The sequence below is a fragment of the Candoia aspera genome, chromosome 4 (assembly GCF_035149785.1).
Source record: "Candoia aspera isolate rCanAsp1 chromosome 4, rCanAsp1.hap2, whole genome shotgun sequence".
In the NCBI taxonomy this organism is placed as follows: Eukaryota; Metazoa; Chordata; class Lepidosauria; order Squamata; family Boidae; genus Candoia; species Candoia aspera.
In genome coordinates, this window is record NC_086156.1 from 111861169 (window position 1) to 111966453 (window position 105285).

Sequence of the window (105285 nt, forward strand, 5' to 3'; positions counted from 1 at the left end):
CCAACGGCGAGGGCGAGCGGAGCGGCGAACACCTCGGCGGGAAGCCGGGGACGGCGGAGAGGCTCGACGCATTGGAGGAAGGGATGCAGGCGGTGCGGCAGATGCTCCAACAGCTGACGGCAGCGCAGGGACTCTGTGGCAGAGGCGGCGCAGAGGCACCCCCGGACGAAAGGCGGCGGGGCGAGCGGGGCGGCGGTGACGGCGGAACCCGACCCAAGGAGCCCAACCGACGACTGGAGGTGCACCGGGATGCGAGACGGGGTGGAGACCCAGCGGACGGCGGCGACCACGGTGGGACCCGACCCCAGGAGGCCACCCAATGATCGGAGGCGCGCCCAGACGTGAGACGGCGGGACAACCTCGGCGGCGGTGGCGCCCGGCCCCAGGAGCCCACCCCACGACGGGAGACGCGCCAGGCTGAGAGGCGGAGGGATGACCCAGCGGGCGGCGACGGCGGAGCCTGGATCCAGGAGCCCGACCGAGGGAGAACACCCCGCCCTCCCCCCCGAGCGACGGGATGACGACCTTGCGAGGAGACCCAGAGAGAGGCACCAATGCCGCAAGAGAACTGGAGACACCCCAACCCGCAGCAGCTCCCGCAGAGCCCGAGGCACGACGTAGAGGGGGCCAGGAGCCAGACCAGGACACCCGCCAAGGACTTTGGCATAAAGTTCGATGGGGACCCCTCGAAACTCTCCTTTTTTTTGACTAACGCGAGGTACTACCTCGAAGAATGGGGTCCCTGCTTCAGAACTGAGCGGGGCAAAATCAATGCCCTGGCCATAAAATTAAAAGGGCGGGCCGCCGATTGGTACGTCCAATTGTGCCAATCAGGTGCCCGGGCGCTGCAGGACAGCACTGAATTCCTGCAGGCGCTGGAACGGCACTTCAGGGACCCCCTGGAGCAAGAAAAGGAGAAAAGGGCGCTAGAGACACTCAGACAAAGCCCGCGCTCCGTGGCAGAGTATGCCATGGAGTTCCAAGCCCTAGCCGGAAAAGTGGACACTTGGTCTCAATCGACACTGATTGAGAAGTTCAAACACGGACTCAACTTAAACGTCCTCCGGTGGGCACTCGGCCGCGACAACCCCAGCTCCCTCACGGGTTGGATCCAGCTGGCAGCAGAAGCGGAGAACGCTCACGACACGTTCCTCCACGCAAGAAGGGAAACGCAGCAGATGGAGACAGCGAGACCCCCACGCACCAGCGCAAGGCAGGTGAGGGCGAGACCCCAACCCTGGAAGGAGGAACGGGACAGACGCTTCGCAAAAGGGCAATGTTTCACGTGCGGCAGGGAAGATCACAAAGCAGCCGCATGCCCCAAAACGACGCCCAGAGAGAGCCCAAGGAGGGCACAAACAGCACCAACCCCAGCGCCACGAAAGCGACCAGCGGCGAAGGGGGAGTACCGACGCAGACACTTCCCCTACAGTTCAGAGGAGGAGGAAAGCAACCCTGATGAGGCGGCGGGAAACGACAACCACCTGGCCTAAGGGGCGCCGAAGGACAGGTGGAGGACACTGACAGGCGCTTCGACAAAGGGGTGAGTGAGGAATGCCCCACCCTCTACGTCCATGTCACCCTCACCCATCGAAATAAAACCGAAAAGGTCTGGGCACTCATTGATTCGGGTTGCTCCAAAAGCCTCATGCACCCTGACCTGGCAGCCGCACTCGACCTCCGCTGCTATCCACTTCAGCACCACCTGGTGTTCTCGCAGCTCGATGGATCTGCAGTGGGAGGGGGCCCGGTCACCCAATACACCGGAGAAACTGCGCTACGGCTCGGCAGCCACGAGGAAAAATTGGCTTTCATCGTGGCACCGGTGGGGCAACCCTGACTCATACTGGGGATCCCATGGCTCGTGCAGCAAAACCCAGTCATCAACTGGAGAACCAGAGAGATTAAGTTTGCTGACGGGTGTTACCAAGCACCTTCAGGGAACAGGGTTCCCCGAGCAGCCATGGGGGGGGGCGACGACGACTGCGGAACACAGAGAGACAGCACTGCCAGAGGGACTGCCAACCAAATCCGGGGATTTCGCCGACGTTTTCGGTGAGAAAGAGGCGGACAAACTCCCCCCCCACAGAAAGACGGACTGCACCATTGAACTGGTCCCGGGGGTACCCTTACCCAAACCAAAAATATATGCTATGACCCAGCGAGAGCTAGCTGCATTAAGGGACTTCATAGACAAAAAACTGGCAAGAGGTTTTATCGAGCCAGCAAACTCTCCAGTGGGAGCACCAGTCCTCTTTCGCGAGAAAAAGGACGGGTCATTGTGGCTCTGTACAGACTACCGTGGATTAAACACAGCAAGCATTTCAAATAAATACCCCTTACCCTTAATAAAGGACATTTTGTCCCACCTTGTAAAGGGTAAGGTATTCTCCAAACTGGACATAAGGAAAGCCTACTACCGCATACGGATACGGGAGGGGGACGAGTGGAAGACTGCTTTCAATTGCCCATTGGGGGCGTTTCAATATAAAGTACTCCCATTCGGACTGGCAGGAGCACCGGGGGTATTCATGCAGCTAATTAATGAGGTCCTGCGTGACCACCTTTTTAAGGGGGTTTTGGTTTACCTGGATGATGTATTGATCTACACTGAAACAGAACGTGAGCACGAACGCTTGGTAAAGGACGTGCTCAAGAAACTTCGCAAGGCAGAGCTGTTTGTTAAGCTCTCCAAGTGCGAGTTTCACAAAAAACAAATTGACTACCTAGGGTATAGGATTTCTGCTAAAGGGATAGAAATGGACCCCAGCAAGGTCCAAGCCATCCTGGCGTGGGAACGCCCACGCACGAGGAGACAGCTGCAAAGCCTCCTGGGATTCACTAATTTCTACAGGGGGTTCACGCCCAGGCTGGCAGAGACTATTTTGCCCCTAACTAACCTGCTAAAGACTAAGGGCTTGGGGGACACGCGCAAATCGAGGAACCCGGGGGCGCTACTGAATTGGACAGCTGACTGTCAAACGGCATTCGAGAGACTGAAAACCCTCTTCACAGCTGAGCCAGTGTTACAACACCCCAACCCCACCAAGCCTTTTGTGGTGCAGGCAGATGCCTCCGACTTTTCCATCAGAGCCATCCTGCTCCAAAAGGGCTCCGACAACCACCTAAAGCCCTGCGCCTACCTTTCCCGCAAATTCTCCGAAACGGAGCGGAGATGGCACGTATGGGAAAAGGAGGCATTTGCAGTAAAGACAGCCTTGGAAACGTGGCGGCACCTGCTGGAGGGGGCCTCCTGCCCCTTCGAGGTCTGGACGGACCACAAGAACGTGGAGGCACTCAGCACGCCAAAACGGCTCAGCCCGAAGCAGGTGCGATGGGCTCAGTTTTTCAGCCGGTTCAATTTCACACTGAAATTCATACCGGGCAAGAAAAACTTCTTGGCAGACGCCCTTTCCCGATGGCCACAGGACGACACGCAAGCCTCCGACATCGTGGGAACAGTATGGACCGAGAAACAGCTCGGCTGCCCAGCTGTCACGCGGAGCCAGACAAGGAATCAGCGCACGCCAGCACGAACGGCGGGGAGCGATCGGAGCCGACGCTCAATTTCACCGAACTGGCAACAAAGACTCACACAAGCACTACAGCAAGATACATGGTTGCAGAATAACCAACAACATGTATCTTTCAAAGACAACATCGCCTTGAAAGAGAAAGCCTTGTACGTGCCCAAATCACTGCGGGGGGAAATCTTACACAGAGCGCACGATGACAAATCTGCAGGGCATTTTGGGTTTGTAAAAACCCTCCACCTAACGAGGAGGCAATTTTGGTGGCCAAACCTCAGAAAGGACATAAAAGACTACGTAGCCAACTGCCCCATATGTGCCACCACCAAACGGAAAGGAGGGAAACCCCATGGGCTGCTACAGGTGGTAGCCAGCCCCTCCCGGCCATGGGAAGAAATTTCCATGGATTTCATTGTGGACCTCCCACCCAGCCAAAGAAAAACTGTGATATGGGTGGTAAAAGACTATTTCTCGAAACAAGCACACTTCATCCCGTGCGCAACTATCCCCTCGGCACAACAGCTGGCACGTTTATTCCTAACACACATATACAGGATCCACGGCGCCCCCTACAGGTTGGTGACTGACAGAGGAACACAATTCACGTCAAAGTTTTGGCGGGAATTTTTAAAACTAATCGGAACCAAGTAAGCACTGTCCACTGCGTGGCATCCACACACGGACGGATTTACAGAGATCCTAAACTCAACACTTGAACAGTTCCTGAGGGCATTCATAAATTATCAACAGGACAACTGGGTAGACCTACTACCTTTTGCAGAGGTGGCCTATAATAACGCGGTACACCAGAGCACTGGCCACACCCCATTTAAGGTGGTCTACGGAAGGGACTTTGTACCGATACCAGAATTGCCGCAACCTGAAACCCTGCCCTGCTCACCAGACGATTGGGCGGCACAGCTGGCAACAACCTGGCCAATCATCCAAATGGCCCTAGCAGACGCACAAACAACGTACAAAAAATATGCAGACAACCACAGGGCGTAGGCACCGAACTACAAAGTGGGAGATAGGGTCTACCTCTCCACTAAGTTCATAAAGACCTCGCAACCCTCGAAGAAATTGGCACCGAAATTCATTGGACCTTTTAAAATCATACAGGTAATCAACCCAGTTACTTTCAAACTGGAACTGCCTTACAATTTGAGACGGGTCCACCCAGTGTTTCACTGTGCACTACTGAAGCCAACGAGCACATCCAAATGGCATACGGAATTACCTCCACCCCCACCCATAATGATAGACAACCAACAACATTTTGAAGTAAAAGAAATACTGGACTCAAGAAAGCAAAGAGGAACACTACAATACCTCGTGAGATGGAAACATTTCTCACACCGAGAGTGGGTCCAGGCACGACACGTCATGGCTAGACAACTAACAAGACAGTTCCATGAGGCATACCCGGAGAAACCAGCACCATAGAACATCTTTGGGGGGGCAGCATGTCATGACCTCGTTGCAAGGCACAAAGAGCCTCACAACGTGGATCATGATCATTAAGGAAAAGGGGAAGAAGATCATCAAACCAGGGATTAACACAAGCACCCAAAGGCACCCACACCCATGGACCCATAAACAACTGAAAGGAGAGACGTCAGAGGAGTGAAGATAAGAAGCACATGGTGCCCCGGAGGACACAACCGTCGCAGGGAGACAAAGAGGACACCGGGGAAAACGCCCAAGCAGCCATCAAGGGTCCCATCAAGAGGGATCGGGGCATTGAGGGGTGGGGAAGCCCGGGGCAATACAGGAGGGTATAAAAGGGGCACCCCCACACTACCTACCCCGTTCCTGTTTTTCGTTCTGTCAGCTATCATTCCAATAAACCAGAAATCCTTAATACCCATTAAGTGAGTCTGTGTCTTATTGCGAAGCGAGGCTGGCCCTGACACTCTGCTTCTCTGTTATCCTGAAGTGTATGTTAATGCACTGACACCCTTCCTCTTTATATGCCTCCTTCTCCTCCCTCCTCAAGCTGTAGCTTCAGGTCCAGAGCCAGGCTGCCTGGAACTTCTTCTCTGACACACTGAGAAAGGAAAATGATCCTTTTGCTCCAACTCATTTCCCTTTTAGCAGACTTCCAAGGTAATGGTTCATCCATCCAGAGTTGGAAGCTAAAAGGCTCTTATATGCTAGAAATTAATGGACTGGAGCAAGATGGATAAAGTCTGCATATCCAATATTTCAATTTGTTGTTTATTTGTTTAGTCACTTCTGACTCTTCGTGACTTCATGGACCAGCCCATGCCAGAGCTTTCTGTCAGTTCTCAACACCCCCAGCTCCCCCAGGGATGAGTCCGTCACCTCTAGATTATCATCCATCCACCTTGCCCTTGGTTGGCCCCTCTTCCTTTTGCCCTCCACTCTCCCTAGCATCAGCATCTTCTCCAGGGTGTCCTGTCTTCTCATGATGTGGCCAAAGTATTTCAGTTTTGCCTTTAATATCATTCCCTCAAGTGAGCAGTCTGGCTTTATTTCCTGGAGGATGGACTGGTTTGATCTTCTTGCAGTCCAAGGCACTCTCAGAGTTTTCCTCCAACACCACAGTTCAAAAGCACCTATCTTCCTTCTCTCAGCCTTCCTTATGGTCCAGCTCTCGCAGCCATATGTTACTCCGGGGAACACCATTGCTTTAACTATGCGGACCTTTGTTGTCAGTGTGATGTCTCTGCTCTTAACTATTTTATTGAGATTTGTCATTGCTCTTCTCCCAAGGATTAAGCGTCTTCTGATTTCCGGACTGCAGTCAGCATCTACAGTAATCTTCGGACCTAGAAATACAAAGTCTTTCACTGCTTTCACTGCAAGCAATAAAATGTGCCATTTTTGTGAAAAGTTCCACCACCACTAGTATGGAAGTCAGCCCCTGGACCGGGGGTAAATCAGTGATGAAATCCATGGAAATTGTATCCCAAGGCCTACTGGGGGTGGGTAGGGGTTGCAAGAGTCCTGTGGGCTTCCCTGGGAGAGGATTGGATCATCTACAGGTATGACAAGAAGCCATGTAGCCCTTTATGTCTGCAGTCATCTTAGGCCAATGGTAGTCTCTCAGAGCTCTATGGAGAGTTTTGAAAACACCTCCGTGCCCTGCCGTTTGATGGTCATGGCAAAGTCTCAGTACTTCTTCCCTCTATGAGGGGGGAATGTATAATTGCCTGCTATTCCAGAGGATTCCTGCCTTCACATTAAATGGGGAGGCAGTGTCTTGCAGGCCCCTCTGGAGGTCATCCATCCTGGCCCTGGCTTATGGGTCCTGTTGCTGCTGAACTCTGACTCTTGTAAATAGGTCCTCTGTTTGTCTGTCTGCTGCTAAAATCTCTGTTTGGTTGCCCCTCATAGATTGCTAAAACTTGTGAGGTTGTAATATAGTAGCCTGTACCTCCTGGTGAGTAGCGGAGGTTGCGTGAATGGATCGAGACAGGGCATCTGCCAAACAGTTCTGCGCCTGGGGTCCATAAGAAATAACAGAATTGAAATTGGAGAAAAAATGGCTCCATCTGATTTGGCCTGAGGTGAGGGATCTGGTATTTTGTAGAAACTGTAAATGCTTGTGATAGGTGCAAACTTTCACAGGAAAGGTTGCACCTTCTAGCCAGTGCCTCCACTCTTGAAATGCTGCTTTAATTTCTAGCAACTCCTTGTTAAAAACATCATAGTTTCTCTCTGCTGGTGAGAGCGTGCGGGATAAAAATGCACAAGGGAGCAATGTATTCTCTGTTTTGTTAGTATATTGCAATAACACAGCGGCGATAGAAAAATCTGAAGCATCTGAATGCATTATAAATTGCTTCGTGGGATCGGGATGCTTCAAAAACAGCTGGGATGCAAAGACCTGCTTAAGTTCTTGGAAGCCTGCTTGTAATGTGTTGATCTGGAGATCTACTCGTTTTTGATGCTGTTGCAATGCTGCTGCCTGTTGTTGGATGGTTTGCCAAATTTCCTGGTTTTCCGAAGACATTTTCCCAAATGTCTCTTCCTTTTTTTTCCCCTCCCTCTTTCAATGGGAGTAGAGAGTTTGTTAGGATTGATGTCCTAACTGTCAGGAACAACACTGAGAAAAGGAATGGGCTCTAGTGTTTTATTACTGCTACATTGGACAGAAAATCCTATCAAACTGAAGAAGGGTGGGAAAAACCCAGACAGATAAACCCCAAAAGGTAAGGCGGGTCTGATCTGTGTCTCTTTGAATGGGTGCTTACCTCCTCAGTACTACGCATGTGTTTCCCCCCCTGGATAGGGGCCCCCTCCTGCTCGCCATCAGTACTCATGAGAATTAGCCTCCATTCGTTAGACAGAACAAGAATGATCCTGTGGCTAAACTTGGTTTCTTTACTAGCAGTCCTCAGAGGTAATACTACCATCTACACAGAGTTTCTTTCCATTTTAATTCTTGTATACAGTCTAAAAATAAAAAGTCTAGTTTTATGGGCACTCCATATTTATAGAAAAGTCTCCCATATTTTTTCTTTTGAAATCACCTAAGCCAACCCATTCTGTATCTTAAGAAGCCATTACATAATTCTTGTTGGGTGCTTGCCAATCTTAGTGTCAAGAACTTAAATGACACATAAACCATTACTTGTTTTATTTCTCATGTCCTGACATTATAGGCTTTCCTTTAAGAACTTGCCCATAATTTCAAAAGAGTTTCAAAGAAATCTGTCATGTGAATGGAGAGAGTGACTCTTTATCCAAAGATATTTGTACATCAAGGGACAATTCTCCCCTCCCCTCCCCTCCCCTCCCCTCCCCTCCTCTCCCCTCCTCTCCTCTCCTCTCCTCTGCTCCCCTCAGTGGAATATACCTTCAAGGAAAACTGGAAGGTCAATGAACCAAGTGCCTCTTTTTTTTCCGGAGGACTCTATACTCAGTTACTGCTTCTGCTTTAACTGAACCATACAAAACAGCCAAAAATGGTTGTAGAGATGGAATTTACCTAGGAAAAATGGAATAAATTTGGAAGAAATAAAGAAAACTAAAAAGAGGATAAAATTATGTTTTCCTCTAAGTCTCATCTTTAGCAAAATCTTTTGCAAATGAATGGTAGAAGAAGCACAAGAGGTGCTAAGAATTACTCTCCTATCAGAGAGAATTCAGAACAGGTACAGAGCAGAGTTTGACCACTGATAAGCCCTTCCGACCCGGTCTGCCTGGAGTAAAAGGAGGTTGAGGGAAGAACGAGGGGGACCTGCTTCAGTCTGGCTGGAACAGCCTCTTTTGGTTGGGGTCTGCAGAGAGGGTCTGGCTCCCCACCAGTTAGGGATGGTTTGTACAAGTGTCATGTTCCCGTTCCGATGTTTATGTTTCCTCGTAACGTTTCACATGTCATATCTGCAGTTGCGTGCCTGCCTGGCCACGCTGGTAAATTTCCTTTGTGCTGACTTGTAATCTTCTGGAATGTATGTTTGGGTTATCTCTGCTGTTCAAGGTTACTTTCTCAGGCCGATTCTAACGGTTGCTAGCATCTGGGGGGGTGGTTGCTATGCTAGCCTGAGAGGAGGGTTCGCAATGGGAGCAAGGCTTTTTAAGTTTGCATTTGGCACGCTTTTGCTCATTCTCAGCTTTCTTCGTACTTTGCATACTATTCATTCAATAAATTAGTTTTCTCTAGTAACTACTGATGAGACTCCTTTTATTGGAATAGGCAATCATTACATAAAGCTGAGAATCTTTAATATCAGTCCGCTAGCATCCATCCAGTTTCCTGTGAGGAGTTTAATTAGCGATGACTGAAACTGCCCCAACCTCAACCACCGGCTCAGGGGAAAGTCAGCTCTCCAGAGGGGGGGAACAAGAGCCCATGGGACCGCGGAGAGAGGGGACTCTTACGCCAGGGTCGGATGACCTCTCCGAGGCAACGGATTCCAGTTGCGATATGGAGAAGGCAGTGAAGTCAGTAGTAGTCAAGAAGACGGAGGGACCCTTGTATGGGTCGCCACCAGCCCCAGCCAAGCCGGTCTATTCCTCGCTGTTTCCGACCATGCAGATCACCAAAAGGACGAGAGCAGTGACACCAACAGAGATGGAGACGGAGAAATCCTAGCAGCTGGAGGCGAGGATGAAATCCATAGAGGATTTGTTGGAAAAGTTAACCTTTACCAGGGACACTCAGAAAAAGAAAAACACGGGAGGTAAAGAAGGTAGTGACTCGCCCGACACCTCCGCATCCCCAACCCCCCCTCCCCCAGTAGACAAACAGAGAAAGCCACGGAAATATTGGGGGGGAGGGCCCCCGCCAAGCAAGCCTCCAAAGAAAGCCTCCTTACCTTCCCCAAGTAGGGATCAGAAGGAGAGAGGACGGAGCCGGGAGGGGGGGAGACGTGTGAAAGTTTGACTGGCAGAGGCTCAAGAAATAGCACCAGAGGTGCAGGAGGAAGAGCCACCACAGCCACGAAAGGCTAAGCAAACAAAAAAGAGACACGATAGCCCAACCCGGGTCCGATATCGAGACTTTAATGTGAAGTTTAATGGGGATCCTACAAAGCTGTCATTTTTTTTGACGAATGCACACAGCTATATGGAAGAGTTTGGGAGTGTGTTTCGTTCTGAGCGGGCTAAGATTAATGCTGTCGCGACCCAACTAGAGGAGAGGGCAGCAGACTGGTTCGTGCGGCTGGTTGACATGGACGCTTTGGAGTTGGATTGCTTTGATGATTTCATGTGGGCAATGAAAATGCATTTTGGTGATCCTCTAGCTGAGGAAAAAGCAAAGGTAGCCCTAAGGGAGTTGGTTCAAGGCTCCAGATCAGTCTCGGATTATGCGCTGGAGTTTCAAGCACTCTCCGGCAAAGTAGAGGATTGGTCTGCCACCACCCTTGTAGAGATGTTCAAAGATGGACTAAGACCAGATATACTACGATGGGCAGTTGTACGGGACGACCCAGCAACGCTGTATGAGTGGATACAATTGGCTGCGAAGGTTGAGCAAGCCCAAGCTAAGTATACTCAAACTAAAAGAGGTCCCAAACAACAAGCGATGGGGAAACCTACAAGGCCAGCAGCTACTGCTAGCAAACCAGTGAGACGGTCGTGGCAAGAAGAAAAAGAAAGCCGTTTTGCCAAAGGATTGTGCCTGCGGTGTGGTAAGGAGGGGCACCTGGCAGCTGCATGTCCCCGCAGGAAACCAGAGGAACGGAGAGACAGATCGGGGGGGAAATCACCAGTGGCACCGAGGAAGCTGAAAGCTACAGTAGCAGAGCTGGTGGAGGATGTGGACTTGTTTTATGGTGGGCAAGACGAAAAAGAAGCCTCCCAACCGGCGGAAAACTCCAGCCACCTGCTCTAAAAAGCGCCAAAGAGCAGGTGGAAGAAGGGGGGCGCGATCATGTCTCGGTGAGTGGAAATTTCCCAACGTTAACCGTGAGACTTAAGCTCGGTTCCCCTACAAAAACTGTGGAACTATGGGCTATGATTGAATCTGGATGCTCACGTTCCTTAATGCATCCTGATGTAGTAGCTGCTTTGGAGTTACCCACCTTCCCGTTGAAACGTCCCATGATTTTCACCCAATTGGATGGATCTATATCGGGGGGAAAACCAGTCACCCAGTCTACAGCGTTAGTGGCTTTGCAACTGGGTAGCCACTGGGAAAAGTTGCCCTTTGTAGTTGCACCGGTGGGTGGTCCCTTGGTCATTCTGGGGATGCCTTGGTTTGTTCAACAGAACCCTAGTATAAACTGGGTACACCGAACTGTTACTTTTGCAGATGGGTTCTATAAAGCCCCTCCTGGGGATGATGATGAGGAGGATACCAATGTGGGGAGGGCAGCAGTGTCAACACTGCATACCCTCGCTGTACCGTTGGAAGGGCTACCAGACCAATACCAGGACTTTGCCGATGTGTTTGGGGAGAAGGAGGCAGATCGGCTGCCGCCTCATCGGAAAACTGACTGTGCCATTGAAATTCTTCCCAATGCCAAGTTGCCCAGACCAAAGGTATATGCAATGACCCCAAAGGAATTGGCTACTCTTCGTGAATTCATAGACAAAAACTTACAGCGGGGCTTCATAGAACCAGCCAATTCACCAGTGGGTGCTCCAGTACTCTTTAGATCAAAGAAAGACGGAACTTTAAGACTATGCACGGATTTCTGTGGGTTAAACGCAGTCTCCCTATTAAACAAATCTCCCCTCCCGGTCATCAAGGAAATGTTAGCCCACTTGGCGGGGGGGAAAATCTTCTCTAAATTGGACTTAAGGGAGGCGTATTATCGCATTCGCATTCGGGAGGGGGATGAATGGAAAACAGCTTTTAATTGTGCATTTGGGGCTTTTCAGTATAAAGTGTTACCGTTTGGATTGGCTGGGGCACCTGGGGTTTTTATGCAATTGATAAATGAGGTCTTGCACGACCACTTGTTCAATGGGGTTTTGGTTTATTTAGATGATGTGTTAATATATTCAAAAACCATGAGGGAACATGTGCAATTGGTTAGGCAAGTGTTAACCAAATTGAGAAATGCTGAATTGTATGCCAAGCTATCCAAATGTGCATTTCATCAAACACAAATTGATTATTTGGGGTATAGGATTTCAGATAAAGGAATTGAAATGGATCCTGCCAAAATTGAGGCTATTTTAGTATGGGAGCCCCCACGCACACGCAAACAACTACAATCTTTCCTCGGATTTGCAAATTTCTATCATCCATTTTTAGAAAAATTTGCTGAGATTGCCTTACCCCTAACTGAATTACTCAAAACAAAGGGTGTGGGAGACACCCGCAAATCAAAGAATCCAGGGGCACTCCTAAAATGGACGCCTGCTTGTCAACAGGCGTTTGACCAACTCAAGCGACTGTTTACCTCTGAACCAATCTTGCAACACCCTGATCCTGACAGACCATTTGTGGTGCAAGTCGATGCCTCAGAATTTTCTATTGGTGCCCTTTCGTACTGTATTCGGCCATGACTTTGTCCCTATTCCTGAATTGCCTCCACCATCTACCTCGCCCACCTCCCCGACCGATTGGGCCTCACAACTGGCAGATTCCTGGCCAAAACTACAGCAAGCTTTAGCCGATGCTCAAGCCACTTATCAACGACATGCCAACAAAAAAAGGGCACCACAACCTCTTTTTCAAATAGGGGATAGAGTATACCTTTCCACCAAATACATCAAATCCCCTCAACCATCCAAAAAACTGGCGCCCAAGTTCATAGGTCCATTTCCTATTGTTGCTCAGATTAATCCTGTTACCTTTAAGTTGGACTTACCTCACAATCTCAAGTGCTTACACCCTGTTTTTCATTGCAGTTTGCTTAAACCATTTGTGGAGTCTACCCATTGGCATCCTGAGCCGGCTGCACCTCCCCCCATAATGATTGATGGTCAACAACATTTCGAACTCAAGGAAATACTAGACTCTAGACGTTTCCATTCCACTCTGTAATATCTGATTCGCTGGAAGCATTTCTCTCATCCAGAGTGGGTCCCTGCACAACATGTGCGCTCTCCCCACTTGGTTGCTCAGTTTCACGCTGCTTACCCTGATAAACCTGCGCCTTAACAATTAGTTTTTTTTTTTCTTGGTGGGGGGGGCAGTATGTCATGTTCCCGTTCCGATGTTTATGGTTCCTCGTAACGTTTCACATGTCATATCTGCAGTTGCATGCCTGCCTGGCCACACTGGTAAATTTCCTTTGTGCTGACTTGTAATCTTCTGGAATGTCTGGGTTATCTCTGCTGTTCAAGGTTACTTTCTCAGGCCAATTCTAACGGTTGCTAGCATCTGGGGGGGTGGTTGCTATGCTAGCCTGAGGGGAGGGTTCGCAACGGGAGCAAGGCTTTTTAAGTTTGCATTTGGCGCGCTTTTGCTCATTCTCAGCTTTCTTTGTACTTTGCATACTATTCATTCAATAAATTAGTTTTCTCTAGTAACTACTGATGAGACTCCTTTTATTGGAATAGGCAATCATTACAACAAGATGACCAAGATGGTCCTTCCCAACTCGTTTTTACATGATTTCATGATATTAGGAGAAAAAATAAGATTGCACAATCTCCAGAAAGTACAATATCTCATAGAATAACCCATCAAAAGGAATTTCCTATCATATAACAAAAGAGCAGCTTTGGATTTCTCCCTGGACCGGCTTTAGTTCCCTGGAACTCTTTCATTTCTTCTGAGAAATGAAAGAAATTACCATTTCTCAATATAAGAATCTCCTGGGAAAGTTATGGAGATGCCTCCCCTCCTCAGGTTATACACCAGGGGGCAGTGTCACCACACTGAAGAGCTTTGCATATGTGTGGGGTGGGGGTGGGGGTGGGGGAGGGCAATAAATGAAGGGTCTACAGGCCTTGTCTCATTTCAGAGGCATCATTACATTTGCTGTCATTTTCCTAAGAGATCATTGAAGGGAATTCAGAGAAATTTAACATCCCAGGAGATTACATTCCTCACCATGAAGCCACATGTGAGTTGAGAACAGATGTGCTTTGCTAAATATAGAACAAACTGAATTGTTTGGAATATGAAAAGTCATTTATTTGTGTTTCTCATTCCACGGACTAAGTGTAGGATAGGGAGTTTTATTAGTATTTTTATGAATCAACTCTGAGCAGCTAATAACCCATAAGAAGACCATACAAAATGGGAACCGACCCCCCCCCCCCCCCCATATACAGTATGTAATCCATAGAGTTGCCGAATAAAAAACAAACAAACTAATCAGGAACACTGTACAGGCTTCCAATACATTTTTTTTTCTTTAATTCCAACTTTCAGACTTGGATGTTTATGTAAAATTCAAATGTAGCTTATAAATTGGTCCTTATGGCTTGGTCCTCATTCACTTATTTTGGGGGTCTTCCAAAGAACGTGGTCAAGGGAACCACGGTGGAGCAACCATCCTGATCTCCGATGTGCCATCCTTTCCATGTCCGGGGTCTAACGAGGCTATTTAAGGAAATTTCACGGCATGATTTCTTCCTATCACTTTAAAACCCTTAGCTGAATTGAGGAGGGTCTGTCAGATCTTGCTTTAATTATTCCAGTCTAAACTGCCCTTTCTCCTATGTCCTGTATGTGAAAGGTCTGTTGAAAGACATCTATACCTCAATGCCCTGAGGGGCTCTTTTATGCTGAGTGATATGTAAATCAGGCCACAATTTCCCCTTTAAAGGAGCCCCAGGGTGGTTTCTCTTTTCAGGCTACACCCCCCAACACAAAGTTCCTGCAGTCTCCCAAATCCTCACCTGTCAATTCCCCTCCAATCATTGGAGGGAGCAAAAATGATCCTGTGGCTGAACTTGGTGTCCTTCCTAGCAGTCCTCAGAGGTAACTGTTTCTATCATATTCAGGTCCTTTCCATCTTAATACTTGTATACAGGAGAACTCATTGCAATAACTTTAATTTTAGGTGTCCAATCGGCAGCCCAGTTGGTGGAGTCTGGAGGGGACGTGAGAAGGCCTGGGGAGTCCCTCCGTCTCTCCTGCCAAGCCTCTGGGTTCACCTTCAGTGACTACAGCATGTACTGGGTGCGACAGGCCCCAGGAAAAGGGCTGGAATGGGTGGCTTACATAAGGTACGATTCCAGTACTATTAACTACTCGGAAAACGTCAAGGGACGCTTCATCATCTCCAGGGACAACTCCAAAAGCCAACTCTATCTGCAAATGAACAGCCTGAAGCCGGAGGACATGGCAGTCTATTACTGTGCAAGACACACAGTGAGAGGAAGTGAGTCTGAAGCCTGGCAAAAACCTTCCATTCCTAAGAACAACCCGCCAAGTTGATTCAGTCACAGAAGGTTGAGTTTGTGTAGTTAGAATGAGCAGCAGCAAATCTCCACAGTATGAAGTGAGAGCCCACAGCTGATCTTGGAAGACCCAGTGGGTAATGTGGTTTCATAAGGAATCAAGATCTCTCTCTTCCTCCTTACTTTCTGCCCCAAATGCTCCTTTTCCCACCATACAGATTTCCCTCCTCTAGCAAGGCAAAAGGTGAAAAGGGAACAGGAAGCACCCAGCTGTTCTGACAAAAGATCCCTTTCAGACTTGGCCAGAGATCTTTCAAATAAAATGACCCATTCAGGTGAACATTCTTCCCAGGCCGAAGAGATCTCCACAAAAGATTACTTCTCCAGAAAGTTCACCTTCCGATCTAGCAGCGCCAAACACGAAGAGCTCCCAGATCGGCAGGAAGCCAAACTGCCCCAAGCAAAGGGAACCCTGACCCAGCACCCCCCCCCCCCACAGAGTGCCCCCCACAAAACGCCGGGGAATTGCTCCTTCCCAGAATTCCTAGAGAGTGCCCCCTTTCCATCCACCGGCCAAGTGCGCTTGCACGGACATTGCTAGAGGGCAGAAATATTTTCACATAAGAATCGCAAAGCTTGTCCACATAAATTTCTGGAAGGAAATTCCAGACTGTGGCCACTGCTGTTGTTCTACCAGATCTTCGAAAATCAACTTTCAACCTGTTCACAGAACGGCCTGAGCATTTTGATTCCCAGCTCTGAATGAAGATGACGAGATTTCCTTCCCACAGTGGTTAGAACTTCGGAAGGGGAGATGAAGGGAATCTCAGGGCAGTGGAATATACTTGGCCGTTTTTAAAAAGCTAAAATTTAAGCTGAGGTAGAAATATCGATTCCTTACCAACCATTGTTCCTTGAGATATTTTGCAGTTCAGTCCCCTTTGGTTCTCAATATCGCCACCCCTCCCCAGTTTAGTTCTTTTCTACTTGTTGCTCTTTCCTTATTCCCTCCACATCAATATAGAGGAAGTCCTCACTTAACAGCTGATTGCTTAATGACCGTTCAAAGCAATGAGGGCCTTGGAAAGGCTTCTTTCCATTTTAATTCTTGTATGCAGGAGAGCTTATTAAAACAAGTTTTTTTTTTTTTTTTAGGAGTTCAGTCTGTTGTCCAGTTGGTGGAATCTGAAGGGGACCTGATAAGGGCTGGAGAGTCCCTCTGTCTCTCCTGCCAAGCCTCCGGCTTTGACTTCAGATGCTCCTACATGCACTGGCTGAGAGAGGACCCTGGGAAAGCACTGGAATGGATTGCAAAGGTAGATTACGATGGAGAAACCTACTACTTGGACAAAGTCAAGGGATGCACCACCATCTCCAGGGACGATTCCTGCAGCCAGCTGTATCTGCAAATGAGCAGCCTGAAGCCAGAGGACACGGCAGTCTATTACTATGCAAGGGACACAGTGAGAGGAAGTGAGTTTGAAGCCGGGCAAAAACCGTCCTTTCTGTAGAGCCGCTCTCCAATTTGATTCAATCAATAGTATAGCGTAAAAGTAATATTACAGAGTATAGCAAAGTAATAATAGGTAACACTGTATGATATTGTCTCTTTAGTAATATAGGCTATAAGCTAGGATATTAATCTATAGCCCTGGAGAACACTGACATAGAAATTTGTAAGTTTCACTTTTGTATTTAGATATGTTTTGTTTCTTTCCTTAAAATAAAACATCACCCCACCCCTTATAGGGAGAGCCAGGCAGGTCTAGTGGTTAAGGAAATGGGCTAGAATCCAGGAGGCCGTGAGTTCTCGCCCTGCCTGAGGCCTGACAGCCAGCTGGGTGACCGTGGGCCAGTCGCTCTCTCTCAGCCCAACCCGCCTCCCAGGGTTGCAGTTGTAGGGAGAATGGGAGGAGGAGGGAGTATTTGGTAAGATCACTGCCAGAGTTATTAATAAAAAAATAAAATAAAAATAAAGGCAGGACAGGAAATGAATGAATGAAATGAATTAATACAAAAACTCCAATTGTCATAGGTTCTGCTGCTTTGGGGGGATCTTTTGAGCCTGAGGCAATCAAATTGGGAATAGTTTAAAAAGATCCCATGACAGGTACAAGAAGGAAATATTAGGGCAAGAGAATGTACTAGGAAGCTTTTATATACAAATATTATAGTTTCTTGAGAGGTACAAATAGGGACTCATTAACTACATTTCTTCCTTGATCAATATTTCAGTTCTTTTCCCATTTGGTTCTCCGAATACCGCCATCTCTCCTCAGTTAAATTCTTGGTTGTTCTGAGATGTTTCCATCCATTCAAATTCATATGTGAAAGCTGTGTGCAAAGAAATCAAACCCCAATGGCCTGAGGGGTGCTTTTATCCAGAGCGATATGTAAATCAGGACACCATTTCCCCTTCAAAGGAGCCCCACGGTTTCCCCTTCATGCTACCTCCACCAGCACAAAGGTTGCACCCTTTCCTGAATCCTGTCCTGTATTTCCCCTTTGTTCATTAGCAGGGGCAAAAATGATCCTGTGGCTAAACCTGGTGTCCTTAGTAGTAATCCTCAGAGGTAATTCTGACCTCTCTATAGAATTTGCTTCAATTTGCTGTTCTTGTATACAGGAGGTTTCACCCAAACACGTTTCTTTGTAGGTGTCCAGTCTGAGGGCCAGTTGGTGGAGTCTGGAGGGGACTTGAGAAGGCCTGGAGAGTCCCTCCGTCTCTCCTGCCAAGCCTCTGGGTTCAGGTTCTGCAGCTATGGAATGAGCTGGGTGAGACAGGCCCCCTCAGTTAAACCAACTTTATATTCCTTCCCTTTATGTTTAACAATCTTGACCTTTAGTCTCTTTAATTTTGGGGTAAACTTTTTATTCGTTAAAATAGAATACAAAATCATAAAACATTGTCAACGTATATAACATTCTAGAATACACCTAACACCACGTATACAAATATAAAAAAGAAAGACGATAATAATAACAACATACTAAAACATGGTTGCTGACTTCGTAGCTATAGATCTACAAATAGTTATCTTTGTAACGCTCTTATGCTAAATATGGCAACCGATATTAGATTGTATACAGGTAATCTAATATCGGTTGCCAGATTTCTTTAAATCTCGTAATATTTTTTTCTTTTATTAAAATGGTTAATTTCACCATGTCTGCTAGCTCCAATATCTTCATTAACAACTCCTCTATTGTTGGTATATTTTCCTTTTTCCAATATTGTGCATATATAATCCCAGGTACTTTGATCGTATATTATAAATAATTACCATATTTTCTCTCTTAATCCACTTCCATTATACCTAAGAAAAATAATTCTGTTTTTTTTTTACAATTTCTATCTTAAGAATTTTCTGAATCATCTCAAGTATTTTTTCCCAGAATTTTTCTTCTTTTTTACAGGTCCACCATAAATGGTTAAATGTTCCATCCTTTTGTGAATGTTTACAACATATATTGTTGTTGTTGTTGTTTATTCGTTTAGTCGCTTCCGACTCTTCGTGACTTCATGGACCAGCCCACGCCAGAGCTTCCTGTCGGTCGTCAACACCCCCAGCTCCCTCAGGGACGAGTCCGTCACCTCTAGAATATCATCCATCCACCTTGCCCTTGGTCGGCCCCTCTTCCTTTTGCCTTCCACTCTCCCTAGCATCAGCATCTTCTCCAGGGTGTCCTGTCTTCTCATTATGTGGCCAAAGTATTTCAGTTTGGCCTTTAATATCATTCCCTCAAGTGAGCAGTCTGGCTTGATTTCCTGGAGGATGGACTGGTTTGATCTTCTTGCAGTCCAAGGCACTCTCAGAATTTTCCTCCAACACCACAGTTCAAAAGCATCGATCTTCCTTCGCTCAGCCTTCCTTATGGTCCAGCTCTCGCAGCCATATGTTACTATGGGGAACACCATTGCTTTAACTATGCGGACCTTTGTTGTCAGTGTGATGTCTCTGCTCTTAACTATTTTATCGAGATTTGTCATTGCTCTTCTTCCAAGGATTAAGCGTCTTCTGATTTCCTGACTGCAGTCAGCATCTGCAGTAATCTTCGCACCTAGGAATACAAAGTCTTTCACTGCTTCTACATTTTCTCCCTCTATTTGCCAGTTATCAATCAAGCTGGTTGCCATAATCTTGGTTTTTTTGAGGTTTAGCTGCAAACCAGCTTTTGCACTTTCTTCTTTCACCTTCATCATAAGGCTCCTCAGTTCCTCTTCACTTTCAGCCATCAAAGTGGTATCATCTGCATATCTGAGATTGTTAATGTTTCTTCCAGAGATTTTAACTCCAGCCTTGGATTCCTCAAGGCCAGCTTGTCGCATGATGTGTTCTGCATACAAGTTGAATAGGTAGGGTGAGAGGATACAGCCCTGCCGTACTCCTTTCCCAATCTTAAACCAGTCTGTTGTTCCGTGGTCTGTTCTTACTGTTGCTACTTGGTCGTTATACAGATTCTTCAGGAGGCATACAAGATGACTTGGTATCCCCATACCACTAAGAACTTGCCACAATTTGTTATGGTCCACACAGTCAAAGGCTTTAGAATAGTCAATAAAACAGAAATAGATGTTTTTCTGAAACTCCCTGGCTTTTTCCATTATCCAGCGGATATTGGCAATTTGGTCTCTAGTTCCTCTGCCTTTTCTAAACCCAGCTTGTACATCTGGCAATTCTCGCTCCATAAATTGCTGAAGTCTACCTTGCAGGATCTTGAGCATTACCTTACTGGCATGTGAAATGAGTGCCACTGTTCGATAGTTTGAACATTCTTTAGTGTTTCCCTTTTTTGGTATGGGGATATAAGTTGATTTTTTCCAGTCTGATGGCCATTCTTGTGTTTTCCAAATTTGCTGGCATATAGCATGCATTACCTTGACAGCATCATCTTGCAAGATTTTGAACAGTTCAGCTGGGATGCCGTCATCTCCTGTTGCCTTGTTATTAGCAATGCTTCTTAAGGCCCACTCAACCTCACTCTTCAGGATGTCTGGCTCTAGCTCACTGACCACACCGTCAAAGCTATCCCCGATATTGTTATCCTTCCTATACAGGTCTTCTGTATATTCTTGCCACCTTTTCTTGATCTCTTCTTCTTCTGTTAGGTCCTTGCCATCTTTGTTTTTGATCATACCCATTTTTGCCTGGAATTTACCTCCAATGTTTCTAATTTTCTGGAAGAGGTCTCTTGTCCTTCCTATTCTATTGTCTTCTTCCACTTCCGCGCATTGCTTGTTTAAAAATAATTCCTGATCTCTTCTGGCTAACCTCTGGAATTTTGCATTTAATTGGGCATATCTCCCCCTATCACTGTTGCCTTTTGCTTTCCTTCTTTCTTGGGCTACTTCTAGTGTCTCAGCAGACAGCCATTTTGCCTTCTTGGTTTTCTCTTTCTTTGGGATGTATTTTGTTGCTGCCTCCTGAACAATGCTGCCAACTTCTGTCCAGAATTCTTCCGGGACCCTATCTACTAAGTCCAGTCCCTTAAATCTATTCTTCACCTCCACTGCATATTCCTTAGGAATATTAGTGAGCTCATATCTAGCTGATCTGTGGGTCTTCCCTAATCTCTTTAGTCTGATCCTAAATTGTGCAATAAGAAGTTCGTGATCTGAACTACAGTCAGCTCCAGGCCTTGTTTTTACCGACTGTACAGATGTCCGCCACCTTTGGCTGCAAAGGATGTAATCAATCTGATTTCGGTGTTGTCCATCTGGTGAAGTCCATGTATAAAGCCGTCTCTTAGGTTGTTGGAAGAGAGTGTTTGTTATGCAGAGTGAATTGTCTTGGCAAAATTCTATCAGCCTATGTCCTGCTTCATTTTGTTCTCCCAGGCCATACTTACCTGTAATTCGAGGTGTCATTCGACTGCCCACCTTAGCATTCCAGTCTCCGGTGATGAAAATAACATCTCTTTTAGGCGTGTTGTCCAGTAGGTGCTGCAGATCCTCATAGAACTGCTCTACTTCAGCTTCTTCAGCATTTGTGGTTGGGGCGTATATTTGGATCACTGTGATGTTAGATGGCTTGCCCTGAATTCGAATTGAGATCATTCTGTAGTTTTTTGGGTTGTATCCAAGCACTGCTTTAGCCACTTTACTATTAATTATGAAGGCTACTCCATTTCTTCTGTGGTCCTCTTGTCCACAGTAGTAGATCTGGTGGTCATTTGATGTGAAGTGGCCCATTCCAGTCTATTTCAGTTCACTGACGCCCAGAATGTCTATCTTTAATCTTGACATCTCACCAATAACCACATCCAATTTGCCCTGGCTCATAGATCTTACATTCCAGGTTCCAATGGTGTGTTGATCCTTAGAACATCGGATTCGCCGTTCACCACCAGCACCGTCGGCCGCTAGCCGTCCTTTCGGCTTTGAGCTAGCTGCGTCATCACGTCTGGGGCTAGTTGAGCTCATCCTCTGTTCCTCCCCAGTAGCATTTTGACCATCTTCCGACCTGGGGGTCTCACCTTCCGATGGTATACCGACATATCTCTGGTTGTACTGATCCATTTAGTTTTCACGGCAAGAATACTGGGGTGGGTTGCCATTACCTTCCCCAGGGATCGCATTTAGTCTGACCTCTCTGTCATGACCTTCCCGTCTTGGGTGGCCCTTCACGGTTTAGCTCATGGCATCATTGAGGTGCTCAAGCTCCAGCACCACGACAAGGTAACGATCCTTTGCTGAAGCAACATATATTAGAAACATTTTTATAGAATTTTGCTAATTTATGTGGGGTTAGGTACCATCTCTAAATCATTTCATACAAGTTTTCCTTTAAATGATAACACAAATAAATATTAATCCCTTTGTCCACATTTTCCCCCAGTTATCTAACAAAATATTATATCCAAAATTTCTTGCCCAATTAATCATACACTCTTTGACCTGTTCATCTTCTTGATTTAATTGTAATAACATTTTCTACATCTTTGTCATAATATGCTCATTATTTATATATAACTGTTTTTCGATCTCACTTTTTTCTTTTTAAAATTTATATAATTTTTTATCTCATTTAAATCATTCACATAACTGCATATATGTGAAACAATGACACCGGTGTCCTCCTCCTTCTATTTCTTCTCTTGTTTTTAGCATAGGTGTATCTCGTTCATATTTGATTATATCTTTATATCTTAACCATTTTATCTTATCACCTAAACTTTCCCTCCTTGCAAAATCTTCTCGTGGTGATATCCACATTGGTATGTTTGGTAATAATCTACTGTTATATTTATCCCAAACCCTCAATAATACTTTTCTTATAGTATCATTTCTCAATTCTTTGTTCATTTTTACTTTTTCAGTCCAAATAGATGTAGCCACCCACATCTAAATTCATGTCCCTCTCACTGTAGAAGGTTTGGATTTTCTGACGTTAACCATTCTCTTATCCACAGAAAGCAACAAGCTTCAAAGTACAATTTAAGATCTGGTAACCCCAACCCTCCTCTTTCTTTAGCATCTTGTAATAATTTAAACTGAATTCCCTTCTTTTTCCTTGCCAAATAAAATTTGAGATTTCTTTTTGCCATAGTTTATATATTTTTTTCATTGATTAGGATTGGTAATGTTTGGAAAAGAAATAGGACCTTTGGTAATACATCCATTTTGATTTTGGATATCTTTCCGAGCAAAGATAGTTGTAATTTTCCCCTTCTTTCCATATCAATTTTTATTTCCTTCCAAATTTTCCCATAATTCTTTTGAAATAATATATTATTATTTGTTGATAATATTACTCCTAAGTATCTAATCTATTTTTCTATTGTAAAAACCTATTTAGTTATTAAAGTTTCTTGTTGTTTTTGAGTCATTTTTTCACTCAACATTTTTGTTTTTTGTCTCCTCTCCTCTCCTCTCCTCTCCTTTCTGGAATATATGTCCAAGGAAAGGTGGAAGGCAATGCACTGAGTGCCTCTTTTATCCTGAGGACTGTATATTCAGTGACAGCTTCTGCTTTAATTGAAGGATAGGAAATGGCCAAAAGGGGTCCGGTGAATGTAGAGATGGAATTTATGTAAAAAAAGTGGGATACAGTTTGAAGAAAAAAATAAAAATAAAAAGAGGATAAATTTATGTTTTCCTCTAGGTCTCATATTTGGCAAAATCCTTTGCAAATGAATGGTAGAAGAAGAACAAGAGGTGCTAAGAATTATTCTCCTCTCAGAGAGAATACAGAACTGCTTTAGAGCAGGTTCTGACCAATGATAAGCCGTTCCAACCCGGTCTGCCTGGAGTAAAACTAGGGCAAGGGAAGAACAAGGGGGAGCTGCTTCAATCTGGCTGGAACAGCCTCTTTTTGTTGGAGGACTGCAGGGAGGGTCTGGCTCCCCACCAGTTAGGGATGGTTTGTAGTAGACGACTGAGATGGTCCTTCCCAACTCATTTTTACATGATTTCATGATATTGAGGAGAAAAAAATAAGAATACATGACCTCAGGAAAATACAGTATCTCATAGAATAACCCATCAAAAGGAATTTCCTGTGATATAACAAAAGTACGTTTTTTGATTACTCCCTAGACCAGCTTAACTTTCCTGGAGCAATTTCATTTCCTTTGAGCCCTAATTCCCATTCCTTAATGCAAGAATCTCTCTGGAAAGTTAAGTAGATGCCTGCCTGCCTCACGTTTTCCACCAGGGGGCAGTGTTGCCACTCGGAATGGCTTTGCATATGTGTGGGGTGGGGGAGGGGGAGGGGAACCAAGGAAGGGTCTGCAGGCCTTGTCTGACTTCGGAGGCATCGTTACTTTTACTCTCATTTTCCTGAGAGACCACTGAAGGCAATTCAGAGAAATTTAACATCCCAAGAGATTACATTCCTCACCATGAAGCCACATCTGAGATGAGAACAGATGGGCTTTGCTAAATATAGAACAAACTGAATTGTCTGGAAAATGAAAAGTCATTTATTTTTGTTTCTCAGTCCACGGATTAAGTGTAGGAGAGGCATTTTTATTAGTATTTGTATGAATCAACTCTGGGCAGCTAATAACACATAAGAAGACCATACAAAATGGCAACCCCCAAAAAAACCAATAATTGTAATTAGTACGGCTGCTGAGGTAAAAACCAAACCAATAAGAAACATTCTACAGGCTTCCAGTTATATATATTCCAACTTTGAGACTTGGATGTGCATGTAAAATTGATCTGTGGCCTATTAATTGGGCCTCATGGCTTGGTCTGCATTGACTCAATTTTGGTTTCTGCCAAAGAACGTGGTCCAGGGAACAACTGTGGAGCAACCATTTTGAACTCCGATGTGCCATCCTCTTCATTTCCAGACTGTAACATGGCTATTTGAGGAAATTTCAATGCCTGATTTCTTTCTGTCACCTCAAAACCCTTACATTAAGTGAGGAGCATCTGTCAGAAGCTTTAATTACTGCGGTGTTGAAATAAATCTATACTTCAAAGCCCCAGGGAGCTCTTTTATGCTGAGCAATATGTAAATCAGGCCACAATTTCCCCTTTAAAGGAGCCCCAGGGTGTCTCTTTTCAGGCTACTCCCACCAACACAAAGTTTGTGCCCTTTCCTGAATCCTTTCCTGTCAAGTCCCCTCTAATCTTTAGCGGGAGCAAAAATGATCCTGTGGCTGAAATTGGTTTCCTTACTAGCAGTCCTCAGAGGTAATTGTTTCCCTCTTATTCAGGTTCGTTCCATTTTAATTCTTGCATAAAGAAGAGCTAATTACAACAACTTTTATTTTAGGTGTCCTGTCAGAGGCCCAGTTGGTGGAGTCCGGAGGGGATGTGAGAAGGCCTGGAGAGTCCCTCCGTCTCTCCTGCCAAGGCTCTGGGTTCAACTTTGGGGGCTTTTCGATGAGCTGGGTGAGGCAGGCCCCTGGAAAAGGGCTGGAATGGGTGGCATTGATAACCTCTGGTTCCGGTACTTACTACTCGGACAAAGTGAAGGGACGCTTCACCATCTCCAGGGACAACTCCAAAAGCCAACTCTATCTGCAAATGAACAGCCTGAAGCCGGAGGACTCGGCAGTCTATTACTGTACAGGAGACACAGTGGGAGGAAGTGAGTCTGAAGCCGGGCAAAAACCTTCCCTTCCTCAGTTCAGCTCTGCAAGTCAGCTCAGCCCCAGAAGGCTGGATTTTCCCAGGGGACTTGAAAGGGAGCTGAGAAAGCTGCCAGAGTGCCAAGAGGGACAAAGAGATGATCTTGGCCTGGGCATTCTGGGATCTGTTTTCCATTTGGATGGGAAGAAAATGGCAAATCTCAGCACCCTCCTAAAAGACAGCAGAGGGAAATTGTTCTCATGTTCTGCTCTCAAAAAGTATCAGGAAATACAGAATTGATTCAGTAATTAGAACTCTTCATTCTTTTATTGGTTTTGAATTTCAACCCTCCTTTACTCTTTCTTGAGACGCAGATCTGCCCCTTTCCCTCTTTGTGCGCATTTCTTTCTGTCTCTATATATCCTCTCTCCTTCTCTCCATTGATGTACTACATATATGTACAGACAAAAAGAAGCACACACATGAACGCATGCACACACATGTAGGCATTTGAAAGTTTAAATACGTTTAAAATCATTTTCCTCTGCTAGCAGTAGAAATCTACTCATAAAATCAGGGTGCTTCAGGACCTGCAAGAGTGTCGTGTGGTCTGACAACAAGGAATGGGGCAGAAGCCAGAAAATAAGGCCAAAAATATCAGGCCAAGGGTAGCCCTGATGTTGTCGTGTCATAATACTTATTTTTTAGTTTATTTATTTTATTATTCACATTTCTATCACTGCCCATCTCCCCCTAAACGGGGGACTCTCGGCATTTTACAATAAAAATCACCTTAAAACCTGACATCATACAATCACCAATATTAAAATAATAAATATATATATAAAATCCAGGTGGGAGATTTCCATTCCGTCGGGAGAACTCCACATCAACAGCCACCCCTAGGAAGAGCTATTGCCCTCCCATCCCAGGCAAGGCGGCAAATTCAGGTCTGCAAGCCCTTCCAGAAAGTCGGGAGTGAAGGGGCCTGCCTCACCTCGGGGGGTAGAATGTTCCACAGGGCGGGCGCCACTGCAGAGAAGGCCCGCCTCCTGGACCCCACCAGATGAAATTCTCTTTCAGACAGGGTCCGCAACATGCACTCTCTTCATGATTGGGTGGGACAGGTTGATGTTATAGGGATGAGACGGTCCCTCAGGTAGCCTGGCCCCATGCCATGTAGAGCTTTAAAGGTGATAACCAACACCTTGAATTGGACCTGGAAGCAAACTGGAACCCAATGCAGCTCACGCAGTAGAGGTGTTACATGTTCTGATCTTGGAGCACTCATCACTGTTCACGCAGCCCCATTTTGGACCAACTGAAGCTCCCAGATTCTCTTCAAGGGTAGCCCCATGTAGAGCGCATTGCACTAGTCTATATGGGAGATGACCAGAGCGTGAGTGACTGCCCGGAGGGCATCTCGATCCAGGAAAGGGCGTAACTGGCACAGAACCTAATCTTGTGCAAAGGCCCTCCTAGCCACGACTGCCACCTGCTTTTTGAGCAGCATTCGTGAGTCAAGGAGGAACCCCAAGTTACGCACAGGTTCTGAATGGGACAGTGCAACCCCATCCAGAACTAAAGATGACAACTTCCTGGATACCGAGGAGCCATCAATCCACGCCCCCTCCATCTTACCAGGGTTCAACTGAAGGCTGTTGCTCCCCATCCAGGCCCCCACAGCCCCCAGGCACAGAGAAAGGGCATTGACCGCATCACTTTCTTCACCCGGGATGGAGATATATATCTATCATCAGCATACTGATGGTACCTCATCCCTTGGTGACGGATGACCTCACCCAGCTGTTGCGTGTAGGTGTTAAATAGGAGAGGGGAGAGAACCGAACCCTGCACCCTGCAAAGTAGAAGTCGAGTGTCGGATCTCTCATCTCCTATCACCACCGACTGGGACCGGCCCTGGAGGAAGGAGGTGAACCAGCACAGAACCACGCCGCCCACCCTCAACTCCCTGAGTCGTCCCAGAAGAATGCCATGGTCGATTGTATCGAAAGCCACTGAGAGATCAAGGAGACAAGGATGGATGCGCTGCCACCAACCCGCTCTCACCAGAGACCATCCATAAGCGCGACCAATGCAGTCTCTGTCCCATAGCCTGGCCTGAAACCTTACTGAAAGGGGTCTAGATAATCCATTTCATCCAGAATCCTCTGATGTTGTAACACCACCACTATCTCAATCACCTTCCCCAAAAAGGGGAGTTGGGAGACTGGACGAAAGTTGAACAGGACAGTAGGGTCCAGTGATGGCTTTTTCAGGAGTGGGTGTACCACTGCCTCTTTAAAGGCAACCAGAACCACTCCCTCCACCAAAGATGCAGTAACCATCGCCTGGATCCAACCACATGTCACCACCCAGGCTGCTTTCACAAGCCAGGAATGGCATGGGTCTAGATGGCACATGGTGGCATTTACAATCTGGAGGATCCTGTCCACTTCCTCAGGCCCAAAAGGATCAATCTGTTCCCAGATAACTGGGTAAGTAAGTTCCCTCAGCATCTCTCCAGACTCTGCCCCACACTTAGTTTCCAACTTGGACCGAATCTGAGTGATTTTACCCTGCAGAGGCTCAGCAAAATTCCTCCGCACAGCCCTGTAGGTGGGAGACAGAGCCCCCCTACCTAATAACAATTGCATAATTTTAAACAGGGCCGTTGGGCAGCATTCTGCAGATGCAATAAGAGTGGAGAAATACTGAGATTTCGCCGCACTTACCGCCACAAGCAGCCCTTAACAGTGGCTCTAGCTTGTGTTCAGTCAGATTCAGTCTTTGCCTTCCTCCAGCAGCACTCTAGGCAAATCTTCACCCTCTTCAAAACCCGCAGTTCCTCCGTAAACCATGGGGAGTGCCAGGTTTGAGTGGGCAAGAGAGGCCAAACAGGAGCATTCCTGTCCAAGGCCCTGGCCGCTTCTCTATTCCAGGTTGCGGTCAGGACCTCCGCTGGACCGTGCAGTACATCGCTGGGTATAACCCCCAGCTCCTTCTGAACACCTCACTGGGTCCATCAGTCACTGTGGGCAGAACAATTGAATGGGTCCTGCCTTCCTGGGGGGGGGGTAATGCAAGAGAATCTCAAGGCCACCAGGGCGTGGTCTGACCATGACAACGGGGACAGATCTACCTCTCCCCTCAGATCACATTGCCACTTCTCCAACATGAAAACCAAGACTGGAGTGAGGCCACTGCCTCGACTTGGGTCCCAAATGATCTGAGAGAGGCCCATGGCTGCCATGGTAGCTTTGAACACCTGGGTCGCATCCAAGGCACGCCCCAGGGAAGGTAGGTTGAAGTCCCCCAAGACCTGGGGAACTCCACCACCAACCCTGAGACGGCCTCAAGCTGCTCAGGCAGGGAGGTTGCCAAGCAGCAGGGAGGCTGGTACAGCAGCAACACTCCCAACTGTTCTTGGGTGTCCAACTTTAGAAACAGGGTCTCACAACCGGCTACCTGTGGAGGAGCACCCCTGAAGGCTATTCCACATGGGAATGCTAGGTTTTTATTTATAAAATGTATCCTTGCACTATCTTAGGTAAGAATTATTCAACACACCTGTCTTGACTCCTATAAGGAATTGGCCAAAATTTCAAAATTATTTTAAGAAAATCCATATTATGTGAATGGATAGTGTATCTCCTTTATCCAAAATTATATATAAATTTAGGGATGATAGAAGATTATACCTCAGTTTTCATGCATTTCTTGCATTCCAATTGGGAGACGGCAAAGTGATTGATTATCTTTCTCAGCCATTTGGGAAAAGGTTTGTTATAAACAGATTTCTTGACTTTGCAACATCCGGACATTCAACGAATGTGCTAGGCATATCATTCTCAATATCTTAGTCTACATCATATGATCTTTTATCATAAAATGTCCAGAGATGCTCTTCAAGTGAGATTGGTCATGATGAAATCTAAAATATAAATGAATAAAATGTCTAGTTTCATTGACACTCCATATTTATAGAAAAAACCCTCATACTTTTTCTTTTGAAATCACCTATGACTTCACACTTTGTCTCTGAAGTAGCTACTAAATAATTCTTGGTCAGTGCTAGCCAATCTTAGTGACATGATTTGACATATAAAAAAATTACGCATTTTATTTCCTCCAACGTCCTGACTCCTAGAACAAGTGGCCCATAATCTGAAAACAGTTTCAAAGAAATAACTCATGTGAATGGAGAGAGTGAGTATTTTCTCTGAGGACATTTGTAAATTAAGGGACATTTCTCCTCTCCTCTCCTCTCCTCTCCTCTTCCCTCTCTCTTGGGTGAAATATTCCTTCAAGGAAAGGTGGAAGGTCAATGCACTGAGATCCTCTTTTATCCTGAGGACTATATGTTCAGTTTCAGCTTCTGCTTTAATTGAAGGATAGGAAATGGCCAAAAGGGGTCCTGTGAATGTAGAGATGGAATTTATGTAAAAAAAGTGGGATACAGTTTGAAGAAAAAAAGAAAAATAAAAAGAGGATAGAATTATGTTTTCCTCTAAGTATCATTTTTAGCAAATCCACAGTCATCCACCATGAATGAATGGTAGAAGAAGGACAAGAGGTTTTATGAATTATTGTCTTACCAGACAGAATACAGAACTAGGATAGAGAAGATTTTGACCAATGATAAGCCCTTCCAACCCGGTCTGCCAAGAGTAAAACGAGGGCGAGGGAAGAACGAGGGGGACCTGCTTCAATCTGGTTAGAACAGCCTCTTTTGGTTGTAGGTCTGCAGAGAGGGTCTGGCTCCCCACCAGTTAGGAATGGTTTGTACTAGATTACTGAGATGGCCCTTCCCAACTCATTTTTACACGATTTCATGATATTTAGGAGAAAAACTAAGAATACACGACCTCAGGAAAATACAGTATCTCATAGAATAACCCATCAAAAGGAATTTCCTTTCATATAACAAAAGTGCGTTTTCTGTTAACTCTCTAGACTGGACTAAGTTCCCTGGAGCTCTTTCATTTCATCGGAGCCGGAATTACCATTTCTTAATGCAAGAATCTCTTTGGAAAGTTAAGTAGATGCCTCCCCTCCTCAGGTTTTCCACCAGGGGGCAGTGTTGCCACACGGAATGGCTTTGCATATGTGTGGGGTGGGGGTGGGGGTGGGGGTGGGGGTGAGGGATGGAAAGGGTCTGCAGGCCTTGTCTCACTTCGGAGGCATCATTACATTTACTCTCATTTTCCTGAGAGACCACTGAAGGCAATTCAGAGAAATTTAACATCCCAGGAGATTACATTCCTCACCATGAAGCCACAACTGAGTTGAGAACAGATGTGCTTGGCTAAATATAGAACAAACTGAATTGGTTGGAAAATGAAAAGTCATTTATTTTTGTTTCTCCGTTCATGGAATAAGTGTAGGATAGCGGGTTTTTTGAGTCTTAGTATGAATTAACTCTGGGCAGTTAAAAACAGATAAGAAGACCATAAAAATGGCAACCCAAAAACCTCCCAATATTTGTAATCAGTATCGCTGCTGAGTTAAAAACCAAACCATTAAGAAACATTATACAGGCTTCCAATGATTTATATTCCAACTTTGAGACTTGGATGTGTATCTAAAATTCATCTGTGGCTTATAAATTGGGCCTTATGGCTCGGTCTGCATTGACTTAATTTTGGTTTCTTCCAAAGAACGTGGTAAAGGGAACCACTGTGGGGCAACCATTTTGAACTCCAAAGTGCCATCCTCTTTATTTCCAGACTGTAGCATGGCTATTTGAGGAAATTTCAATGCCTGATTTCTTTCTGTCACCTTAAAACCCTTACATTAAGTGAGGAGCATCTGTCAGAAGCTTTAATTATTCCAGTGTAAAGCTCACCTTTCTTCTACGTCCCAAGTGTGAAAGGTGTGTTGAAATAAATCTATACCTCAAAGCCCCGAGGGGCTCTTTTATGCTGAGCAATATGTAAATCAGGCCACAATTTCCCCTTTAAAGGAGCCCCAGAGTGTGTCTTTTCAGGCTACTCCCACCAACACAAAGTTGGTGCCCTTTCCTGAATCCTTTCCTGTCAAGTCCCCTCTATTCTTTAACAGGACCAAAATGATCCTGTGGCTGAATTTGGTTTCCTTCCTAGCAGTCCTCAGAGGTAATTGTTTCCCTCCTATTCAGGTTCTTTCCATTTTAACTCTTGCATAAAGGAGAGCTCATTACAACAACTTTTATTTTAGGTGTCCTGTCAGAGGCCCAGCTGGTGGAGTCTGGAGGGGACGTGAGGAGGCCTGGAGAGTCCCTCCGCCTCACCTGCCAAGGCTCTGGATTTGACTTCGGCAGCTATGGCATGCACTGGGTGAGACAGGCCCATGGAAAGGGGCTGGAATGGGTGGCATACATAAATCCAGGTTCCGGTACTATTTACTACTCGGACAAAGTCAAGGGACGCTTCACCATCTCCAGGGACAACTCCAAAAGCCAAGTCTATCTGCAAATGAACAGCCTGAAGCCGGAGGACTCGGCAGTCTATTACTGTGCAAGAGACACAGTGGGAGGAAGTGAGTCTGAAGCCTGGAAAAAACCTGCCTTTGCTCAGAGCCGCTCCTCAAGTCAGCTCAGCCACAGAAGGCTGGATTTTCCCAGGAGACTTGAGAGGGACCTGAGAAAGCTGCCTGAGTGCCAAGAGGAACAAAGAGCTGATCTTGGCCTGGGCATTGTGGGAGCTGTTTTCCATTTGGATAGGAAGAAAATGGAAAATATCAGTACCGTCCTGAAAGATAGCGAAGGAAAATTGTTCTCAAGTTCTGCTCTCAAAAAGTATCAGGACATACAGAATTGATTCAGTAATTAGAACTCTTATTTTTTTTATTGGTGTTGAAGTTCAACCCTCATATACTCTTTCTTGAGACGGAGATCTTCCCCTCTCCCTCTTTATGTGCATTTGTTTCTGTGTCTATATATCCTCTCTCCATCTCTCCATAGATGTACTACATATATGTACACACACACAGACACACAGGCATGAAAGTATGCACACACATACAGGCAATTGAAAGTTTAAATACGTTTACAACCATTGTCCTCTGCTAGCAGTCGAAATGTCGTAATAAAATCAGGATGCTGCAAGGCCTGCCAGAGTGTGGTGTGGTCTAACACCAAGGAAGGGGGCAGAAATCAGAAAATAAGGCCTAAAAACTTTCTGCCAAGGGTAGCCTAATTGCGGCCGTGTTATAATACTTAGAATAGCAAAGGAACGTAGATCGGGGGTCTCAAGTCAGTTCCAGGGAAAGTCATGTTTTAGGTGGTTTAGGAAAATTGCCTCCCCACCTGCCGTCCTCCCCAGTAACTTCTGGATGGGAGAAAGGTTGGAATCGCTCAGCCTCTTTGCTCAACAGGCAAATTAAATGGAAAAAAAATATTGAAATAACTCCTATGGTCTCACCTTGTAGTTTTCGATCTGTGATTTATGAAAATCAGCACCAGAACTTCCACATGGCAATGCTAGGATTTTATTTGTTCAAATGTAGCCCTGCTCTTTTTCCTAGGTATGAATTATTCAATAGGCCTGTCTTGACTCCTAGAAGAACTTGCCCAAAATTCTGTTAAAAAAATCCATATTATGTGAATGGATAGTGTATCTTCTTTATCCAAAATTATATATAAATTTAGGGATGACAGAAGATTGTCCCTTAGTTTTCATGCATTTCTCGCATTCCAACTGGGAGAAGGCAAAGTGATTTGTAAAATGTTCCTTCCCTTTGTGAACATTTACAACATACATTGTTGTTGTTTATTCGTTTAGTCGCTTCCGACTCTTCGTGACTTCATGGACCAGCCCACGCCAAAGCTTCCTGTCGGTCGTCACCACCCCCAGCTCCCCCAGGGACGAGTCCGTCACCTCTAGAATATCATCCATCCACCTTGCCCTTGGTCGGCCCCTCTTCCTTTTGCCTTCCACTCTCCCTAGCATCAGCATCTTCTCCAGGGTGTCCTGTCTTCTCATTATGTGGCCAAAGTATTTCAGTTTGGCCTTTAATATCATTCCCTCAAGTGAGCAGTCTGGCTTTATTTCCTGGAGGATGGACTGGTTGGATCTTCTTGCAGTCCAAGGCACTCTTAGAATTTTCCTCCAACACCACAGTTCAAAAGCATCGATCTTCCTTCGCTCAGCCTTCCTTATGGTCCAGCTCTCGCAGCCATATGTTACTACGGGGAACACCATTGCTTTAAAAATGCGGGCCTTTGTTGTCAGTGTGATGTCTATGCTCTTAACTATTTTATCGAGATTTGTCATTGCTCTTCTTCCAAGGATTAAGCGTCTTCTGATTTCCTGACTGCAGTCAGCATCTGCAGTAATCTTTGCACCTAGAAATACAAAGTCTTTCACTGCTTCTACATTTTCTCCCTCTATTTGCCAGTTATCAATCAAGCTGGTTGCCATAATCTTGGTTTTTTTGAGGTTTAGCTGCAAACCAGCTTTTGCACTTTCTTCTTTCACCTTCATCATAAGGCTCCTCAGTTCCTCTTCACTTTCAGCCATCAAAGTGGTATCATCTGCATATCTGAGATTGTTAATGTTTCTTCCAGAGATTTTAACTCCAGCCTTGGATTCCTCAAGGCCAGCTTGTCGCATGATGTGTTCTGCATACAAGTTGAATAGGTAGGGTGAGAGTATACAGCCCTGCCGTACTCCTTTCCCAATCTTAAACCAGTCTGTTGTTCCGTGGTCTGTTCTTACTGTTGCTACTTGGTCGTTATACAGATTCTTCAGGAGGCATACAAGATGACTTGGTATCCCCATACCACTAAGAACTTGCCACAATTTGTTATGGTCCACACAGTCAAAGGCTTTAGAATAGTCAATAAAACAGAAATAGATGTTTTTCTGAAACTCCCTGGTTTTTTCCATTATCCAGCGGATATTGGCAATTTGGTCCCTAGTTCCTCTGCCTTTTCTAAACCCAGCTTGTACATCTGGCAATTCTCGCTCCATAAATTGCTGAAGTCTACCTTGCAGGATCTTGAGCATTACCTTACTGGCATGTGAAATGAGTGCCACTGTTCGATAGTTTGAACATTCTTTAGTGTTTCCCTTTTTTGGTATGGGGATATAAGTTGATTTTTTCCAGTCTGATGGCCATTCTTGTGTTTTCCAAATTTGCTGGCATAAAGCATGCATTACCTTGACAGCATCATCTTGCAAGATTTTGAACAGTTCAGCTGGGATGCCGTCGTCTCCTGTTGCCTTGTTATTAGCAATGCTTCTTAAGGCCCACTCAACCTCACTCTTCAGGATGTCTGGCTCTAGCTCACTGACCACACCGTCAAAGCTATCCCTGATATTGTTATCCTTCCTATACAGGTTTTCTGTATATTCTTGCCACCTTTTCTTGATCTCTTCTTCTTCTGTTAGGTCCTTGCCATCTTTGTTTTTGATCATACCCATTTTTGCCTGGAATTTACCTCCAATGTTTCTAATTTTCTGGAAGAGGTCTCTTGTCCTTCCTATTCTATTGTCTTCTTCCACTTCCGCGCATTGCTTGTTTAAAAATAATTCCTTATCTCTTCTGGCTAACCTCTGGAATTTTGCATTTAATTGGGCATATCTCCCCCTATCACTGTTGCCTTTTGCTTTCCTTCTTTCTTGGGCTACTTCTAGTGTCTCAGCAGACAGCCATTTTGCCTTCTTGGTTTTCTCTTTCTTTGGGATGTATTTTGTTGCCGCCTCCTGAACAATGCTGCCAACTTCTGTCCAGAGTTCTTCCGGGACCCTATCTACTAAGTCCAGTCCCTTAAATCTATTCTTCACCTCCACTGCATATTCCTTAGGAATATTAGTGAGCTCATATCTAGCTGATCTGTGGGTCTTCCCTAATCTCTTTAGTCTGATCCTAAATTGTGCAAGAAGAAGTTCGTGATCTGAACTACAGTCAGCTCCAGGCCTTGTTTTTACCGACTGTACAGATGTCCGCCACCTTTGGCTGCAAAGTATGTAGTCAATCTGATTTCGGTGTTGTCCATCTGGTGAAGTCCATGTATAAAGCCGTCTCTTAGGTTGTTGGAAGAGAGTGTTTGTTATGCAGAGTGAATTGTCTTGGTAAAATTCTATCAGCCTGTGTCCTGCTTCATTTTGTTCTCCTAGGCCATACTTACCTGTAATTCGAGGTGTCATTTGACTGCCCACCTTAGCATTCCAGTCTCCTGTGATGAAAATAACATCCCTTTTAGGCATGTTGTCCAGTAGGTGCTGCAGATCCTCATAGAACTGCTCTACTTCAGCTTCTTCAGCATTTGTGGTTGGGGCGTATATTTGGATCACTGTGATGTTAGATGGCTTGCCCTGAATTCGAATTGAGATCATTCTGTCGTTTTTTGGGTTGTATCCAAGCACTGCTTTAGCCACTTTACTATTAATTATGAAGGCTACTCCATTTCTTCTGTGGTCCTCTTGTCCGCAGTAGTAGATCTGGTGGTCTTTTGATGTGAAGTGGCCCATTCCAGTCCATTTCAGTTCACTGACGCCCAGAATGTCTATCTTTAATCTTGACATCTCACCAATAACCACATCCAATTTGCCCTGGCTCATAGATCTTACATTCCAGGTTCCGATGGTGTGTTTATCCTTAGAACATCGGATTCGCCGTTCACCACCAGCACCGTCGGCCGCTAGCCGTCCTTTCGGCTTTGAGCTAGCTGCGTCATCACGTCTGGGGCTAGTTGAGCTCATCCTCTGTTCCTCCCCAGTAGCATTTTGACCTTCTTCCGACCTGGGGGTCTCATCTTCCGATGGTATACCGACATATCTCTGGTTGTACTGATCCATTTAGTTTTCACGGCAAGAATACTGGGGTGGGTTGCCATTACCTTCCCCAGGGATCGCATTTAGTCTGACCTCTCTGTCATGACCTTCCCGTCTTGGGTGGCCCTTCACGGTTTAGCTCATGGCATCATTGAGGTGCTCAAGCTCCAGCACCATGGCAAGGTAACGATCCTTTGCTGAAGACAACATACATTAGAAACGTTTTTATAAAATTTTGCATATTTTTGTGGGGTTACCAAGCAGTTCGAAAACATGCAAATGTGAGTAGATTAATTGGTACCGCTTCAGCGGGAAGGTAACGGCGTTCCGTGAGTCATGCTGGCCACATGACCCGGAAGTGTCCTATGGACAACGCCGGCTCCAAGGCTTTGAAACGGAGATGAGCACCGCCCCCTAGAGTCGGACACGACTGGACTTTACGTCAAGGGAAACCTTTACCTTTACTTTACCTCCATTAAATGATAACACAAAGTAAATATTAATCCCTTTGTCCACATTTTTCCCAGTTCTCTAATAAAATGTTATATTCAAAATTTATTGCCCAATTAATCATACACTCTTTGACCTGTTCATCTTCTTGATCTAATTGTAATAATATTTTTCTACATCTTTGGCATAATATGCTCATTATTTATATATAACTGTTTTTCGATCTCGTTTTTTTCTTTTTTAAATTTATATAATTTTTTATCTCATTTAAATCGTTCATTTAACTGCATATATGTGAACCAATGACACCAGTGTCCTTCTCCTTCTATTTCTTCTCTTGTTTTTAGCATAGGTGTATCTTGTTCATATTTGATCAGATCTTTATATCTTAACCATTTTATCTTATCATCTAAACTTTCCCTCCTTGCAAAAGCTTCTTGTGGCGATATCCACATTGGTATGTTTGGTCATAATCTACTGCTATACTTATCCGAAACCCTCAATAATACTTTTCTAATAGTATGATTTCTCAATTCTTTGTTCATTTTTACTTTTTCATTCCAAATAGATGCAGCCACCCACATCTAAATTCATGTCCCTCTCGCTGTAGAAGGTTTGGATTTTCTAACATTAACCATTCTCTTATCCACAGAAAGCAACAAGCTTCAAAGTACAATTTAAGATCTGGTAACCTCAACCCTCCGGTTTCTTTAGTATCTTTTAATAATTTAAATTTAATTTGTTGTCTTTTTCCTTGCCAAATAAAAATTGAGATATCTTTTTGCCATACTTTAAATATTTTTTCATTGATTACAGTTTGTAATGTTTGGAAAAGAAATAACATCTTCGGAAATACATTTATTTTGATTATGGATATCTTTCCCAGCAAAGATTGCTGTAATTTTCCTCATTTTTCCATATCAATTAATATTTCCTTCCAAATTTTCCCATAATTATTTTCAAATAATACATTTTCAATAATGTTGATAATATTACTTTTAAGTATCTAATCCTTTTTTTTTCTATTGTAAAACCTGATTTAGTTATTAAAGTTTCTTTTTTTTAGTCATCTTTTTACTCAACATTTTCGTTTTTTGTTTATTTACCTTAAATTCTGCCACTCTCCAAATTCCTTTAATTTCTTCAACAAATGTTGCATAGAATCTTGGGGATTTTCTAATAGAAATACTAGGTCAGCTGCAAATGCTTTTAATATATATATATATATATATATATATATAAATAATTTTTACTCCTTTTATTTGACTATCCCCTCTTATATCTCTATTCAGGACTTCTAGGACTAGAATAAAAAAGAGAGGTGATAGGGGGCATCACCAATGTTACTCTAGGGGGCACTGGGTGTCCTTTCAAAGGTGCCGTCTGTGGCTTGAGCAAAAAGATGGCTACTCCCTTGTCTCCCAGAGGGCTAAACCTTATGGAGACTGCTGTGTTGTGGCCTCCTCATGAGGAGCCACTGTCTGGAGACATATGGGTAATCTCAAGTCGTCTCCTTATCCAGAGAGGAATTATGAAGAGTTCACGCCCACTATTCACTCCACTGTGGTCCTCAGTTTGCCATTTCTTCCCCAGAAGTTCCCACACACTATGACCTCCCATAATCTCTCAATCTGCCTTGCCTGTTAGGGCAAAAGCATAAGTGTCTCCAGATAGGAAAAAGTGCTTTTGAAAACCTAATGTATATCTGACTGGGGGATATAATGTATTTCACCAAGATCTAATGCCTTATATAATTAACCTTTGTGTTTCTGTGTCCATTTTCCTGCCATCAACAATAGAGCATAGCAGGTGGAATGAAAGGACAAAGATAAATGCAATCCTTTTGCTCCAGTTTGTTTCCTCTACTACTGTAAGAGAGGGATTTCTTTTGTGTATATTCTACCTAAGAAGAAGAAATCAGCCCTCTAGTAAGAACTTCAGGACACTTTTGTTATAGGTGTCGAATCAGAAAGTTTGCTGGAGGGAAAATAAAAATTATTAATATGGCCTGAAGATTCCAATTTCAACTTCACTCTTTGCAATGTGATCGGGGTGAGCCTGGACTCAGATAAAATCCTGGAATGGGATATTGTCATTCAATATCCTGGAAGCAGGTAGGAAATCAAACTTTTAATTAATTGTTCTAAAGATCTAAACTGTGCAATACACATTCCATATATTCAGGAATTATCTTCCTGAGAGGCAGGGATTCATCAAAGTGTCCAGACTACCAAGGCCATCTACCAAGAAGCTCTGCTTCTCTTTATCCTGAAGTGTATGTTAATGCAGAGACACCCTTCCTCTTTAATTGCCTCCTTCTCCCCCCTCCTCAAGCTGTAGCTAGAGGTCCAGAGCCAGACTGCCTGGAACTTCTTCTGTGACACACTGAGAAAGGAAAATGATCCTTTTGCTCCAACTCATTTCCCTTTTAGCAGCCTTCCAAGGTATTGGTTCATCCATCGAGAGATGGAAGCTAAAAGGCTCTTATATGCTAGAAATTAATGGACTGGAGCAAGATGGATAAGGTCTGCATATCAATATTTCCTTTCCAGATGTCCAAATGGAGCTCAGCCTGGTTGGTTTTGTCTCTGTGAGTAATACTCCTTTTTTTTCTTGCCTGAGAGGATGAAGGGGAGTTTCATTTACGGAAATGGGAATAGAATTTGGAGAAATAAAGGAATGGAGCAAAAGATAAGATAATGTTTTACTCCATGTCTCATCTGAATGATACCAAAGTGATCCAAAAACACTTAATGACAGGAGATGCAGAAGCAACACTAAGAATAAATTCTCCTATCAAAAAGAGCACAGAACTAGTATAGAGCCGATTGTTGCAAATGTTGCATCTTTGCAGGTCTGTCTACCTAGAGTAAAATGAGGACGAGGGAAGAAGAGGGCAGACTTGCCTCAGTCTGGTTCAAATAATCTCTCATGGTTGGAGTTCCAGAGAGAGGATCTGGCTGACCACCTGATAGGGATGGTTTGCAATGGATTAGCTAGATGGTGCTTCCCAATTCATTTACTCCATGATTTAATGTGACACCGGGGAAAAAAAATAAGTATCCTCCATGTTCAGAAAATGCAATCAGCCACAGAGTAAGACTTCAAAAGATATCTTCTATCAGGTACCAAAAGGGCATATTTAGATGTCTCTCTAGACCTGCTTAGACCTCCTGGAGAACCTGCATTTCTTCTCAGCCTCACTTCCCCTCCTGGAATGTCAGAATCTCCTTGGAGAATTAGGCAGATGCCCCTCGTCCTCACCTTCTGCAGCAGGGGGCAGTGGGGTCACCCTGAATCGCATTGCCCATGTGTGGGGTGGGGTAGGGAAATAAGAGAAATGTCATAAGATATTGTCTCTTTTTTGAGGCATCCTTGTTTTTTCTGTTTATATGTTTTATTTCCATATTAGTTCACCAAAAAGGTCTCAAGAAAATTTCACATCTCAGGAGGCTCCAATCCTCACTGGGAAGCCATGTCAGAGTTGACAACAGATGTGCTCTGCTAAATAGAGAGCAACGGAACCCTTTGGGGAATATGAAGAGACTTATTAGTATTTCCCAGTCCAGAGAGAGAGTGTATTTGCAGGCATTTTTATGGGTATATGGAATTGGTATTACTAATGCTACTGTACTGCTATTATTATTATTATTATTATTATTATTATTATTATTATTATTATTTGTATTTGTATTTGTATTATTATTATTACCATTATTATTCTTTCAAATTGTATGACTGCCCATCTGGCTGAATCAACTCCGGGCAACTGGCAACTGATAAAATCACCACACAAAATACCAACTCAAACAAAGCAATATATTAAATTCATACAACTACTGACTTAAAAACCACTCAAATAGGCAAAGAACAACCCACTGGCTCCATCTATTTCATTTCTCCCTGTGATTTCTTTCATTAAACTCTGAATTATAAAATTTTCCTCCTGGCTCGTTCTAAATTCAGTTCTTTGGGGTTTCTTCAGGTTGGCCTGGTTAAGGGAAAGAAATGGAAAATAATTTCCTGAGCTAAGATTTTGCATGTCTGTCTTTTAATTACTATAATGTAAACATGCCTTTCTCCTATGTACTCACCGTAAAAAACAAGAACAAAAAGAAAAAACCTTGCCTTCACTTTTTTTAGGATTGGAAAGTTATGATGAAAATCACCAGTGTCAGATGTGTGCAAGGAAATCTATGAGATCAGTGCTCTGAGGGGCTCTTTTATCAGAAAAATATGTAAATTGAGTTACAATTGGTGGAGTCTGGAGTGGATGTGACAAGACCTGGAGAGTCCTTCCACCTCTCTGGCAAACCTCTGGATTGCTGGAGGAAATCGGAAGCCTGACAAGATATTCTCTTCTTGAATTGAAGACAAAGGGAACTTCTGCCTCTACAATTAGAACAGACTAGTAATGGTACCTGGTATTGGGAGCCCTTGCACACAATACCGTATCTGACGATCACTGCAATAATACCTGTGGTTGTCCCTTTGAACTTGCCGACATCTCCAGCTGCTTCCATGGGGATAAAATAGAAATTATAATAAACATCTGAGATGAAAAGAGTGCTGGTCCTTTGTTCCTTTTTCTCCAGCAGGCTAAATTGCTCAGCCTCTCTATGACTTCTCTCTTGCCTGTAGAGGAGCAAACTCTTGGTGAAATATGAAAGAGGCTCACAAAATCTGCCTGAATTAAAAGGGGCTCATCCATGAAAATATGTAAAATTTAAGCCATGGAAAAGGAATTTTCCAAGAAGAACTCCTACAGTTTCAAACAAACTTTTATGGAGGGTTCATTCTAACTTCATTATCTAGGAAGCCATGATTTGTGGTCCTGCTTCCCTCACTGTTTCATGCTTCTCAGCTTTACAGAATTTCTCAACAGCAGGGACCGTAAGAATTATTCTGCCCTCAAGAAAAACACAAAACGTGTACAGACCAGAGTTTGACAGATGATCAACGCTGCCATCCTGTGTGCCTCGAGGGAACATGGGATGAGGGAGGGACAGGGCAGCCTTGGCTCAGTGTAGGTAGAGCAGTCTCTTTTGGTGGCAGGTCTGCAGACAGGACCTGGATGGCCACCTCTTAAGGACGGTTTCTATGAGATGACCTAGAAGGTTTTTCCTAAACAATTCATTCTATAAATGTATGAGATTTAAGAGAAAAGAGAAGATCCCCCCCATCTCCAGAAAAAACAATATCGCAGAATGTTACCAATCAAAAGCAATTTCCTATAATATAATGGAAGATCAGCTTCGGATTTCTCCCTAAATCTGCTTAGATCTCCTGGAGATCCTTCATTTCTTCTTAGCCATAATTCCTATTTTTGAATGCAAGAATCTCCTGGGAAAATTAAGTAGATTTCTCCCCTCCTCACATTTTACAGCAGGGAGCAGTGTTGTCACACTGAATGGCTTTCCCCATGTGTGGGGTGGGGGTGGGGCAGAAGAATAAAGCAATTGTCTGCAGACTTTGTCTCATTTTGGAGGCCAGATTATATTTATTCTTATTTTCCTAAGAGATCACTAAAAAATCACAAGGAAAAGCCACATCTCGAGAAGCCACAGTCTTCACTCTGGCCATGTCTGAGTTGGCAATAGATGGGCGCTGCTAAATAAGGAGCAAACATAATTCTTTGGAAAATAGTGATTTATTTCTGTTTCTCACTCAAAATGAGAGGGTATTTGGTCAGGTTAATATTAATGTGAGACTTCCCATTATTATTATTTCAATTTCTATGGCTGCCCATCTTGCAGAATCAACCTTGGCAGCTAGCAACCAATGAAATCACCATACAAACTAGTCACCACCATCACCACCCCCAGTATCTAAAATCCATCCAACTGCTGAGTGAAAACCAAGCTAATAAAACAAAAAAGACTCCACAGGGTCCAGCTGTTTCTAATTTCCCTGTGATTTCTTTGATTATGATTTTGCAACATGGACTTATAAGTGCAATTCCACTCTGCTTTCCAAATTGTGCCTTATAGCTTGGTCTACATTCCTTTGTTTTGGGTTTCTTCAAAGAACATGGTCAAGGGAAGAACTGTGGAGCAAAGATCCTGGACTCAGAGGTGGCCTTCCTTTCATGTTCAGTCTCTAACAGGGCTGTTTAAATGATTTTCAGCACGTGCTTTATTTTTCTCATCTTTAAACGCTTTCCCCAACGAATGAGATTTAATCAGATCTTGCTTTACTTATTCTCATCTAAACCTCCCCTTTTTTGTATGTACTGATAATAACAATAACAAAAGTCTTGCTTGATTGTTCTGAGATGTTTCCATCCATTCAAACTCATAAGTGAAACCTGTATGTAAAGAAATCAAACCCCAATGCCTTGAGGGGCGCTTTTATCCTATGGGATATGTAAATCAGGACACCATTTCCCCTTTAATGGAGCCCCATAGTTTCCCCTTCATGCTACCCCCACCAACACAAAGGTTGCGCCCTTTCCTGAATCCTGTCCTGTATTTCCCCTTTGTTCATTAGCAGGGGCAAAAATGATCCTGTGGCTAAACCTGGTGTACTTAATAGTAATACTCAGAGGTAATTCTGACCTCTCTATAGAATTTGCTTCAATTTGCTGTTCTTGTATACAGGAGGTTTCACCAAAACACGTTTCTTTGTAGGTGTCCAGTCTGAGGTCCAGTTGGTGGAGTCCGGTGGGGATGTAAGAAGGCCTGGAGAGTCCCTCCGTCTCTCCTGCTAAGCCTCTGGATTCATCTTCAGCTGCTACCGCATGTACTGGGTGAGACAGGCTCCTGGAACAGGACTGGAAGGGGTGGCATGGATAACCTACAATTCAGGTACCATTTACTACTTGGACAAATTCAAGGGATGCTTCACCATGCTACTACATGGGCTGGGTGCGACAGGCTCCAGGGAAAGGGCTGGAATGGGTGTCGTTCATATATCCAGCTTCCAATTATATTTACTACTCAGACAAAGTGAAGGGTCACTTCACCATCTCCAGGGACAACTCCAAAAGCCAAGTCTATCTGCAAATGAACAGCCTGAAGCCAGAGGACATGGCAGTCTATTACTGTGCGAGGGACACAGTTGGAGGAAGTGAGTCTGAAGCCTGGAAAAAACCTGCTATTTCTCAGAGCCGCTCTGCAAGTTCATCGGGGAACCACACGTTGAACTGGTACACTGAATTTGTTAAAGACTATACCAAAAAAAAAAAAAATCACAAAAAGTTCTTCTCCTGAAAAGAACCCACAAGCACAAAAAAGGCAGCGACAGAGCTGGAAGAGGGAGGCCAGGACCAAGTTCAAATCCTTGCTTGCCTGCTAATAGCATTTCCGTTAAACAGGACAAGAGGAGAGGAGCTCAGCCTGGAGCCAAACAGAAACCCCCGTTGTCTGGAGCTGCCTCCATCCACACGTTTGATCCGTGAATTTCATGGATGAAAGAGGAGAGTTTTCGCAGGGTACGTTTAAGTTGCTGAGCAGGACGCTGGCCTTGCAGCCCCTGTGTGTTCTTTGAGGGAAAGAGAAGGCTGAAGCAGGGTGGGGGGAGAGGGGAGACTCCCTCCTTACAGGCCTCTGCAAAAGGGAGCATGGAAGGGATTCGGCAGAGCCAGGAGTCCCTGGATAGTCTGAAGCACGTCTTGCATCCGTACAGGCCAGTGGGGAGCAAAGTGGAGGGAATGGGGGCCTTGAAAGAAGAAAGCGGCCGAATTCCACAAAGAGACTTGAATTCTGACACTCTCCTTGCTTGTTCTGTTTTCCTTCTGCTTCCAGTTTTGCTTGGATTTGCAAAGAGAATCAAGCAGGCAGATATGAAGAGACATTGCTCCTTTTTTTTCCTCCAAGTGAATAATTTGGTTCCCTCAATTACCCAGATTTTTGCAATGGGGGGGGCAGGTGGATGTTGTTGCCTTGTTTTCATGTTTCTCTGCTCAATTGCAGCAGAAGCTTTTGGGAGGAAAGAAAGGAGAAAAACAAGTTGGGGTGGTCATAACAAAGAGGGTTCCCAAAGTTTGGAGACAGAGAGAAGTGCATGTTTTTTTTAATAAAATAAATAAACATTACACCAAAAAGAATGGAGTAACCTCAGTCATCCAGGGAAACTAAAAGAGGGTGATAAAGGAAGGATCATTGTCACATGCAAAAGAACAAAGCAGAAGCATGAGAGGGAATCTTTAGAAAGCAAATTGCTGCCATCCTTCTTTTCTCTGAGCCACAGGTAAATTTCACAATCACACCATGGGGTGACCAGGGCAGGAGTGAGCTGACCTTTGGAATCATCCTGGCAACCAAGGAAACTTGGGAGCAAAGTGTTCATTAGGCATACTGAGAAAAGCCTACCATGACGTGCAACATGGCATTCTGGACCATTGGAAGACTTTGGGCGGTCTTCAAGGGCAGCCCTACTTAGAGTGTGTTACAATAGTCGAGCCCCAGGGTGACCAGGGCTTGAGGGACCTGCCCTGAGTTTAGGAGAAAAACAAAGACTGACTGAGTGCCTCTTTTTTTCCCTGAGGACTCTATAATCAGTTATTGCTTCTCCTTTAACCGTCCATACAAAATGGCCAAGAATGGTCCAGCGTATGTAGAGATGGAATTTACCTAGGAAAAATGGAAGAAATTTGGAAGAAATAAAGAAAACTAAAAAGAGGATAAAATTATGTTTTCCTCTAAGTCTCATATTTATCAAAATCTTTTGCAAATGAATGGTAGAAGACGGACAAGAGGTGCTAAGAATTACTGTCCCCTTAGAGAGAATACAAAACTCGTATAGAGAAGGTTCTGACCAATGATAAGCCCTTCCAACCCAGTCTGCCTGGAGTAAAATGAGGGCGAGGGAAGAACAAGGGGGACCTGCTTCAATCTGGCTAGAACAGCCTCTTTCGGTTGGAGGTCTGCAGAGAGGGTCTGGCTCCCCACCAGTTAGGGATAGTTTGTACTAGAGGACCGAGATGGTCCTTCCCAACTCATTTTTACACGATTTCATGATATTTAGGAGAAAAAATAAGAATACACGACCTCAGGAAAATACAGTATCTCATAGAATAACCCATCAAAAGGAATATTCTATCATATAACAAAAGGGCAGCTTTGGGTTAAGTTCCCTGGAGGTCTTTCATTTTTTCCGAGCCCTAATTACCATTTCTTAATGCAAGAATCTCTTTGCAAAGTTAAGTAGATGCCTCCCCTCCTCAGGTTTTCCACCAGGGGGCAGTGTTGCCACACGGAATCACTTCGCATATGTGTGGGGTGGGGGTGGGGGGGGAAAGGAAGGGTCTACAGGCCTTGTCTCACTTCGGAGGCATCATTACTTTTACTCTCATTTTCCTAAGAGATCACTGAAGGCAATTAAGAGAAATTTAACATCCCAAGAGATTACATTCCTCACCATGAAGCCACATCCGAGTTAAGAACAGATGTACTTTGCTAAATATAGAACAAACTGAATTGTTTGGAAAATGCAAAGTCATTTATTTGTGTTTCTCAGCCCACGGATTAAGTGTAGGAGAGGCCTTTTTATTAGTATTTTTATGAATCAACTCTGGGCAGCTAATAACACATGAGAACACCATACAAAATGGGAACCACCCCCCCCCCCCCAATATACAGTATGTAGTCCATAGAGTTGCTGAGTAAAAAACCAAGCTAATCAGGAACACCCTACAGGCTTCCAATACATTCATTTTTTTTTTAATTCCAACTTTCAGACTTGGATGTTTATGTAAAATTCAAATGTGACTTGCAAATTGGGCAATTTGGCTTGGTCTGCAATCACTTAATTTGGGTTTCTTCCAAAGAACATGGTCAAGGGAACCACTGTGGAGCAACCATTGTGATTTCCGATGTGCCATCCTTTCCATGTCCGGGTTCTAACGAGGCTATTTAAGGAAATTTCAGAGCATGATTTCTTCCTATCACCTTAAAACCCTTAGCTGAATTGAGGAGGGTCTGTCAGATCTTGCTTTAATTATTCCAGTCTAAACTGCCCTTTCTCCTATGTCCTGTATGTGAAAGGTCTGTTGAAAGACATCTATACCTCTGTGCCCTGAGGGGCTCTTTTATCCTGAGTGATATGTAAATCAGGCCACAATTTCCTCTTTAAAGGAGCCCCATGGTGGTTTCTCTATTCAGGCTACACCCACCAACACAAAGTTCCTGCAGTCTCCCAAATCCTCACCTGTCAATTCCCCTCCAATCATTAGAGGGAGCAAAAATGATCCTGTGGCTGAACTTGGTGTCCTTCCTAGCAGTCCTCAGAGGTAATTGTTTCTATCATATTCAGGTCCTTTCCATTTTAATTCTTGTATACAGGAGAACTCATTGCAATAACTTTAATTTTAGGTGTTCAATCCTCAGCCCAGTTGGTGGAGTCTGGAGGGGACGTGAGAAGGCCTGGAGAGTCCCTCCGTCTCTCCTGCCAAGCCTCTGGCTTCCCCTTCAGCAGCTATTGGATGCATTGGGTGAGACAAGCTCCTGGGAAAGGCCTGGAATGGGTGTCCGGAATAAACCCTGGTTCAAGTGATATTAGGTACTCGGACAAAGTGAAGGGACGCTTCACCATCTCCAGGGACAACTCCAAAAGCCAACTCTATTTGCAAATGAACAGCCTGAAGACGGAGGACTCGGCAGTCTATTACTGTGCGAGGGACACAGTGGGAGGAAGTGAGTCTGAAGCCTGGCAAAAACTCTCTCTTCCTCAGAGAAGCTCTCCAAGTCAGCTCAGCCCCAGAATAGAGAAGAACCTGAGAAACCTGCCTGAGTGTGAAGAGAAACTAAGAACAGATCTTGGCCTGGGCATTATGGGAGCTGTTTTCCATTTGGATGGGAGGAAAGCAGAAAATATCAGCAAAAAAAAAAAAAGAATAGTTAAAACAAAACAAAAGTAAAGAAAAACTCCTGAAAGATGTCAAAGGAAAAGTGCTCACTAGTTCTGCTCTCCAAAATTCTCTACAAATACAAAATTGGATTCATTCATTAGAATTCTTAATTCTTTTATTGATTTTGCAGTTCAACCTTCATTTATTCTCTCTTGAGACCCAGATCCACCCTGTCGCTCTTTCTTTATATTTGTTTATGTGTCTTTGTATATATTTCTCTCTCTCTCTCTATATATATATATATATATACACATACATATGTGGAAACACACACACATTGTATACATATACCCACAAACACAAACACAGACATATGCACAAACATATATATAGGTATTTGAAATTTTAAATATGTTTAAAATCATATTCCCCTGCTAGCTGTAGCAATGTAGCCATGTAATAAAATTAGGATGCTCTAAGACCCCAAATAGTTTGGTGTGGTGTGACACCGAGGAAGGGGGCCAAAGCCACAAAATTGTTGGAGATACCAGAAAATCCAGCATTCCTCGTTAGCACGTGCATTAGCATGTAAATTGAGTTCATCCCATAATGCCTCTCTTCATGTTTCGGAGGAAGCTGATTGTTCCACTCCCACTTCCACTTTTCTCTCTTCGTCCTTATTTAAGACCGGGAGCTATGCGCACAGCTGTGTGCTGGTGTCCTATCAGCCAGGAACCACGCTGAGACAAGGAACAGGTCTCTAGTGTTTTATTACTGCCACATAACAGAAAATCCCAACAAACTGAAAAAGCGTGGGAAAATCCTAGACATATAAAGCCCAAAGGTTAAGGCGGGCCCGATCTGTGTCTCTTGGAATGGTACCTAATTCCTCAGTGCTACGCATGCGCTTTACAGCCTGGATGGGAGCCCCCTGCTCGCCATCCTTACTCATGACAGCTGGTCCATCTCTCTGGGTGTCATGTGGTAGGCCGTGAATTCCGCTTTCTACACGCAGGTCTTAGCAGTAATAGGGCTAATGGTGAATTAAGTTAGGGAAGACAAAAAAGAACAAAGATTTCACCCTTTCTGAATGGAAATGTAACTGGACCTTGAATAAATTGATTAAGATATTCCTTTACCTTACTTTGAACCTACTGTGTCTAAGCATGTAATTGTTTATGCTTTGGAGGACTGAGTGTTTAAGATCAATAACCTGTGTTCCTCTGACATGCTCATTAAAGCTAACTATGATAATATTATTTTTCTGTGCACAGCTCCTCCGCTGTGTAAGCTCTGCTCCGATTCAGTGGTCCTGGCTGTCCACTAATTGGCTTGAAAAATAAGGCATAAAAATATCAGGCCCAGGGTAACCTAAATGAGGTCATGTTATAATACTTATAATAGCAAAGGAATGTAGATCAGGGGTTCTCAAGTCAATTTCAGGGAAAGTCATTAAGCCCTCTGCCTCATCTTCAAAGGTTTTACACTCGGGGGCACTGTGGGTCTGAATAATCCCTCTGAATATGGAGCAAGTAGAAAGGGTGTCTTCAGAGGAGATGACAGTTCTGTGCCTTGTTCCTAGATAGGAGAAAAGAAAAAGAAGAACAAGGGCTTCAATCACAGTTGCCAAAGACCTGGATGACAAACCAGTTCATCAGGAACCTTTCAAACACCAGTGAGATGGGGGCCATTTGAATCTCAGGGGAAACCGAGTTGCAGAGGGCAGCTGTGGTGATCCCAAAGTGCACTGCTGGGATCCCAATCAATGGCATTGTTTCATCGAAGGAACCCTGAACACAGTAGTCGTGCCAGATCACATCACCAGATCATCAGATAGTGAACAAAACCTTGAATCACTGTCAGAATCCAACGGGCAACAGTGCACCTTGCAAAGCAGAGATAGTACATAGGCATACAGATGAAAGCAAATAATAACAATAATAATAATAATAATAATAATAATAATAATAACAACAACAACAAGAAGTCTTGTTTGATTGCTCTGAGGTATTTCCATCTATTCAAAATCATGCGTGAAAGCTGTGTGCAAAGAAATCTATACCAAAATGCCCTGAGGGGCACTAATATCAGAAGCAATATGAAATCAAGACTCAATTCCCTCTTTAAAGGAGCCCCCTGGTTTCCATTCCAGGCTACACCCACCAATACAAAGTTCTTGCACTCTCCTGAATCCCATCCTGTCAATTTCCCTCCATTCATTCAAGGGACGTGAAATGAGCCTGTAGCTAAACTTGGTGTCCTTTCTGGCAGTCCTCAGAGGTAATTCTTCCCTCTATACGGAGTTTCTTTCCAGTTTAATTCTTTAATTCAGGAAAGTTTATTGAAACACCTTTATTTTTTTTTAGGAGTTCAGTCCGAGGTCCAATTGGTGGAGTCTGGAGTGGATGTGAAAGACCTGGAGAGTCCTTCCACCTCTCCTGCCCAGCCTCTGGATTGCTGGAGGAAATCGGAAGCCTGACAAGATATTCTCTTCTTGAATTGAAGGCGAAGGGAACCTCTGCCTCTACAATTAGAACAGACTAGTAATGGTACCTGGTATTGGGAGCCCTTGCACACAATACCGTATCTGACGATCACTGGAATAATACCTGTGGTTGTCCCTTTGAACTTGCCTAGTTCTCCAGCAGCTTCCATGAGGATAAAATAGAAATTATATTAAACATTGGCGATGAAAAGAATCCTTTGTTTATTTTTCTGCAGCAGGCTAAATTGCTCAGCCTGTCCATGACTTCTGTCTTGCCCACATAGTAGCAACCTCTTGGTGAAATATGAAAGAGCCTCACAAAATCTGTCTGAATTAAAAGGGGTCCATCCAAGCAAATATGTAAAATTTAAGCCATGGAAAAGGAATTTTCCAAGAAGAATTCCTACAGTTTCAAGCAAACTTTTATGGAGGGTTCATTCTAACTTCATTATCTAGGAATCCATGATTTGTGGTCCTGCTTCCCTCACTGTTTCATGCTTCTCAGCTATACAGAATTTACTTATTCTTATCTAAACCTCTCCTTTTTTGTATGTACTGATAATAACAAAAGTCTTGCTTGATTGTTCTGAGATGTTTCCATCCGTTCAAATTTATATGTGAAAGCTGTGTGCAAAGAAATCTATTCCCCAATGCCCTGAGGGGCTCCTTTATCCAAGGGGTAGGTTTCCCTTGACGTAAAGTCCAGTCGTGTCCGACTCTAGGGGGCGGTGCTCATCTCCGTTTCAAAGCCTTGGAGCCGGCGTTGTCCATAGGACACTTCCGGGTCATGTGGCCTAACCCTAACCCTAACCCTTTATCCAAAGATGTATGTAAATCAGGACACCATTTCCCCTTTAATGGAGCCCCATGGTTTCCCCTTCATGCTACCCCCACCAATACAAAGTTTGTGCACTTTCCTGAATCCTTTCCTGTATTTCCACTTTGTTCAATAGCAGGAGCAAAAATGATCCTGTGGCTAAACCTGGTGTCCTTATTAGTAGTCCTCAGAGGTAATTCTGACCTCTCTATAGAATTTGCTTCAATCTGCGGTTCTTGTATACAGGAGATTTCACCAAAACATGTTTCTTTGTAGGTGTCCAGTCTGAGGGCCAGTTGGTGGAGTCCGGTGGGGATGTGAGAAGGCCTGGAGAGTCCCTCCGTCTCTCCTGACAAGCCTCTGGATTCAACTTTGGGAGCTCTGGCATGGACAGGGTGTGACAGGCTCCAGGGAAAGGCCTGGAATTGGTGGCATACATAAACTCTGGTTCAAGTGATATTAGGTACTCAGACAAAGTGAAGGGATGCTTCACCATCTCCAGGGACAACTCCAAAAGCCAAGTCTACCTGCAAATGAACAGCCTGAAGCCGGAGGACACAGCAGTCTATTACTGTGCAGGAGACACAGTGGGAGGAACTGAGTCTGAAGCCTGGCAAAAACCTTCCCTTCCTCAGAGCCACTCTGCAAGACAGCTAAGCCCCAGAAGGCTGCATTTTCCCAGGAGACATGAGAGGAACCTGAGAAAGCTGCCTGAGTGCCAAGAGGAAAGATGATATGATCGTGGCCTGGGCATTGTGGCAGCTGTTTTCCATTTGGATGGGACGTAAGCGGAAAATCTGAGCAAAAAAAAAAAAAAGAATCGTTAAAACAAAGCAAAAGAAGGAAAAAAAAAAAAAACTCCTGAAAGATGTCAAAGGCAAAGTGCTCACAAGTTCTGCTCTCAAAAAATCTCTAGAGATACAAAATTGCACTCAATAATTAGAATTCTTAATTTTTTTATTGGTTTTGCAGTTCAACCTTCATTTAATCTCTCTTGAGATCCAGGTCCACCCCTGTTGCTCTTTCTTTACAGTTGTTTCATTGTCTGTGTATATATTTCTCTGTCTCTCTCCCAATCTCTCTCTCTCTCTCTCTATATATATATATATACACACACAAACACACACACACACACACAATTGTATACATATACCCACACACTCACACACACAGATATATATATAGGTATTTGGCTCACAAAATCTGCCTGAATTAAAAGGGTTCCATCGAAGGAAATATGTAAAGTGAAAGCCATGGAAAAGGAATTTTCCAAGAAGACCTCCTAGAATTTCAAACAAACTTTTATGGAGGGTTCATTCTAACTTCATTATCCAGGAAGCCATGATTTGTGGTCCTCTCTACTGAGCAAAACTCTCTGCTCCATACAGATTAAGGATGAAATGCCCGCTTCCCTCACTGTTTCATGCTTCTCAGCGATATAGAATTTCTCAACAGCAGGGACCATAAGAATTATTCTGCTCTCAATAGAGACTCAAAACTAGTATAGACCAGAGTTTGACAGATGATCAACGCTGCCATCCTGTGTGCCTAGAGGGAACCTGGGATGAGGGAGGGACAGGGCAGCCTCTGCTCAGTGTGGGTAGAGCAGTCTCCTTTGGTGGCAGGTCTGCAGACAGGACCTCGATGGCCACCTCTTAAGGACGGTTTCTATTAGATAACCTAGAAGGTTTTTCCTAACCAATTCATTCTATAAATGTATGAGATTTAAGAGAAAAGAGAAGACCCTCCCATGTCCAGAAAATACTATCTCGCAGAAAGTAACCCATTGAAAGGAATTTCCTATAATATAATGGAAGATCAGGTTCAGATTTCTCCCTAAACCTGCTTAGATCTCCTGGAGATCCTTCATTTCTTCTTAGTCATAATTCATAGTTTTGAATGCAAGAATCTCCTGGGAAAATTAAGTAGATGTCTCCCCTCCTCCCATTTCACATCAGGGGGCAGTGTTGTCACACTGAATGGCTTTCCCCATGTGTGGGGTGGGGGTGGGGCAGAGGAATAAAGCAATTGTCTGCGGACTTTGTCTCATTTTGGAGGCCAGATTATATTTACTCTTATTTTCCTAAGGGATCACTGAAAAATCACAAGGAAAAGCCACATCTCGAGAAGCCGCAGTCTTCACTCTGGCCATGTCTGAGTTGACAAGAGATGGGCGCTGCTAAATAAGGAGCAAACAGAATTCTTTGGAAAACAGTGATTGATTTCTGTTTCTCACTCACAAAGAGAGGGTATTTGGTCAGGTTAATATTAATGTGAGACTTGCCATTATTATTATTTTGATTTCTATGGCTGCCCATCTTGCAGAATCAACCTTGGCAGCTAGCAACCAATGAAAGCATCATACAAACTAATCACCACCATCACCACCCCCAGTATCTAAAATCCATCCAACTGCTGATTAAAAACCAATTTAATAAAACAAACAAGACTCCACAGGGTCCAGCTATTTCTAATTTGCCTGTGATTTCTTTGATTCTGATTTTGCAACTTGGACTTATAAGTGCAATTCCACTCTGCCTTGCAAATTGTGCCTTATGGCTTGGTCTACATTCCGTTGTTTTGGGTTTCTTCAAAGAACATGGTCAAGGGAAGAACTGTGGAGCAAAGATCCTGGACTCAGAGGTGGCCTTTTTTCATGATCAGTCTCTAACAGGGCTGTTTAAATGATTTTCAGCACATGCTTTATTTTTCTCGTCTTTAAACGCTTTCCCCAACAGATGAGATTTAATCAGATCTTGCTTTACTTATTCTCATCTAGTTCTCTCCTTTTGGTATGTCCTGATAATAACAATAAGAAAAGTCTTGCTTGATTGTTCGGAGATGTTTCCATCCATTCAAATTCATATGTGAAATCTGTGTGCAAAGAAATCAAACCCCAATGCCCTGACGGGGTCTTTTATCCAGAGCGATACGTAAATCAGGACACCATTTCCCCTTTAAAGGAGCCCCAAGGTTTCCCCTTCATGCTACCCTGAGCAACACAAAGTTTGTGCCCTCTCCTGAATCTTGTCCTGTATTTCCCCTTTTTATCATTAGCAGGGGCAAAAATGATCCTGTGGCTAAACCTGGTGTCCTTAGTAGTAGTCCTCAGAGGTAATTCTGACCTCTCTAAAGAATTTGCTTCAATTTGCTGTTCTTGTCAACAGGAGGTTTCACCGAAACACGTTTCTTTGTAGGTGTCCAGTCAGAGTCCCAACTGGTGGAGTCTGGAGGGGACGTGAGAAGGCCTGGAGAGTCCCTTCGTCTCTCCTGCCAAGCCTCTGGATTCGACTTCAGCAGCTACCACATGAGCTGGGTGAGACAGGCTTGTTGCTGAGCAGGAAACTGGCCCTGAAGTATTAGTATAAAAACTCCAGTTGTCATATGTTCTGCTGCTTTGGGGGGATCGTTTGAGCCTGAGAAAATCAAATTGGGAATAGTTTAAAAAGAACCCATGACAGGTTAAAGAAGGAAATATTAGGGCAAGAGAATGTACTAGGAAGCTTTTTGTTTTTTTTAATAAAAATGTTAAAATTTCTTGAGAGTACAAATAGGGACTCATTACCTACATTTCTTCCTTGATGAATATTTCAGTTCATTTCCCATTTGGTTCTCTGAATACCGCCATCTCTCCTCAGTTAAATTTTTTTCTATATGTTGCTCATTTGTCATCCCTTCTATATTAATAGATACTAAATTCCATTAACCCTGACACTCGCTCCCCACCGCCAGGGTAGAACCAAGAAACCAAAATTTGGGAATTGCAGAGACCCTCTCCCAGAGGTCTCCTGGATCCATTGAGTTTGGACTCTCTTCCTGCCTTTGGTAGCTGCCTGGAAGTTCCTGCTGCCACCCCGTCCCCACCCAGGGATGCCTCGACCTGCCATCCTCCCCACTAACTTCCGGGTGGGGGGAAGATTGGAATTGCTCAGCCTCTTTGCTCTACAGGGAAATTAAATGGAAAATAAATATTAAAATAACTCCTATGGTCTCACCTTCTTGTTTTCGATCTGTGATGAAGGAAATTCAGCCCCTCAACTTCCAGGTTGCAATCCTAGGATTATATTTAATCAAATGTAGCCCTGCTCTTTATCCCAGGTATGAATAATTCAATATGCCTTTCTTGACTCCTATAAGGACTTGCCCAAAATCTCAAAATTCTATAAAAAAAATTCATATTATTTTTATGGATAGTGTATCTCCTTTATCCAAAATGATATATAAATTCAGGGATGATAGAAGATTGTCCCTTAGTTTTCATGCATTCCTTGCATTCCAATTGGGAGAAGGCAAAGTGATTATCTTTCTCAGCTATTTGGAAAAAGGTTGGTTATAAACAGATTTCTTGACTCTGCGACGTGCGGACCTTCAACAAATGTGCTATGAATATAATTCTCAATAGCTTAGTCTACATCATATGATCTTTTCTGGCAAAATGTCCACAGATGCTCTTCAAGTGAGGTGGGTGTTGATGAAAACTGAAATATAAATGAATAAAATGTCTAGTTTCATTGACACTCCATATTTATAGAAAAATCCCTCCTACTTTTTCTTTTGAAATCACCTATGACTTCCCACTCTGTCTCTGAAGTAGCTACTAAATAATTCTTGGTTGGTGCTAGCCAATCTTAGTGACATGATTTGACATATAAAAAAAATACTCTGTTTATTTCCTCCAATGTCCTGACTCCTATAAGAACTGGCCCCTAATATGAAAACAGTTTCAAAGAAATAACACATGTGAATGGAGAGAGCGAGTATTTTCTCTGAGGACATTTGTAAATTAAGGGAATATTCTCCTCTCCTCTCCTCTCCTCTGCTCTCCTCTACCCTCTCTCTTGAGTGAAATATACCTTCAAGGAAAGGTGGATGGTCAATGCACTGAGTGCCTCTTTTATCCTGAGGACTGTATATTCAGTGAAAGCTTCTGCTTTAATTGAACGATACAAAATGGCCAAAAGGGGTCCGGTGAATGTAGAGATGGAGTTTATGTTAAAAAAGTGGGATACAGTTTGAAGAAATAAAGAAAAATAAAAAGAGGATAAAATTATGTTTTCCTCTAAGTCTCACCTTTAGCAAAATATTTTGCAAATGAATGGTAGAAGAAGGACAAGAGGTGTAAAGAATTATTCTCCTCTCAGAGAGAATACAGGACTGGTACAGAGCAGATTTTGACCAATGATAAGCCCTTCCAACCTGGTCTGCCTGGAGTAAAACGAGGGCGAGGGAAGAACGAGGGGGACCTGCTTTAATCTGGCTAGAAGAGTCTCTTTTGGTTGGAGGTCTGCAGAGAGGGTCTGGCTCCCCACCAGTCAGGGATGGTTTGTACTAGACGACTGAGATGGTCCTTCCCAACTCGTTTTCACACGATTTCATGATATTTAGGAGAAAAAATAAGAATACACGACCTCAGGAAAATACAGTATCTCATAGAATTACCCATCAAAAGGAATTTCCTGTCATATAACAAAAGTGAGGTTTTTGATTACTCCCTAGTGCAGATTAACTTTCCTGGAGCTCTTTCATTTCTTTTGAGCCCTAATTACCATTTCTTAATGCAAGAATCTATTTGGAAATTTAAGAAGATGCCTCCCCTCCTCAGGTTTTCCACCAGGGGGCAGTGTTGCCACACAGAATCGCTTTGCATATGTGTGGGGTGGGGGAGGAGAACAAAGGAAGGGTCTGCAGGCCTTGTCTCACTTCGGAGGCATCATTACATTTACTCTCATTTTCCTGAGAGACCACTGAAGGCAAATCAAAGAAGTTTGACATCCCAAGAGATTACATTCCTCACCATGAAGCCACATCTGAGTTCAGAACAGATGGGCTTTGCTAAATATAGAACAAACTGAATTGTTTTCAAAATGCAAAGTCATTTATTTGTGTTTGTCAGTCCATGGATTAATTGTAGGAGAGGCATTTTTATTAGTATTTGTATGAATCAACTCTGGGCAGCTAATAACACATAAGAAGACCCTACAAAATGGGAAACAACCCCCCCCCCCCCCAATATACAGTATGTATTCCATGCCAAGTGAAAAACCAAACTAATCAGGAACAACCTACAGGCTTCAAATATATTTACTTTTTTTAATTCCAACTTTCAGACTTCAAAGTTTATGTAAAATTGATATGTGGCCTATTAATTGGGCCTCATGGCTTGGTCTGCATTGATTTAATTTTGGTTTCTTCCAAAGAACGTGGTCAAGGGAACAACTGTGGAGCAACCATTTTGAACTCCGATGTGCCATCCTCTTCATTTCCGGACTGTAAAATGGCTATTTGAGGAAATTTCAATGCCTGATTTCTTTCTTTCACCTTAAAACCCATACATTAAATGAGGAGCTTCAATTATTCCAGTGTAAAGCTGCAATTTCATCTACGTCCCATGTGTGAACGGTGTGTTGAAATAAATCTATACCTCAAAGGGGCTCTTTTATGCAGAGCAATATGCAAATTGGGCCACAATTTCCCCTTTAAAGGAGCCCCAGGGTGTCTCTCTTCAGGCTACTCCCACCAACACAAAGTTTGTGCCCTTTCCTGAATCCTTTCCTGTCAAGTCCCCTCTATTCTTTAACGGGAGCAAAAATGATCCTGTGGCTGAATTTGGTTTCCTTACTAGCGGTCCTCAGAGGTAATTGGTTCCCTCCTATTCTGGTTCTTTCCATTTTAATTCTGGCATAAAGGAGAGCTCATTAAAACAAATTTTATTTTAGGTGTCCTGTCAGAGGCCCAGTTGGTGGAGTCTGGAGGGGACGTGAGGAGGCCTGGAGAGTCCCTCCGTCTCTCCTGCCAAGGCTCCGGATTCACGTTCAGCAGCTACTGGATGCACTGGGTGCGACAGGCTCCAGGGAAAGGACTGGAATGGGTGGCAGGGATAAGCTCTGGTTCTGGTTCCAGTACTTACTACTCGGACAAAGTCAAGGGACGCTTCACCATCTCCAGGGACAATTCCAAAAGCCAAGTCTACCTGCAAATGAACAGCCTGAAACTGGAGGACTCGGCGGTCTATTACTGTGCGGGAGACACAGTGGGAGGAAGTGAGTCTGAAGCCTGGCAAAAACCTTCCCTTCCTCAGAGCAGCTCTGCAAGTCAGCTCAGCCCCAGAAGGCTGCATTTTCCCAGGAGACTTGAGAGGGACCTGAGAAAGCTGCCTGAGTGCCAAGAGGAAGGAAGAGCCGATCTTGGCCTGGGCATTCTGGGATCTGTTTTCCATTTCGATAGGAAGAAAATGGCAAATCTCAATACCCTCCTGAATGACAGCTGAGGGAAATTGTTCTTAAGTTCTGCTCTCAAATAGTATCAGGAAATACAGAATTGATTCTGTAATTAGAACTCTTCATTCTTTTATTGGTTTTGAAGTTCAAGCCTCATTTACTCTTTCTTGAGACGCAGATCTTCCCCTCTCCCTCTTTATGTGCATTTGTTTCTGTGTCTATATATCCTCTCTCCCTCTATCCATAGATGTACTACATATATGTACACCCAAAAAGACACACACACATGAACGCATGCACACACATATAGGCATTTGAAAGTTTAAATACGTATAAAATCATTTTCCTCTGCTAGCAGTCGAAATGTAGTAATAAATTCAGGATGCTGCAAGGCCTGCAAGAGTGTGGTGTGGTGTTGTTGTAGAAATGAAGACTAGGACGCTCGGGTCTTTATCCAGGAAAAGAGTTTAATGTGCGCACAGGTTCAGACAAGCTCAAGCTTCAAATTCTGAGCCCCGAAGTTTCGGGGTCCTACCTCTTTTATACCCCCCCCCCACCGGGTGAGTACTCAGCATAGGATAAGTGTCAGCCTCAAGATATATGATATATTCTTAAAAACAAACCTGAAACAAGCCCAAAGGGAGGCTGGAGGGCTTTCTGTCCTTTTCTTTGTTCCTTTGATTGCTACAATATCCACATACATTCCTGGTTCTTATCTCCCTGTCTGGCTTCTTCGCACATACCACCCTTGCAACAGATAGTTTACTTGCAACAGATAATTGCCAGATGAAAGGGCTTTGTTTCTTGTTGTTTCCTTGACCCCAGTTCCACCTCATTCCCCCCTTTGAAAGTATTCTGCCTTTTCAGGGCAGATTACTTTCACTAAGGTCATCATCGGGGATAGACTGATATTCTCACATGGCCAGGACTTGTGAGGTAGCCTCCCTTTTTGCTAATAGAGAGATACTGTTGGTGATTGCTTTCCCTTTGCTCCCTTGCTATTAGCTAATATTAGTATTTACACCTTAAAATCTCCCCCAACCACGATCTATATGATATTGCCTTATATGGCTATAAATATATAGATCTTCATTATTTGTTTACAAATTGTATTTTTCCATATCTTACAATCCCCCCCTTTCTTCACCAACAGCACATCCAATGCCATTCCACTCTCCCAGGCCACCCCACTAGTGGCATCCAACCGTTCTGCAATACACTTCACAACATCTCCGGTACAGTTCATGAACCCCTGTTGGCCACAATAGATGTAATTGATCCAATCCATATCCCTGTCGACCATCACCCACCAAAACAGAAAGGATTCAAATCCCGCCAAAATTTGGCCTCTAGCCCTGAACTCATCCGGCACTCCCCTAGGCACTCCCACCCCGTCTACACACACTTCATTGTCTTATGATCCTCCTGGTGCATCCCTCTTATTCCTTCTGGGTTTTAAAGCACGCCCCCCCCCCATTTAATAGTTGTTTATCAGTCCACCCGTGACTCAGGCACCAGCCTATAAGGCTAACAAATCCAAACCAGTGGATTAACCGTAGTTCCATACTACAGGTAGGCTGGATTTCAGAATTGTATCCTAATCCCTTTTCATATGAAAATATAAATTCCCTATTGTTCTAAATTGAGTACATCTTCAAGGCTTCCCTTGAAGCCTGTGACTCTCTTTTCCAGGTCCAGGGACTATTATGGTCATCAAAACTACAAGGTATTAGAAAAAAGTCCAGGCGCATGGTGCACCCTATTTCTTGGTCTTCCTGGGGCTGCACAGTCCAGTGTCCAGCAATATTTGGCAACACCAGTGTCTTCTTTAGGGTTTCTCCCAACTCAGTTGCCGACTCCCCTCCATCTGGTTTGACTCGATTTCCAGGCTTAAAAGGATGCGTCTGCTGTTCCAACAGTTGGACTCTGTGTTCCTGTAGATAGGGAGACAAGGACAAGACTTGCACAGATAACTGTTTCAAATACTTGCAGACAAATTTCTTCCCCATGGCATGCATGTCTCCTACTTCTCCAGTAAGAATTCCAAGATAGAGTCACCCATCTCAAAGGGACTGACTCCTAGTCTTTTCTTAGGAGCAATCCAGAGACTTAGTATTGTTACTAAAAAGGCCTGTGTCCATGTTAATGCTGCCTTTGGTCCTAGCCCCTCCAAGTGTCTTTTCAGCCTATAAAGAAAGCCTTTCACCCATTCTAAGAAACAGTTCACCCCAGGGCCACCCCCCTTTGGAGGTTCCCCTGGAGTTGAACTTGGTTGGTCTTTGGGTTGCCCTTTTGGCATACCACACATCTCTCACACACACCTGTTTGGCTTTCAAAAAGATTCCAGGACAAAGAAATATTCTAGACACGCAATCCCCTAAAGCATTTGTCCCATGTGACTAGATTGGTAGGTGTAGTTTTGGATATATCTAAGCACTACTTTGGATAAAACTAATTTTCCTGCCCTAGCAAAATACCACCCTAAGTAAGTAGGCTGGCCATCTCGTCGCCACCTGACCCCATTGCTTAAACAACAAGTCTTTTTCAAAACCCCCAAAATTGGGTCAAAACTTTTATAGCCAAACCTCTAATTTTAATATATATATAATGACTTAAAGTCATTCTTTTTCAATAAAAACAATATTATACTTCAATTGCCAATATTTAATTCCCCAATAACTTCCCTAAAATCAAAACTTGTAAAACTAGAAAAACAAGAAAGCATTGACATAAGAGTTTATCTAGTGTGTGGACTGTTTCCATAGCCAAAATTGTTAAAACAGAAACAAAAACAAAAAACAAAAGCAAAATTCAGATAGATCATACCAGTCCATGGAAGCTCTACTAAAACCATACATTGTCCAAAATTTTTCCTCTCTCCCTCTCCTGTTTTTATCATCATGTGCCATGTTGAGGAGGGATTAAAATTTAATCCATATAAAATTTATAAAAACACACACACTTTTCTAAAACTGGAATGCCAGGGGCAGAGCAGAGTGAAGCTGTGAGAGCAAAGGGGTTCCCCCCCCCTCTCTGAGTCATTGCTTCTCTGAAACTGCCCACATTCCCCCCCCTTTTCACAAGAGGGTAATCATTTCCTTCTACAGCAGCAGCTGCTGAAAGAGAAACTTAAAGGATTGTCTCTGATGTGTGTAAAGGTATTATAAAAGGAAGAATCCAAAAAGATGGGGGAGTAAAGGATCTTCTGTAAAAACACTGCCCCTCCCCTCTGTCACCCTTCTGTCCCCTCATCTGGATCCTCAAGCCTGTAACAAGCAGGCAAGAGGCAGACTGAAGGGGGGAGTTTGGGTGAGACTGGGCAAATAATGAAACACACATAATCCTCAAACAATTAAAGAACAAAAAAACAAAAAAAACAAATGGGAAAGGATTGACAAAAACCTTTCAACGTTCCCATCATATGCATTTAAATTACACAAATCACAACACACACACACAAAACCAGAATAAATGGTGGATGCAGGCATGGCCAGAACCTGCAGCCTCCTAAGGAATAGACTCACACAATCTCTCAACTCTCTTTTCACAACTCAAAACAGTTTCTCAACCTTACATGTACGTGCACATTCAGACAAACAAATGCTCTCAAAGAGAAAACCGCACACCAATGCCTCAACAGGCTGTTGCCACATGCAATCCATCACAGCCCTGCAGGAACACAGAAGCTCTTCCTCCCCGCCTCTCAGCCAGGAGAAAGGAATGCTTTATTAAAACGGCGATAGCTCCCATCAAGATGAATCTAGCTGCTCCCATGCCTATTGGAGACAATCCACACTCAACTGCCCTATTGTGATTTAACTCAACTCCCCTCCCCACAGAGCCTGCGTCTCTCCAGGCCCTTTCCGCGCGGTGTGTTCTCTTCTCTAATGTCACTTCTTTGATCAGGGTCCAGCCTGCACCCTGCCTGTCACCTTTGTTTCCCAAGCCCTCCATTCCATGGAATACCTCCTCGACCCAATCTTCCGAGAACTCCCCCTGCCTCCCCCACTTTGGGGCCGCAAACCTTGAGCTAAAAACAAGGCATTTCATCTTTCTTTGTCTTTCTTTCTTTCTTTCTTTCTTTTTCTCTCTTCCTCCTGGGGTTGCCCTGCAAACAGCCTGTTCATTTATGGGCTCTGCCAGCACACCCCCAACTTTTGTAGTTTTCTTTTAATATCCTCCCAACTTTTCCCTTTTCTGTCCTATTTCCATAACCATCCTCTGTTCCTCCAATGTCAGGAAGACTTATAAGAAAGTCTGAATATTTTGCCACATTGGATTGTGGACTTGCATCAATCCAATCCACAGACTCTCAACAAATAAGTCCCATATTTAGCAAAACCACAGTCATCCACCATGAATGAATGGTAGAAGAAGGACAAGAGTTTTATGAATTATTGTCTTATCAGAGAGAATACAGAACTGGTACAGAGCAGATTTTGACCAATGAGAAGCCCGTCCAACCCGGTCTGCCAAAAGTAAAGCAAGGTTGAGGGAAGAACGAGGGGGACCTGCTTTAATCTGGCTGGAACAGCCTCTTTTGGTTGGAGGTCTGCAGAGAGGGTCTGGCTTCCCACCAGTTAGGGATGGTTTGTACTAGAGGACCGAGGTGGTCCTTCCCAAGTTGTTTTTACATGATTTCATGACGTTTAGGAGAAAAAAAATAAGAAAACACGACCTCAAGAAAATACAATATCTCATAGAATAAGCCATCGAAAGGAATTTACTATCATATTACCAAAGAGCAGCTTTGGATTACTCCCTAAAAGGTCTTATGTTCCCTGGAGCTCTTTCATTTCATTGGAGCCCTAATTACCATGTCTTAATGCAAGATTCTCCAGGGAAAGTTATGGAGATGCCTCCCCTCCTCAGGTTTTCCACCAGGGGGCAGTGTTGTCACACGGAATCTCTTTCCATATGTGTGGGGTGGGGGAGGGGGGAGCAAAGGAAGGGTCTACAGGCCTTGTATCACTTCGGAGGCATCATTACTTTTACTCTTATCTTCCTAAGATATCACTGAAGGCAATTCAAAGAAATTTAACTTCCCAAGAGATTACATTCCTCACAAGGAAGCCACATCTGAGATGAGAACAGATGTGCTTTGCTAAATATAGAACAAACTGAATTGTTTGGAAAATGAAAAGTCATTTATTTGTGTTTCTCAGTCCACGGACTAAGTGTAGGAGAGGCATTTTTATTAGTATTTTTATGAATCAAGTCTGGGCAGCTAATAACACTTAAGAAGATCATAAAAATGGCAACCCCCAAAAACACCAATATTTGTAATCAGTACGGTTGCTGAGTTAAAAATCAAACCAATAAGAAACATTATACAGCCTTCCAATTATTTATATTCCAACTTTGAGACCTGGATGTTTATGGCTTGGTCTGCATTGACTTAATTTTGGTTTCTTCCAAAGAACGTGGTCAAGGGAACAACGGTGGAGCAACCATTTTGAACTCCGATGTGCCATCCTCTTTATTCACGGACTGTAGCATGGCTATTTGAGGAAATTTCAATGCCTGATTTCTTTCTGTCACCTTAAAACCCTTACTTGAAATGAGGAGCTTCTGTCAGAAGCTTTAATTATTCCAGTGTAAAGCTGCCCTTTCTTCTATGTCCTGTGTGTGAAAGGTGTATTGAAATAAATGTATACCTCAATGCCCCGAGGGGCTCTTTTATGCTGAGCAATATGTAAAGTAAAGGTAAAGGTTTCCCTTGACGAAAAGTCCAGTCGTATCCTATAGGGTGCGGTGCTCATCTCCATTTCTAAGCCTTGGAGCCGGCGTTGTCCTCAGACCCGTCCGTGGTCATGTGGCCAGCATGACTGCACGGAATGCCGTTACCTTCCCGCCGAAGCGGTACCTATTATGTTTGCATGTTTTCGAACTGCAATATGTAAATCAGGCCACAATTTCCCCTTTAAAGGAGCCCCAGGGTTTCTCTTTTCAGGCTACACCCACCAACACAAAGTTTGTGCCCTTTCCTGAATCCTTTCCTGTCAAGTCCCCTCTAATCTTTAACGGGAGCAAAAATGATCCTGTGGCTGAATTTGGTTTCCTTCCTAGCAATCCTCAGAGGTAATTGGTTCCCTCCTATTCAGGTTCTTTACATTTTAATTCTTGCATAAAGGAGAGCTCATTAAAACAACTTTTATTTCAGGTGTCCTGTCAGAGGCCCAGTTGGTGGAGTCCGGAGGGGACATGAGGAGGCCTGGAGAGTCCCTCCGTCTCTCATGCCAAGGCTCCGGCTTCACCTTCAGCAGCTATGACATGAGCTGGGTGAGACAGGCACCTGGAAAAGGGCTGGAATGGGTCGCACTCATATGGACCAATTCCGGTAAGCAGTACTATGCAGAGTCTGTGAAGGGACGCTTCACCATCTCCAGGGACAACTCCAAAAGCCAAGTCTACCTGCAAATGAGCAGCCTGAAGCTGGAGGACTCAGCAGTCTATTACTGTGCAAGACACACAGTGAGAGGAAGTGAGTCTGAAGCCTGGCAAAAACCTTCCCTTCCTCAGAGCAGCTCTGCAAGTCAGCTCAGCCCCAGAAGGCTGAATTTTCCCAGGAGACTTGAGAGGGACCTGAGAAAGCTCCCTGAGTCCCAAGAGGGACCAACAGCTGATCCTGGCCTGGGCATTGTGGGAGCTGTTCTCCTTTTGGATAGGAAGAAAATGGGAAATCTCAGTACCCTCCTGAAAAAGAGCAGAGGGAAATTGTTCTCAAGTTCTGCTCTCAAAAAGTATCAGTAAATACAGAATTGATTCAGTAATTAGAACTCTTCATTCTTTTATGGGTTTTGAAGTTCAACCCTCATTTACTCTTTCTTGAGATGCAGATCTGCCCCTCTCCCTCTTTGGGTGCATTTGTTTCTGTGTCTATATATCCTCTCTCCCTCTATCCATAGATGTACTACACATATGTACACACAAAAAGACACACACACATGAACGCATGCACAAACATATAGGCATTTGAAAGTTTAAATACGTTTAAAGTCATTTTCCTCTGCTAGCAGTCGAAATGTAGTAATAAATTCAGGATGCTGCAAGGCCTGCCAGAGTGTGGTGTGGTCTGACACCAAGGGATGGGGCGGAAATCAGAAAATAAGGCCTAAAAACCTCAGGCCAAGGGTAGCCTAATTGCGGTCCTGTTATAATACTTAGAATAGCAAAGGAACGTAGATCGGGGGTTTCGAGTCAGTTGAAGGGAAAGTCATGTTCTAGGTGGTTCAGGAAAATTGCCTCCCCACCTGCCGTCCTTCCCAGTAACTTCCGGGTGGGAGAAAGGTTGGAATCGCTCAGCCTCTTTGCTCAACGTGAAAATTAAATGGACAAGAATATCGAAATAACTCCTCTTGTCTCACCTTGTAGTTTTTGATCTGTGATTTATTAAAATCAACACCGGAACTTCCACATGGCAATGCTTGGTTTTTATTTATAAAATGTAACCTTGCTCTATATCTTAGGTAAGAATTATTCAACACGCCTGTCTTGACTCCTATAAGGAATTGCCCACAATTTCAAAATTCTTTAAAAAAAATCCATATTACGTGAATGGATAGTGTATCTCCTTTATCCAAAATTATATATAAATTTAGGGAGGATAGAAGATTGTCCCTTTGTTTTCATGTATTTCTTGCATTCCAACTGGGAGAAGGCAAAGTGATTTGTAAAATGTCCCTTCCCTTTGTGAACATTTACAACATACATTAGAAACGTTTTTATACAATTTTGCATATTTTTGTGGGGTTAGATTCCATCTGTACCTCATTTTATACAAGTTTTCCTATAAATGGTAACACAAAGTAAATTTTAATCCCTTTGTCCACATTTTTTCCCAGTTCTCTAATAAAATATATCCAAAATTTCTTGCCCAATTAATTATACACTCTTTGACCTGTTCATCTTCTTGATTTAATTGTAATAATATTTTCTACATCTTTGTCATAATATGCTCATTATTTATATATAACTGTTTTTCGATCTATGTTTTTTTTCTTTTTTAAATTTATATATTTTTTAATCTCATTTAAATTGTTCAGATAACTGCATATATGTGAACCAATGACACCGATGTCCTTCTCCTTCTATTTCTTCTCTCGTTTTTAGCACAGGTGTATCTTGTTCATATTTGATTATATCTTTTTATATTAACCAATTTGTCTAATCATCTGAACTTTCCCTCCTTGCAAAAGCTTCTTGTGGTGATATCCACATTGGTATGTTTTGTAATGAACTACTGTTGTATTTATCTCAAACCCTCAATAATACTTTTCTAATAGTGTCATTTCTCAATTCTTTGTTCATTTTTACTTTTTCATTTCAAATAGATGCAGCCACCGACATCTGAGTTCATGTCCCTCTCGCTGTAGAAGGTTTTGATTTTCTAACGTTAACCATTCTCTTATCCACAGAAAGCAACAAGCTTCAAAGAACAATTTAAGATCTGGTAACCCCAACCGTCCTCTTTCTTTAGCATCTGGTAATAATTTAAATTGAATTCCCTTTTTTTCCTTGCCAAATAAAATTTGAGATATCTTTTTGCCATACTTTAAATATTTTTTCATTGATTAGGATTGGTGACGTTTGGAAAAGAAATAGCATCTTCGGTATTACATTCATTTTCATTACGGATATCTCTCCGAGCAAAGATAGTTGGAATTTTCCCCATCTTTCCCTATCAATTTTTATTTCCTTCCAAATTTCCACATAATTCTTATGAAATAATATATTATTATTTGTTGATAATATTACTCCTAAGTATCTAATCTTTTTTTCGATTGTAAAACCTGATTTAGTTATTAAAATTTCTTGTTTTGAGTCATGTTTTTACTCAACATTTTTCTTTTTGTTTAATTACCTTAAATCCTGCCACTCTCCAAATTCCTTTAATTTCTTCAACAAATGTTTTATAGAATCTATGGGATTTTGTAATATGAATACTAGGTCATCTTCAAATCATTTTAATTTATAAATGTGTTTTTTTCTAATTTTTACTCCTTTTATTTGACCATCCCCTCTTATATCTCTATTCAGGACTTCTAGGAGTAGAATAAATAAGAGAGGTGATAGGGGCCATCCCTGTCTCATTCCTTTTTCTATTTTGCAATTATCTCTCAAGTCGTCATTCAGTATAATGTTAGCTCTTTGTGTTCTGTAAGTTGCTTCAATCCCTTTCACAAATGATGTCCCAAATTTCATTTTCTCTAAAATTTTAATCATAAAACACCAGGTCAGATTGTCAAATGCTTTTTCAGCATCTAAAAATATTGAAGCTATTTGGCATTCATTATGAAGTTGTGCATATTCCAAAATGTCGATCACGGGTCATAGATTAACTTTCAATTGTCTTTTTGTCAGAAAACCACTTTGATCTTGATCAATAATTTCTTGTAGAATTGTTTTTAATCTTTCTGCTAATATTGAAGTAAAAAAATTGTAGTCATTATTTAACACTGATACTGGTCTATAATTTTTGGTTAGAGTTGGGTCTTGTCCTTCCTTTGGCATAAGTGTTATATTATCTTCAGTCCATGTCTCTGGTATTTTGATCCATATATAATCAAATTCAATAAATCTCTAAATGGGTTTATAATTTGTTCTATAAAGTGTTTGTAGTATCCTGTCGATATACCATCAGGTCCCAGTGTTTTTCGTATTTTGAGTTTCTTTATAGCTTCTTTTATGTCCTGATTTGATATTGGACTGTTAATTACTACTTCTTGAGTTTGTGAGAGTTTGGGGAGATTTTGCTTATTAAAATATTCCTCAATTTTATCTAATGAAATTTCTTGTTTTTCATATAAGTGTGAAAAAAAATATATAAAATGTTTTTTTGATTCTTTTATTATCAATTAAGTCTTCATCATTTTCCCTGATTTTAATAATCATTTTCTTCTCCCTATCATTCCTTATTTTATAAGCCAGCCATTTTCCTGGTTTATTAGCAAATTCAAAGTCTCTTTGTTTTGCATACCTTAATTTCATTTCTATTTCCTTTGTTGTCAGCAGCAAAATTTGTTGCTGTAATAATGTAATTATTACACAGCCCTAATTCATACAAGCCCTGATTCTTTCCCCACCTCTCTCACTGGACCTGTTTTGGTCTTCTGGAGCTCAGTAACTTCTTCCTATCTCCCTTCCCTGATTAGAATACAGGCATCTCCTCAGAGGGTTAAGCCTTTTGCCTCATCTTCTCTAGTTTTCTACTTGGGGGCACCGATGGTCTGCAAAATCCCCCTGAATATGGACTCAGTAGAAAGGGTGTATTCAGAGGGGATGACACTTCTGAGGCTGATCATTTCCACCATTTTTGGATGAAAACTCAATGCAATTACAGCTCCCTCTACAAGAGAAAATTTTACAATAATTTTAAAAATTTCCTATGGGGAAGGTTCTGATAATTAATTCCAAACTCTTATTTCAGATCCATCTGTACCCTTAGACCATCTGTAATGATCACCAATTTTACACTAGGGAACACTGGGTGTCCTTTCAAAGGTGCCATCTGTGGCTTGAGCAAAATGATGGCAATTCCCTTTTCTCCCAGAGGGCTAAACCTGCTGGAGACTGCTGTGTTGTGGCCTCCTCATGAGGAGCCCCTGTCTGGAGGACATATGGGTGATCTCAAGTCGTCTCCTTATCCAGAGAGGAATTATGAAGAGTCGGTCTACACGCCCACTATTCACTCCACTGTGGTCCTCAGTTTGCCATTTCTTCCCCGGAAGTTCCCACACTCTTTTACCTCCCATAATCTCCCAATCATCCTTGCCTGTTAGGACAAAACAATAAGTGTCTCCAGATAGGAAAACAAATGCTTTTGAAAACCTAATGTATATCTGACTGGGGGATATAATGTATTTCACCAAGATCTAATTCATTATAAAATTAACCTTTGTGTTTCTGTGTCCATTTTCCAGCCATCTACAATAGAGCATAGCAGGTGGAATGAAAGGACAAAGATAAATGCAATCCTTTTGCTCCAGTTTGTTTCCTCTACTTCCGTAACAGAGGGATTTATTTTGTGTATATGCTACCTGAGAAGAAGATATCAGCCCTCTAGTGAGACCTTTAGGACTCTTTTGTTATAGGTGTCCAATCAGAAAGTTTCCTGGAGGGAAATGAAAAATTATTAATATTACTCTCACTCTGCTCCGACGTATAAATTGTGCCAGCATCCAGTTCTTCTGTGTGTCTTCCAAAGGGGAAGGAAGGTGGAAAAATTTCCCTGAATTCAGATGTGGTGTTGGAACTTGGAACTGAGGAACAACTTATTAAACAGTAGGAATTGCATTTTCTGCTTCTTACATGTCTCTTTCAAAAATTCTCAGTGCGTTACACTGAATCATTTTTGAGAAGTGGTGAAATTTTGCAAGTCTTTGTTTTAATTACACTAATGTAAATCTGCCTTTTCTCCTGTGTCCTCACAGTGAAAAACAAAACAAAACAAAACCTTGTCTTAATTGTTCTTATGGCTAGAAAGTTATGTTGAAAATCGCCAGTGTAAGATCTGGGCAAGAGAATGTATAAGTCAAAAAAACTGAGGGGCTCTTTTATCCCAAGTGATATACAAATGGAAAGACAATTTACTTTTAAGGGAGTCTTAACCAAACAAAATAATAACCCAAAACAAGCAATACTGTATATTAAATCCATAGAACTGTGCAGTTAAAAACCAATCGAATAAGCAAAGAACACCCCATAGGCTTCATCTGTTTCTTCTCTCCCTGCGATTTCTCTGATTCAGCTCCAGCTGGTAAATTGTGCCTCATAGCCAGGTCAGCATTCAGTTCTTTGGGGGGGGGGGGGGCTTCAAAAGGGAAAGGAAGGTGAAAAAAATTTCCAGAACTCAGATGTGCTGGGGTTTTTTTGCATTTTCGATCTCTAACATGTGTCTTTCCAAAATTCTTAGTGCATGTTCATTCCCTGTTACCTTGAATGACTTTTGAGAAGTGGTGAAATTTTGCAGGACTTTGTTTTAATTACTTTGATATAAACCTGCATTTTCTCCTAGGTCCCCACAGCAATAAAATGAATTTCATTCATTTTCATAGGACTGGAAAGTTATGTTGAAAATCACCAGTGTCAGATTTCTGAAAGGAAATTTATGAGATCATTGCCCTGAGGGCCTCTTTTTTCCCAACAGATATGCAAATTGACACACAATTTCCCCTTTAAAGGAGCCCCACGGTTTCCCCTTTCAGGCAACACCCACCAACAGAAAGTTTGTGCACTTTCCTGAATCCTTTCCTGCCAATTCCCCTCCAGTCGTTACAGAGACCAAAAATGATCCCCTGGCTAAACTTGGTGTCCTTCTCAGAAATCCTCCAAGGTAATTCTTCCCTGTCTACAGAATTGCCTTCTATGTTCTGTTTTTGTATTCAGGAGATCTCACTGAAACACCTTTATTTTTTTAGGAGCTCAATCTGAAGTCCAGTTGGTGGAGTCTGGAGGGGATGTGCAAAGGCCTGGAGAGTCCCTCCATCTCTCCTGCCAAGCCTCTGGATTCACCGTAAGGCACTACAGGATGGAGTGGGTGAGACAGGCTCCAGGGAAAGGGCTGGAATGGGTTGCAGCAATGGGTACATCCAGCATTTACTACTCAGACGAAGTCAAGGGGCGCTTCACCGTCTCCAGGGAAAACTCCAAAAGCCAACTCTTTCTGCAAATGAACAGCCTGAAGCCGGAGGACACAGCAGTCTATTAATGTGCGGGAGACACAGTGGGAGGAAGTGAGTCTGAAGCCTGGCAAAAACTCTCTCTTCCTCAGAACAATTCTGCATTTGATTCAGTCGTAGAAGGTTGAGTTTGTGTAATTGGAATGAGAAGCAACAGATGAATCTCCATCATATCAAGAAGGAGCCCAGAGCTGATCTTGGAATAAGCAGTGGGGAACCTGGTTAGCGGCTGAAAGTGAAGAGGAACTGAGGAGCCTTATGATGAAGGTGAAAGAAGAAAGTGCAAAAGCTGGCTTGCAGCTAAACCTCAAAGAAACCAAGATTATGGCAACCAGCTTGATTGATAACTGGCAAATAGAGGGAGAAAATGTAGAAGCAGTGAAAGACTTTGTATTCCTAGGTGCAAAGATTACTACAGATGCTGACTGCAGTCAGGAAATCAGAAGACGTTTAATCCTTGGGAGAAGAGCAATGACAAATCTTGATAAAAAAGTCAAGAGCAGAGACATCACACTGACAACAAAGGTCCGCATAGTTAAAGCAATGGTGTTCCAAGTAGTAACATATGGCTGTGAGAGCTGGACCATAAGGAAGGCTGAGAGAAGGAAGATCGATGCTTTTGAACTGGGATGTTGGAAGAAAATTCTGAGAGTGCCTTGGACTGCAAGAAGATCAAACCAGTCCATCCTCCAGGAAATAAAGCCAGACTGCTCACTTGAGGGAATGATATTAAAGGCAAAACTGAAATACTTTGGCCACATAATGAGAAGACAGGACACCCTGGAGAAGATGCTGATGCTGGGGAGAGTGGAAGGCAAAAGGAAGAGGGGCCGACCAAGGGCAAGATGGATGGATGATATTCTAGAGGTGACGGACTCGTCCCTGGGGGATCTGGGGGTGTTGACAACCGACAGGAAGCTCTGGCGTGGGCTGGTCCACGAAGTCATGAAGAGTCGGAAGCGACTAAACAAATAAACAACAACAACCTGGTTAGCACTTTGGTAGGGGATACAAAAGAAATCTCAGGGGAGTAGAACAAATTGGGTAGTTAAAATTTCATTAGAGGTAGACATATGGATTGATTACCTACAATTGTTCCTTGACCTATTTTGCCGTTCAGTCCCCTTGGGTAGTTGGTATTGCCAACTCTCCTGAGTTTATTTTTTTACTACATGTTGCTCTTTTCTAATTCCTTCTACACTGATAAATACTCAGTTTCCTTAATCCTTAATCTCTTTCCCCTCAGCCAGGCAGAGCCAAGAGAGCCAAATGTTGTCTATTACTAACCTCCTCTCCCTGAAACCCTCTTGAGTCTCTCTATTTTGGGCTGTTTTCCTGCCTTGGAGGAGAAACCTGGTAGATCTCCCTCCCACCACCTATCAACCGAGAGATGCCTTGACTTGGCGTCCTCCCCACTAACTTCAAGGTGTGAGAAACAGGGCAGATAACTTCTGCCTGTTTCCTTCACAGTCAAACTGAAAGGGAGAAATAATGAAATGAAAAAAATAATGAAAAAAATAAATGAAATCCTATGGTCTCATCTTCCAGACCTCTAGTTTACAGTATATGGGTGCCAGTTTGCTTACGGGTCCAATTCAAGGTGTTAGCTATGACCTTTAAAGCCCTACATGGAATGGGGCCAGGTTACCTGAGGGACTGTCTCATCCCCATTACATCGACCCGCCCCACCCAATCATCCAGAGAAGGCATGTTGCGGACCCCGTCCATAAGATAATTCCACCTGGCGGGGTCTAGGAAATGGGCCTTCTCTGTAGTGGCCCCCGCTCTCTGGAACATCTTGCCCCCAGAGGTACAGCAGGCCCTCTCACTCCTGACCTTCCAGAAGGCCCTGAAGACCTGGTTCTGCCATCTCGCCTGGGGCAGGAAAGTGAATAACCATTCTTGGGAGTGGCTTGCACCCTAGAGTCCCTCCCACTAGCCTGGAATTTATACCTTTTTTGGATTCTATATTTATTCACTGTATTTTATAATAATCTTTTTAATGGGATTTCAATGTTTATATTTCGTCCTTGATTTTATTGTAAACAGCCCAGAGTCCCTCTTTTGGGGGAGATGGGTGGTGGCTAAATTTGATTAATAAATAAAAATAAATAAAATTTGACTAAGGAAAATCCGACCTACAAATTTGACATGGCAAAGGAAGGTTTTTATTTACTCAGTGTAACCCTGCCTTTTATCCTCTGTAGCAAAAAAATAAAAATTCCTCCCTTGACTCTTACAAGGACTTCCACATAATATCATTTTTTTTCCCCAAGAAAACTACAAATAATTCCTCAAGGCTTTGTCAGTATTTAATATATTTAGGGTTTTCCAATAAAGAAACAAACATACAAGGGAAAACAAGCTGTACTGTACCAAATTGCCTAAGATGTGCCTGCCTTTTTTATATCCCTTCTCTAACAGGTTTCTATAAGCAAGTCTTCATGCACGTTTATTCTCTGTTACCTTGAATCAGTTTTGGGAAGTGGCAAAAGTTTTCATGTGTTTGTTTTACTTACTCTAAAGTAAACCTGCTTTTTCCTATAGGCTGACAGTCAAGAAACAAACAAACAATGAAAAACATGCCTACCATCCCTTTTCTCTGCACTGGAAAATTATCTGAAAATTGCCCCTGCAAGGGACTTCCGGGGTAGGGTTGGTGGACTGAAGACAGCTTCGGGAAAGCAGATGTGACAACCGTGGCAAAAGACCGAGGAACCAGTGAGTAGACCGGTCCCTCGGAACCTCTCCAGGTAAGGAGAGGACGGGAAATTTCCCACATGTGCTCCAGATGGCTGTTCCCCATGAGGAGAACACCAGACTGAGGGTTCCTGCCAGTTTGAGCACTGGCAAACAATAGGATTGGCCACCTTGCTTGCAACCGCAGTGGAGACTTTTAAAGTTTGGAAACCTCACTTTCTAATCAGTTTGGGAAATTACTCATTAACTGTTTCTAAGCTATTAGAAACCTTCAGAATGACAAGCTTGAAAATGCTGGGTGAGTCTGCTTTTAATCCTGAACAAAAGAAAATGTTAATCATCAGTTTAAGAATTTAAGGAATCTGAAATAAACAGCAAAAAGCTGTAACTTTTGGTCCTGCTTTGGCATGAAAGCCGGAGGGGTGAGCTTGGGCCAGTCCCTCTCTCTCAGCCCAACTCACACAACAGGGTTGTTGTTGTGGGGAAAATAGGAGGAGGAAGGAGGAGTATTAGGTTGTTCGCTTGTATGAGTTATTAAAAAAATAATGAAGGTAGATAAAACAATAAAAGCTAAATCAAATTTCATCCTAGAAAATTATAAATGGACTAAGGGTCTAGAAAAATTGGAATATCAAAACTTTCACAAAAACATTCTGGAATTAATTATAAAATACAAATAGCTTCTCATGGCAAATAGATTCTGTTTTGGTTTTTACAAGACAGAACACAGATAAAGGATTTCATGATTTCAAAACCTGGCCACTAGAGGGGACTAAAGATTTTAGGTAGAGGAAAGATGAAGGAGACTTTTGAAGAACAGAATCAGAAAATAGTAGCCATTCTCTCAACAATGTCAGTAATAATGTCTGCTTCTATAGACTATGTGCAAAAGATGTTATTGAAGAAACGAAAGATGTAGAACAAATTTTATCTGACAAGATAAAGGTGGTATCAAAACTGGTTTTACAACTGACAGGCCAAGAGAACAATTTAGAAAAGGATGTTACACTGGATCTACAAAAGAAATTGGCCGAGGTTTTAATACTTAAAAAGGAAACACAAATGAGAAACCAAGAGATTGACCTGGATATTTTTTTCTTACCTTATTAACAAAAGAGGCTTAGTAAAGCGACAAAGTGTGATGAGACAAAATCAGGTCTCTTTTCCCACTTGCCATGATGGACACAAACAGCTGCTTCTCAATCTATATAATCACCAGTGTGAGGAGTATGCAAAGAAATCTGTAGGTCAATGCCTTGATGGGCTCTTTTATCCCAAGTGATATGCAAATTGACACACAATTTCCTCTTTAAAAGAGACCCACGGCGGTTTCCCCTTTCAGGCTACACCCAGCAACACAAAGTTTGTGCACTTTCCTGAATCCTGTCCTGTATTTCCACTTTGTTCATTATCAGGAGCAAAAATGATCCTGTGGCTAAACCTGGTGTCCTTAGTAGTAGTCCTCAGAGGTAATTCTGACCTCTCTATAGGATTTGCTTCAATTTGCTGTTCTTGTATACAGGAGATTTCACCAAAACACCTTTCTTTGTAGGTGCCCAGTCTGAGGTCCAGTTGGTGGAGTCCGGTGGGGATGTGAGAAGGCCTGGAGAGTCCCTCCCTCTCTCCTGCCAAGCCTCCGGATTCACCTTCAGCAGCTATACTATGCACTGGGTGAGACAAGCTCCAGGGAAAGGCCTGGAATGGGTTGCAAGGATCGATACATCTGCCACTTACTACTCAGATAAAGTCAAGGGACGCTTCACCATCTCCAGGGACAACTCCAAAAGCCAAGTCTATCTGCAAATGAACAGCCTGAAGCCGGAGGACTCGGCAGTCTATTACTGTGCAAGACACACAGTGAGAGGAAGTGAATCTGAAGCCTGGCAAAAACTCTCTCTTCCTCTGAGCAGCTCCCCAAGTTGATTCAGTCACAGAAGGTTGAATATGTTTCTTCACACTGAGAAGCAACTGATAAATCTCCCTGATAGCTTGTGGAAGCTCAGAGCTGATCTTGGAATAAGCAGTGTGGAATCTGATTAGCGCTTTGGTAGGGGAGACAAAGGAAATCTCAGGGCAGGAGAATAAGCAGGATAGTTCTTTAAAAAGTTAAAATTTAATTAGGGATACACAGTGGGAGGAAGTGAGTCTGAAGCCTGGCAAAAACTTTCCCTTCCTCAGAAGTACTCTCCATGTTGATTCAGTCACAGAAGGTTGAGTTTGTGTAGTTGGAATGAAAAGCAGCAAATAAATCTCCACAGAATGAAGTGAGAGCCCACAGCTGATCTTGGAAGACGCGGTGGGTAATGCGGGGTCAGAAGGAGTCAAGATCTCTCTCTTCCTCCTTACTTTCTTCCCCAAATACTGCTATTCCCGCCATGCAGATTTCCCTCCTCAAGCAAGGAAAAAGGTGAAAATGGAACAGGAAGCACCCAGCTGTTCTGACAAAAGATCCCTTTCAGACTTGGCCAGCAATCTTTCAAATAAAAGGACCCATTCAGGTGATCATTCTTCCCAGGCCGAAGAGATCTCCACAAAAGATTTCTTCTCCAGAAAGTTCACCTTCCGATCTAGCAGCGCCAAACATGAAGAGGTCCCAGCTCGGTCAGAAGCCAAACTGCCCCAAGCAAAGGGAACCCCAACCCAGCAGGGGCCCCACCACAGAGCGCCCCCCCTCTGAATGCCGGGGAATTGCTCCTTCCTAGAATTCCTAGAGAGCACCGCCTTTCCATCCACCAGCCAAGTGCGCTTGCACGGACATTGCTAGAGGGCGGAAAGACTTTCACATCACAGTCGCAAAGCTTGTCCATATAAAGAGCTGGCAGGAAATTCCTAAGTGTTTCCACCTCCAAGCAGCTTGGAAAATAAACTTTCAGCAGGTGAGATTTCCTTCCAACAATGGTTAGAACTTCGGAAGGGGACATGAAGGAAATCTCAGGGCAGTGGAATAAACTGGGCCGTTTTGAAAAAGATAAAATCTAAGCTAAGGTAGAAATATGGATTCATTACCGATAATTGTTCCTTGAGATATTTTGCAGTTCAGTCCCCTTTGGTTCTCAATATCGCCACCGCTCCCCAGTTTAGTTCTTTTCTACTTGTTGCTCTTTTCTTGTTCCCTCCACATTAATATACAGGAAGTCCTCACTTAACAACTGGTTACTTAATGACCATTCAAAGCAATGACGGCCTTGGAAAGGGTGCTTGATGCCAGTAAAGCACTTCTGGCCATCGTGAAATGCTGCAGCAACGTCCCCCCCCCCCATGATCATGTGCCCACATTTTGGGCCCTCGGCAACCAGCTCGCATTTACATATTGTTGCTAGGGGGCTGCAATCACGTGATCGCCATCTGCAATCTTCTCGGATCCCCAGAAAGTCAATGGGGAAGCCGGCGGGGAAGGTTGCAAGTGATCTATTAAAGAAAGAACATCCCATTGGCTCGATCTGCTTCTTCTCTTCCTCCGATTTCTCTGATTAAACTCTGACGTCCTAATTGTGCCTCGTGGCTTGGTCGGCGTTCAGTCCTTTTGGGTTTTTTCAAAGGGACGTCATTAAGGCGAAATGTAAAACTTTTCATGAACTCCAATTTGTGGATCTGTTCATTTCTCTTTCAAAAATTCTTAGTGCATGTTCATTCTCTGTTACCTTGAATCACATTTCAGAAGTGGTGAAATTTTGCAGGACCTTGTTTTAATTAATCTTAGGTAAACCTGCCCATTCTCCTATCTCCTCACAGCAAAATAAAAACAAAAATAAATAAATAAATCCCTTGTGTTCACTTTTCATAGGACTGGAAAGTTATCTTGAAAATCACCAGTGTCAGATGTGTTCAAGGAAATCTATGACATCAATGCACTGAGGGGCTCTTTTATCCCAAGTTATATGGAAATTTGGACCCCTTTTCCCTTTAAAGGAGCCCCATGGTTTCCCTTTTCTGACTACACCCACCAACACAAGGTTGGTGCCCTTTCCTGAATCCTTTCTGTCAATTTCCCTCCATTCATTCAAGGGAGGAAAAATATTCCTCTTGCTGAACTCGGTGTCCTTCCTAGCAGTCCTCAGAGGTAATTCTCCCCTCTATTTAAAGTTTCTTTCCATTTTAATTCTTGTATACAGGAGAGCTTATTGAAACAACTGTTTTTTTTAGGAGTTCAGTCCGAGGTCCAGGTGCTGGAGTATGGAGAGAACCTGAGAAGACCTGGAGAATCCGTCCGTCTCTCCTGCCAAGCCTCCGGCTTTGACTACAGCAGCTCCAACATGCACTGGCTGAGACGACCCCGGGAAAAGGGCTGGAATGGGTTGCAATGGTAGATTATGATGGAGAAACCTACTTCTTGGACAAAGTGAAGGGGCATTTCACCATTTCCAGGGACGATTCCCGCAGCCAGCTGTATCTGCAAATGAGCAGCCTGAAGCCAGAGGACACAGCAATCTATTACTTTGCAGGAGACACAGAGAAAGGAAGTATTTGCTATGCCTTGAGTTATTAATAATAATAAAAAAAATAATAAAAGCATGACAGGAAATGAATGAATGAAATGAATTAAGTTAAAAACTCCAGTTGTCATATGTTCTGCTGCTTTGGGGGGATCTTTTGAGCCTGAGGCAATCAAATTGGGAATAGTTTAAAAAGAATCCATGACAGGGGGAAGGAAATATTAGGGCAAGAGAATGTACTAGGAAGCTTTTATATATATATTTACAAAAACATTAACATTTCTTGAGAGGTACAAATACGGACTCATTACCTACATTTCTTCCTTGATGAATATTTCAGTTCAATCCCATTAGATTCTCTGAATACCGCCATCTCTCCTCAGTGGCTGAAAGCGAAGAGGAACTGAGGAGCCTTATGATGAAGGTGAAAGAAGAAAGTGCAAAAGCTGGTTTGCAGCTAAACCTCAAAAAAACCAAGATTATGGCAACCAGCTTGATTGATAACTGGCAAATAAAGGGAGAAAATGTAGAAGCAGTGAAAGACTTTGTATTTCTATGTGCGAAGATTGCTGCAGATGCTGACTGCAGTCAGGAAATCAGAAGACGCTTAATCCTTGGAAGAAGAGCAATGACAAATCTCGATAAAATAGTTAAGAGCAGAGACATCACACTGACAACAAAGGTCCGCATAGTTAAAGCAATGGTGTTCCCCGTAGTAACATATGGCTGCGAGAGCTGGACCATAAGGAAGGCTGAGCGAAGGAAGATCGATGCTTTTGAACTGTGGTGTTGGAGGAAAATTCTGAGAGTGCCTTGGACTGCAAGAAGATCCAACCAGTCCATCCTCCAGGAAATAAAGCCAGACTGCTCACTTGAGGGAATGATATTAAAGGCCAAACTGAAATACTTTGGCCACATAATGAGAAGAAAGGACACCCTGGAGAAGATGCTGATGCTAGGGAGAGTGGAAGGCAAAAGGAAGAGGGGCCGACCAAAGGCAAGGTGGATGGATGATATTCTAGAGGTGACGGACTCGTCCCTGGGGGAGCTGGGGATGTTGACGACTGACAGGAAGCTCTGGCGTGGGCTGGTCCATGAAGTCACGAAGAGTCGGAAGCGACTAAACGAATAAACAACAACAAACTCCTCAGTTAAATTCTTTTCTATATGATGCTCATTTGTCTTCCCTTCTATATTAATAGATATTCAATTCCCTTAATCCTGATACTCCCTCCCCACCGCCGGGAAGAGCCAAGAAACCGAACTTTGGGAATTGCAGAGATCCTCTCCCAGAATCCTCCTGGGTCCGTTGAGTTTGGACTCTCTTCCTGCCTTTGGTAGCTGCCTGGCAGTTCCTGCTGCCACCCCCTCCCCACCCAGGGATGCCTCGACCTGCCATCCCCTCCACTACCATCCGTGTGGGGGGAAGATTGTAATTGCTCAGCCTCTTTGCTCAACAGGGAAATTAAATGGAAAATAAATATTGAAATAATTCCTATGGTTTCACCCTGTAGTTTTCGATCTGGGATGAAGGAAAATAAGCCCCTCAACTTCCACATGGCAATTTTAGATTTCTATTTGATCAAATGTAGCCCTGCTCAGGTACAAATAATTCAACACTCCTGTCTTGACTCCTATAAGGACTTGCCCAAAATCTCAAAATTCTTTAAAAAAAAATCCACATTATGTGAATAGAGAGTGTATCTCCTTTATCCAAAATTATATATACATTCAGGGATGATAGAAGATTGTACTTCAGTTTTCATGCATTTCTTGCATTCCAACTGGGAGAAGGCAAAGTGAATGATGATCTTTCTCAGCCATTTGGGAAAAGGTTGGTTATAAACAAATTTCTTGGCTTTGCGACGTGCGGACCATCAACGATTGTGCTATGCTTATCATTATCAGTAGTTTATTCTACATCACATGATCTTTTCTGGCAAAATGTCCAGAGATGCTCTTCAAGTGAGATGGGTGATGATGAAAACTGAAATATAAATGAATAAAAATAAAAAGTCTAGTTTTATTGGCACTCCATATTTATAGAAAAATCTCCCATCCTTTTACTTTTGAAATCACCTAGGCCATCCCTTTCTGACTCTTAAGAAGCCATTAAATAATTCTTGTTGGGTGCTTGCCAATCTTAGTGTCAAGAACTTAAATGATACATAAACCATCACGTGTTTTATTTCTCATGTCCTGACATTATAGGCTTTCCTGAGAGAACTTGCCCATAATTTCAAAAGAGTTTCAAAGAAATCTGCCATGTGAATGGAGAGAGTGACTCTTTATCCAAAGATATTTGTAAATTAAGGGACAATTCTCCTCTCCTCTCCTCTCCTCTCCTCTCCTCTCCTCTCCTCTCCTCTCCTCTCCTCTCCCCTCTCTCTTGTGTGAAATATACCTTCAAGGAAAGGTGGATGGTCAATGCACTGAATGCCTCTTTTATCCTGAGGACTGTATATTCAGTGACAGCTTCTGCTTTAATTTAAGGGTAGGAAATGGCCAAAAGTGGTCCTGTGAATGTAGAGATGGAATTTTTGTAAAAAACGTGGAATACAGTTTGAAGAAATAAAGAAAAATATAAACAGGATAAAATTATGTTTTCCTCTAAGTCTCATATTTAGCAAAATCTCTTGCAAATGAATGGTAGAAGAAGCACAAGAGGGAAGAAGAATTATTCTCCTATCAGAGGGAATACAGAACTGGTACAAAGCAGATTTTGACCAATGATAAGCCCTTCCAACTCGGTCTGCCTGGAGTAAAACGACGGCGAGGGAAGACCGAGGTGGACCTGCTTCAATCTGGCTGGAACAGCCTCTTCTGGTTGGAGGTCTGCAGAGAGGGTCTGGCTCCCCACCAGTTAGAGAAGGTTTGTACTAGACGACCGAGATGGTCCTTCCCTACTCGTTTTTACATGATTTCATGATATTTAGGAGAAAAAATAAGAATACACAATCTCCAGAAAATACAGTATCTCATAGAATAACCCATCAAAAGGAATTTCCTATTATATAACAAAAGAGCAGCTTTGGATTTCTCCCTAAACCAGTTTACGTTCCCTGGAGCTCTTTCATTTCTTCGGAGCCCTAATTACCATTTCTTAATGCAAGAATCTGCTTGGAAAGTTAAGTAGATGCCTGCCCTCCTCAGGTTTTCCACCAGGGGGCAGTTGCCACACTGAAGAGCTTTGCATATGTGTGGGGTGGGGGAGGGGGTGGGGGAGGGGCAGGGGCAGGGGACCAAAGGAAGGGTCTACAGGCCTTGTCTCACTTCGGAGGCATCATTACTTTTACTCTCATTTTCCTGAGAAACCACTGAAGGCAATTCAAAGAAATTTAACATCCCAAGATATTACATTTCTCACCATGAAGCCACATTCGAGTTGAGAACGGATGTGCTTTCCTAAATATAGAACAAACTGAATGGTTTGGAAAATGAAAAGTCATTTATTCGTGTTTCTCAGTCCACGGACTAAGTGTAGAAATATTTTTATTAGTATTCGTATGAATGATCTCTGGGCAGCTAATAACCCATAAAAAGACCATACAAAATGGGAACCACCACCACCCCCACCACCCCAATATACAGTATGTAATCCATAGAGTTGCCAAGTAAAAAACCAAACTAATCAGGAACACCCTACAGGCTTCAGATATATTTACTTTTTTTAATCCCAACTTTCAGACTTCACTGTGTATGCAAAATTCAAAAGTGGCTTACAAATTGGGCCTTATGGCTTGGTCTGCATTCACTTATTTTGGGTGTCTTCCAAAGAACGTGGTCAAGGGAACAACTGTGGAGCAACCATTCTGAACTCCGATGTGCCATACTTTCCATGTCCAGCTCTAACTTGGCTGTTTATGGAAATTTCAGGGCATGATTTCTTCCTGTTACCTTAACACCCTTACTTAAAATGAGGAGCTTCTGTCAGAAGCTTATTCCAGTGTAAAGCTGCCCTTTCTTCTATGTCCTGTATGTGAAAGGTGTGTTGAAAGACATCTTTACCTCAATGCCCTGAGGGGCTCTTTTATGTTGAGCAATATGTAAATCAGGCCACAATTTCCCCTTTAAAGGAGCCCCAGGGTTTCTCTTTTCAGGCTACACCCATCAGCACAAAGTTTCTGCAGTCTCCAAAACCCTCACCTGTCAATTCCCCTCCAATTATTAGAGGGAGCAAAAATGATCCTGTGGCTGAACTTGGTGTCCTTCCTAGCAGTCCTCAGAGGTAATTGTTTCTATCATATTCCGGTCCTTTTCAGCTTAATTATTTTATACAGGAGATTTCACCCAAATTCCTTTCTTTGTAGGTGCCCAGTCTGAGGGCCAGTTGGTGGAGTCCGGTGGGGATGTGAGGAGGCCTGGAGAGTCCCTCCATCTCTCCTGCCAAGCCTCTGGATTCGACTTCGGCAGCTCTGACATGGACTGGGTGAGACAGGCACCTGGAAAAGGACTGGAATGGGTGGCTTACATAAGCTACACTTCAGGTACCATTTCCTACTTGGACAAAGTGAAGGGACGCTTCACCACCTCCAGGGACAACTCCAAAAGCCAACTCTATCTGCAAATGAACAGCCTGAAGCCGGAGGACTCGGCAGTCTATTACTGTGCAAGATACACACTGAGAGGAAGTGAGTCTGAAGCCGGGCAAAAACCTGCTATTTCTCAGAGCAGCTCTGCAAGTTCATTCATGAACCACACTTTGAATTGGTACACTGCAGTTGTGAAGAATCATACCAAAAAAAAAAAAAAAGCAGAAAAATATTCTCCCTGGAAAAGAAAAAAAAAAAAGCACATGAAAACACAGAGGTGGAAGAGAGAAGCTGGGAACAAATGCAGGACCTTTGTTAAGCTGCCAATCGTATTTGCTGTGAGGAAAGGAAGTCAGAACCTGTTCATAATCCAAACCTCATCCGCGCTATAAAACTTCATGAGAATCTAGAACGTCAGAGCAGAGACCGGCATTTTGATCCAGAAGGCTATGCAAATTCAGGAGCAGTTTCCTGCTCAAATGAGACACATGGCCTTTAAGACATGGTTTTACTGTACCTCCCATAAGATAGACCTGCTGCTTCATATATTTGTTAAGGATTAAAAAAAAAAAACTGCCTTGACTGGTGTTGGGACTTGTTCAGCATTCAAAGACCATGTCTAAAATGTCACTTGAAGAAACTCTCCAAGAACAAAGCAGCATGTGGCTCTTTTATCCTGAGGGCTATATAAATTCAGTGACAGCTTCCTGTTCAAAGCAGCCATATCATCCTGCTCTCCTGCTACACTCATGAACTCGAACTTTGAGTGCTTGTCTGAATGTTTTCCCATCAGTAGGAATCCTCCAATCTTTAGAGCAAGCAGAAATGACACTCTGGTAAACCTCATGTTGTTATTAGCAGTGCTCAGAGGTATTATTTTCCCCTCCAGAGAGAGGGGTTTTTCCTCCTTGTTTTGTGTTTACCTGCAGGAGGCCTTATAAAGCTATCTTTCTTTTTAGATGTTCAGTCTGAGGAACAGTTGGTGGAGTCTGGAGGGGACCTGTGAAGGCCTGGAGAGTCCCTCCGCCTCTCCTGCCAAGTCTCTGGCTTCCCCTTCAGCAGCTATTGGATGAGCTGGGTGAGACAGGCCCCTGGAAAAGGGCTGGAATGGGTGGCAGTGATTGGTAGATCCTCATCTCCAATTTATTATTCGGATAAAGTCAAGGGGCGGTTCACTATCTCCAGGGACAACTCCAAAAGCCAGCTGTATCTGCAGATGAACAGCCTGAAGCTGGAGGACTCGGCAGTCTATTACGGTGCGAGGGACACAGTGAGAGGAAGTGAGTCTGAAGCCTGGCAAAAACTACCTGTTCCTCAGGGCTGTTCTCCAAATTTCTTTGGCAATAACAATTTAGCTTCATTAATTAGGATTCTTCCTTCGTGTCTTCAATTTGCAGTTCAGCCTTAAATCATTCTTTCTGGATGAACCAGACTCTTTTCTTTTCTGCCATTAATCAGTCCCTCACCTCGATTTCTGATTCCATCCAGGCTGATGTTTCCTCAGTCCAGTCATTTCTGAACCCCCCTCTCATTTCCCCCCACACAGTTTATCATATCCCCATTTTAATTTCTTTCAAACCTTAGGATTCTGCTTCCAGCTATCATTCCAGAAACTGCTTTTTTGGCCTTTCAATCAAATGGCTGCCAAAACCCTTCCCAGGTACAGTTAAAAGACTTACCAGTGGAGTACGTCCATTTACTTTTCTTACCTCTCCTGGTGGATGCAGTTTCCCTTCTGGAAACATGTATCCCCCTTTCCTGCCCCTATGACTTTGATCTCCCAAGGAAAAACTGTACAGGGCTTAACCGGATTCATACTCCTCATGGCAGGCGCCAATACCGGAAACACAAATGGGGGCTGGTCAATCATTCCAACTGTGACTGTGGGAATGTCCTGCAAACTTTACATCGCATCACGATGGAAGGCCTTCTAGGAATGCTTCCTGACATTTTTTAAATAATTAATTAAATTAAATGGAAAATAAATATTGAAATAACTCCTATGGTCTCACCTTGTAGTTTTCGATCTGTGATGAAGGAAAATCAGTCCCTCAACTTCCACATGGCAATGCTAGATTTCTATTTGATCAAATGTAGCCCTGCTCTTTATCCCAGGTATGAATAAGTCAACACTCCTGTCTTGACTCCTATAAGGACTTGCCCCAAATCTCAAAATTCTTTAAAAAAAATCCATATTATGTGAATGGATAGTGTATCTCCTTTATTCAAAATCATATATAAATTCAGGGATGATAGAAGATTGTCCCTTAGTTTTCCTGCATTTCTTGCAGTCCAATTGGGAGAAGGCAAAGTGATTGATTATCTTTCTCAGCCATTTGGCAAAAGGTTGGTTATAAACACATTTCTTGGTTTTGTGACATATGGACCTTCAACGATTGTGCTATGCATATCATTCTCAATGGCTTAGTCTACATCACATGAACTTTTATCGTAAAATGCACAGAGATGCTGTTCAAGTGAGATTTGGTGATGATGAAAGCTGAAATATAAATGAATAAAAATAAAAAGTCTAGTTTTATTGGCACTCCATATTTATAGAAAAATCTCCCATCCTTTTTCTTCTGAAATCACCTAGGCCATCCCATTCTGTCTCTTAAGAAGCCATTAAATCAGTCTTGTTGGGTGCTTGCCAATCTTAGTGTCAAGAACGTAAATGAGGCATAAACCATTACTTGTTTTTTTTTTCTCATGTCCTGACATTATAGGCTTTCCTGAAAGAACTTGCCCATAATTTCAAAAAGTTTCAAAAAAATCTGTCTTGTGAATGGAGAGAGTGACTCTTTATCCAAGGACATTTGTCAATTAAGGGACAATTCTCCTCTCCTCTCCTCTCCTCTCCTCAATGGAATATACCTTCAAGGAAAAGAGGAAGGTCAATGCAGTGAGTGCCTCTTTTTTTTCTGGAGGACTCCATAATCAGTTACTGCCAAAAATGGTCCATTGTATCTACACATGGAATTTATCTAGGAAAAATGGAATAAATTTTGAAGAAATAAAGAAAACTAAAAAGAGGATAAAATTATGTTTTCCCCTAAGTCACATATTTAGCAAAATCATTTGCAATTGAATGGTATAAGAAGGACAAGAGGTGCTAAGAATTATTATCCTATCAGAGAAATTACAGAATTGGTACAGAGCAGATTTTGACCAATGATAAGCCCTTCCAACCCGGTCTGCCTAGACTAAAATGAGGGTGAGGGAAGAACAAGGGGGACCTGCTTTAATCTGGCTAGAAGAGCCTCTTTTGGTTGGAGGTCTGCAGAGAGGGTCTGCTTCCCACCTTTCAGGGATGCTTTGTACTAGATGACCGAGATGGTCCTTCCCAACTCGTTTTTATATGATTCATGATATTTAGGAGAAAAAATAAGAATACACAACCTCAAGAAAATACAGTAACTCATAGAATAACCCATCAAAAGGAATTTCCTATCATATAACAAAAGGGCAGCTTTGGCTTACTCCCTAGGCCGGCTTAAGTTCCCTGGAGCTCTTTCATTTCTTCTGAGAAATGAAAAAAATCACCACTTCTTAATGCAAGAATCACCTGGGAAAGTTATGGAGATTCCTCCCCTCCTCAGGTTTTACACCAGGGGGCAGAGTTGCGACACTGAAGAGCTTTGCATATGTGTGGGGAGGGGATGGGGGAGGGGAACAAAGGAAAGGTCTACAGGCCTTGTCTCACTTCGGAGGCATCATTACATTTACTCTCATTTTCCTAAGAGATCACTGAAGGCAATTCAGAGAAATTTAACATCCCAGGAGATTACATTCCTCACCATGAAGCCACCTCCAAGTTGAGAACAGATGTGTTTTGCTAAATATAGAACAAACTGAATTGTTTGGAAAATGAGAAGTCATTTATTTCTGTTTCTCAGTCTACGGAGTAAATGTGGGAGAGGCGTCTTTATTAGTCTTTGTATGAATCAACTCTGGGCAGCTAATAACCCATAAAACGCCCATACAAAATGGGAATGCCCCCCCCCCCCAATATACAGTATGTAATCCATAGAGTTCCCGAGTAAAAAAACCTTCAAATAGATTTATTTATTTATTTATTTATTTTAATTCCATCTTTCAGACTTCGATGTTTATGTAAAACTCAACTCTGGCTTACAAACTGGGTCTTATGGCTTGGTCTGCATTCACTTAATTTGGGTTTCTTCCAAAGAACGTGGTCAAGGGAACCACAGTGTACCATACATCCTGAACTCCGATGTCCCATCCTTTCCATGTCGACGCTCTAACGTGGCTATTTAAGGAAATTTCAGGGCATGATTTCTTCCTGTCACCTTAAAACCCTTAGTTGAATTGAGGAGGTTCTGTCAGATTTGCTTTAATTATTCCAGTCTAAACTGCCCTTTCTCCTATGTCCTGTATGTGAAAGGTGTGTTGAAATAAATCTATACCTCAAAGTCCCGAGGGGCTCTTTTATGATGAGTGATATGTAAATCAGGTCACAATTTCCTCTTTAAAGTATCCCCATGGTTTCTCTTTTCAGGCTACACCCACCAACAGAAAGTTTGTGCAGTTTCCCAAATCCTCACCTGTCAATTCCTCTCCAATCATTAGAGGGAGCAAAAATGATCCTGTAGCTGAACTTTGTGTCCTTACTAGCAGTCCTCAGAGGTAATTGTTTCTATCGTATTCAGGTCCTTTCCATCTTAATACTTGTATACAGGAGATTTCACCAAAACACCTTTTGTTTCTAGGTGCCGAGTCAGAGGGCCAGTTGGTGGAGTCCGAAGGGGACGTGAGAAGGCCTGGAGAGTCCCTCCGTCTCTCCTGCCAAGGCTCCGGATTCAGCTTCAGCAGTTATGCCATGGGCTGGGTGAGACAGGCCCCTGGAAAAGGGCTGGAATGGGTGGCATGGATGACCTACAATTCAGTTAGCATTTACTACTCGGACAAAGTGAAGGGATGCTTCACCATCTCCAGGGACAACTCCAAAAGCCTAATCTATCAGCAAATGAACAGCCTGAAGCCAGAGGACTCGGCTGTCTATTACTGTGTGGGAGACATAGTGAGAGGAAGTGAGTCTGAAGCCTGGCAAAAACCTCCCATTGCTCAGAGCTGCTCTGCAAGTTCATCCATGAGCCACAATTTGAACTGGTACACTGAATTTGTTAAAGACTATACCCCCCCAAAAAAAAAATCACAAAAAGTTCTTCTCCTGAAAAGAACCCACAAGCACAAAAAAGGCAGTGACAGAGCTGGAAGAGGGAGGCCAGGACCAAGTTCAAAACCTTGCTTGCCTGCTAATAGCATTTTCCGTTAAACAGGACTAGAGGAGAGGAGCTCAGCCTGGAGCCAAACAGAAACCCCCGTTGTCCAGAGCTGCCTCCATCCACACATTTGATCCGTGAATTTCATGGATGAAAGAGGAGAGTTTTCGCAGGGTACGTTTAAGTTGCTGAGCAGGACATGGGCCCTGCAGCCCCTGTGTGTTCTTTGAGGGAAAGAGAAGGCTGAAGCGGGGTGGGGGGAGAGGAGAGCATCCCTCCTTACAGGCCTCTGCAAAAGGGAGCATGGAAGGGATTGGGCAGAGCCAGGAGTCCCTGGATGGTCTGAAGCATGTCTTGCATCCAGACAGGCCAGTGGTGGGCATTTAAGAGGAAAGAGAAGTTGATTGGGTTTTTTGTGTTGTTGTTTATTCGTTTAGTCGCTTCCGACTCTTCGTGACTTCATGGACCAGCCCACGCCAGAGCTTCCTGTCGGTCGTCAACACCCCCAGCTCCCCCAGGGACGAGTCCGTCACCTCTAGAATATCATCTATCCATCTTGCCCTTGGTCAGCCCCTCTTCCTTTTGCCTTCCACTCTCCCTAGCATCACCATCTTCTGCAGGGTGTCCTGTCTTCTCATTATGTGGCCAAAGTATTTCAGTTTTGCCTTTAATATCATTCCCTCAAGTGAGCAGTCTGGCTTTATTTCCTGGAGGATGGACTGGTTTGATCTTCTTGCAGTCCAAGGCACTCTCAGAATTTTCCTCCAACACCACAGTTCAAAAGCATCAATCTTCCTTCGCTCAGCCTTCCTTATGGTCCAGCTCTCGTAGCCATATGTTACTACGGAGAACACCATTGCTTTAACTATGCGGGCCTTTGTTGTCAGTGTGATGTCTCTGCTCTTAACTATTTTATCGAGATTTGTCATTGCTCTTCTCCCAAGGATTAAGCGTCTTCTGATTTCCTGACTGCAGTCAGCATCTGCAGTAATCTTTGCACCTAGGAATACAAAGTCTTTCACTGCTTCTACATTTTCTCCCTCTATTTGCCAGTTATCAATCAAGCGGGTTGCCATACTCTTGGTTTTTTTGAGGTTTAGCTGCAAGCCAGCTTTTGCACTTTCTTCTTTCACCTTCATCATAAGGCTCCTCAGTTCCTCTTCACTTTCAGCCATCAAAGTGGTATCATCTGCATATCTGAGATTGTTAATGTTTCTTCCAGAGATTTTAACTCCAGCCTTGGATTCCTCAAGGCCAGCTTGTCGCATGATGTGTTCTGCGTACAAGTTGAATAGGTAGGGTGAGAGTATACAGCCCTGCCATACTCCTTTCCCAATCTTAAACCAGTCCGTTGTTCCGTGGTCTGTTCTTACTGTTGCTATTTGGCCGTTATACAGATTCTTCAGGAGGCATACAAGATGACTTGGTATCCCCATACCGCTAAGTACTTGCCACAATTTGTTATGGTCCACACAGTCAAAGGCTTTAGAATAGTCAATAAAACAGAAATAGATGTTCTTCTGAAACCCCCTGGCTTTTTCCATTATCCAGCGGATATTGGCAATTTGGTCTCTAGTTCCTCTGCCTTTTCTAAACCCAGATTGTGCATCTGGCAATTCTCGCTCCATGAATTGCTGAAGTCTCCCTTGCAGGATCTTGAGCATTACCTTACTGGCATGTGAAATGAGTGCCACTGTTCGATAGTTTGAACATTCTTTCGTGTTTCCCTTTTTTGGTATGGGGATATAAGTTGATTTTTTCCAGTCTGATGGCCATTCTTGTGTTTTCCAAATTTGCTGGCATATAGCATGCATTACCTTGACAGCATCATCTTGCAAGATTTTGAACAGTTCAGCTGGGATGTCGTCGTCTCCTGCTGCCTTGTTATTAGCAATTCTTTTTAAGGCCCACTCAACCTCACTCTTCAGGATGTCTGGCTCTAGCTCACTGACCACACCATCAAAGCTATCCCCGATATTGTTATCCTTCCTATACAGGTCTTCTGTATATTCTTGCCACCTTTTCTTGATCTCTTCTTCTTCTGTTAGGTCCTTGCCATCTTTGTTTTTGATCATGCCCATTTTTGCCTGGAATTTGCCTCCAATGTTTCTAATTTTCTGGAAGAGGTCTCTTGTCCTTCCTATTCTATTGTCTTCTTCCCACTAGGCCTGCTTCGATTTCCTGGAGCAGAGCCCGGCCATCCCAGACCCGCTTCCTCTTGGCAAGACAAGCATCTCGCTGGAGAGCCGGGCCTGCTTCTGCTCATCCTGCCACCAGGGGCAGCGCCATCCCACAGAATCCCATTGCCCATGGTGGGAGGGGCAGGTCACTGAAACCAGGAATTCCTCCAGTTCTGAGGCTGATGATTCTCGTGGTGGGTGGCGAAGACTCATGGAGATGGCCCCGTGTGTCCTGTCCCAGGCCACTCAACACAATATACGAGGGAGGCAGTCGCAAACTTTCCTGAGGAACTCGTGAAGGAACCAAACAGTTGGCCAAGGCCGTGTAAGCAGTGAAGCGAAGTCCAAGGGTCCAGATGTTGTAGGAGGGTCCAGATGTTGTATGATATCTAATGTGGCAAGACATGGTTTTACTTCCTATAAGATTAACCTGCTGCTTCATATATTTCCTAAAGAAGAAGAAAAAAATCTGCCTTGACTGGTGTTGGGCCTTGTTCAGCATTCGAAGACCATGTCTGAAATATCAGTTGAAGGAGCTCTAGAATTTCAAAGCAGCCCTTTGCTCTTTTATCCTGAGGGCTATGTAAGTTCAGTGACAGCTTCCTGTTCAAAGCAGCCTTATCATCCTGCTCTCCTGCTACACCCAAGAACAGGAAGTTTGAGTGCTTGTCTGAATGTTTTCCCATCAGTAGGAATCCTCCAATCTTTAGAGCAAGCAAAAATGACACCCTGGCTAAACCTCATGTGGTTATTAGCAATCCTCAGAGGTATTATTTTCCCCTCCAGACAGAGGGGTTTTTCCTCCTTGTTTTGTGTTTACCTGCAGGAGGCCTTATTAAGCTATCTTTCTTTTTAGGTGTCCAATCTCAGGTCCAGTTGGTGGAGTCTGGAGAGGGCGTAAGGAGACCTGGAGCGTCCCTTTGTCTCTCCTGCCAGGCCGCTGGCTTCACCTTCAGCAGCTGCCACATGGGCTGGGTGAGACAGGCTCCTGGAAAAGGGCTGGAATGGGTGGCATTCATTTATACTGATCCCAGTGGAAAGTTCTACTAGATGAAGTGAAGGGATGCTTCACCGTCGCCAGGGACAATGCCAAGAACCAGCCGTACCTGCAAATGAACCACCTCAAACCAAAGGACATGGCAGTCTATTACTGCCCAGCTAACACAGTGAGAGGAAGCGAATCGGAAGCCAATCAAAACTGCTCATTTCACCCAACAGCTCTGCAAACGTCTCTGAAAACAAAAATACAGCGTCATTAATTAGGTTTCTTCCTTCATGCCTTCATTTTGCAGTTCACCCTTAATTCCTTATTTCTGGAAGAACCAGCCTCTTCTCTTTATGTCCATATAATCAGTCCCTCACCTCAATTTCGGACTCCATCCAGGCTGATGTTTCCTCAGTCCACTCTTTCCTGAACCCCCCTCTCATTTCAGCACACACAATTCTTCAGAACCCCATATTAATTTCTTTCAAACTTCAGGGTTCTGCTTCCTGCTGTCATTCCAGAAACTGCTTTTTTGGCCTTTCAGTCAAATGGCTGCCAAAACCCTTCCCAGGCACAGTTCACAGACTTACTCATGGAGTTTGTCCATTTCCTTTTCTTACCTCTCCTGGGGGATGCAGTTTCCCTTCTGGAAACATGTATCCCCCTTTCCTATTACTTAGCCTCTTTGACCCCTGCAATATAAGCCAGCGTTGGGAAGAACAGCTACTCCCCTCGATTAATTAGATCCCTGTATGCAGAACTGTTCATCAGAATACCTGTCACTCAACCTATTTCCATGGCCTGCTCTTTTTAGGACATCTCTCTCTCTCCCTCTGACATTAGCAGCCCTATATGTCCACATCTGCTTTTGGACCGGCCTTGAAGCCACTGCAAACAATGCAGCTTGTCCTTTCTTTTAATGGTGAGAGAAGGAGTCACACTGGGTGTCAAGTTTTCTCTGACATACCTTTAATCCTTCATTTATTTCTCCTGTTGCAATCCTGTATATCCGCCAACTCAGCCTCAATTTGGGAAATACTCTTTTGAGCCTTGCTTCTCTCTAGAGGATTATTGGTAGCCATATCATGAGGTTAGGTGCATGCATCTGTGAGTTCAATGAGTGGAAGAGGGTTTTAACCTCAGAGAGCAAGTGCTGGCAATGCACATCTTAGGATCCCTTTCTAAAGTGTACTTTTTTCCAGCACAGGAGGACTATATAACTCTCTTCTCCTTCTCCCTCTTTGCTGGAGAGCTCACAAAATCTCCTTTTTCTCCAGCTGTCCCATCTGAGATGCCACTGCTAGAGTCTGGAGGGAATGTTAGAAGGCCTGGAGAGTCCCGGCATCTCTCCAGGCAAGCTTCTGGTTTTCCCTTCGGCAGTTATGGCATGTACTGGATGATGCATTTAGATTCGTTAGTCAGAACTCCTAATCTGTATTCTTGTTCCACAGTTCAATACTCTTTGATCGTCTCTGCGTGGCAAGAACTTCTCAAAGTTCTTTCATGCAGGTCCTTCATTTTTATTCAATCTACTTTCATTTCTATTAATCTGGAGGTGCGATGAGCCCATTAGTGTGATTCCCCAGCCCACGCTACTTTGACTCTAGTTATATCATTTGGTTAGATTGCCATCGGGGATAAATAGGTCATAATTGGACTATTGTTAAGGTTCTTCTCATGGTCAGCCAGATATTTAGACTGGGTGGCAATCTTGGCCTCTTATCAACTCATTCCGAAGGACCTGGGATGGGCAGATGCTTTATTTTAATAATATTAAAGATATTGTTGTAGGATGGAAGCTGTTCCAAGGAAAGCTGCCTTTTGCAATTGACTGGTGGTGATTTTGTCAAGGCCGATGGTCTTCAAGCGGTGTTCCAGATGTTTTGGAGTTAGACCCCAGGTCCCTGTTACAGTCAAAAACACGCCCAATGTGTGAAATCGATGCAACTGCTGAGCTAAACCCCCAATTAATAAGGGGCTCTGCAAAGGTTTCCAATATGTTTTCTGGGATTTCAGCTTTGAGACCTGGATGATGCATTTAGGTTCGTTAGTCTGAACTCCTAATCTGCATACTTGTTCCGCAGTTAAGTCCACATTGAGTGTCTCTAGCTTACCAAACCTTCTCAAAGTTCTTTCGTGCAGGTCATTCCTTTTTTTATTCAAAAAATGACATTCAATGGGTCCGACAGTGTCATAAAAAGGGGCTGGAATGGGCTGTGGGGGAGAGAGGAACCTGCTCCTTCGACAAAGGGAAGGGACACTTCACCATCTCCAGGGCCAATTCCAAAAGCCAACTCAGCAGGGCAGCATGGAGTGCTTGAGAACAATCTCCAGCGAGGGTTGATGAGTACCAGTGGAAGAGAATATTGGTAGCTCAGGGCTGAACTGTGGAGTCCTTCGTCTTCCCTGAACTTGGCTGTTTCCTTGCAGGCATTTCCTTACCTGACTAGGCAACACCTTCAGTGCTCGAAGGGAGTGGGGCTCGCTCTTTGCTGAGACACAGTAGGTTGCCCTGTCAGTGTTGGTGGGGTGCAGTTTCCCCCCGGGTAGTTCCTTGATGGAACAGTTTGCTGCCTGGTTGTTCTTCTGAGTTGCCAGTTCCTTGATTGATTAGGGGATCCTTTCCTGCTTGAAAGCTTGTCTGGTGTTAATCTTGGTGGTAATCCCTGCTTATTTGGGTGTTGATTGCTGGCTGGAGGTATTCTGCTCTGTTTCTTCCTTTCTAGCTTTTTTCTTGCCTCTCTTAAATGGTGTGCAAATGACCTTCATCTCTAGGTGCCTATGGATGTCTGTCTTGCATACCAAGCTTCCAGGAATCCCATCACGAAGGACGTTCACTCAGCCCTTTCATATATCCCCTCTCATTAGCTCCTCTGCTGTAGTGGCATTCCATCCACTCCAGATTCTCTGGTCTCACCCATCTATGGTTTCTCCCAGTAGAACTTATTGTCGGACTGTCCTGCTTCCCCAACCTCTGATGAGGACCTGGTCAATCTGGGCAACGCCCGAGCCACCCTCTCTTAGTTCCGGTCACTCTCAACTCTGAGGTAGGCGGTGGAAACTTGAGGGTCTCTCTGCCCAAGCACCCCTCCTGCTAAGGTAGGTACCAGCTGGGATTCGAACCCCAGTCTTCCACATTAAAGGGTGGAGTTCTAAACACTACAAAATCCAGAACCTATAAATATTCATGAATACACATATACATATACGTATATACCCTCAAGAACAGGTTAGCTGAGGGACCGCCTCTTCCCGACTTCATCAGCCCGTCCCACCCGATCATGCAGAGAGGGCATGCTACGGCCCCCATCGACAAGAGAATTCCATCTGGCAGGGTCCAGGAGGTGGGCCTTCTGGGCAGTAGCGCCCGCCCTTTGGAACATCTTGCCCCCGGAGGTGAGATTAGCCCCATCGCGCCTGGCCTTCCGGAGGAAGTTGGAGACCTGGCTCTGCCACCAGGCTTGGGCAGGGAGGAGAATGAACATACTTGGGGTTGGCTAGTGCCTTGAAGGGCCCTTCCTACATAATGACTGAAGGAGATCACAGCCATCTGGATTTCACGAGGTGGGGTAGTTAATAAATTGTTGTAATTTTAGTTTTATTTTTAGTGGGATTTTATTAGAATTTTATTGTATATTTATTAGAATTCTATTGTATACTTATTGTTCTGTATTAGAAACAGCCCAGAGTCCCTCCGGTCGGAGGAGATGGTCGGTGAGAAATTTGAGAACTAAATAAATAAATAACCAACCCTCACCATGAAGCCATGTCGACAATACTCCTTTCCACAGCAGATGTGCTTTGCTAAATGTAGAGCAAAATGAATTTTTGGAGACTATAAGTACGATATTCGTATTTCTCTGGTTACAGAGAGAGTGGACATGGTAGCATTAAAATTAACAGAAGTAGCATGAGATAATTAGAATTATTATTTCAGTTTGTATGGCTTCCCATCTTGTGGAAACAACTCTGGGCAACGAGCAGCTCTTAAAATCATCATACAAAATTGCCATCCAAAAAATCAATATATAAAATCCACACAACTGCCAAATTAAAAACCAATGTACTAAACAAAAAAAGACCGCACAATGTCCAGCTATTTCTCCCTTGGCTGTGATTTGATTCTGATTTTGTGACTTGGACATCTAAGTGCAAATCAAATGTGGCTTATGATGGTGCCTTAAGGCTTGGTCTGCATTAGTTGTTTTGGGTTTCGTCAAAGAACGTGGCTGAGGGAACCGCTGAGGAGCAAACATGATGATCTCAGATGTGCCATCCTTTTTATGTTCGGTCTCTCACGTGGCTGTTTAAATAATTTTCAGTGGATGTTTTCCTCCTCTTATATATAAACACTTTCCGGAACTGCACCGGTATTATCAAACCTTGCTTTACTTACTCTGAATTTTTTAATAGTAATATTAAAAAAAAAACAATAATAATAATCCATGACTGTCTTGATTTTTTTTTTTAATCTGGAAGTTTATTTGAAATGTTGTGTGCAAAGACATATTTACGGCAAAGCCCTGAGAGGCTCTTTTATTCCCAGCGACATGCAAATCAAGGCACAATTTCGCCTTTAAAGGAGCCCCATGGCTTCCTTTTCAGGCTACACCCACCAGCACAAAGTTTCTGCTCTTTCCCAAATCCTTTCTTATCAGTTCCCCCCATTCCTTAGAGGGAGCAAAAATGATCCTGTGGCTGAACTTGGTGTCCTTCCTAGCAGTCCTCAGAGGTAATTGTGTCTTCCCTATTCAGGTTCTTTCCATCTTAATTGTTGTATATGGGAGATTTCACCAAAACACCTTTCTTTGTAGGTGTCCAGTCAGAGGGCCAGTTGGTGGAGTCTGGAGGGGACGTGAGGAGGCCTGGAGAGTCCCTCCATCTCTCCGGCCAAACCTCTGGATTGCTGGAGGAAATCGGAAGCCTGACAAGATATTCTCTTCTTGAATTGAAGGCGAAGGGAACCTCTGCCTCTACAATTAGAACAGACTAGTAATGGTACCTGGTATTGGGAGCTCTTGCACACAATACCGTATCTGACGATCACTGAAATAATACCTGTGGTTGTCCCTTTGAACTTGCCTACTTCTCCAGCAGCTTCCATGAGGATAAAATAGAAATTATACTAAACAATTGCGATGAAAAGAGTGGTGGTCCTTTGCTCATTTTTCTCCAGCAGGCTAAATTGCTCAGCCTCTCCATGACTTCTCTCTTGCCCGTATTGGAGCAACCCCTTGGTGATATATGGAAGAGGCGCACAAAATCTGCCTGAATTAAAAGGGTCCCATCCAAGGAAATATGTAAAGTGAAAGCCATGGAAAAGGAATTTTCGAAGAACTCCTACAGTTTCAAACAAACTTTTATGGAGGGTTCATTCTAACTACATTATCCAGGAATCCATGATTTGTGGTCCTCTCTACTGAGCAAAATTCTCTGCTCCATACAGATTAAGGATGAAATGCCCGCTTCCCTCACTGTTTCACACTTCTCAGCTCTATAGAATTTCTCAACAGCAGGGACCATAAGAATTATTCTGCTCTCAACAGAGACTCAAAACTAGTACAGACCAGATTTTGACAGATGATCAATGCTGCCGTCCTGTGTGCCTAGAGGGAACCTTGGATGAGGGAGGGACAGGTCAAGCTTGGCTCAGTGTGGGTAGAGCAGTCTCTTTTGGTGGCAGGTCTGCAGACAGGACCGGGATGGCCACCTCTTAAGGACGGTTTCTATGAGATGACCTAGAAGGTTTTTCCTAACTAATTCATTCTATGAATTTATGAGATTTAAGAGAAAAGAGAAGACCCCCCCCCCATTTCGAGAAAATACAATCTCGCAGAAAGTAACCCATCGAAAGCAATTTCCTATAATATAATGGAAGATCAGCTTCGGATTTCTCCCTAAACCTGCTTAGATCTCCTGGAGATCCTTCATTTCTTCTTAGCCATAATTCCTATTTTTGAAGGCAAGAATCTCCTTGGAAAATTAAGTAGATGTCTCCCCTCCTCCCATTTTACAGCAGGGGGCAGTGTTGTCACACTGAATCGCTTTCCCTATGTGTGGGGTGGGGGTGGGGCAGAGGAATAAAGCAATTGTCTGCAGACTTTGTCTCATTTTGGAGGACAGTTTATATTTACTCTCACTTTCCTAAGAGATCACTGAAAAAGAAAAGCCACATCTCAAGAAGCCACAGTCTTCACTCTGGCCATGTCTGAGTTGACAACAGATGGGTGCTGCTAAATAATGAGCAAACAGAATTCTTTGGAAAACAGAGATGTATTTCTGTGTCTCACTCACAAAGAGAGGGTATTTGGTCAGGTTAATATTAATGTGGGACTTGCCATTATTATTATTTCGATTTTTATGGCTGCCCATCTTGCAGAATCAACCTTGGCAGCTAGCAGCCAATGAAATCACCATAAAAACTAGTCACCACCATCACCAACCCCAGTATCTAAAATCCATCCAACTGCTGAGTGAAAACCAAGCTAATAGAACAAAAAAGACTCCACAGGGTCCAGCTATTGCTAATTTGACTGGATTTCTTTGATTCTGATTTTGCAACTTCGACTTATAAGTGCAATTCCACTCTGCCTTGCAAATTGTGCCTTATGGCTTGGTCTACATTCCGTTGTTTTGGGTTTCTTCAAAGAACATGGTCAAGGGAAGAACTGTGGAGCAAAGATCCTGGACTCAGATGTGGCCTTCTTTTCCTGTTCAGTCTCTAACAGGGCTGTTTAAATGATTTTCAGCACATGGTTTATTTTTCTCGTCTTGAAACACTTTCCCCAACTAATGAGATTTAATCAGATCTTGCTTTACTTATTCTCATCTAATTCTCTCCTTTTTTGTATGTACTGATAATAACAATAAAAAAGTCTTGCTTGATTGTTCTGAGATGTTTCCATCCATTCAAATTCATATGTGAAAGCTGTGTGCAAAGAAATCACACCCCAATGCCCTGAGGGGCTCTTTTATCCCGAGCGATATGTAAATCAGGACACCATTTCCCCTTTAAAGGAGCCCCGTGGTTTCCCCTTCATGCTACCCCCACCAACACAAAGTTTGTGCACTTTCCTGAATCCTTTCCTGTATTTCCCCTTTGTTCATTAGTGGGGGCAAAAATGATCCTGTGGCTAAACCTGGTGTCCTTAGTAGTAGTCCTCAGAGGTAATTCTGACTTCTCTATAGAATTTACTTCAATTTGCTGTTTTTGTATATAGGAGGTTTCACCAAAACACATTTCTTTGTAGGTGTCCAGTCTGAGGTCCAGTTGGTGGAGTCTGGAGGGGACGTGAGAAGGCCTGGAGAGTCCCTCCGCCTCTCCTGCCAAGCCTCTGGCTTCGACTTCAGCAGCCATTGGATGAGTTGGGTGAGACAGGCTCCAGGAAAAGGACTCGAATGGGTGGCACTCATATGGCCAAATTCTGGTACTCACTACTCTGCCAAAGTCAAGGGACGCTTCACCATCTCCAGGGACAACTCCAAAAGCCAAGTCTATCTGCAAATGAACAGTCTGAAGCCGGAGGACACAGCAGTCTATTACTGTGCAGGAGACACAGTGAGAGGAAGTGAGTCTGAAGCCTGGCAAGAACCTTCCCTTGGTCAGAGCTACTATGCAAGTCAGCTCAGCCCCAGAAAACTGCATTTTCCCAGGAGACTTGAGAGGGACCTGAGAAAGCTGCCTGAGAGCCAAGTGGAACGATGATATGATCTTGGCCTGGCCATTGTGGCAGCTGTTTTCCATTTGGATGGGAGGAAAGTGGAAAATCTGAACAGAAAAAAAAAAAAAAAAAGAATAGTTTAAACAAAGCAAAAGAAGAGAAAAACTACTGAAAGGTGTGAAAGGCAAAGTGCTCACTAGTTCTGCTCTCCAGAAATCTCTAGAAATACAAAATTGGATTCAATAATTAGAATTCTTAATTCTTTTATTGGTTTTTCAGTTCAACCTTAATTTAATCTCTCTTGAGACCCAGATCCACCCTATGGCTCTTTCTTTACAGTTGTTTGATTTTCTGTGTATATATTTCTCTGTCTCCCTCCCAATCTCTCTCTCTCTCTCTCTCTCTCTAAACACAGACACACACAGACACACAGACACACACAATTGTATACACAGACCCACACACTCACACAAACAGAGATATATATAGGTATTTGAAAGTTTAAATATGTTTAAAATCATATTCCCCTGTTAGCAGTAGCAATGTAGCCAGGTAATAAAATTAGGATGCTGTAAGACCTCAAATAGTTTGGTGTGGTGTGACACCGAGGAAGGGGGCCAATGCCAGAAAATTGTTGGAGGTACTAGCCAATCCAGCATGCCTCATTAGCATGTGCATTAGCATGTAAATTGAGTCCATCCCATGATGCAACTCTTCATGTTTCAGAGGAAGCTGATAGTTCCACTCCCAATTCCACTTTTCTCTCTTCATCCTTCTTCAAGACTGGGCGCTATGTGCACGGCTGTGTGCTGCTCCATCTTTCTGGGGGCCATGTGGTAGGCTTGGAATTCCCCTTTCTACAGGCAGGTCTTACAGCTATAGGGCTAAATGTGAATTAATTTAGGGAAGACAAAAGAAGAACAAAGATGTCATCCTTTCTGAATGGAAATGTAACTGGACCTTCAATAAAATGAGTAAGATATTCCTTTACTTTACTTTGAACCTACTCTATCTAAGTATGTAATTCTTTATGCTTGGGAGGGCTGAGTGTGTAAGATCAATAACCTGTGTTCCTCTGACATGCTCATTAAAGCTATCTCTGATAATATTCTTTTTCTTTGCACAGCTCCTCTGCTTTGTAAGCTCTGCTCCAATTCAGTGGTCCTAGCTCTCTACTAATTGGCTTCAAAAATAAGGCATAAAAACATCAGGCCCAGGGTAGCCTAAATGAGGTCATGTTCTAATACTTATAATAGCAAAGGAAAGTAAATCAGGGGTTCTCAAGTCAATTCCGAGGAAAGTCGTGTTCTAGGAATTCTAGGAAAAGTGCCTCCCCACCTCCAACACAAGAATGACCTTCACAGCCCTAATTATTGAGAGCCCAGATTCTATCCCCATCTCCCTTACTGGACCTCTTTTGCTCTTCCAGAACTCAGTAACTTCTTCCCACCTCTCTTCCCCTCTTAGAATACAGACATCTCCTTGGGGAATTAAGCCCTCTGCCTCAACTTCAATGGTTGTACACTAGGGGGCACTGTGGGTCTGAATAATCCCTCTGAATATGGAGCAAGTAGAAAGGGTGTACTCAGAGGAGATGACAGTTCTGAGCCTTGTTCCTAGATGGGAACAAAGAAAAAGAAGAACAAGGGCTTCAATCACAGTTGCCAAGGACCTGGGTGAAAAGCCAGTTCTTCAGGGACCTTTCAAACACCAGTAGGACGGGGGCCATTTGAATCTCAGGGGAAACCGAGTTCCAGAGGGCAGCTGTGGTGATCAAGAAGTGCACTGCTGGGATCCCAATCAAGGGCATTCTTTCATCGAAGGAACCCTGAGCACGGTAGCCCTGCCAGATCAGATCACCCAGGCAGACACTCTGGGAGACAGACAGTTCTTCAAGTAACCAGACTTTATGGCACATAGGGCTCTATAGATAGTGAACAGCACCTTGAATCGCTGTCAGAATCCAACGGGCAGCCAGTGCACCTGGCAAAGCAGAGATAGTACATAGGCCTACAGATGCAAGCCTATCACTGCCTGCTGCTGAATTCTGGACCATCTGAAGCTTCTGGGTAAGGTTCAAGGGCAGCCCCATCTACACCCTGTTGCAGTTGTCAAGTCATGAAGAGGCCACGGCACCAGTGGCTTGTTCTGAGTTTAGGAGAAAAACTAAGAATTCTCCCATCCAAAGAATATACAACCGGTCATAGAGTAACTTTTCAAAAGGGATTTCCTATCAGGAAGGAGAAGAACAGCTTTGGATTTCTTACTAGACCTTCTAAATCCCCTAGAGATCCTTCATTTTTTCTGAGTTTCACTTCCCCTCCTGCAACAGAAGAATCTTCCTGGGGAGTTTGATGACGCCCTCTTCCTCATCACTTCCACAAGGGAGCAGCACTTGCACCCTTAGTCTCGGTGGCCATGAGGGATGGTTTGGGCAGGGAAATAAGACTAGTGGGCACAAATATAATGTCATTTCTGAGGTTGATTGTATCTTCTGATACTAGGCTTCGAGGGTTCCCTCAGAGAATCTCAGGATAATTTAACTTCTCAAGAGACTAAATCGTCAGACGTGAAGCCATGTCTGAGTTTAAAACAGGTGATTTCTTACATACAGAAGAAACTGATTTTCTGGCTGAATACAAAGGGAGTTATTTATCTCTCTCATTCAGCCAAGACAGTGTATGTCATCCTAATGTGATCTGAGTCTGAATTTGTGAGTGGGGTGGATACAACTACTGTGGCTCACAAATTGTTCCTCAAGGCTTGATCACCATTTAACATATTCGGAATTTTTCCAAAAAACTAACAAACAAAAACAAGAGGTCAAGGAAACAACAGGGTAGCGAACTTCCCAACTCTCATAAGGACTTCCTCATGACCTCAAAATAGTTTCAGAGAAATCTCTAAAGTTAACAGAAAGAGTGATTGTTTTATCCAAAGACACTTGTAAATTAAGGCAACAGCTCTCCTCTCCTCAACTCTCCTCTCCTCCCCTCTCCCCTCCCCTCCTCTACTCTCCTCTGCTCTCCTCTCCTCTACCCTCTCCTGTGTGAAATATACCTTCAAGGAAAGGTGGAAGGTCCATGCACTGAGTGCCTCTTTTATCCTGAGGACTGTATCTTCAGTGACAGCTTCTGCTTTAATTGAAGGATAGGAAATGGCCCAAAGGGGTCCGGTGAATGTAGAGATGGTGTTTATGTTAAAAAAGTGGGATACAGTTTGAAGAAAAAAAGAAAAATAAAAAGAGGATAAATTTATGTTTTCCTCTAGGTCTCATATTTGGCAAAATCCTTTGCAAATGAAAGGTAGAAGAAGAACAAGTGGTGCTAAGAATTACTCTCCTCTCAGAGAGGATAGAGAACTGGTATAGAGCAGGTTTTGAAAAATGATAAGCCCTTCCGACCCGGTCTGCCTGGCGTAAAACGAGGGCGAGGGAAGAACGAGGGGGACCTGCTTCAATCTGGCTGGAACAGCCTCTTTTTGTTTGAGGTCTGCAGAGAGGGTCTGGCTCCCCACCAGTGAGGGATGGTTTGTAGTAGATGAACAAGATGGTCCTTTCCAACTCGTTCTTACATGATTTCATGATATTTAGGAGAAAAAATAAGAATACATGACCTCAGGAATATACAGTATCTCATAGAAAAACCCATTGAAAGGAATATCCTATCATATAACAAAAGTGCATTTTTTTATTACTCCCTAGACCAGCTTAACTTTCCTGGAGCTCTTTCATTTCTTTTGAGCCCTAATTACGATTTCTTAATGCAAGAATCTCTTTGGAAAGTTAAGTAGATGCCTCCCCTCCTCAGGTTTTCCACCAGGGGGCAGTGTTGCCACATGCAATCACTTTGCATATGTGTGGGGTGGGGGTGGGGGAGGGGAATAAAGGAAGGGTCTACAGGCCTTCTCTCACTTTGGAGGCATCATTACATTTACTCTCATTTTCCTGAGAGACCACTGAAGGCAATTCAGAGAAATTTAACATCCCAAGAGATTACATTTCTCACCATGAAGCCACATCTGAGTTGAGAACAGGTGTGCTTTGCTAAATATAGAACAGACTGAATTGTTTGGAATATGAAAAGTCATTTATTTCTGTTTCTCAGTCCATGGAATCAGTGTAGGACAGGGCGTTTTTTGAGTCTTAGTACGAATTAACCCTGGGCAGTTAAAAACAGATAAGAAGGGCATAAAAATGGCAACCCAAAAACCTCACAATGTTTGTAATCAGTATGGCTGCTGAGTTAAAAAACAAACCATTAAGAAACATTATACAGGTTTCCAATGATTTATATTCCAACTTTGAGACTTTGATGTGTTTGTAAAATTGATCTGTGGCTTATAAATTGGGCCTTATGGCTTGGTCTGCTTTGACGCAATTTTGGTTTCTTCCAAAGAACGTGGTCAAGACAACAACTGTGGAGCAACCATTTTGAACTCCGATGTGCCATCCTCTTTATTTCCGGACTGTAACATGGCTATTTGAGGAAATTTCAATGCCTGATTTCTTTCTGTCACCTTAAAACCCTTACATTAAGTGAGGAGCATCTGTCAGAAGCGTTAATTATTCCAGTGTAAAGCTGCCTTTTCATCTATGGCCCATGTGTGAAAGGTGTGTTGAAATAAATCCATACCTCAAAGCCCCGAGGGGCTCTTTTACGCTGAGCAATATGTAAATCAGGCCACGATTTCCCCTTTAAAGGAGCCCCAGAGTGTCTCTTTTCAGGCTACACCCATAACACAAAGTTTGTGCCTTTCCTGAATCCTTTCCTGTCAAGTCCCCTCTATTCTTTAACGGGAGCAAAAATGATCCTGTGGCTGAATTTGGTTTCCTTCCTAGCAATCCTCAGAGGTAATTGGTTCCCTCCTATTCAGGTTCTTTCCATTTTAATTCTTGCATAAAGAAGAGCTCATTAAAACAACTTTTATTTTAGGTGTCCTGTCAGAGGCCCAGTTGGTGGAGTCCGGAGGGGACGTGAGAAGGCCTGGAGAGTCCCTCCACCTCACCTGCCAAGGCTCTGGGTTCAACTTCGGGGGTTATTGGATGAGCTGGGTGAGACAGGCCCATGGAAAGGGGCTGGAGTTGGTGGCACGGATAAGCTCTGGTTCTGGTTCCAGTACTTACTACTCGGACAAAGTGAAGGGACGGTTCACCGTCTCCAGGTACAACTCCAAAAGCCAAGTCTACCTGCAAATGAACAGGCTGAAGCCGGAGGACTCGGCAGTCTATTACTGTGCAAGAGACACAGTGAGAGGAAGTGAGTCTGAAGCCGGGCAAAAACCTTCCCTTCCTCAGAGCAGCTCTGCAAGTCAGCTCAGCCCCAGAAGGCTGGATTTTCCCCCGAGACTTGAGAGGGAGCTGAGAAAGCTGCCTGAGTGCCAAGAGGAAGGAAGAGCTGATCTTGGCCTGGGCATTCTGGGATCTGTTTTCCATTTGGATAGGAAGAAAATGGCAAATCTCAGTACAGAATATACATTGAATAGTGTCTTTTCTTTTTTTAAATCCTCCTTAAAGACAGCAAAGGGAAATTGTTCTCAAGTTCTGCTCTCAAAAAGTATCAGGAAATACAGAATTGATTCAGTAATTAGAACTCTTCATTGTTTTATGGGTTTTGAAGTTCAACCCTCATTTCCTCTTTCTTGAGACGCAGATCTTCCCCTCTCCCTCTTTATGTGCATTTGTTTCTGTGTCTATATATCCTCTCTCCCTCTATCCATAGATGTACTACATATATGTACACACACAGAGACACACAGACATGAAAGGATGCACACACATACAGGCAATTGAAAGTTTAAATACGTTTACAACCATTGTCCTCTGCTAGCAGTCGAAATGTAGTAATAAATTCAGGATGCTGCAAGGCCTGCCAGAGTGTGGTGTGGTCTGACACCAAGGAAGGGTGCAGAAGTCAGAAAATAAGGCCTAAAAACGTCAGGCGAAGGGTAGCCTAATTGCGGTCGTGTTATAATACTTAGAATAGCAAAGGAACGTAGATCGGGGGTTTCAAGTCATGTTCTAGGTGGTTCAGGAAAATTGCCTCCCCACCTGCCGTCCTTCCCAGTAACCTCCGGGTGGGAGAAAGGTTGGAATCGCTCAGCCTCTTTGCTCAACAGGAAAATTAAATGGAGAAAAATATTGAAATAACTCCTATGGTCTCACCTTGACTAATATTCCTTTTTTTTTAGTTTTCTATATTTTTAAATGTTTTTAATAATTAAAATAATTCCTTAGCATTTATTAAGTATTCTTACGCTGTGTTCTATGCTGCCCAGAGTCACTTCATAAAGTTAAACTGATAATTTGATAGATAAATAAATAACTATATAAATAAATAAATAACATTTTCGATGGGGAGGGTTCTGATAATTAATTCCAAACTCTTATTTCAGATGCATCTGGACCCTTAGACCACCTGTGACGATCACCAATGTTACACTAGGGGGCACTGAGTGTGCCTTCAAAGGTGCCATCTGTGGCTTGAGCAAAAAGATGGCTACTCCCTCGTCTCCCAGAGGACTAAACCTGGTGGAGACTGCTGTGTTGTGGCCTTCCCATGAGGAGCAACTGTCTGGAGCAGTTTCACATTTCTACTGTAGATATATATATTTTCTTTGTTTAAAAGAAAACGTCTGCCCAACCCTTATAGGGAGATACGAAAACTCCAGTTGTCTTGCGGTCTGCTGCTTTGGGCTGATCTTTTGAGCCTGAGGCAATCAAATTGGGCATAAATTAAATGGAACCATGACAAGGAAAAAAGGAAATATTGGGGCAGGAGAATATACTAGGAAGTTTAAAAATAAGAGAAAGAAAGTTTAAATTTCATGAGAGGAACAAATAGGGATTCAGTACCTATATTTCTTCCTTGATGAACATTTCAGTTCATTCCCATTTTTTTCTCTGAATACTGCCATCTCTCCTCAGTGAAATTATTTTCTACATGATGCTCATTTCCCATTCCCTCTATGTTAATATATATTGAAATAACTCTTATGGTCTCACCTTGTACTTTTTGATCTGTGATTTATGAAAGTCAACCCCACAACATCCACATGGCAATGCTAG

The 105285-nt window shown here is 43.4% G+C and overlaps 1 protein-coding gene and 4 gene segments (V, D, J or C); all 5 read left to right on the top strand.

Annotated features, from left to right (window-relative positions):
- Window positions 1-24996: 24996 nt before the first annotated feature.
- Window positions 24997-43896, top strand: LOC134497123 (immunoglobulin epsilon heavy chain-like; the record flags this gene model as incomplete). Its single annotated transcript, XM_063302833.1, has 4 exons — window positions 24997-25302; window positions 31494-31786; window positions 43227-43245; window positions 43813-43896. Coding segments are annotated over 4 exons (702 nt in total), but the record flags the coding sequence as incomplete, so codon positions are not given.
- Window positions 43897-46682: 2786 nt separating this feature from the next.
- LOC134497124 (Ig heavy chain V region 3-like) lies at window positions 46683-55770 on the top strand. The segment is given in 3 exon segments: window positions 46683-46728; window positions 46811-47131; window positions 55730-55770. Coding segments are annotated over 3 exon segments (408 nt in total).
- Window positions 55771-57176: 1406 nt separating this feature from the next.
- LOC134495864 (immunoglobulin heavy variable 3-23-like) lies at window positions 57177-62631 on the top strand. The segment is given in 3 exon segments: window positions 57177-57222; window positions 57305-57618; window positions 62593-62631. Coding segments are annotated over 3 exon segments (399 nt in total).
- A 1209-nt stretch (window positions 62632-63840) lies between these two features.
- LOC134495863 (immunoglobulin heavy variable 3-33-like) lies at window positions 63841-64330 on the top strand (the record flags this gene model as incomplete). The annotated part of the segment is given in 2 exon segments: window positions 63841-63886; window positions 63969-64330. Coding segments are annotated over 2 exon segments (408 nt in total), but the record flags the coding sequence as incomplete, so codon positions are not given.
- A 33349-nt stretch (window positions 64331-97679) lies between these two features.
- Window positions 97680-100626, top strand: LOC134497125 (Ig heavy chain V region 5A-like). The segment is given in 4 exon segments: window positions 97680-97725; window positions 97809-98177; window positions 98946-99055; window positions 100552-100626. Coding segments are annotated over 4 exon segments (600 nt in total).
- The last annotated feature ends 4659 nt before the right edge of the window (window positions 100627-105285 follow it).